Raw genomic sequence first — 123,840 nt, 5'->3', positions numbered from 1 at the left:
ACAGTAAGATACGAGGTTTAAAATTATTAAGAATCACCAAGATTATTCTGAGTGTTTAAAAACCTTTTCGGTTCGTTTGAGTTAGCACACGGTGTGATATCGTGTTATTATAGGCACCTACATAACTATAATGCACAGCAAAATCATAGCGAAATTAGTAAAACTGTTCTAAATGGAACTCATTTTTCTGCAATAGTGTAGTTCACCTGAAGTGTTTTTTTTTTTTATTCATATGGCTTAAAGTTAACCGGCGTTAATGTATATATATTGTTAATTTTTTCATATATTACATGGTATAATAATATTTACCTTGCCTCCTTTTAATACGAGAACAATAATATTATTAAGTCTATTTTAACAAAATAATAATATCCTCTAGGTAACTATGATGTATAGTTAAGGACAGATTGGGGTAAAATATGTATACCTGGTGAATAGTATATGAATTATGATACACTCATGCTCGTTGATACTTATCATTGCTCAACAATCGAGTCAACGACAATGGAAATTATTAAAACATCGAATTATAAATTTGTATCGGTCATTTAACATCATATCAATTATTAAAAGCTCCGAATTTGATTCGAAGGTTTTATAATTTTGTGTAACCACAATTAGTTTGTGACTCGATTAAATTTTTTTTTCATTTTAATTTTACGTTACTATTTTATTTATTAATGTGTAATTGGTTAAGACTTTCACACTATGAATTAAATAGAAAAAAAAAACGAAAAATTCTAGGAATACAAGAAAAAAGACGGTGTACCTATACAAACATAATATTTAGTTATATTTTTCTTTTGGCGAATGGAAACTATACATACCTACAATTCATTTCTGTCGGTTTCTATATACAACAATACACAATATTATATTTTATATCATATTTATTGTATACGCGCGCTATATAATAGATATTATAGTATTCTATAACGTCAAAAATGTACCAAAAAATACACAAACAAAAATGCGATTTCCCATAAACACAGTTTTTTTTTTTAAAACAGATATATGTATTATAATTCTTTTGGACCAATTATATAGATGAAGTACGCAGAGAGAGTGAGATTGTTTAGCACCTCTGCCGCATCTAAACGACATAGTATATTTAGTATACATGTATATTGCAATATATATACAGGATATATAATATTATATATTTAATAGTGTTACACGAAAATCGTCTTAATAGCTTCATAATATGAGTTATGACTACGAAGCAAAAAATACGTCTGGTATGTCAAAATAATTTATTAATAAAATTGATTATTTGTCTGTTTGCACACATTTAGCAAGAATGCAGCTAAAATTAAACTCATTACTGTTTAAGTTTAAGTTTAAGTTATGCTCACAATTAAGTTATATTAAAATGTGTACTAACACGAACAACCAAAAGTAATTCTAAGTATTTCACACATTATATTACTATGTTATGAGAGTTAACTGTAATATTTAAGCTAGCATACCTAAGTCCAAAACATGAGACTACACAGACTCTATTTTTGTGATGGAATATACGGCATTCTGTGTGTGATGCGAAATTAATAACAGGCAGTATTTATAGGGTTTAGGTAGTACTGAAATATCACTCGTGTAATAAAATAATAATTACAAGTTAATTAATATTTATCACGTTATTCAAATTATATATTTTTAAATTAAAAATGTGTTTATATAAAAAGGGCGTAAGCAGCCCATCAAGTGTTCAAGTGCTGTACCTACTATAAAGTTGGTAATAAAGCGTGCGTAATGTGAAAAAAGTAATAGGCCCTTTGAGACTACGTATATTATATACGATTATGCCACATTATCGTCTCTGCCAAACAACAGGGCGTGTTTAATACTGTAAGGTACATATTGTTATAAATATTTATTATAATAGTAAATGTCGTTGCGTGTTTAAAAATGTAACCTACATTTCCAGCAAGTCAGCGGCAACAACAATATAAGCGCGCGTGTATATTTCCCAAAAAATAATAACCGCAGCCGCACAAAAGAACTCACTCATCATGATGGTTGCCGCGCTAGTCACTTGCATGGGTAATCGCGAAAACCCATTATGATTACTCGAAGAGTGGTCGTCCGTTCAAAGCAAAGCACTTATATTTTTAATAAGATTGATTTTGGTTAGGTATATACCCGCGAGACGAATGGATACGACAGTTATTCATAAACGATAAAAACCTACTAAAAATGTCCATAATATAATAAAATAATATCATCGTCCGGCTCGTACCAGCAAGGGATAGTATCAATATTATTTTAATGAATGGACCATCGACCGGAAGTGACGGTTCGATCAGAGTAAACTGTAAAGCACTATTGATGTGCGCCGGCGTGTTTTTATTCCTAGCAAAGGCGCTTATTAAATGACTAAAAAATATGTTTATTACTACGAAAACTACAATGCACTGTATTCTAATGTTTAATTACTCTTGACTTATTACATTGATTTTCCGTATAACAAATGAGGTTCGAACTGAGTGCGTTTAACTCTACGACTGACTGGGCGGCCGTTACCAATAAGGGTGCTCTCTGTGCAACGGCCAGGGTAGGAATTGCTGGATAAGCAGATTCCAGCTAGAACGTCCGTTCCCGTATTAGTCACGTACGCCAGTTTACATATCATATTACTCTAATATAACTATACGTACTATGCTTAAATATAACACTATACAATTTTATTGTTATTATTATGTTTTATTTCGGTTATACTCTTGAAACGGCTAGTTAAGTAATACCAGCTATACCTAGGTACCACGGGTTTTTTTGAAAATGCTAAAAACCTATTGAAAATGTTCATCTATAATGATATTATAATAATATTGACATCCAGCAGCTCGTTGTATCAGTCTTTAAATGTCGATATTAAATCCGTCATCGGCCTTGCTCCATCTCGTGGTATCATCTCGACGAAGAAGAAGACAATAGAAACGATAGGACGGTAAAGCTGTGGACAACGCTCTGAAATAGGAACCACACGACATAGAGTGTCGCTCAAGGATAATAATATGTGGAACGATTTGGTTCGAAACTAATTAACAAGAAAATACCTTACGCCCCGCCACTCTAGATGATAAAATTGAGTCCCTCAAAAACGGTCACATTATGATGTATACAATTTCCTTGAGCTGCAATTTAAAATAAAAAATTAAAAAGTGGGAAACAATTTACAGCCCTCCTGGCGCCGCGCGCCGTTCGACCGAACTAAAGGATGAAAATAATCTTTTCGGCGAACGAAAACCACGATAATGTTTAATGACCACACTCGGTAATTCTCGACTGCCCAACAATATAATATAACATTATATTATATTATATGGTACCATATACCATAAGAATACCATCAACATAGCTGCAGGTGTACCGCGAAGAAAATCGTATTTTTTTTTCGTTTTATTCCTTTAAAAAAATAATACGTCACGACAAACGCACTCGCCCACTCTATGTCAAATTTAAAATGCACATATATATATGTGTTATAATAATATAAGCGTTAAAGTGGTCCGGACACGTCCATCCGTCCATTTGTCATCGTCTTCGTTTCTAATATTTATATAGCTATGTTTGTACACAGAAAGATGCCGCCACCGCCCGCCGCCATCTATCATTATCGTCGTCATCGTTACTACTCTCTCTCTAAAAAAAAGTAAAACATAAAAAAATAAAACGGAGAGGATAATATTATAATAAGTATTATGACAATACACGACTGTTGCCAGGCAGCACGCATCGGCGTTAAGTCCTGCAAGACCGAGGTGGCGAAATTCTATTCTATCCCTACCTATGCGTCGATATACTTCTGCTAGTAATAATATATTATCATTATTATTACTATTATTATTATATTCAAGTTGACACAGTTCTTGGAAAATAAACACGACATTTACGTATGGGACGGGTATAATATTATATTTTATAAACGGTTGTCACACTATGCATACACGAATCGCGCCCTCGGTGTAATCTGCATGCTCTCTTGGCGTGTATCATTATTATTGTTATTGCCATCCATCGTCGTGCAGCGTGGTGTGTCCGAGATATTATGTTATACCTATTTCATATTGTTATTATTTTTCCACGACTCTCAGACTAGGACTGTTTATAAATGTATATTAATATTATATTACATTGTTATACATATTATGGATTTTTCGGTAGAGAAAAAAAAAATGTCCGAACACTGCACTAATTCCCGGTGAAAGGCCAAAGGGGCCAATAAGCGATATGTAGTATACTATTATACGGGACAACAGACAGTTCAAGTATTGGATAGTAAAAGTACCAGTGTTGCACTGAGCGTTTAAGACTTTGGGCTGACCGACAAACGCGCGATGCTATAGCCGCTATACCTAGGTCACTATTATAAATCAATGCTTATCGAATGTTTTAAATGTTGATACAACGGCACTGTTATTAAAAATGTTTGATTTCCTCAGTTTTGATAAATACAACGATTAGGTAATATTGCATCAAAATAATAATGAAAAATAACAAATTAAAGAATGCTAAAAAATATTCTAATAATATCTAACAACTTCTAATTTTAATTTTATCCCCTATCTCCGAATTTTATACAGTTTTCTATTTGATATTTTTAAAACTATACAGTTGAGTCTCGGTAACTCGAAAACATCGATAACTCCTCGAATTCTTTGCTTTCCCCAATTTTCAAGTTATTGAGACTTGACTGTATATTATACCATTGATAATAATATTGTAATAAAAGATTATTTGTCTAATGAAAACTATTTAACAGGCTATGCAGGTAATATAGTTATATGAAATATCGATGTGTAAAAAAAATCCCCTTACAGTGCTTTTATAAAAACCAACGTACCAACGCCAAAGTCAAGAAAAACATAATATTACATTTTGATTTTGCTCTTCTAGAAAGGAGGTTGTAAGAATGTCACTTAGACTAATTCACCTTAAAGAATAGAATACCATAAGCTCTATAATATATTATATGTTAATTTTTTTTATTTCCGAGCGTTGAGGATTATACACTATACAGACTTCCATTATCAAGTCAATTAATATTGCAAAGTTTTAAAAAAAATATTTTATTAACACATTGAATTATAATGATTTTAATTCTACACTGTCCGTTGACAAACCTTATAGCTACAAAATGTCACCCTTATATACCACTATAAAATGAATATGACATTAGAATTATTATAAGTAACAGAGAAACTTATTTTGTATGGACTCAAATACTTGGTAATAATTTATCCCATATAACAAATAAGTGAGGTTTATTCAAAATAAAGATAAGTATACGTAATCGTGAGGGCAGAAAAATTATTTACCGTTTTTTCAAAGGAAAAAATTTAATTGAATATTTTAGAGATAATTAATTTTTGTACATACTTTGGAATGCGTTTTAGGATATCATCATCTTATCACGTATAACATCATAATTATTTATTTATATATTTATGAGAAAAAAACCGATTTTTAGCATTTAATTGCATACCATTTGTGTTTTGACAGATTACTGTAATATCGGTTTGTAAACTAGCTGCATGCCGAAAAATAAGAATAAGTTTCAAGTTATTTTTGTTTGTGACCATCCGAGAGGATAAATATCTACTCGAAGATTCTATGATACTACAGGTTTCGTCGTGACTCATGACACATAAACAATAAACAAGAAAATATAAGAAGAGAGTATGATCTCCGTGAGATTTGAGATAGTTCCTTAAAAACTGACACGAATATTTAAAATACGAAATTCTTTTAGTTTTGCACTGCACATGATCGTTACGGACATTTGTGAGATGCACGTTTATTTGTCAAAAAATTGTTTTTGGTAATTTGACGAATCAAACTTTTTATTCGTCACACATTCTAAGCTTAGGTTCTAAAAAAGAACACCGAATCACACTCCTGTCAGAAATATCATAATAATATGTCAGGCGTTTTGACGTCAATTTATTTGATTTCTTGTAGATATGCAAAAGTTTAAGTAGACCACTCAATTTTTGAGAATAACACTGCAAATTAAAGACTGGAAAGTTCACGCTGACCAACTTTATAAGGTACTACCTACATATACAGCCCATTAGTTAAAATGTCTCAATTTATATTTACAATTATTATACATTACGTTTTATTACATAAGTACAAAAATTAAATTATATTTTATCGATTAAATAGGTTAGTTTACGAAATAATTGAAGTTTCTTGTTTTGATGCTCGTTCGGTATAAGTTTGCGTCGAGAGTTTTGGTCAAGTTGTGAACTATTCACTCTTGTTCGTACAGATGATATTGATATTATATATATGATATTCTGTCAAGAATGTATGACGTTAGTTGTAAGCCACACGCTTATAATAGATGGGATATAGCAAGAGTTGAGCTAAATCTCAATACCTACTCTCGAAAAATAAAAATAAATTGAATTATTGCAAATTGAATGAGTAGCTGAATAGGTTAGGTTATACATTTAAAAAATATTTCCAGCTGATAAGCAAATATTTACAATTTAATAAATATTAATTCAGTATCGAACCTAGAAAATAGAAAACGTTAACATTTTGTTGTAAAGTTTTATTTAATACTAAGGTTATACAATTATTTAGCAATGTAAAAGTACTAATTTATTACTTATTTTGTACGCAATAATAATACTTATTATTAAACGGTACATTATTAGTTAACGATTTCCAGTTTTGATTTACATTATGATAATTAATTTATTGGATGGTGAAAATTTTCTTTTATTGAAGCGGGACTAATTGTATTAGTTTTCTGTACGGTTTCACTACTATGTTTTATTATGATTGTTAGTAAGGTATAATATTGTTTGAAAAGTAAATATTATAATGCCTCAAATCATAATAATTATATTAATAATAATATTATATCATTCAAATAAAACCAAATGCCTAATTGTAAAATAAAGATTATAATCTTGTTAGTGTTGGTAAAATAAGCTGTAAATGCATAACGATATTAGGACTGAACAAATCATTTTGATTCAAACAAGTTTTCAATGACGATGGCAGTTGTTCAACTATCAAAACCATAAAATATCAATGATACACATTCAGTATAGTTTGACTCATTCAGTCTTGTTTGTACTCAGATGCTCGTCAATGAAAACTGAGGATCAAAATAGATGGTAAAAATAATGATGGTTTCGAAGTTGTATAAACATAAGTATTTTATTGTTTTAAACAAAAAGGGTTAAGTTACCTAACTAAAAATACAGTTGGTTTAAACTGAAGTTCAAAACAGAAAATTGAAATTTTAAGCATATTATTATTATAAGCTATCAATAGTTCACATCGATAGATGATAATAATATCTATTTGTGACGTTGATCTCTCTTCTTGTTTTCACAGTGGTCAACAATGTATATTTAAATAAAGAACAAAATATATAAGCTTATAAATTAGTTGGGTATTATTTAATTTATAAATATAATATGATGATTAATAATTGTATAGATAACAATTACAATAAACTATTTTATTATAATTTTAAGATTGACGTGGGACCTACACAAAAGAAATTATCAATATATATTTTTATTATTTTGACATACACACACTAATATTGTTATTGAGTTATTATTATAATTATAATATTTTTTCCCTATATTACACGTCTATATCACGCTCGGTTGAGTACACTCGCAGCAGAGACTATATAATAATATTTTTAATATGCATAATATACTCGCGTGTTATGGTGTAACGATGCAATAACGATAACACCGATTCTGTAAAATGTCGATCGGTGTATATAATAATTTCGTTTGCGGTGACCCATGATCGTCTCGGAGTTCGGTTGAAGTGAACGTGTCGTTTAATTATAGGCAGGTTCTAGCTATAGGAATATAATGCGACCGATGTACACCCATTAAAGTGAATCGCTAAAAATCGATCACGGGGCGTGGAAAACCGCATGGATTGTTAAGCTCTTTGTGTGAACGCTATTTGCGTGTATTCTTTTATGCAGATATTATTATTATAATATATTATACTTTATAATTATATAGCCTACTTTCTAGCGCGGGTCGTCGCATTCAGTAAGTCTTAAAGAGATAATGATAATGAAATATAATAAACTCATGTTATTATTAATATTATTATTATAGTCAACGCGTTTGTGTAGCATGAGCAGCAACTGTGGGAATATCGCACGTACTTACGATAGGTATTATTATACGTTGTACGTCGTACAACTACAACATGTCGTATTATAATAATTTACCGATCCCGCCTATTTCTTGACCAATTCGATAATTCGATACGTCGTTGTACCTATAGGTCGAGATTGTAAACACACGATCGATTTTGGCCGATTCATCTTCGTTGTATACCTAGGCTCATTATTTAGGTATAACGAGTAGTGTAAACCACACGACTACTGGACTACTAGCGTGATGGGAAGTCGCCTCTGGTGGTAACGCATTTTTTCACCACTTGACTAAAAGGTGGGTCAAAATTATTAATATCTCCAATGAGGCCACCACTGTAATCAACTTTTATCGGAATTTAATTAGTACTTCAATTTTTGCAGTGTCAAGAGGTACCTCGAAGTGAAACAATTATGGCGTGATGGCCTTATACGTAGGTCACATCAAAGATCTTAGTGAATACATCTATTAAACTATTCTATTTAATACTGAAAAATTAGACACCATCTCCTTTTATACAACAATAATGTCATAAAATATAAATCTTGGTATTCATAAAAATGTTCTTTGCAATGAAAACATTTTATAAGATGGACAACTAATATGTTTTGAAAATATTTATCTAATGTACAAAACATCAAGTATTGTAAAAAATTAATATTATAAATATGGATACAAAAGTGATAATATATATATATATATCATACATAACTTATTGGGTATCAAATGCAACAATTATTGTTTAAAAAAAATTATAAATATTTCATCAATGTGAGATTAGACAGATGGATCATATAATTCATAATTCCTGATTTTTTACCAAGAATGCATTATTAATTAATTTGATAACACATACATACGAGTATGTGGCCAACAATGACTTTAATTCATACAAAATAATATTATGATAATATAGAATATTCAAGAGTACAAATCTAAATACGAAAATTTCTATAAAATATTTATATTGCTAATTACTATTAATATTTTTTCATGTAAGTATAATAAGAATGGTTGATGAATACATGTTGACTTAAAACAAATGTCATCATATTAAATTATTATTTAATAATAATTATTAAAATATTGTTTTATATAATATCACTATAGGTGTTTTTATTAACTTTGTGTAAGTCAATACTGACAAACCGTAGAACGAAATGAATAGATTTGTATTATAAATAACTTAAGATCCATATAAATGTTATTATGTATAGTACATGTAATAACGTAGGTGTCAAAGTGATAGTTTCAATTTCAAATTTCATATAAGTAATATTTTTTGAATTGCAACAAAATAATAAAATTTATTTAACTCGTTATTTTTGTTCGTTTGAATATCATCTATTATCATAAAAATTAATACTAGTAATAATAATTATTTTCAAATTGTTGTAATTTTGATGAATTTCGTTAAAATGTGAACTTCCAAAGTTAAAAAAAAAAAATAACTATGTCCATATATATTTTAATAGTTATTTTTTTATAGTTATATTACAATCTGAGTAAATATTCATTCAAACTCTTATGGGTTTTAGTATTGAACAAAATCAAACACTTTTTGCTTGAATTAATTGTACAATGAAGTATTTTTCTTGTGTGTCCACCTTCACCTTTTGGAACAGTAGAAAACTATAGATTATCAACTTGAATATCTTTTATGGTATAAAAGTGATTCTTATTGTACGGTACAATTTGTACGTTGAAGATACAAAGTAAAAATGTACATTTCTTCTTTCAATGATTGGGTAAATGAAAATAAAATAAAAATAAAATTACTATGATGCAAATATTATGATATAAATATTAAATATAGCCGCGGGGTCATCAAGCTGAACCTCGATAACACAAAACCTCGATAACTTGCATATTTTTCTTACTCTTTGGAGTTTTTTAAGTTGTAAATTAATAAATAAATAAAGTTGTAATTGTCAATGATTATATCAGTCAAATTTATTTTTATTTTTCTCGAAATTTGAGTTATTGAGACTCAACTGTACATCATAAAAATGTATACTTTGCTTTGTGATGTGCCTTTCCATTTTCGAATTAATGTTTTTTGAAATCCTCGTCCTGTACACTCTAGCTGAATTCGACTCAAGTAACATATTAATTGCTCAAAATAATATTTAAAACATCATACGTGTTTATGAGTAACATGATTGAGCAACATCCGTTCGACAATCATAATATTATCATTATATTCACGGATTTTTTTACGTTTAGTGTGTTTTAGGTCAGGATATAATTGTTTCCACGGGCAGATAATAATATAATAATTATATTAATATCTATTACCTCGTATAATCATTACCACGATAGTAATATTACATCGTTGATGTCTTTTGATTTTTGATTAACAATTATTATTATTGAAAAAAGCGACAACGGTAAAAACGACGACGGTGCGCGTATTATCTTCGCCTAGGTTTCGCCTTAACGCCACCGCCACTGGCTGCAGCTGCAGTCGCACGAGATCTTCACGGGTGTCGTCGTTTAGGAAGGGGAGTCTGCTACAGCTACTATAATAATACTGGAAGGCCCGCTCAGACGGCCGTATAAAACGTCTTGGACTCGTGTTCGTTGTAGTTATACTTCTCTGGTAACGTTCGCGTACGGCATAAACCCTGTGAATTATAAATATTTAATAGCTAATTTGTCATACGCGTCTCTTTTTATTTGTTTCTACCGTTAGCGTCCACGTTGATTATCGCTAAAATAATTTATAACACATAAACCCGTCGTCTTACTTTCGTTGCCGGCACGACGTGCGATATTACTACTATGGTGTCGTGCGCGGTGTCAATGTTGCTGACCGCGGCGGCTTGGTGCGCGTCCGCCAGTGCCCTTGCTGTCCCGGAAACCGCGACCGCGACCGCGACCGTGGTAGCGAATGGTTCGTCGGTGACCGCAGACTGGATCACGGAGCACGCGGCCTCCGATGCAACGAGCTCCACCGAATATCCGCCGACCATAGTGGTGTACAACAGCACCAGTGTCAGTGGCGAAGACGACAGCAGGGACTCGAGGTTCCTAAGCTTTACGATGGGTTCCGACCAGGCGACCGGCACCGCAACCAACTCGCTGTTGCAAGAGAAGCAGGACGACCCGACCACCGACCCGAGTGCCCATTTGGTCGACATATACACCGACTGTCTGATGCAGCTGTCGTTTCCGTGCGTCCAGCGCAAGTTGTTGTTGTTCCTGGACAAGCTCGGCAGGATGAAAGGTGAGCGTTGATGGTCGTAGTAGATAATCGTAATCGTATTTACTCGTCGCGGGTACCTAGTCGGCAGCTCCATGACCGACAGGACACAGGTTCAAACCTGTTCTTTGATTTAGAAACGATCGATTAAAATGTTTCATACCATTCGATAATAATTATTAATATTTTCGTACGCACGCCATCCAATACAGTATCCCGATTATCCTTTGACATCTTATACCTGAAATGCACCTATTGTTACCCATTACGACACGGTACGCACACTTGTAACCTGCAAAAGTACCAAACCCCTCCATAGCTTACAGGTTTCAATCGTCCGATGATCGATCGAATAATAAAAAAAAAATTATAAATATATATATTATATTATATTATATACAATGGTTATATGGCATTATTCTGTGAAAACGGATTTGTGCGAAATCGGTTTCTGGGCGTGTAACGCGCTTTATGCGTTCGAAGCACAAATTATCGGTCCGTGTATTCCGTCCGTGAAATCTACTGAGAAGTTTTTTCCGAGCGCCGCAAATAACATGTGTAACACAAATTATATATATAAACAAAAATAATATAACTGTTATAACGTTGTGCCGTGTCGCAAATAAAATTAAAATTAAAAGACAGAAGACAACAGTTTTTATTCAATTTAAAATATAACCGTCAAACCTAAGTACAAGTGCCTATCTAAGTCGTTAAAATATGTGGTAAATTCGAAAAAAAAACACTCTCATCGCTATAATATTATAATTTATTATGTGCAGTAACATGTCTATAAAAAATGTAAACGATAAACGTTTGACACTAGTTTTATTAAATTATTGCCGTTGGTAATTTAATACGTGACTGCGTTATTTTATTGTGTAGTTACGAAGACTAAAAAAATATTTATTTATATTATACCATCATAATGTTAAAATATATTTAATTAAATTTAATAAACAAAATAATACTGTGATATGATTAAAAAAAAAATAATGATATAACTACTTAAGTAGTTGTACGAGTAGGTACCGTACTACCATGTAGGTATATGGTCACTTAATTTTATTGTATTATATAGATGTGTACATTGAGGTGACATTAAGAAAATTGTAGCCCATTAAACCCATAGTTTATAGTTAGGTAGCAAATTATAAAAATTGACCTTTCGCCATATTTTCCGTATAATTTGGGCAATTTGGTTTCTAGTGTTTCTAAATTAATAAACTATGACGATATATATTGTAATATGCCACCTATACAGTTTGGAAAAACTTTTTTATACATTATTATAATTTATCAACGAATTATAATATCCTATATTTATATAAACATTTCCAGGAACAATTATAATAACAATATAAGTGCTTTAAATATGTCATATAATATTTACAGTATCAAATGCTTACAAATGTTCTTGATATGAGAGATTTTTTAAATATCTCCATGTATGACTGATAGGTATACAAATATACTAGATGGATACATTATTAAATAGTATAAGGTTTATGTATATATATATATATATTTTTTTTTTTTAATATTATCCATGTATTATTATTTATTGATGTATAAATTGCTCCACTTCTGTGCGGATTAAATGTGAATAAAAGAATTATAATTGCAGTTTTTCGTTTTATTTATCTCAATTCTCAGATAGAAGATAATATGTATACAATTACGTGTCCAGTGTTAGAGTTTTGATAATTGTAAGAGTCATCGCATCATCATTTTTACGGGGTTTGGTCACCTTAAGTGATTTCTATGGCCATGTTTGTTTCGATTTGGTATTCTTTGACAAAAAAACAAAAATAAAAATATATGTAGGCATAGGAAAGCCGGAAAAACATTTTAAGTAGCATATAGTTAGGTTATAGTCAGTAGTTGTTAAACTAGCACCAAAATATCCATTCACAAATTTGACAATAGATCTTACTGAAGTGAAACGCTTAATACCAGTGGCCGAAATTTAGGCGTAGAATTAAACAGTTTACTTTCGGATAGATAGGATGAAGATCTTTTTCTGACAACAACTAATAACGACCAAATTCGATTTTTTTTGTTAAAATGGTTAGAAAGTAACAAAGTAATAATATCTATATTTCTTCAATATTTCTTGATAAATGTAAAGTAACTCACACCTAAGGCAAAAAATGAGCAAATATACCAACGACCATTCTACGGATAAGATAGAATCTGCAGGAGAAAAAAAAATTCGATTGAATTGTGTAACAAAACAAATATATAAATTACTCGATAATTTGACACTAATAACTTCAGAGGAATCCATTATTTTAAATAATAAAAATACAATGATCAATTCAATACGCAAACAATTGTTGAGAGAAAGACGTGGTTCCCGTGGAAAATATCAAAATTAAGTTGAAAACCTGGTGAAATCAGCCTGGGTTTTCATTTTCAGTCAGACCGAATGTAAAATATTTAAATACTATTCATATTGTATATACACATAAAAAAATATATCAATCATTTTTATTGCATATATATTATATTTTATATTTTTTATTTGTGATTCGGTATGATTCAATTTTAAATACACACAAACTCGTCACGGTTCCCTACGTTCATTTCACTAACTCAGCCAGGCCGCATGACATGAACGTACTATACTATAATGGCATTATGATCTTTATTGATCGCGATTCCATATTACTCTAGTAGTTTAGAGTGGTCAAAGAACAATGTGCTTTTAAATAATATAGGCATAATAATATTGTCTCTTCAAATATCACATAATAATAATGACACGTCCTTACAATATTCGTTATACTTAATAATACATTATCAAATTTACCACACCGAATAATGAATTTGAGTATAATATTAAGTATTATAATATTATAATAATAATAGTTAGGCTCGTTTTAAACGTACGACGACGTGACGTTCGAATCCCGTCGTACGTGACGTGCCGGATTTGTATTACCCGTCAATCGCCGAATTTCATTTTATTATGAAAAAAATAAACACACGTTTTGCACTGACAATGCGATGATGTTCAAGATAAATAATAATATATTGTATTAAACGTGTGTTGTCCGGCGATGAAGACTGTAGGTATTTGGTCTTATTTTTTAACACTCATATAATCGTTTTTTTTCTTTTAATAATATTTTACGACATTTCTATAATAATAACGATAACATAAGCGTACAATAATATAATAACTCGCTCTCATTACAATATCGTTCTGTATTTACAATCGATGGAGAATAAGCAGCACAATGACGTGTTCTAGTGCGAGGTATACCTACGTATATAATGCACCTATAATGTCCTATTGTGTTCCGTGCCATATTATTTTTCTTATTATTATTTCTGGGCTATGGGGTGATGGAATTTCCACATACTTCTCACCACTGGGAAATGGGAAGAGTGAAAAAAAAACCAATACATCATCGCGTGTATATTACTGCAAAGGAATGAATAACGCAAAGAGTGGGCTGCTGTAGTGTATGATATGTGTTATACTATTGGTGCATATAACTAAACTAAACAAGCCCGAGTTGGATCATAATAGTGAACGATATTTTTATGAAAACGTGTTGAATTGTAAAGTACAAAAAAAGTAGAAATTCGTTGAATGGTATGAAGTACGAGTAGGTCGATATTATTATAATTGATTTATATTTAGGCAAACTGCTAGTGCTTGTGAAGTTTGTACGATCAGAGATTAAATGCGATTAGACCAGCGAAATCGATGGACGCATAAACACTTTTTTTCACTATGGTGTTGTAGGAACAAAATAGGTAGTAATCATCCTTGTCAATTGTTAATAACTGAATTATGATGACCCTTATAACATTGGATCGTTTTGAAATCAAATTATCTAAATGTATCGAGAGAGCAAAAAAAGTGACAAAACCAAATAGAAATTGAAATAGGTTTTTCCATAATTATAATAGTAGGTATACCTATCTAATATAAACGTCAAAATACCGAACCCGTTCGACGCTATTGAAATCGAAAGATTGAGTTTGAATCGGATTTCTTCGAGCATTAAATACAATCGAAAGTACCTATAAATCGGTTAAAAACAAATTTTAAAAACAGACAACTACATTAGTACAAAATACAAAACGTAAAAAAACACTGAACAAACGATTTGGTGTGTTGACAAGACACTTCCACCTTCTATCGGTTATTGATAAAATTATTGACATTACATATTAAATTAATATACTATAAAGACGTTTTAATAACCTAGGTACGTAAACACATTCACAAAGCAACGACTAACTATGATACAATAGCACGTGTCTTGTTTCGAGAACCTATACAATATAATTGATTTTTATTACCACCGACTTATTTATTTTGTTCCGAAATCGCGAATAATACTAAAATACGTACATTCTGCGCTTGATAATTAGACATTATATTGGACCGTCATTTAAAGAGAGGACCCGCAAAAAATGAGATAGGAGAGTTAAAAAAAAAAATATTATTATTGTTTTCGGCTCCGGAAATTAGCAAAATCTGTCGGTATTCCCGTTGAATTAGAAACGCTGGCAAACTGCAGCATGCCTATGTATATATTATATAGTATGCAGCTAGTCGATATTATTGTTATTGTTGTTATTATTATTGTACTGTGAGTATCTGTTGTTTACTTTTGTTTTCACGTTTAATACTATATATTTTAGTTTTCGTTTATTTATCGCAAACTGGTCTATTACAATATAATGGCAATATAAAGTATCCGTCTTTATCATTCGCGACGGTTTCTTCTGCGGCGAGATGCGATTTCAATTGACGCGTAGGCTGCAGGAAAGCAGATTGTCGGGAAAACGCTGTAACCCACATCGGCGAATATATTATAGTATACCTCCGGTGGGTTTAATGTGTGATAATTATAATTATAATAATAATAATTTAAAAATCATATTTTCATATTTATATCGACCAAACGATACTTCTATACGACGACGGTCACTATTATTAGTATATTGTTGTCGTTTCTGTTATTATCATCATTATCATCATCATCATCATCATCACCATCATCATCATCATATACTGTCACCGTTTCGGATTCATCGTATTTAAACACCATTAATGGGTCACACGACGTCGTGAAGACGAACCATTGTGTTCTTCGTCCTATTCATACTGTACACATATTATAAATCCCATTTGCCATGTGTATATAGTTATAGTAAGTACAATAATATTACCATAAAGTGAACGTGCGCAAGCATTCCTGCGTGTGTGTGTGTGTATTAAACCCTTTGTAATTATAATTTTATCAGGTACTTTGCTCCGAAGTTTTCTTTATTTTTCTTTCGAATTTTTTATTACGTTCACTACAAATTCATGCTAGATCTTTGACCAGTCACGATGTCACCACTCCTCCGTTCTAGATCTCTTCTCTGAACCCATACATTATTATAATAACGCATTATTTCTTTTTTTTTCGTGTGGGAACTCTATAAACTCTCTTGAAGTTTTCTCCCTAAACGACTACATCAGTGTGACCATCCACTGTACTGCAACGTCTGTTCAAATTGCGATTCACAATTTTTTGCTCTAGTCGGGATGACAGAGAATAAAATCATACTTACTATATAAGCTCTGTATAGAGAGTAAAAAAAAATAAAAAATAATAATAATGACAAAATTCAGAGACAACAATTTACAGAATAATTTTATTAAACGGCCGTGACAAATCATCAGTCTGGGGCAAGGTTATCATCCATTTGTTTGAAACATTTTTATTTTAACAGGCCACCACCCTCTAGGTCGATTAGTTTTCTCCAACTGAGAGTCTTGAATTGAGATTATCTCAATAACAATACAATGACTGGACAACTGTAGTTGATAATAGCTAGTATTACTATTCGCGGATCGTTTTGACGTTTTAAATCTAGATCAATACTATTAAAAAATTACGACAACCGACTGATTGGTGTCATTGTTGCCATTCACGTGATCGTCTCTAGTAAATTACGACTTTAGGTCATGTATATTAATTTATATTAAAATTAATCACGTACCGATATTACCTGTACTTGCACATCCCTCGTAACGATTCGTAACAAAACATGACATATTTTATTAAAATAATAACATGATACAAAATAACGCTTATATGAAAAATGTTACTTTCCAACTACCTACTCATAAGTCTGTAAATTTAATTCACTGAATTATTACTGTTCGTTTTCTATGACTTTGCAGTGAATAAGTGAATTTCCAGATAATGAAATAATTTCATTGGCGAAACACGCTCTAAAAGTATGGACGAATTCAAAAATCTTATTTTTCCTTTTTCAACAAAATAATATTATGCGTTTTTAGTTAAACGTAAGAGTGTAATACGTATCTATTTCAGTTATCTAACCAATGTATATAGGTTTATTTTGTTGTCTTATACTCACAAATGGTTATATTTTTCCAGGATTTAGCGTTTTGGGTGATCTGTTATCGGTGGTCAGGATCAAGAGGGATATGCGACCACCACTGAACGAGACTGATCTGATGGCCAGACTCAACACCGTCGATGAACAGAGCGCCCTGTCCGCACTCATGGTACACACACTCGACCGTTTCATCGGGTCACACATTCTTCGCGTCACTTTGCCATCCGGAATCACAGCAGCGCTAAAAGGAAGCGCTCGGTCCATCGCCGGAAACACTTTGGATATAAACTTGTCTCGAGCCATCGGAGAAGGTACATTGTGTCTGCCTTCAATGTTATTTTTTTTTATTTTAAGCGCAACCCGTGGCAACATAGGCCATTGGGTGTGGGTAGTATGGTGAGGATTATTTTTGTATATTTTTGTTTGTAGATTCTTGAGCTGGTTAGTTGGTAGGGTTGTAACACGTGTTTGAGTATAAGTGGCAAGGATATGTTGCTAAAAATCTCGGGTGGTCACCCATCCGAAAGCTAGCTACTGCGAAAAGTACGTACGCTTTGAGCGTTTCCGCAGATTGAGCGTACGATCGCGCCTCACAAAGCCACCTCCAATGTTATATATAGGATAAGCCAGTGACTCTTAGGGCCGTTCTTACAATGTCCGGTTAAGTGTCGGTTAAGACTAACCGGTAGAATTCTATCGGTTAACTCATGATAAATTCTTCCGGTTAGTGTTATCAGGCACTAACCGAGCATTGTAAGAATGGCCCTTAATCGGTTAGGTTAGGTTTATCAATTGGATCAAGTGGCAGATTACAGTTTGTCAGTGTGTATTGACAAATACTGTTTATTTATATTGTACGACTTGTACGTGTTGAGGTATAATAAATATATGACTATGTTAAAGCGTTATCACGTGATGATTAAATCCATAGAAAAAAAAACAACTGCATAATACATAATCAAATTACGTCTTGTCTTGGCAAAATGGAAATAGTATATTGATGTTTGGACCAAGTATTAAAAAATTGAAAATTTACAATCACAGCTATTATGTATTTCGCTAACGAATATCATTTGATTTTTAATAGTTAAAAACAATTTAAATTATTATTTTAAAAATTAGGACATAGTTTATCATTTTAATCAATACATAATATAACAAACATTTTTACAAGAAATGATTTGTATTGTTATTTCATTTGAGCGCCATAAATTAATTTATTCGTTCTCACAATAAACAGAGTTGCAACGTCACACTGAATTTCACAACTGTTCTTTTTAGTAATGCGATAAAAATGACATTTCTCACACTTTGGATCTTTATATTTAGCACTTTTACATCCGCAACGGCGATCGTTGTGGACGATGGACAAACTACAAATAACAATAATAACATGATATATTTTATACTAGATGTCGAATTTTCACTTTTAGGCGTCGTCGCTGCGATTGGATTCGGAGTATTAAAGTTATTCGAAAACCTGTAGCGTATGACGACGACGGAAAATTGCTTATATTTTCCATATGGTTTAATTAACGCGTTATTATTAAAGGAAACTCCCCGAAGAAAATGTAAAACGTGTTACGAATCGTTACAAATTATAATACGAACGTTGTATACATTGTAATATATGTATAGTGTATACATTATTATTGTAATGTTTCTAGGCACAAATTATATTTTTTTAAACTCCTATCGTACTTTCAAAAAATAGCTATGTCGCAGTACGTGCCAATAATTATTGGAGTCGAAGTACCTTACGATATTTTTAATGAGAATTTATCATTTCGATAAAACAATTATTTTAATTTCATACTAAATTTGCAATTCGTATAAATATTATTATAAAATTCCATTTCACCGGGAGGTGCCACATGGGAAATAAATAAATGAATATTATAGCTGGTATGTGCGTATGGTGTATAATCGTTACACGCATCACATTACCAGATAACAACAATTAGCAATAATTTATAATTATTCCATACCACCGAATGAACAGTAGAATACGTTAGATCTCTCTCGCTAATTTTTTCGTAACTATTGTAAAAATTATTTAATCTTTTTTTTTGAAATCAGGTCGAGGAAAGAGTAAAAAGTACAAGAAAATGATGCACATGATGATGATGGGATTGATGGGTAAAATGGCTCTCATGGGTCCGCTCATGATGTTGATGATCAAGGTGAAGGCCATAAAAGCGCTGATTTTGAGCAAAATCGCCCTCCTGATGAGCTTGGCGCAGTTGATGAAGGGCAAGAAGAGCGGAGGTGGATCTGGTAAGTACATACACGCGGGTAGTAAAAATGACAATACCGGTGACAAACTTACGTCAAACGACTTAGGCAAAGAAGTGATCATCGTACACGACAGTCATGGGGGAGGTGGTGGTGGTGCTGCGGAATACGGCGCTGGGACTGCGGCAGGATGGGTGTCCGGTCACACAGCAACAGGTTGGTCGACGGGCGGCGGTGCTGATAGCTACTCAGCGGGATCGCACATCGGCGGTGGCGACAACACGTACGCCGGCGGCCAAGACTCCTATTCATCAGGTATGAGAGAAAAATGACGATGACTTGCATTTTACATAGAATCTCCGTAACCACAACGACCGCTAATTGTTATGGTTTACATCGTTTAGATCTAGTTCGAGGTTATACATAGCTAAATAAGACATATATTTCAATATTTTTGTTGATATTTCTCACAACACGAAAATCAGTGATAGTCAATTAAAATTATAACAAATTACATACATATAAAACACCATACATTTACAATTCGATTACAAACAGATGAACCTAGATTAATAGTATCGTATAATATAATAATGAATAATTATATGTTTGTGGAATTCACACAATGTGTGTTGTTAAGGAACCTTTTAAATGTTTTAATGCAATGTTAAAAAAATAAGTGTTCAAAATCTGAATATAATGTTAGTGATAATGGATAAGTCATCAATAAGACATAATTTTATGCGACTTTCGAAAATATTAATTTCAAAAACTTTGAGTTTTGTATTTACGACTTAAAACAGGTATTCAAGGGGCAAGAAAAAAAATTTGATTTTTCGAGGTTTTCAAGTAATTGAGACTCGACTGTATTATTATTGTCTCATGAGTCATGGGACGTCGGATATAAGACCTCAGTTTACAGTTTATGCGTATAGTATAGTACTTTGCTTTGTCATCGCCTACGCGTTGTTACGGGACTGACCACCAATAGGCTGACGTGGCCAATTTTATCAATCATTTCCATCGACAACAGTTTACGATCTATTTTTTTATGATTTTTTTTTTTACCTTTAGGCACTGGAGTGCCCAGTGGCTGGGCGGGCGTCAATGGACACGGTGGCAGCGGCTGGGCGAGAAAGTCTATGGTACACGAACCGCATTGGGTGGCGTACCGTGCTTACATTCCCACGCCGGAAGACGATCATGCCAACGAAAAATGAATCGAAAATCTAGACTAAGACACAACGCCCAATGCATATTATTATTATATTATTGAAGCGCATACGACGTACATCATATTATTATTTTTATATGATTGAGTACATATAATATTATGAAACGCGTTTGCGCAGTAAATACAACATATTATAATTAAGTTTTTTTATTTATTTTTTTATAAAAACGGTCGATTTGTGAGTGTATAATATTATTATATAATAAGATATTGCATAATATATATGCGGTATATACACGATTTGGGTGAAACGGGAGACTCGCCAGTACGTACACCGGTGTCGAAAGTGTACTTACAAATTTGACGACACGTGCAGTTGTATAGTACGTCGACGATTCTATTTTAGAAAATATCCTTTTCGTCGTGCCCATATATTATTATTTTAATTTTATATTATGCATTATTGTGACACGTCGACTATTATTTATATTCTATTTATTTGTAAATAATATGTTTTATCTATGTATTCTCTCAATATTTTTTTATTTATTTAAGTAAACCATATTTATATGTGTAAGTTATTATATCATAATATATAAATTTCGTGAAAATTACAAGCTCAATTTGTATTTGTTTTACATCCGTTCGTTAATTGTGAATAATATTAAATTTTCGTGTAACAAAATTAGCACAATAAGTTATCGTCAACAATTTTATCATAACTTGGCCTTGATAATTATTTTTAAAATAGTAACCAATTAGTACGTCCAGAATTAAAAAGTAACACAAATTATAAAAATGAAATATACATTTTTTTTTCAATTTTCAATCTATAATAAATATAATTTAAATGCAATTTTTAAGTTTTTATTTTTCATTTTTGTATTTTTTAAGATTTTTTAGGGCATTAAAATCCCAACCTTAATAATAATAGGGAGCGCTTGAAAAACTTCACTTGTACCATAATGAAATCGTATTAAAAGAATTAATTTAATTAAATGACACGTTTTTTTACACGCATTCTGATCATCACCATTGTTGATATTCGAGAATAACGGATTTAGCAGTATCGCCAGTAGTTTCGAGCGTGTACTTCACGAAAAAAATTCTATGTTTGTTATATTAGACGGTTAGCATAGGCTATTGTGCATTAGGTCTAAATATTTTTATCTCACATATCTGATAACTGCATCAAAACAGCATAAGTATGGGCCAAATTAGTAATTACTATAATAATGCACAAAGCACTAAAATAATAATAATCTATTATTGATCAATTATGTTACAATATGTCAAATTTGTTGTTATATTAGAATATTAGCTATAAGAATCACTATTTTTAGTACAAATTTATGTCGCGCAACTACAAAGTATTAAAACAATAATACTGTAATAAACATTACAATTGTTTTAGTAATGTTTAATAATTATTTCTCGTTAACTGCGCTTTTTCATTACCGCGATAAAAACAACAATAAGATCGTCGTGGGGTTCCGAAATAGATTTATACATTGTTCGTTATAATAATTTAATCATACAATAACTACCTATTATATATTTTTTAGTTGAGATAGCGAAATAATATCATTTATTAACGTTTTAGATCAAATTAAATATACTCTATAATATAAAATAAGTCATTATGTTAAATAATAACGCTGTTGAAAGTTAATAAAAAGTTATGTCGAATCCGGAGGCATAATCTCAGTGTTTTAAAACAGTCAACTCTTAAATTTTGTCAAGAAAATTAAACAAGATCTCCAATTTTTGTACTTAATTTTATTTAAAATTAAAATTTTTTTTTTACTTGGTATTAAACTTAAAAACTTCCAAAAAGGAATTGAACTATGCTTACATCATTTAAATATTCGTTTACTAATTTATTCTAACCACGAAAGTTAATATATTATATTATAGAGTTCTAAAATTGTATGAAATTTATTTATTTTTTGATATATTAATTCATTTTTATGAAAAATAATTAAATTTAAATATAGAGTTGAAATGTTATTGAAATATTTTTGTACATTCCTAGGTACATTATAAAAATTACATAAAATTCATATAAACATACTAATTACAGAACACATGATTTACTTATACCAATTTCATAATTTCATAATTACTAATTAGGTATAGTTATAAACAGAGTCCCTATATATTGGATTGGCGTGGCGCGTTGGCTGCTACCAATAATTGCGGAATACGACTGGGAATAAGTAACGACCACAGCTACTAGCTCCCGGATGGATAACCACCCGGGTTCATAGTAGTTAAATGCCTTGCCACACATACACGTGTTTGCTACCTATCAAAACAACCTTTTTTTTTTTTTCGTTTTAACCGACGACGCCGCGGTATCTGCTTTCGCATTGCTTCCGCGGCGCCGCCATCGTTTATTGACAGTATCAAATATTAATAAATACGTGGGAGGCAGACGGAACAGCTCCCCGACTTACCTCGTTCAAGCATTTCAAAGTTTGGCTTTAACAATTAAATTTTACATTATCGTAACAACCGTAAAAACAACCTATCGTACCAAAACCTTACCCCTACCACAGTTCGTAACCCCTACAACAGGCCCTACAATGGCCTTAGTCGCCGGGCTTAAGATCAATAAAAATAAAATATACAACCTATAGAGGCTAATTTAATATCATATTTGTATATTAATATAATATTATGAATATAATAATATATAAATATTATATTAGTATTATTATTTATCATTATGATTTATAAACATCAAAGAAAAACATAATCGTGAACCGATAATCACTAATCAGCTATGAAATCAGTGTGACCATCTAGTAATGATTTAATCAAACATATCAAAAAATAAAAAATATATTAAAATATTATATTTTTCAATATTTCATACTCATAAAGTCATAACCCTAATTATATAAAAGTTTGTTTCCTAAAACTAAAGATAAATCCAATACTAATATATCATATTATCTAATCGATTTTTAGATTTGCACTTCTCTCACATTTAAAACAATAAGATTCCTATTAAATTGATTAATTATTTAATTTACCTTAGATAAAATATTTATCAAAAACTATGGTAATGGATATTAAAAATTTTGTTTTCCTGTTAAAACCGGGCGCAGAGGTGACTGTGTGAGCAATTTATACTACTCCTCAGATATTAAAACTTGAAGTCTTGAAACGATAAAATAAAAATGAATTCCTTGTAATAAGTGTAGAAAATACATACAATAAATATAAAAATTAACGTTAACTAATATTATTCATAAGATCAAATATTTTATAAAATGCATCCTATTATATTCGAAGTACAATTAATTAGTAATTTTTGGCAGACCTGCTAAACTGATTTCAATGTAAGTGATCCAACCGCATTCTCCACACTGATCGCCATCGCTAAGGGTATATATTGCTGAATATTTCTATAATTTTTGATGTTTTGAAGTATGAAAGTTGTTTGAATTGTACTTTATTTGACATTTGTTGTGAAACTATTTTCTTTCTGTTATAATATCTACAGTTTGTGTGAATAAATTCAAAGCTATTAATATAAGTTGTTTTGATAAAATTCAGTTGTGTGTATTGACTGTATATTGCATACAATTATATAGTTTTAAAATGGTTACAATAAAATTATTGTTTGAAAAAATATTATGTTGAAAACGAATAGATAATATTTATATTGTTGATAAGTAAAATTGTTTCAAATGTGCATACATAATATTTAAAAAAAAAATAATGCTATTTATAATATTATACATTTAAGTGAGTTAGGTGTTAATTTAGGGTTGTGCTTGTTTTCTTACTATACATTACTTCAAGATTATAATATTATAAATGGCATATATATATATATATACAATTATTATGATATTAAGTATTTTTAAACTTGAAGTAATGGCGATACCGCACAAGTCAACTTAATTATTTTTAGCTTATATTACGATGTACTAGTATGTTTATTTTGTTTTTTACTAAGAATAAAGACGTTAATAGCTGGGCCATTAGCCTATAGTACGTATTATAAAAAGTTAATTATTAAAATTATTATAATATTATGATGTTTATATTTATTTAAAAAAATTAATAATTATTAACGACCATCAGTAAAGTTAATTTTGTTTTAACATAGGTATCTACCAATTTCCAACGGCATATGATATTATAATAACTAATAATAAGTATTCTACTAATAGTATGATAATATAAACACAATATTTTTAAATGAAAACAAAATCTACATTATTTTATATTCCGTATCTCCATTTGATGTGACCGGTTTTCAGTATTGCAGATCGCATGGGGATGCGTAGATGAATCGATTTTTGTCAGACTGTGGCATGTTCTCACTTCTCTCGTGTAGTACTGAAATAATATCTTTTTACAACGGATACCCTTTAAGACGGGAATCTCCTCGAAACAGAAAATATTAACATTCCTGAATAACCTTTGATTCATGTATTTTAATCTCCCTATAAAGGAATTTCTTCTATGACGGAAAAATGAGTCAGTAGCTTGGTACCGAGCGATTCCGTTGTAAAGAGGTTTTATTATATTAATTAAATTTTTTTAAACAAGTAATTAAAATTAACTGTATTACTTTAATAAATACAATGGACAAAATAATTGAATTAATATAATCAATATCATTGAAATAAGTAATTAAATTAATTTAAATAGTATAATTTATAAAAAAGTAATTATACTATAAATATTAGGTACTTTGACATTTTCTATTTTGATCTAAAAAAACTTTTGTTTTAATATAATTAACAACTTAAATTAATAAAATACTACTTATTTTTTTATTTTTTTTTTAATTCCTCAAAGGGGCTATAAATTATAAACCAAAATATGTCAAATTATTAGTAAAAATAGAATGCCTTTCCAATTTCTTAAATTATATTTTATATATCATGTTAATATGATATAAAATTCTCCGGGAACAAATCAATGTAAGTTGCGTGGGTAATGGAAAATAAGTTAATTTGGACATTTTTTATTACCTCGCCATTATGTAAAAAAAATGTACTTATACCGATCTTAAATAATTTATCTGGGGAAAATGAGATATTTTTTTTTGTTTCTTGAAAATAAGTGACTTTGATTATTCTATTTTACCTATGTACTTTCTAAAAAAAAATAAATGTTTGAAAAATATTTTATTTTTATTTTTAATCTAGATTTTAACAATCTGTACATAAAAAAAAGTGCGATAAGCATAAAATAAATGATGTTTTTTAAAATTATATATTTGTATTAAGTGTTGCTTGAGTGTCTTGAAAGGAAGAACCAACCAACGAAGGCACTTCGGCGTGAATTTACAAATTATCTAGGATTTTTTTGATAAATTTTTTTTAAATATTGGGTGTTGGTAATAATTTGATATTTTTTTCTGATTAAGTGATTTTAAATATTATAGTCACTAACCAAAGAACGGATTTGGATGATAATGCCTTTTGATAAAGAATTTAAATCTAAGGTTGTATATTTTTTTACAAAAATCAAACATTTTAATAATATATATTTTGTTTTGTCACTTTAAAAAAAAAAATCAACTATTAAATATAAAGTACTCATATATTGTACTATAATATCAAGTCAGTAAAATAGGTAATAAATCAAGTCAACAGCATAACGTAAGACAATAATATGTAATAATATATTATACTATGGATTGCGCACCAACGTGCACATAAAAATAGGAATAAAACTGTAATGCCTCGTTATGAATTTATGACGAATGGGTTAACGAAAAAAAAAAACAAAAATAAAAATAAAATACAATTGAATTATTTACGTTGATTTTTTTTTATTATTGTTGTTTGTCTTTTTACGATAAATCTGATGAAAAAACCTTATTGTCTAATGGACGTTTTGCAATAAAATACCAAATAACTTCACATATTTTACTTTAGTTCAATACACTGCTGTATATTATTATGTTGATTAGTAAAAAAATACGTCCGAAAGCAGTCACGTAAGAACATAATAATATATCAAACTTTGTCGTTGTCGCCGAACGAACAACACTAACATAACGATATTCTTATTATATCATTATGTAGGTACTATACTTTGGGTTTAACATTTTACGTACATTACCGTTGTGTTGAAAAAGGATGAACACGTGATGTTTAACCCTTTTACCGCCCCTATCTTGGGGTAGTGTGCTTCGATGACGACCGTTTTTTTGAAACAAGACTGGCGCAGAATAATGATATTATTATTACGATTTACGCTATCGTCGTAGTCGCGATCGACTCACTCGCGCATCGCCCCACGCGGCGCACAGCGGCAACACAACGCGGTCAATTCTGTGCTTACTGCACCGCACGACCGAAGACACAATATTATTATATTTTATTGTACGCAACACCTAAACAGTTTTAGTTTTCGTGCTCAATTCGATTTGTAAATTTTATTTTTATTTTCAGATTAATAACATTATTTCAAACGATCCAAGGAGCGATTTTTTATGCTAAACTCAATACTAAAAACTGTTCAATCTTACTTGAGAATTTTTTCACGTTATTAAAATATTTTTATACTTTATCGTCGTCTACGTTAAAATTATGGTAAAAAAAATATAATAATAATCGTATTGTAATATAGTGGTATTTTATTAATTTTACTATTTTTTTTAAAACAATTTTTTTTACATTCAAATATTTTAATTAATATAATTCGTTAAAATATATTTATTCATCGAAGCTAAAGTTATAAAAATTATATTATTAAACTTTTGTAAGCTCACCATAATGTTGAACACAGGGCAAGTCACGCCAGACGTGGACGATTCTAAAAATATCTAAATCTAAGTAGACGTATAATATAACAAATTATAGTAAAATAATAATTAATACTTAATATTATTTTTGTCAATTATTTCTAGTGATGGTTATTATTATTTTTATCATAATATATTAAATATGACGACACGTCATCATAAACTAATTTATGTTTATTAATTTTTATTATTTAAAACGCCGCGATGATACAATCTATAGACTTGCATGGAACATTGGCTGCTAGTTGCTTCACCATTTTGAAGTGAATTCGCAGTAAGAACTCATTAAAGGGAAATTGATTTATCAATCAGCTCGGGTATGTATGGTTTAAAAGACAATTTTAAACTACTGCTGATTTTATGTATACAAAAACGCCGCTGGGTTTTCTGGTAAGTTAAAAGAAATGCATTTATACTTACAAATGGTATATTTATATAATATGTGTAACTCGAAAATTTAAAGGAATATAATATTTTAATCCATCATTAATTAAAGTGTTTTTTTTCGTAGAGATTTTTCGTAAAATTTGGTAGACACGCAACACAAGTACACGCAATATCTGTGTTGAAATTTTTTTTCTAAAATCCAATCATCTTAACATTTATATTGTTGGTAAATAATAAAATCAATATTCGAAGTTTCTATATTATATACACTACTTTTTAATATAATGATTTAAAATACTAAATTAAAAACATTAAATTATATTAAATATCACTTTTTTCTAATATAAAACATAAAAAACGATCAATTCGACAATAATTTAAATTAGCTCACCTTTTGTAAAATGTAATAGTTGTCTATTTTTTTTTTTTTATTGATTTACATACTTATTCTTGATTTCAGGCCATTCTGACAATGGAAACAATCAGATGCGTATAAGAGACCTTTTTACAATTATTCGCAATGAACATTCGTGTGGCTGGTGGGGGTGGCAGCGGCGACGGTTCCGGTTCACCTTCCGATGCCGGATACTCGGCAGCCCTGGTAGATGTTGGCCGGAAAATTTTGGCAATGGATGGTCTGCAGCTACGGCCGATAAGGACCACAGGACCATCGCCGGTCGCGCATAACGGTCGCTACTGGACGCCGGACCGACGTAGGGAAGACGCGGAAACGATCAGGTACATCCGATGTCTGGTGCAGACTTGTGAGACCATCAAGCCGTGGATCGCGAATGATAACCAAAAATCTTCAGGACTTCCGACCCGAACCAAGGTAACGATGGACCAGTTGCCGAGAGTAATGCAAAAGGTAAGCGAACTAGGTGGACACTTTTTGGTAGGTAGGTGTGGGTGATTGATCGATGGAAATTCGTGAGTGCCTTGTGTACGTCATATTGCAATATTTACGAAATGTCACGATCTGCATTACGTCAGACTATGCCGCAGTATTGCGTAGACAATATTAAGGTCAATAAAAATGTAGGTACTCATGTATTCATGAGTTATATTTTGTAATCTAAGACATGTATGTATGTTTTAGAAGTAGAACATATTGTGCTATATTAGAACATATAATAATACGCTCGAGTAAGCGATTTGGATATTATTTATTAGGTATAATATCAAGTTTTCAAACTAGACTAGTTAAATATGCAATTTTCATAAACTACTAACGTCTTCATAAACAAAGTAATAACTTTTAATATATGATGACCATATGAATGTGAAAATAAACTGTAACTAAATAATGTAACTATTCTTATTACTTTTATTGTTCTGGAAAAATATACCTAAATATTTTAAAAATAAAACATAAACATTGAATATGATAATTGGAATTCGAGGGATTAGGAGGTGTATTCAGCATTTCAGGTTTTGATTTTTCACAAATTCCATTTGTGGTCACTGAATCTTATATAAGTGCATAACAAAACCACTATTAAGTAATAAGTATGTTGTATGTGTTTATTGAATTTTGTGGGAGGTAAATTTTTTCATGGCGTATTTCCAAGATCACACAACCATCTGAAAAAAGGAGATTCAGGGAGTTATAAGCACCACAAGATTTTTCATAAGAATTTTGCTGCTGATGATCGTTATCTTTGCAAAGTATCATTTATTCATATTTTTTAATTGTATTTACTTTTATTTGCATTTAACACTGACTCGTTTTTCTTATAAGTTTACAACCTACAATTATTACGTTACTGATTATTTTATTAATATAGACAATTTATTCAAAGTAAATTGATCTATGGTGAGACATTGATAAAACTGCTTGAAAATTTATTCAAAAACCGGAATTTATATGGACCGATAATATTTATTTTGAATATTCTTACACCAGATACAAAATTAATAGCTGCTGGTTTAATGACTCACGAAATAGTTTCTAAAAAGTTTGCCTAAAATCTATAATTTGGTCATGCAATGGTAAAAATAAGAAGCGTTTTTATTTACATTGTTATTGCATGCCGTCCACATAGGCAAATTAAAATGTTTTAATGTCATGTAAAAAGTATGATATATACTGTATAAACATGCGTCACAATTATACAGGGTGATGCATTTTTCATTATCCTTATAATATTATGAGCGTGTTGCAATATTTAATGGAATTGTTAAAATGTATAATAATATTTATGTGTACGTTAAATGTTTGCACATATAATTATTATTTTGTCGTCCACTTCCATATTGTGATCGATTTCTAATGAATGTTCCAAAAATTTTAAGTAGATTATTTTATTAGCCCACGAAATCGTTCAAACAAACAATTTGGGCTTTTATTGTTTTTAATTTTATGTGAGATTCCTTTTTACAAAAAAAAAAAATTTACACAAATTACAAAACATTTAATTAATATATATACAGTATATACACAGTAGTGATAAGATACAAGTTATTTTAATTCGAAGAAAGGAAGGTAGTCTCAATTGACTGGCAGTATTAATCTATAATTTGGTAAATTTGACGCATGATTGGTAGTGCATTTAAAAATGTAATATTAAGCGTTTGGTGGATTGAAAGAAAAGGAACTTTAAAATTAATTAAATTTATTTAGGAGTTGATGAATTTATTGTATAAAATAATATCTAAGACTGGGTATTTAAAATTTTTTGGTTATCATTAAGTCGGTCATTTACACGTGAAAGAAGATTAAGTTGGTTGACGATAGACTACACGTCAGTTTGGTATGGAGTGCGTTTAAAGAAAAACCAACAAATCTCAAGAATTTACGTAAAATTTATTCATAATATCCAATAGAAATGTTGCAATAATTTCTATAGTATTTTATTATACTATATTATCCCAGACATTTCAAGCTGGTTTCAAATTTTGAGCTTGAAATATTGTCGTTGAAAAAACAAAATAATAAAAATGTATAATATACAATATTATTGTATAGAAACACGTAAAAACGACTACGAGACTATCGTTTACTAGAATCGTCGTAAATATAAAATGTGGGTGAATTTTGGTTACGGTTTTATAACACGTTGAGAAATAATAAAAACGCAGTAGCAGTTGTGTGTGTAGGTATGTATGTAGATAACGTCATTAAAAGTGACTTGAAACAAAAAAATACATTGAAACGAAGCGTCGCAAAGTGGTATAAATATTTCGAAATAACTCACGATCGATTCGTCTGTAAAAAATAAAATATAAAAACTATCTTATATAAACAACACACTACCTAATAATAATAACAAGACCCGTTGTGTTAAAAAGTAGTTTTAGATAAGAAAAAACAACAAAAAATTAATACGCCACGACTGCTATGATAATGTTATGGCCCACGCTCGCGAGCTCGTGCAAAACGTCGTGCAGTGAGTCGGGATCGCGTGTACAAACGGAAAGTATAACACGATATTATAATAGGTACTTGTTATATTATGTTTATTGTAAATTTCGTTGTTATGATAGTCGACTTTTTCATTTGCCGTTAAATTAGTGTGAGCAATTCCCAATTCAAGGTCATTCAACTATGCCGAGGTTCTATCTGTTTGTATATAGTATAGCCAGTGTAGGCACCTAAAGCACTTGCTTTTTTTGTTGTTTTTGGGTGGTTAGAGGCTTCCAATTTTGTATAGATTGATTGTCTTATTTGGTGAATAAACGATACAGGGACGGGTGGCAGTGTTGTAATAAGCAGCTCCTAACCGTTCCTGGTTTTTGAACAGGAAAATAAAAAGGTACCTAAAGCATAATATGCACCGTGGATATTGTTCTGTAATTTTATTGCGCATAAATGACATTATGGTCGTTGGTGTACGGCAGGGGTCGGCAACCCGCGGCCCGCATAGCAATTTTATGCGGCCCGTGATAATAATTTATAGTTAAAACATATTATACAACACGTAAATCTTTGCTGATAAAAATTGGCATTTCTCACGAGAAATTAGTTGTACAATTATTGAACAAAAATAGATATTATGTATAGAAACATTGTACAAGTTATTTACGTTTCGTTAAACATCGATAATAATTTATTATACAAAACGAAATACGACTTAGTATTACTGAATCGATTTTCTAGCGTACACTGTACGGTTTAAAATAATTAGTATTAGTTAACAGTCCAATGCACAAACTATACAAATATGTTAAGAGAGAAATGTAGAATTAAAAACTATTGAAATGCATTTTAAATATTTAATCAACTTTAAAAAACAGTGATCACTATCTAATAATGACGAAAGGTCAAGCTTTGAGAATCGAAACTCCAGAATCGTTGGTCTTCTTTCAGAGAAGAGAATAATTTATCTTTATAGATGTCTATCAATGGCCCTACTGGCTTTTGAATTTTAAACTATTGGTAAAAGAGCGGTTTCTAGATCACATATTTTTAGTATAATAATATAATAGGTATTATATTATGCAATAAATATTAGTTGTAAATGGACAATGATCATCACCGGCTGTTAACCTAAACAGTAACTACGAGTCTACGAATACCCACGGTCTTATATACAGTAAATTATAAGACCGTGCGAATACCCAACGAATCAAGTGCTTCCCGATTTTAAATCGACCCTTCTGCACGCTACATGCTTACATTATAATATTATATTGTATTATACTGAGCCAAATGACGATTAGGGTCTTTTGTTTTTGAAATGGCGCGATGGCGTCCTGGCCGTCCAATCGATGGCGAACAACTGGTCGGCATGGCGTGCCGTAAAGTTATCGGCTTGACGTTCGTCCTTATCTGTTTCTCTCTATAATCTCCTTATCTTTAATATTATTATTCAGCTGTTACGGGTTGTTGGCGGGGATGGGGTGAGGGTAGTGGAGCCACAACGTCCGCATATAAATCACTCGCGGTGCAAGGTCCTCGGCGATTAAAACTACCTACACGTGTGCAAATAATACACACACACATATATATATATTATCAGAGTATTATTATCATAGTATAATATTATAATATAATTATTATTATTATTATCGTAATATATTATACACTCTGACCTGAAGGGTGCAGTAGTGTTCATGACCAAAAGCAATCACGGTAAAAAAAAAAACCAGGAGACTTCAGTGTATACCTATAATATAAATAATGTGTAAGATATACCTCCCCGCTAATACATTATCACCATCTACCCTTTGCTTGCTTGTATTTGTATTATTATTCTTATCACCATAAAGCGTATATTATTACCTACGTATCGACTTACATAATATTATACCATTGTAAGGAGATACGCTCAAGGAAATGATAACGAGTACATTACAGTAAAATAATTATTATTTTTGTTTTGCGCAGATACTAGGAAACAAGATTCGGAGCAACAGGGACCATAAGTTCGTCAACTACTGGACGCCCAGCGATTTTGTCAAAAGCTGTTTGTTTTGGCACAACTTCTACAGGCACTTTCATAGGTCGACAGAGTTGGTCTTGAGTCCACACGTGAGTCGTTTGTGTTGGTAGGTCGGTTGAGACGCGTTAACGTACCCATGTCGAAACAAACAAAACACCAAATATAATATCATATTATTATTATCATACGTAATAATTTTGTTTTTGTTAAAATGCTTATATTTAAGTCTTAAATAATATTGTTGATTGTAAATTACAATTAACATTTTTATATAGAGTAGACTAGTAAATATATCTAGTATAGGTATATGTTTCAATTAAATGTTATCAATTTATTAGGTGATTATCAAACAATTAATTTCAATTTTTACAAACAAATATACGAACATGATTTTCTAACTCCGTGAAACTGAAAATATATTGAATGTAATATATATTATTTTTAATTTACCCAACATATAAAATATTTTGCTGTGATGTTAAATCGAAAAAGAATAATAACTTTTTCGTACGATTCAGCCCTGTAGTAATATTATTAAGCATCAAATTCGGTTTTATAATTTAAATTCAGTTGCATCAGAAATTCAATATTTTTCTTGATTGAATTTTATTTCCATTTCATATAGGATACAAGTAGAATATACATGTGTCTGATTATTAATTTTAAATGACAAAAATGTTTATTATTCACGTACAGTGTTATGTAATTATAGAAATTCGTCTCAAAACTAAAATAGTTATTTTTGTGTCGAATTATAATTAAATATATCATAATAATAATGTCAAAATTAACACGCCTTGGAAAATAAAGATCACAAAAAGAAAAGACTATGTCGGTATACACTTTATTAAATTAAAAATAATATTAGTATATTGTTATTCAATCAAAATTTAAATTTAAATGTGATTTATATTGTACCGATCTTTGATTTACAATTGTAGTCGTAGATTTTACAATGAATTATTATTAATTATAAATAATAATTGACTATCATATTATTATAATTATTATTTAAACGTAAGTGAGGCTCAGTCTCGTTTAATGGAATTTGGTTTTACTATAATTTAATTCGCTTAAACGTGGTTTAACTTTACACGCACAAGGGTTTTCAACTAATAGGATACGCCCTGCTGCGGCGAATCGAAAGAAAAAAAGGCGACCGTTACGACCGCTCCAAATCTCGATAAGGAATTTTAGATGTTGTGAAAATTATATATTAATAATACAATAGAAATAATTGCAGACTTCTTGTAGTCAACACCTCTGGGAATCATCAGTACTTAGGAACACTGTGATAATGATAATTGCACGCCTCTTTTGCGATCAAAAACAATATTATATGTATGTTTTTCTTGTGACTCAATAACTATACATAATAATATATTGTATAGACGTCTAGAAATATAGAAGTCCTAAACACAGCGGTAGGTATTTCGGGAGACTTTGATACATATCGATTGATGCATAAAATATGGTTTGTGATTATAACATTATAATTACATTCCTATTCTATACTTAACAGATTTCATAGTAGGTAATTATTATGTTTGGCCGTTTGGGCGTCCACAATATACTTAATATTCATGTTGTAGCAATTTCTATAACAACTACGATTTTTATATTACCTATAGTTATGCGAAGAAGCGCAGAACTGGGCCAATCATTTAGCACACACAGAGACGTTTGCTTATCAGAACAAAATTAATTACGGACAGAATCTGTTCTGCCGGAAACCGACGAACACCGAAATCGAAGGTATGCATTTTTTTGCAACATGATACAATATTCTATAGTTACAATCAATGTGAAAGGTTTTTTTTTTTAACCATGTTTCTTTATAAATTGAAACGCAGGAAAGGACGTAGTCCGTGAATGGTATTCGACTTCGAGAATTTACAAACCGAGAAAGAACCCAAAATTGTACTCGGCCAACATAAATTCAGGTAAATCACCGCCGCTCTTCACTGAGTGGTATACCTATTTTTTTTTTCTAATCGTAAAGTATTAATATAATCAATATTTTAAATGTCAAATACAAATTATCAACACCACGATGTAATATACATAGGTACAGAGAAACCTCTTTAAATACCGAACACTTTCAAACATTAGCTGAAATTTTAACCAACTATATGTCCGTTAGGGGAGATTTCATTGTACGTTGTGTGATAAATTATAATATATCTATAGGTCCTTTCACCCAACTCGTGTGGTCAAACACCAAAGAGTTGGGCGTCGGAAAAGCGTGCAGCCGGTCTGGTCGGATAATCGTAGTGGCCAATTACCTGCCGAAAGGAAACGTCAACGGTCAGTACGCCAATAACGTACATATGAACCAATACTTTTTGCCAGCCAATAAGAAGAAATTAGAATTCATCACAAGACAAGGAGAATAGAGACGCGACACCGACTCCGACAAACTATATATTATAATAATATATATTATGCTCAAATACCATTTAAATGTCACGAAAAAATTATATATTGTATTATTATAAACATCATCGCACTTTGTTCGAATATATTTTAACCACAATGTAATTTTATGGTTTCGTGAGTTTTCGCAGTAAATTATCACCACCTTTTTTTAAATTTTTTAAATTTTTTTTATGACTGACTATTGTTATTGACCTATGACGTAGTTCCAATCAATCGGAGGACCTGACACGGTATTACTTCATAATCGACACAATATATTATAATAATATTATACGACTGATCGATACGTATTGATTATATTACATTACTGTTTATGTTGTATAAACTACATAGGTACCTAGGTAAACGACTGTTGTATTATTATTAAGTCTTAATTATTATTACTGTACCAAATGTGACTATAAATAATTCGTTTTATAAAATCTAATATCTTTTTATGTCAAGCTTCAATCGTATAATATATGTATTATAACAATGACATTTTTTGAAAATTCCGTTTACTAGACGTTAAAAATACGTATCGTTTTTACTAGTTCTGAACTCGGACACCTCCACATTTTGTATCAAATCAACTGTACGTAATGTTCGATTTTATCATATTATGTTGTCGTCTAAATACCAGACCATAATTTGAAACAAAAAGTTTAGATTATCTGTATGTTAAACACACTGCGACCATATTACATTAAATATGTTTAAATTATTATGTAAACAATATACACGGTCATTATGTCTTTACTATTAAAATTATTTAATATGAAATTATTGAAACCGTATTATTAAAATATGTAAATATACTTTTTTCTTTTTTGACAATTGTACGAGCATATACCATCCTGTGTACTAAAAAAATATTTTTAGCCTCATAGCTGTGGCCTAAAATTTCTTAATATTCCATGTAAATATTTAAATAAAGTTTTTATTGTGTATACACTGTTATACGATATAAAAAATAAAAGTTATTATGATTTAAACACGAATAAACAATAAATTGTCTTTGATATTATTCTGTATTATTCGTTTGTATGGAAATAATAGTTCATCAGGTGGGAATTAATAATATTCAATGTTCTGACAAAGGCAATATATATTGTTTTTATAATGGTCATATACACTGAATACTAGTAACTCAACGAGTGATGAAATCTTGTTTTCAGTAATAACTGATATCTTTTTACAATTATTTAAAAAATTATAAAATACATATTAAGGTGCATTATATAGGCAATATAGGTACATTTTAACATGGTATTAGTCTTGGACAATATTTTTTAAATATATATTTCATTATGTTATTTAATTTTATAAACGTCATAAGATCGTCATAACTTAGCTAATGTACTAATGTACTACACTTTTTTTTGTTTTCCTTGATTTATAAATGTTTTATAAAAACTCATAGAGTTTCTAATAAATAATTTGTTATAATATTAGTAGGTAATAGCCAATAGGTACCAAGTAAACATTTCATTGATAGTTGTATTCTATGGTATTCTAGAAGAATTCTGATGGACAGGCTAGTATTAAAATATTATGTCATTACCATAAATTGTAAGATATTATATAATATTTATATGTAGAAAATAATATGTATTCGGTATTTGTTTTAGAAGTTTTTAATTCTATGCTTTCGACAATATGTGTAATAATCCTTGCTAAAAGCTGGCTATCCTAAATTGAAGTTCTGGTTCAAAATTGAAAAACCATAAAATACTCGAAATTTTAACTATATTTTTAGGTAAACGTAGCGGCTATATTTTAAATTTTTGATATTTTTTGAACTACCTACTTTAAGAAAAACCTGCGGAAACGCAAAATTTTATTTTTCAAATGAGAAACCCTTTTTTACGGAACATTATTTATATATCTAAATTCTAATTCTGATTTATTAAAACGTGTATAGTATGGATAATAATCCTAAAAAATGGTTTTATCAAAATATACATCGCAATATCAGATATAGAATTTATTGTAATTGGATGATTTTTACAAATTAACTATTAAAAATGAACATACATGAGTGTGTTAATCATATTTAATTATTTAATTAAATTATATTAACTCTTTAATAATTTTAATAATTTTTATATTATAATATTATAACTCTATTATCTTCTCGTTAAGAATGACATTGTTTTATAAATTACTAAAAAAAAAAAAACAATTTTATTAAAAGCCTTAATTTAATCTAACATTCATACATTATGGATTATTTGTAGAATACGTATTACTGTATATTATTATATATCAAGCTTTCAAACTATTTTCACACATATAATATAATGTTAGGTACGTGGTTATATGTTTATATGTGTGTTCTATTTAATTTTTTTTAGGAAACAGGTAATGATGAACTTAGTTTTCTTAAAATCGAAATTAACCATAGAATCATTTAAACTTGATTATTGGAATAGGTATATGATTTTGTGTTTTTTGTTTTAATATTATTTAAAATGTTTGCTACTTTAATGGTCATTTTTTAAGTAAACATTTGTAATTACCAATAATGTGTCACATATAATATTTTACAGCATAAAATAAATATAAGTTGGTTATTGATCGATGATCGTTAGGAATTAACACGTTTAATATCTTATTGAAGTTATAGATTGCAAAAATCACACCGCAGACTGCAGATGATTCAAGATTTACGATTATCATTCGTAAAAAAACGTTAACAACTAAAAAATTACAATTCGTTTTGTTTTCTTCCCGGCATAGTAAATTGGTACCCATATCGTGTATGATATGTATATAAGCATAAATTACTTACCACAAAAGAGCATAGAATCGTGATTTAATAATTTATAAATAAAAATGGACAAACGGTAAATAAATAATAATAATATAAGTACGTATACAATAATACGAATAAATTAGCGTTGCCATCGATGTTTGTTGGCAATAAAATAATGATAATAATAACAATAAATACACATACGATATTAAACACGAATGAGCTTGGTGGGTGATGGGGGGGGGGGGGTCAGCGGCGATCGATGATGGGTATGTAAATGGGCGTCTTATCGGAAGTATGTATACGGTACACGACGTGGTCGGCATCCTCAGCCGATGACGGAACCGGCACCGGTTGCAACCCCATGACGCCGCTGCCACCACCTGCTCCACTGCCGATGGATCGTCTGTACGTGGGGTTGTTCTGGGAGCCGGCTGAGTGTGTGTCGTCCGCGGTCGAGTGTGAGTGCGAGTACACCGGCTTGGTGACGATCTCGTAAGTGGTGCTCTTGGGCTCAGAGTGACCGCCAGCGCGGAACGACGCTAGTCCGGACAGAAGCAGCGACATGAGCGCCGTCATGAGCGCCTTGCCCGCGAGAACGGCGATCGCCTTCATACCGAGCGCCAGCAGCATGGCACCGGTCACCCATCCGGCCAACAGGATGGACTGCGCGTACTTTTGCTTCTTTCCCCTGCCTGCGAAAAACAGCCGACCGGATAATATTATAAAAATTATCGTTATAGTTGTTTTGTCGTTGTTGTTCTAGGTGGTTCTCTGGTAGGTAAACGTATAACTTTTATATTGAACTTTTTTCATTCACCTATATTATTTATAAAAATATGTATGTACAATATACATATAGGTCACATAAGTATATCAATCGAGTCTTTCGGATAACTACTCGAATCTCCAGGGGAATAAAAATAAACTGCAGGTGATATATACGCGTCTTACGAGTTATAGGTACACCTCTTTTATAAATTATGAACACTTTGAGAGTTTAGATTAATTATCTACTTTAATCTAAACGAAGAACGTTATTTTGAATTTTTTTATCTGATGCAAAATCTCGATTATACATTTTTGATTTGAGGATGAAATAAGGGCAATATCAATATTATAAATACAAAAACAATATGTTATTCACTAAAAAATGGTTTATACTCTTTAAGAATAAAAAAATTAAGATTCGTCCGTTTAAATTAATAAGAAATACCTATTGAGATTCAAATCACGTTTTTTGGAATTTATACGAAAGTAATACTCTTTCAAGAAATTTGTTTCCGAATAATTGGACGACTCGCAAAATATTTTCAATGCAATGCCATTAGAGTATTACAATACCTTTATGATTATGACCTACTGGAAACGATTCGGTCGGTCGACATCCTTTTATTTCGAAAATATTCCTGTTGTACTATTATGAAATTATGAATAACCAATTATTGCAATTAATGAAAAAATGCGCGAATGACTTGCACGTATAAAATATTGTTGATCGATGGAAATCAATTTATTTCAATCGAGAGCTGTTTGTTTAATAGTGGTCGACCCATTCGGATAATAAACGATTCCGTTGCTTATATCTATATAGATTTCGCTAATACGATATTATATTTTGACAGGTTCGAAAAAAACCACAAAACAACGTAATCGCACAAATAAATGCACACAATAGAAACTCTAATATTATCCTTCGGAAAAGCAATCATTTTGATAGAAAATTTATCAAGTCTCCCAACTCATTGCACAAACAGAGTTACGATTTAGTTCAATTATTATTATCCATTTAAGTATCAGCTATGACTATGTCACGCAATATTGTGCTCTTATACGGTTAAAGTGGTTCATAATTCAATCAATCCACAATTAAATTAGTAGTGAATTTTTTACTACATAGTACTAAATACTAATTAGAGGTTAGATTTTTTTATTTGGTTAGAATGCACCTAAAAAATTCCTTCTTTTGGTTTCGTTATATTACATTCTTGATTATTCTCCTAGTTTAAAATTGTTTATGATGATTATGAGCCATGTGATCATATCATCAAAAAAATATTAGTAATATTATCAAACAGTAAATTTGTGTTCGATTTTATTATAAACAAGAAAAATAACTAAATCAATTTTTAGTTTCAACAATAATTTTAAATCAAATATTTATTTTTTCACTTTTTAACTTATTGATTTTTTTTTTTTTGACCTGAAATACCGAAAAATAAATACACAGTTATTATAGTTAACACACAAATTAAATAAAAATATGATAAATAAAAATGCTATGTTTACTATAAATAATATTGGTATATTATAATATAATACAGATTACAATAATCTTATGAATCTTACTTATGACTCATGGAGTGAAATTCAGGTAGACCTTTGATAATGACCAAATCATTTAATAAAATATGTCATGCAATTAGATGATGTCTGTTCATAACAAGGCTTCAGAATCGTAAAACTTCTTATTTTTTATTTTAATAAATTACGAACTTCATTACGAACTGTATTAGTGCAATGGTATTTTAGGTTTAATTAAATTTTTATTATCCATAAGAACATTTACTTAATTGGATAACAAATTATATTAGAAAATTCCAAAAAAATAATGAACCGTAAATGTTGTGTCTTAAAATTGCACACCAGTACACCACCTGCAAGTCATTTTAGAATTTCTGACGCTAGACAGTAACATTTTTTGAAAACGTCTTTGGAAATTTGGAGCAAAAAAGTGAGTAAACAGACGAGGTGATTATTATTTTCACATTATATACCTATAAAATACTACATACCCGATTGAATAGATGCGTCGGCCGCAGCCTCTCCCAACTTCCGGACCGACTGCACTGTCGCATCGTCCAACAGCTTGACGTTGAGTGTAAGCGTGCCGAAGTACCGGCCTAATTTGTCGACGAGTAATCGGTCAAAAGCCTCGGACGAGTCACGGCCTGCGGTCGTTTGCGCTGGTACGTTTCCATTGCCGTCCTCTGCTCGACCGGCCAACTTATGGCTGGACACCGTGACGCCGGATACTAATGAGTAGCTGTCATTGGCCCGCTCCAAACGGTCCACAAGATGAACCAGTGCCAGCTTTGCGCACGTTACGTAGTTCTTGGACACACACCTTTTCCACATGACCTACATTCGTTTATCGTAACGAAAACGCAGTTAACAATATAACAATATAATATAATAATATTAATGTTAAGATGATATAAAAAATAATAATAATAGCTAGACCTGATTTCCATAAATTAAATGTAGATATAATATAAATTATATACATAGAATACAGATAATAAAAATATTGCCAAAGGGGAAAACTACAGCTGTATCAACGACTAAGGTTAGGTTATAATATACGTATATATATATATTTTTTTTTATTGATCTTATGATCTTATATAAAACATCGGCTTCTGTGGCCATTAGTTTACAAATTTACAGTAATTTAAAATTAGTTAACAATTACAATATTATATCTACATTGTGGAATAAATAAGGTTGTATAGCTGAATTTCTTTTATAAACTGTAGGATGTTGGAGATTGATTGGGTATCAGGTCCTAACGCTTCTCCGATTTTTTGAGATATGTCGTATTGTATATATATTTATATGTATCATATTATATTTTAACAGTATACCAAACTATCATTTAAAATTCATTGTTAATTTTAATTTTTTTTTAAATATCAGCTGTTTACACTCGAGTAGTTCTTCAGTGCATTAGTAATTATACTGGAATTAAATAAAATAAGATTATATACATATTAGAATATGTATATTTTACACTAGTGGTTTGTATAATATATTATTTTCCACATGATTGGATTTTAATGTAGTTAAACGCAAAGTCATTGGATCAGTGGCGTCATTTGGGGGGAGGGCAAGGTGGGCATTTGCTCCCCACCCTTGTCATTAGCGGGCTACTATCGGGCCGGTCGACTTGGCCGGCCCGGGCCGGGTATATGGTGCTAGTTTTAATACCATTAACTCATATTTGGTGCAAATAAGACATAAATTGGGGTAAAATTCCCATTAGAATATGTCATCATATAGTAGCTAATAGCATTGAGTATATATTAATTACTCAATGCTAAATACTAATAGGTTATATAGGGTATCCCTCTACATATTATATTTTATATACCTATGTATTAATTAGTCATTGTTATCTTTCGAAAAAAATGTGTTATTTATGCCTAAAGTAACCACAGTTATCACAGATAACTAACTAGTATAAATATAATTGTGTAAGATATAAGAAGACTGTTTGTACTGAGATAAAAATGTAATTGTTAGCGAGTGGTTTTTTTTGTCCTCCCCCCCTTTCAAAACCTGAAATGACGCCACTGCATTGGATATTTGATTGTTTTCATTGATCTCTAAGGATGTTTTTAAGAAGATTATCATCAAGAAAAATCATACACGGTCATCAAAAAAAAAAAATATATTTAAATGCTGTTCTAGTGATAGTAGAAATTTAGGTACATATAAATAAACGATTAAAATTTGAAATATTGTATGTGCGAGTTGACCTATGCTTGTTGAAATTATAAATTGTATGTCTTCAAAAAGTACAATGTAAATTACATACATAATACTTTGCACAATAATGGTCAGCAAGCAAGCATATTTTTTTTTTTTTTTTTTAATTTCAGAATGCAACTAATAGTTCAGCAAAGCACGCATAAAATTATATTTATCTATGTTCCCAAATTCCGCAGGATCCGATGAACGGAAATTTCCAGTCGATGAAAAATGCGATTGATTCGATTTACGGTGTCCCCGTGCACGAACGCAATAATCGCCGTGTGAAAACATCAAATTGTCGATCGTGAAAACTTGTTAACTCGGTACACCAACAATCATTGTTCATTTTTGACGAAATCGAATTTATTGGAAATTCATTGCATAGGACACACACACACACACAAATAACTGCGGTTTCATTTCACCGGTTGGAAAATCAAATGTTCCTTCCGATACGCATTATTATGGGTACGTGACAGGTGACCATAATAATATATTATAATGTTGATCGAACACACACACGCACGATTTTATGGACGACATCAATTTACAGAATCAGTTACTGAATCAGTTTTCACACGTATAAATATAAAATATAAAATAATAATGTGGAAGAATCAGTGTTCCAAATAATTTCCATCACAAACGCATAATAATAATAATATGCAAGTAGATAAATTATAATATTGTTACTACAATATTATATTGTATAGGTATACTTAACCTAATATAGGATAGCTATTCTATCGTTTACGCGTGTGCCCCGAAATGGAAAATTTCGTTCGTTTGTCTATCCGTCCCTGAAGTCGGTTAATTCGACTTTGTTTCTTATTTTTTTCAATAATATGCAAACGAAAAGACGATTATACAGTCATTATGGAGTCGCGCCATCAACGGACCGTGAAAAAACTGTTTGTAGAGATGATACGACGGTAATAAATTGTTTTACAAAAAATTCTTTTAAAACTACACCGCTGTTCGACGAATGCGTACAAGTGGGTCGCGTACTTGTCGAAAAGATAACATATAAATTTGACGTTAATATGCCTATACACTTTTCTATAAATAATTATATTATAAGTGTATACAACGATAATTACGTAAACGAATTTCAGTTTCATATTTTAGTGTGAATTCGGCATCGATGAATTAGGCAACATATTTTTTTTTCGTCGTTGACCACATTGTATCGTTTCGGGAGTCGCAGAGTGAAAGTTTTTCATTTCATCAAAAATCAATTAGGTATCTTAGAATCTTACCTACAGTCGTATATAGGTAAGTATATATATATATATATTATATATATAATATATATGTATATTATTCACTCGGTATTCGGCCAAGAATTAAACAATTAACAATCCAGAAAAACACATATTTTTCGAAAACCACATAATATATTATATATTTATATGTATTGCGGAAACCTACATTTTCTATTACTACGTGCCATCATTGTCATCCGCAAAAAGTAACTGCGACACGTCACATGTATGTTTACATTGGACCAGCAGGACGTCGAGGTCGTACAAGTAAAGTTTTCTTTCACGTCAATACACGAATGGTACTGTTGGGTACCTACCTACACTACAACCGCGTGGCAGTGGTGAATAGCGTCGAAAACAGTATTTGACGGAAACACCTGAAGATGAAGACCGTGATTAATACTCGTATCACGTAGAAACCTTCAACTCGTAGACATGGGTGTCATTGGATTTGATTAGGACGTGATAAACAATAATTACAAGAATAAACCGATTTGACGATATTGAATGAAAAACAGTATTGCCACATGTGCGTTGAAGGGTTTCTCTTTTAAATTTCAAACAAATTTTTTGATATTATGCTCAAATCGGCCGTATGTCGGCCGGAAACACCGGTAGAAGAACGTTCGTAATACGCGGTCACTACAGGAACACCATCACCATACGCAGATGAATCAATAGATTTGATCTCTTGGATGTGAAACAAACTTACAAGAATTTACTCATTTGACAACACCGAATGTGAAACTATGATACTCTACACAACAATAATATGTATTAATGGTTTTCTATTTTTAATTTCAAATGTTTTTTTTTTTTTTGTTTCGTTACGCTCGAAAATCGAAATCACTCGCACAGACATCAACGTTATAATAATATAATGCAATCATACGATTGTCTATGTATATGTATTTATAATTAGGTACAAGATACGTATATATTATTGTTGTTATATTCGTACTCCTGCACATGGAGTGATCGATCTCGACCATAATTATAATCGACACGTGCCTGATTAGATGAAGTGATATGTCGCGTATATATAGATAAGACTTGTATTATTGAATAACGGCCGACAAATCGGATCATTCTATAGTAGCATAATATAAAATGCAGTCTTCACTCTTAGCTGCCATCGGCATTATGGTCACGTATTTTATGACGACTGTGACTATTGTACGCGTGAATGTGTGACTTTCCAACCCAGATTTCGCAAACAAAAATCATTTAAAAACTATAATTTTTAGGTTAAACGATAATACAAAACGCGTAGTCGTTTCTTTGACTGCCCAAATTCGAAACGCGTAGCCACCGGGACATATTATTGTTATTTTTTACAACACGGATATATTATCACAACCCTCTGTGAAAATTGTTGCTGAACTATTGTGTTTTGATTTCTACTATAACAGATATAATAGGTACTGCATATAAATATCGACGATAGCATTTATTATAAGGTACCTGCACCTAAACTATCGATATCAGTAGTTAAATTGTATTATGTTTATTTTTATGTGACGATCATATTGTTACGGTACAAGTTGGGGTTGAATACGTTAAAGATCCAAAAATATCTCCATATTATTTCGTTACTAAAATATTTTACTTGTACCAATAATCTTTAAAAAAACTTTATTAGATTTATAAGTCTACGTACAAAAACACAGAACTAGACAGTAAAATAATTCTATGAATCTTATAGGCTATAACTCACGATCACGTATTTTGTAGTGATACAAGCCTGGATTATGATTGGCTAGGAAACCATACAAAATATAGTATGGTAAAGTATGATAGGAGTTGTGAGCAATGAAGGTTAATGTTCGAATGTTTCAGGTACATAATATTTCTAAATGATTATTGGTTTATCAATATTAAAAAATGCATAATTATTGTGTACCATAATTATTTTGCTGGTCTTGTTAATCTTAGGTTTCCAAAAAAAGGTTTAGAACACCATATATTTCCGGTCCATTCTTTAGTTACAAGTACAATACAGAGTGTCTCAGGAAGATCCAAAAAAAACCTAGTTATATTACTATTTTAGTTTATTGCTCAAAATACATTTTATTTTATAATGATCATCTTAACTCAGTGTCGAATTGTTCAGAGTGCTAGTGTACACTTTTGGTCATACAACTTATTCATAACATTTAAATATTTTAATTAGTTATACAGTAGATAATGCCACCAACATCTTTATAGTAAGTTATTAATATTTTAAGAAAAAATTGTTATTATGATATATATTTTATGAATAAAATTGAGAAAACTAGTAAAATCTCGTTTTGATTCATCACATTCGAGGTATAACAATATATTTTTCTTTTTATTGTAAACTATTTCACTAAATAAATAGACAGTAAATAAACATGAAACAATATAATATGTATATAGTATAGCTTTTAAGTATCTAGGTACTTCAAATAACAATTTATGGTCCCACGGTCTCAATGATTTTTTAGTGTCTTAGGTTATTTGAATATAAATAATCATACATTGGATTCGTGTAAAAAAAAAATGTAAATATAATATCTATGGTAATTCAGTTGACAGTTATATTTAATTAACTATCAAAACATGTATGCGATGAAATATAATTTAATCTCTTTTCTATGGATAAAATGAAATAAAATACACATACTTCAAATGGGTTTCCCACGACGAAGAATCCTAAAATGAGATAAGATGTTATGTCTGAAAACTATAGTGCTAACCTATATGTTAATGATATAATAAATACAATTTCTTTAAAAATATATAGTTATAGTTAGACTAATATGAAGTACCAATTCGTTTTTATACGTCACAAATGCGCAGCTGCTTCATTCGCAAAAACAAAAACTACACATTTCCAGAGGTTTAAATTTTTAAATCTATGTTAACTCGAATACATATATTTATGATTTGAAAACATTAAGTGCATAATGCAAAAAATAAAACAAAAATAAAAATAAAACAATTACGGTAGAAAACAATTCACCAATACAATGCAAATATTTTTATAATATAATACAGTTGTTTATTATTATTGTTATGTCGATTTCATTTTCTCCACTTTCAGTGAGTAAATTGATAATATAATTTTCTCTAGAAAACCAATTTAAAGGCCTACACACATTTAAAGCAAATCAATATCAGCAGGAATAAAAATTAACCTCTTCTTCGGCTGCATGTATATATGCTATTTGAATGGTGTGAATTGTCCGCGCGGAACGGTCATAATGGTTCGTAATGGTTATGTTATTATATTATTGTTGAATTGGACATAAAACATGAGTTATTATTATTATTGTTATTGTCGTTGTTGATTTTTTTTAGAAATTATACTTGTAACATGAAAGTATCGCTTTCGATATGTAAGAAAACGATCAATGATCGTATCCGTATTATTTATATCACGAGAATAATAACGATAAGAAAATATATTTAAATGTAAAATATTATTCATATTATCACATTTATATATGCTTTCTTTAATATTCTAAGTGAGTAAGTGACATCGTATATTTGTACGTTCCTTATGGATTTGCATTGATAAGTGAAAAAAAATCGTATAATGATATAATTGTTTGAAAACATTGTTTAAACTCGGTAAAAAAAAATAAGCACAAGAAATGTTCGGTAAAAAATATTATATATCGTATCAATATGTCATCGATTTTCGATCGCAGTGTTATATATAGGTGCCTATCTACCTGCCTTGTCATCTCAAACACTATAAGTTTATATTTTTGTTTCCTCTTCGACGGAATTCAACTCAAAAGAGGAGTTTAAATTGAACAATACAACTTGCTTGCTAGTGTTCGATGAAATATAAAGTCACAGTAGAAACATCAATTTTAATGACACGAAGACACAAAACAAAAAACATTTATCTGTATATAATAATATTACCTTCGCGAGTATTAAAAACACTGCGTCGGTAGTACATCAATACGACTGTTGTCATTCGATATACTGTCAATAATATGTTTTTCAGGGCACCCCGCGATTATATTATTATTAGAACAACATAACTGAAATACGTTCAGTCACTATCTATATTATTATTTACAATATAATATCTAATATAAGTTTCTTATTTAGCCAACCGTGATGAGGTAATTATTTTCTATATGTTATGTAAAAACTAGAGAAAAAGTTCGACTTGGTTCCACCAACTTTTTTAATTTTATGAGTCGATATAATAATCTTGTTTCGCATTAAACTGAAATCAAATACCGAACACGTGCTGTTTTTTGATAATGCAACGATTTGCTCGGCGTGAATCAAATAATAACAATGTGTATAGGAATTTTTAAACTGCAGCGTTGTTAAAATGATTTAATATTTTCTTTTGATATTTTGCCATAGTTACGCGTGAAAATGCAATTTCAGTCCCATCGTTTTTCTTTTTTACGAACAATATATCTACGAAATCATAAAATCGTTCTGGGCGAAGGTCATACTAATTGGGCTCATCAACTGCGGGTGTAAATATTACAATCGTTATTATTTGAATTCCCGCCGACGTATTATTTTGTGTCGGAAATTTAAAACGAAATTCTAGAATATCCTAAATAAAAATGTTGTCTCAAATCCCTTATCTTTCGAGATACCAGAGATGATGGAATAACTAGCCAACAATTTATAAACATTTAGTGTTTACATCTTACAAAGCTGACCTCTTATTAAATTTAATAATATTTAAAACGTTATTATTTATTATGTTATTTAATACCGTTGATAGTTTGCTTAGGTTTTAGACCTAAAAGACCATGCCATCGCCATTGTCATGTTATATATAGTGCTCGGTAATGGTTTCGCATTGTTAAAACTCTCGCATCATTTTATATAAATCATAATAATATTATGTGTACGTAATTCGATGTTGATATTATAGTATTTTTTCTTCTCTAGTGGCATGTGTCTATACTCAAATAATATAAACGTAATCTGTTTGTAAAAAGTACATAAACGTAGACGTTATATAAAAATATGCAAGAATAACATAAAGTCAATAAACGTAAAAATAAAAATGTAACAAAAATCGCATTAGAATGAAAAATAATGTATTTTTATAACCATCAAAACAATCAAAATAACAACATTTAAAATAATTTTAATCGGACGTAAAATTTAAAATACCCGTGTATAAGTACTATATAATTATTTTCGAGTTTTCACTGTGGGTGACCTATGTACGCAAAGTAAATGAAATTTCGTGGGTGGAGAAATATATATTTGCGCATTCATCGCTTAACATGTTATTATTAGATAGGTGGCCATTACGTAAGGTAATACGGTTATACGTACTTTTTTCAAGCTTTCAGCCGATCCGTTGAAGGGCCTGGAAAACGCGGTGGCAGTCTGGTCGATGGAGTTAATTTCGGCTGCGGAGGACTGATCGGATGCTGCTGTTTCCCGTGATTCTGAAGCATCGACCGGCGGTTGGCCACGAGTTCCGGCCAATGTCAAAAGCGCTAGAGTGGTCATCAGTATAGCGACATCACGGCGGCCGTACATGGCGACGGTTCGAGGTGACGAATATAACGTGAAAATAGTTTTTTATTTAATAAAACGGCTGACGTTGAGTTTTTATAGAACTGTCGATCGTAAAACCGATAAATCGCGTCGCATATGTATAATGTGGACGAGTCGCACGCTGTCGTGGTATACTACGGTCGTGAGCGGAGGGCGGCGGTGGACGATCGAACGCTGTGGCGGTCTCGTGGTTGTGTGATGCACCGGGACGCTGCGAGATCAGTTATAGGCGGACGAACGGAGCCGGAGATTCGGGTCGCGCGGTGGCAGTCCATCCTACCGCATGAAAAACCTCGGTAGGGAAAACGACGTGTGCATACCTCTATATGGATGTACACACCAGCTATAGACACTCGGCATAATATTTTTATAAAAAGGAAAAACTATTTACGATTTAATAATATATTATCCGTGTGGCGATTGGTGAGTATAATATAGTATACGACGTGTATAGTAAGCATCATAATACAGCAAAAGTAACGACAACAACAACAACAACAACAACATCAATGACAAAAATATAACAGCACTATACATATAGGTACGGATAAAACGCGTATTCCTCGACTTGTCACACCATGTAAACAAAGAATTTGGACCAATTACCGACGTGATATTTCCCATAAATGTCTGGTGGATGATAACTGTATAACATGCTCATCGGTTTTAGAAGTTAATTTTATTCCTAAATTTTTCAAAATGTAAGACAATGACTTTTGATAGAACTCGTTCTTCAATAATTTTTTTTTTACTGTCTCAGTGAGTCACCAGTTACACCTGTTATAGGTAATGGCGCCATGGACGTAGGATTTAAATTCAACCATAACCTTAATCCTAGTTCCTATATTAATTATGTTTGTTGTAATGGTTTTAAAACCCCTGGGTTCATAATGATGAGATTTCCCAAGGTGGCAAAGACTTCCGTTCTGAAGTATATGGCAGCAATTTTTTGGTGCACTGGTGTCACCAAAACTCGAGTATGGTGTGATTGTATGGGGTTCTCATATTAAAAGCGACTCTATGCAGCTTTAAAGAGTACATAGAAGATTTTTGAGGTTCACTAGTAATTTGTTGCAGATCCCATGCAAACCACATGATTATTTCCATGTGTCTGGTTTATTCAATTAAATATCATTGGCTGAGCGTAGGTGTTTAGCTGGTATACGTTTAATCAAAAGTCTCTTGATGAAGAGTAATAAATAGTGGATTTTTCTGCCCTTATATCTTTGCATTGTTTTAAAGTTCTTTGGTGAAATTCTAGGACAACAGTTCCCTTCTTAGATTCATATTTTACCACCAGCTATATGAGGAATGAACATATATTAGGCGATTAATGTCTTACACTAACCCTTTCTTATGTATGTTCATGAAATGTAACGAATATGTAGTATATATTGTAATTTATTTGTAAACTATTACTATTAAATATTTTCTTTATTAGTATCTTATAATCTAAAATTACTTTTTAAGGCATTGCCATTTTATTAACAAAAGTTTCACCCGTAAATTTGTTAAATAGTTAAATAAATTCAGGCTAATGACCTCTGCTGTCGAAGCCTTTACTCTTAATTAAAAAAAAAGTTAAATAAATGTTTTGGATAATATTATATCAAAAATATATAAATTTGTTTATAAAGTAGCGATTAAATTTGACAAATTTGACAAATTTCAATTGTCAAATATTATTTAGTTTTTTATAATATTAAAGCATGTATTAGTTGTTCATTTGTAACGGTACAAACCCTTTGCTACAAAAAGTGGCGCACTTTTGTGCTGTTTATTTACCTAAAGATGCGAGGCGGCCGAAGTATAATATAAAAAACGGGCGTTAGAGCACGCACTATCGGCCGTCCGGTTTATAACGGTACAAGAAATAAGCATTCGATAAATCAAGTTACTAGCGTAACAACTCAACCAAAACTATGCTTTCAAAGATTAAAGAACACCGGAAAAGTATATAACAAAGTGTAACGATAGAGTATTATCCAATCACCTAGTATAAAGAAAAAGAAAAAAACCAACAGATACGAGCAACGGGAGACCCGCGGATAGCATATAAACGTGGGCTACTGCCGCAACGAGCGACATCGTCCCGGCTCCCGTAGTAGAAGTTCGATATATACCGGATGGTACTTCACGACCATCATACGGCAATATCAAAACGCTAATACTACCACTGCCAACACTTCCCCGAGTTGCGAAGAACAGTGTACATACTATGGGTTTACTCTTAGTTGGAAACCTACAATGTTGAACGCAACCAACGTCAACCGTTATATCCGCTATTTAAAGTATACATTGAGACGGAATCATTATATGACCGGTTGTCATTCCTTCCCAGGCAAGTGACGTATACAATATCGAACAAGAGATCAGGACAGTGAATCAGCCATCCCACCAAGGATCAGGACAGTGTATTAGCCAACCACCAAGGATAAGGACAGTGAATCAGCCAACCAGCAAGGATCAGGACAGTGAATCAGCCATCCCACCAAGGATCAGGACAGTGAATCAGCCATCTCACCAAGGATCAGGACAGTGAATCAGCCAACCAGCAAGGATCAGGACAGTGTATCAGCCAGCACACCAAGGATAAGGACAGTGAATCAGCCAACCAGCAAGGATCAGGACAGTGAATCAGCCAACCAGCAAGGATCAGGACAGTGTATCAGCCAGCACACCAAGAATCAGGACAGTGTATCAATCAACCCGTCATTGATCGGGAAAGTGAAGCGGACAACTACCCAGCGATCAAGACTGTGAAGAAGGTACCAGCAGCGACCGTGAGTAAAAAAAATACCAAAAGATAGTTCTAAGTCTTCTATATATTTTCAACCCCTAATCATCCATCTGTACAACCCTCACGGGTTGAATGATTTATTGTAAAATAATAATAAAAAGTTAACAAACAACAAGAAAAAAAGAATTGAGTTTTGTTACACATTTAACGATAATTTACAAATAATATTCATATACGTTTTTCTAGATCATTATTGCTGGCTGACTGTAGTTTGACGAATAAAGGTAATTGATAACCAATGATCAGAGTATAAGGGATAACTCAAGTATTTGCGCAGGAATCTATTCAGAAGCTTGTTTCAATAAATTACCCGATTTGGTAAGTACATATTATATAAATATGAACTACTAAGTATTGAAGTGTTATAAATTAAACTAAAACCATGGTCTTATATGTATTGAATGATTATTGTAGTACCTCACACAAATATTATTAATGACGTGGGCAATAATTTCCTAAATATAAATATTGATTATCAACATTAGTTTTATGGCTATGTGATGGTTTATTTACCAAACATAAGATCGACCATATTTTAATTCGACAATAATACATTTATTCAAATTATGAATTTTAGAATTTTAGAATTATTAAATATGTTATTTATTAAGGTATTGGAGTTTTAATTTTTTAATACTTAGATTTTTATATAACTTGTGGAATTTTCAAACAAAAACCACCTTATTTATTGTAAATTACTAAGGAGATCATTTGTTTTGAACAATATTGAATTATAGATATCGTATTCGTACAAAGACGTGTACTTATTAAAAAATTTTTAAAAAACCATATAATAATTAAACAAAATACAAATGCATCAACATAGAATAAAAAGGGGGATTAGCGTGATTAGGAAATCAACATTTTTATGAATGAAATTTGGTTTTGGAATGTATAATATTTATTGGCGTACGTGATATGATGTATAAAAATGGTTCTAAAACGAGCAAGTTTACAACCAGAGGAGAGTTGAAAGATGCATCTCAGGACTACCACGTCATTATTACATATTTTGATCACTATAGGGACTTGTTTTAGAAGTCGCACATACGATTTGCAGATGAATTTTTGACTTCACTGGGGCATATTATAATAAATCATATATGCATTTACAATATCACATATGTACGCTATACGGTTAATAGTTATTTCACCGCCTACGCGTTAGAAAAAGAAAGGAAAAACACAATGTGCCGCGGCGGAAAATCGTATAATGACCGGACTAGACTGCCCCACTATCTCTCGTGTGTTTATTGTTGTCGTAATGTATAGTATAATATAATTATTATATTATTATTATATTCACCTGGCACAAAAAACTAGGTATTGTAATTTACGCGCGCGCGACGTGCGCTGACCATTTTTACACGCTCTGGTCCGAAGCTTATCATCATTCGCACGTACCTAAATAATAATAATATTTTGTACCTACCCGGAGTACGACTATACATAGCTATTTACGGCTATAATGACTGGTACGAGACGTCGCACGACAATGATATCGTCTTGCTTAATTTAATATCACGTCGGTACGTCACTCGTCAGCAGCTACGGAGCTGCGTATTCACGCCACCGTATAACGACTATCGATTTAGTGACATCGGAAAATTTCTACTGAGCGAGGTTGAACTCTTAACCCTCTTCTCGCCATTTACGGCGATAAGAACACAAAGGTCTGTATCAACACTGTCACATGAAAAATGTTAACCCACAGTTGATACAACCCGACACGTCTTACGTTGAGTCGTATTTTTATGAGATGTATAGTACATAGTATCATACCCATAAATAGATTCAATTAGTGACGTATTTGGATATATATATATATTTTCAAGCGAGGAATATTTACGTGAAAAACAATATATTATATTAGATATAAGTACCAACGAAGTAAAATATGTAAACGTCACTTAAAATGTTTGACGATAACTCGAGTAACTTAACGTAACGTTTTTTGTGTCAGATCTCCGGATATGTGGGACATATTACAGATGTACGTGACATGTCAATAATCTCATTTTTTTCGTTATTTTTCAACAGACAAATTTTACTCATCCAAAGCCTTCGCATAGTAGTTCTTTCCAATGTCGAGTTCCGATTTGTTCGAACATACATAAATACCTATAGAACATTATTATATATACTCTGTATTTTCGTTCAACCTAAAACAAACACAAACACGCATCATGTACACCATAAGTCTTTATTATTATGGTCTGAAAGTAATATGTACGATAGAATTAGCGTGTGTAGCGGAAAAACACACTCTTAATTGCAATAATAATAACATATAATAATATAATATTCTTGCTGGTATACACGTATTTACCTATAATTGCTTGGTGTCCAATTTTTCAGCAAAACAGTTAAACTGCCGAACATAAATCACGCGTCAGGTCTGGCAGTTTATTCCAATTATCGTCTATCCTCGAGATCCAAACACGAGTAAAATACGTGTACATGACACGATGCATGCGAGTCATGCTCGAACTAACGATGGTCGCATTTAAAATGCATCGTCGTACAACAAAACGGGATATTCATGTAAGTCATTAGTTAGTATTTTTAATATTATTATGATCGTTATCTTAGCGCCGAATTCAGAACATTTTAATAGTTAGGTTTATATAATAAGGCAGAGTAAAACTATGTAGATCTGATAAATTTAGACACAATTAAATGACCGTTCTGGATAAAGGATGAACAATAAATATCACACTATGTGTTAAGTAGATTCTGTGATTTTTGAGGACTCTTTGGTCAAGAAATCAAACAGCAGTCAAAAATTATGTTCTGTTCGACACAAATATAAAATAACATTATAGTAATACGCATGCATGTTTTGAAATTGCAGTGAATTGTTGTGAAAATAAACAATTATAATGCGCAATAGTTAATTAATATTTGTACAGCGAATTCTCTCTTGATACCTTAAAAGCTTAATCTTAACTATAATTCGTTTTTGTTATTATGTGATTGATAATTATTTAAACAATTATTATTATTGTTTATAATAAAATAGACAAAAACGCTGCACAATAAATATTTAATAAAGTAAGAACAAAAAAATCAAAAATTGAATTCTATTCAAAACATATTTTACGATTGGAAATTCGTTCATATTTTTCATTTTCACTTTTATTGAATATTAATGTATGACGTTTGGTATTTACTGCATATTATTACTTCGTATTTGTAAAGACGGAATGATAATCCCGTGATATCACTTTTTTTCCAATTAGAAAATGTTTCTGTTCGAACGTTTGTTGCTGTTGTTGTTGTTTTTTTTTTTTATGACAATGATCCTAGAAATCTCGTATTATTAACTACTAATTGAGCATATGCAATTTATAAAATCGAATAGTAAAATTTTTTTGTGCACATCGGCATTTTATAGGCATTGTATTTATACATTTATACGCAAAGCTACTATTGTATCGCTTGTCACGTTTCTACAATTATTATTTATTTAAACCGCGTCAAAAAGTATTATACGATTATTAGGATACTAGTAACAGCTAACAAGCTATTAACTATATTATAATCACAAGTCAAATACCTTTAAAGAAAGTATAGCTACCTATAAAGTGATATTTAACGCCCACTTTAAGCACTCATAATTAAATAATGATCATTTGACGCACATAATTTGTTTTTAAATTAGTAAAAATAACTATACTTTAAACTTATGGAATGCTTATCAATTTTATATTGCTATAAACATTTGTTTAGTAAATTTAGTTTTGAAAAAAATCAAAATATAAAATAAATTATATAATTTAAATATTTCCGTCGAAATTTCATGTTTATTTATTTTTTTTATAAAAATATGTTGTATTATCCAAGACCATATTTTAAAACGAGTGATAACTTATTAGTTATGAGACTGTTTTATAAGATTTATCGTAATATTATTATAATAAATTCACGTATTGTAGTTGTAATTATATACATCAAATTAAATTGTTTGTTCTGATGAGGTACACAATTTTTAGTCATAGGACACACAACATTTTCAGCATGTCTACCACTGAAATACTCGTATTATTACTGAAATTGAATACACTCAAAAGTAATTTGGTGCAACTGGCAACTGATAACTGATCACTGCCGGGTAAGATAGTATCTACCCACTCACCCACCAAATCACCCATATTATTAGGTATTGAATTTTATTTTAATTCTTTTCCATTAGCTGCTCAATCAGGGCTGATTGTCTGATTTAATGTTGTAAAACTACGAATCAATAAAATAAAAATTATAATAATGTAGAGGATAACATGGACGACGGTGGACCAATTTGAGTATATTTTGATGGACATTTAAATGAACACGTAGGTACGCAACACACGTGCTGCTAAATCGACAGCAGCTAATAATCGTAATAATAATAATGATAAATAATATATATTATTATATTGTACGATTAAACGTGATGATATTCGACGAGAAATCACTTTGTTTTCTGGACGAAATGCGTGAAATGTGGCAGCTACTGTCGGCCTGCTCGTGTTATTATGATGCATATATAACCTGACTATTATGCGATTCATAATGTTTAATAAAAATATTAATAGTAATAGTTAATCGCAGACATAATAATGAAACAGCGGGAGACGTTTTTATTATTAAAAATCCGCCGCAGAAACAGACGTTACCTGCAAAGCAGAGTCGTGAAAATCCACCGCCGTTGACATCATTATTGTCGGAACGCGTATGAAAATCGGTTATACGATAAATTATAATATAAAAATTACAATAAAATCACAATCGATGCATTGAATATAATAACATGCATGACGATTCACCGAATTATCTCCGATGCGATTTCCGTGACACACACGCGGCAGTCGCATGCTTTTATTTTATTTATGATAAAGTACTCGATATTGCGGTCATTTTTAGGACTTAAATGGGCCACAGATTTCGCTTATTCCCACTACAGTGGTCGTTTGATATTTTTCTGCAGCTTTGCTCAGTCTCATCAGCAAACATAGTTTAGATTAATTCTGGCTTGGCATGGCTTAACACAGTTAGCTTGCCTAATAATATTATCTAGTAGGTAATACATACCAGCATAGACTTATAAAGTTATAAATTAACTTAGTTTATAAGCATACCTTGATAGTAGGTAAGTAGATCTGATCTGCTCTCCAGTGGCGGATTTAAGGGGGGGTGCCCGAAGGTCCTAGCCCCCCCCCCCCCATTGGCATAAGTTAGGTTTTTAGTTTTGTTAGTAAAGTTGTGTGAAACTAGATGGGTGGAATCTCACGAGGCGATTATTCGGTTTTCCGATATGCTTATACCTATTGTACAATTTTTGGAAGACATGACAGTTAATACGGATGAAAATATACTTTCTAAATGTAACGGACTTCTTCATTCAATATTGACTTTTGAATTTATTTTGGCCTTAGAAGTAGCAGTAGAAATATTGTCTTTGACTTTGCCAATATCACGTAAATTACAAGACCCTGGTTTGGATTTGACTAAATGTATTGAAATCATACAGACTGTATTAGATGTTCTTAAAAACAAAAGACAAAATGCAACATTTAGCAACATTTTTAATCGAGCCGTATCAAAAGCCGAAAATTTAAATACTGAAGTTAAAACACCACGAATATGCAAACAACAAATAAATCGATCAAACAACATTACTTCAAGTCCTGAAGAATATTTTAAAATTACGGTATACTTCACAGTTTTGTACAATTTCATAACATCTATTCAATCCATGTTTTTTGACAACCAAAATCCAATATTATTTAAAATCCAACAACTGATACCTTATTATTTACACAATAAATCTGAAGAACATATTATAGAAGGTGCCACTTTTTATGAAGCAGATTTGCCTAGATCCATAGACGAATTAAAAGATAAAAACAATTATTATAATAAATCACTAGGTATTACATTTTTTAAATAAATTATTAATGCATTATTACAATTATTTACTGGTGAAATTGCATTGTGGCAGCTGCATTGGACTCAACAACCAGCAAAAAAGGAAAAAATACATACAGCAATAGACGCATTCAAAGAAACTGAAGATGGGTATTTTCCAAACATTCGTCAACTTTTACTAATTTTAGCAATATTACCAGTAACAACATCGACAAGTGAGAGGTCTTTCTCAATGCTAAGACGCATAAAAACATATTTGAGAACAACAATGGGGGAAAACCGTTTAAACGGGTTAGCTTTGCTTAATATCCATAAACAAATTGATGTAAAACCTGAAGAAGTGTTAGATATGTTTTCAAAATCTAATCCTAGGAAATTACAATTATCTTTATCGTTATAAATATTTACAATATTATTATAATTTAAATATAATCTTCAACAAATAAAAAAAAAATACACATTTAAAATTATTGTCTATTTGTATGTATTTGTTAATTACTGAAAAATTTTAAGATTTGCATTTTGGACTATGGGCCCCCCCAAAATTAAATCCTGGATCCGCCAATGCTGCTCTTTACAAGGCTGGTATCATTGGATTCTACCTCCCTCAACATTTTTTACCTACTTCTGTAGTGGTGAATGTCACCTGTTACACTGGTCCATCAAAATCCTAATTCAATACAAGACGTGTTGAATGTAACACTCGTCATCAATCCGTGTATTATATTTTCTCAGGAAGGACATTAAAATCGATAAGCAATAATAATAATTATAATAATTGCACTCGTAATTTTAGTATTGTAGCGATGATACTAATATTAATAATAAATAATAAAGTATTAATAATACTATTGTAAAGTAAATAGGAATCATTTCCCTGCGCCCATCAATGTGATTGCACCGGATATCCGCTGTGGTATTCTCCACCACCCGAAGACTGCAGTTGTTGCTGTGGGTACGCTGCTGCATAAGGATCGTGGTGCACTTCTGCGGAGTAGGTGTGACCGTGTGTGATCTGTGGTTTAGCAACCACTTCGTAGACGGTACTCGCCTTTTCCCAGGGCTTGTGCCACCCAGTCGTCCAACCCGAGTTCATACATGTCAATATGATAGCTCCAAACGCGAACAGTAGCGCTTTGCTGGCCATCACGACCATAGCCAATGCACCCAGCGACAACAGCGTGCCGCCTGACATAAGAGACGCACCCACAACGTGCTCCGTGAAATCGTCGTTTTTCACTGAAAAATTAAAAGGCAATTTAAAAGCTTAGGCATAAAGATATTAATATTATTATACGTATAATAGACCTATAAAGTTGCATATAATATATAATATCAAATGGATCATGATTGATTGATCAACATACTGACCAAAATATAAGGAACCTAAAGACTTGAAATTGTCATGGCACCTTCGTACTGTCAGTGATGAATTTTAAGATTCGTGATGGCAATCAATTTTTTTTTAAATGATTATTATTAAAATGTTATGATATAACTTTCGGTTTGGACTTTATATTGTAATATTATTGATCGTTTTATAATAATATTGACTATCGATACATATATTTTTTTTATAAAAAATATAATATTTTGACTATTATCTCTGTTACATGTATGTAATAAATTGTATTAAATTAACTTGAAATAGATATAAAATTATTATTATTTTAGTATTTTTTTAATGTTGTTATAGTTATAGTTATAATTTATCTTGAATATTTTAGATCACACCCAGTCATATTATAAATAAAAAAAAAAACATTGTCTGTATAATATGTCATAAATATTCCATTTCACACGAAAACAATTTATAAGAACTGATGGTCTATAAATATTTTATTTATTTCGAATAAGAATAACGCACTTTAAAATAATAAATAACATTACGTAAAATACATTAGTTGTGAATATGTAAAACGTATTTAAGATATTTGAAGAAAGATATAATATAAGAAATATAAAATTATGAACATAGAAATAAATCCATTATTTTTAAATTGTAAAATAAATACCAATATTGAAAAACTAAATACTTAACGTAAAATCTCAAAACAATAACATAAGGTGTCAAAAGGTTTGCCTAATTTTTATAATCTCAGTTTTTCGTTGTAAAAGTAATAAAGTGATTTTAAAGATCTACTCACCAATAAAAATATACGTTCCATAATTTATTTTATGTCTGGAGACAATTTTTTATATTATTTACTCGATATATTGTCAACACGTCATGCCTAATTATTGCTTTAAATCCCAAGCATCATTAGCTAATATATATATATATTTTTTTAACAATCGTCTATGTAGGTATGTGAATTTTTTTACTTTGGGTTATTTAAAATTTTTTAATAAAGGAATTTAAATTAGCAAAATTTAAATATAATTAAATTATCCATATATTGAAATTATTGGTTCAATATTTTCCTCAATTTCTTATAAGTTATAACATTAACTTATACATCACTTAATACAAAAATGAATATCATAAGATTTATTAGGTAATAAATGCTGTACCTATATTAAAAGATAATGCAGAGATGCATAATTTCATAAAATTTAATTCATATGACCGATTGTCGTTGTTGGTCATACCAATAACTGGCGAATGGCGATCATCAATGCGAGATACTTAAAATATTAACCTGTTTTTATTTTTGACTATGCTATCAAACAATACTGCGATATTTTTGATTTGATTTATTTTACATCTGAGAAGATGGTATGCGTTTTTATTGAATCAATTACCAGAATTGTGGTGGTGTTTTTTCTTTCCCAAAGGTTCTGCGTACGGGACACCGTAACGTTGTCCGATTTTCACTATTGCCGGTGTTATTTGAGTGACAGTCGGTACATCTGAATTTTCTGGTAGTGGCATGCCGTCAAATTCTTCTGAAAATCCAAGCGTATATCAATATAATATTTCAATTATACCGATTCCTATATTATAATATTATGTACTAAGTCAATCTTAAACGTAGGATAGACAAATTTTATTTGAAAAGAAAAAACTATGGCTAATGCTAGTTTCACTATAGAGATATTTTCGCAATAATATTAAACTAAATATAAGTAAAACAAATTTAAATAAATTCTATTTAAGTATAATATCAATATAATCGTGTAGAATATATTAGGTACTAAGTACTTAATAATATAAAGACGTAATATTTATATTAGAATTAGTGAAATGTATTATTTTAGTTCATTTATTAATCACTAGAAAGCACTAGAGTAATGTTAAATGTATTTATTTTGGAAGACGTACTCAAATCATAAACAGTCAAATGGAATAGGCAACTTCACTGGCAGGTAAGAACAGTTTATCGCCAACTGTTTTTAAATTCGGAGCAATATGTTCGTTTTGTCGTTCAGAATTAATATTAAATATTATCTGACAAACCTTGTTGACAATCTTAGTGTTTTAGTTCAAATAATATTTGACAAAATCTATTCACCTTATCTTTTTCTTTGCTTAAGTCCGTTTTTCCTAATTCGTAGTTCCCTTTTATCGCTCTACCTTTTCAACAAATTATGGTTTAAATGAAACTCAAATCCATTGTATATAGATAGCCAATACAAATTTTGAGATATCTTTATCCTTTTTTTTAAATATTTACGTACCTACTTTTAAAATGTATAGAATATTTTATGTTCACGCCACTATTTATTACATTTAAATACACTAATTATATAATATATTGGTCAGAGATTGTATTGTGTAATTAATATAATTAGGTAAATAAAAATATAAATAAAATAATATTGGGTATTTTATTACAGTGTCTGTAATAATGTTATAGTTGGTCGCGTAGACACCACATACTCGTAATTTAAGGGGCTTAGAATAGGCAACTTTTTCAAGAATAACTAATATGTTTAATTTTAAATATATTTGTAAAATAAAAATGTTCAGTGTTTTAAAAAAGGTTCCATGTCAGTACCAACAATGGTTATTTTATAATAATGAAATTATAATTCATAAATATGGTTTCACTTTGGACAAATTTATACGAGTAAGAGTATTTGTTTTTTTTTTTATATCGACGCTGAATAATTTTTAATAAACCAATTTAAAGCTAAAATCAAAAAATGAATCATTACAAATAAATAATTTGAATTTCTTTTTAATTATACATTTAAAAAAAGAAAAAACACGACATACGTAATTTTTTTATTTGTGTGAAATTTAAATTTATATAAATAAATAATACACTTATTTTACCGAATTTGGTAACAACTTAAACAAACTATTCTAAATTTTTTCAAGAAATTTTTCAGGTACGAAACCATTTCCATGGATAAATTACGGTTATACACATAATCTCCGATCAATGATTTATGTTAGTTCGATTGGGTGTACTAATTCAATACATAGGTAAATATAACAATTATTATTGATTCATCTGAAACGAAGTTATAATGCTATTATTTATAACGTATGAGTTAAACATAATATTATGATTAGATTTAAACAGTTTAAAAACATTTAACTTCATTTTATGTGTTGTATAACTTTTGAATTAGAATTCATTATTATTTTACAACAATATTAATATAATTTTGATTAACAAATTGAATGAATTAGAAAAAAAATAAATATTTTAATATAACTGAAAAATCTATTTATTTACTAGTATGTACATTATTATGTTCTTAACAATGTTTAAACGACTAAGCAAATTTTTCAAATATTATACCTGTAAATTATTAGCTATATTTTCGTAGTAAATTACAATTATCAGTATATTATAATATACAATTCAATTTCATTATTAATAACATTTTAAATTTTATTACCTTGTCTCATGGTTGTTTCCCATATATTGTCGAATTCAGATTCTTTTTTTCCAGCACTACGGTTTAACGCTGTCAATGGCACCGCAGTAACAAAAGTAGCCAGGCAAATTAATTTTAGAGCCATTATAGTTCAAAAACACATCTCCAACGACTATGATGACGCTTCGACGAGAACTGAACACAATATTTAAATTAAGTCCTTTATTAATAAAACTTACCAAATGCCAAGTCAGCTAGTGTGTGAATTGTTCGTGTCTTATTCGATTTTTTACGTATGTTTTCACGTAAACAATTGAGTGTGTGTTTTTGGAACAATAGGGAGCAACTACTTCGAGTCAAAACAGTCATCTTTAACTATAATATTGTTTTGTTTTTGTAATTTTTTTTCCGTTGTTAGGCACAATGAAGAAATGTTTGGAATCGATTACTTGTATCACACGTTTGTAATGCAAATGAGTACTTTGTGTTTTCTATTTAGTCGCATAGTGTGGGTGTATTATTGTTCTTTAATGACCCATGTGACATGCGTATACACAACAATCATAAAGAATAAAATGTATTTTGAAGCCCTTTTGTAAATATAAATATTTTAGCTGTAAACAGTATCTGAACTATAATATTTATCAGTGAATAATTACAAAACATATTATTACTAATATCTTAAAATTTGACATTAATATCGTTTACGTATTTACTAAATAACTGAATTGTGCAATGAAATACATAATTTATTATGTACATTTATTTAAAGTTTACTATGAAGTTATTTTATCCCTGTGTAAATTTATTATGTAATACTAAGATCCTAAAGTACAGAATATATTAGAAATTAGAAATTTTTTTCTCTTATTGCATCTACAAGATTACCTAAAAATTAAAATGGCTTAAAACATACAAATATATCCAATAATGTCTTTTAGAATTTAAAAAATATATAAAAACTAAAAATATACTAATAAATAAATATATTTTCTAAATAATACGAAATTTTAATTTAACATACTTATAAGGCTATATGTGATTAAATACAAATATTCAATAGTGATAAAATATGATTTCTTTTGATTTTCAGGTGATACGTGTAATCGAGTGATGAAACCGTTGTACCAACAGTGGAAATATTATTGACACATAATATTTATAATTAAAAAGTTGTATCGTCTCGACTTTGTACTTATAGGAATAAATTAATAAGTATAAAATATATGATATAGCGAGTTATTAAATATTAGATAACAATGTAAAGTTAATCAACATGAAATACATTCATGCACAAAAAAACTATATATATCGTCATGGGTTCAAAAAGCATGTCAGTAAACCTTTAATTAAAATAAAAATTGTTTACATTAACTATCTATATTATCATGTTAATAGCAGATCACAATATAGGGAATAAGATTTTTTTGTTCTTCATTTAAGCTTTGTTTGTAGCAATAGGCCAAACACAAAATGACAACAGACTGCAAAAGGAATAATATTTTATCTTCAGAAAATATTTTCAAAAGAATGTATATAACCATATATTATATGACAAATTGATTTTAAATTATAAAACTAATAAAAATTACTAAGTAAGTACCTGTATAGTACAAAAACAAAAAAATTTAATTTACTATTAATTCAATACGTTTTGAAACGTATTTTAAAATGTATATCTGATGACTTATACGAGTTATATAAATACCTTCCTAACCACATAGCTATACAAAATGTCCAAAGGCCTAGAAAATATATACGCTATTCATATATCATAACATTATGATTATATTGTGTTCTTTATTGGGACACAAAAATATCACGGGTAACTTTATATTATATAAATCTATTATATACGCCAATTTTCCGGAGCATCGAATTTACAAGTTTCCGATTTAATTACGATAATTTCATATTATATTTTAACATCATAAGCTTATATACTTATATACTTATCGTATAATATTTTGTATAAAAAGGAAATTATTTTATCCAGATAAAAAATGTTGTACTATAATGCCGGACGGTTGGACGTAGAATATAGAACCATTGGTCCCGTAGCTAGGTGTGTCTGTGCAGCGTGTGTGCATTTTATTTCAGAGTTTATATATATAATACACCTAACACACCTATCATCCACGGTTTATTCACACGCGCGCAAGCGCGTTCAAATAGGAGAGAGAAGAAAGTGCTGCAGGTGCCCGATGGGCGATCGACGATGGAAAGTAGTCTGGAGGCCGCGGATCGATGTTTTTTTAAATTTATTTCGTGTACCTTCATTATAATACCTATATAATAATATCTATGACCGTATAGAGACCGTGCGCTCGCGACTAGTTTCTCATTGTGGGTCAACACAACCTTGGCCGTAACATTCCGACGGACGTTTCCCATCCGTCCATGTGTGTGTATACGCACACGCACACATCAAGGACACGAATTCGGGTCATATACACACACGGATCATTGTAATTATTTCAGATAGGATAGGTTAATATATACATCCTACCTACGCCCGAATTATGAAAAAATAAAAAATAAAAAATATTAAGAAGTTTAGACTTAGCTGACAGCAATCATATAATATTCGATAAAGAACAATATTATTTTATTATTATTATTGTTGGATCGAAAATACAGTAAAATTAATGCTATAAATGAGTAAAATATTTGTTTTATTGTTTTCATAATAATATTATACTGTAAATAAATAATAATATTATTATTATTATCATTATTTTTTTTTTATTATTAAACGAAATATAGGCGACATAGGCCATTGGGTTACATAAATTATTATTATTATTATTATTTATTTGAAAACGTGAGTATTGGCGAATCGTCATATATCTAACGGAGACTTTAATGCTCGTTCCGATGTACCAGATGTTAAAATACTTACTAGTTTTTTATCAGATTTCGCATCTCTGCTATATGAACATTTTAAGCTAAAATAATAAATACCTAGCTTAAAACTAGAATTAAATTATTACATGAAATGTATTAATGAATATTTAAAAACAAAGCCATATTTATTTGTATAAACTATTATTGATGTACAATAGATATGAATAGATAGTATAATATACTATTTTTGTAATAATTAAAAATAATATGTTTTATTAAATTTTAATTTTAATACTAATAAATAAAAACATTACGTTCAAATTTTTAGTCTAAATAAATATGGGTAAATGGGTATATTTTGCATTTAATAATGTAATTATTATACAATACCTACTATGTATAATAATTAGTTTTCATTTCATAAAATATTTCTCTCAATTAATTCAGTGTGATCTATGCTAAAATATCATTGAAGTCAATTTATATATGAATTTTAAATCTATAAAATTGTAAGTTAGTTGATGCCAATGTAGTGCATAATAAAGTCATGTTTTTGCTAGTTTTTAACAGTAATTTTTGAAAAGAAATTTTATTGTAATGATTTATAGTTTTCTCTCTAATGTATAATAATGTTTAATAATAACGAAATATTTTGACGATACCTATACAACCCACTCAGCACATATAAAATTGAACTATAAATTATCTTTATTTAGCTTAAAAAATATAATTTGTAAAGGTTAAGAAACACATTTTTTATGGAATTAGTTTAAGTAAAAAAACTTTTCCATTCCGGTCTTTACATTTTATTCAGAAAAAAAAATTGTTATATCCGCTTAGGCAGTATAAAATTTATATCATAATTAATGATCATAGTAAATTAATAATTATGATTCAACATATTACAAACCAATCTATAAGGTGTATTATTTTGGTAGTTATAATAATATTGTCATACATTATTATGACACACAGTAAAATTTTATTTTTTTGATATTGAGCGAGTGTAAAAAAATAAATATTTTCACGTAAAGTTTTAATTTTTTTCAAAACTTTTTTTCTTAAGTTATAATTCGAGCATTCAATTTATTATTATATGTTGAAATATTTTTGTAGAAAATGTATGAGTACTACAATAGTTAATAGTAATATTTAGTATGGAATGATAACTACTAGCTGTGATGTATGTATAATATAGTGGTGGACCCGGATCTAACGATGTTTCACCATCAAAACCACTTTAAAGAAAGAGAAAGTTTTAACAAATCCTAATAGGAAAAAAAATGAAGTCTGATCATCCGAAAAAAAATGTGAACATCATAGATTTCTTTATACTTTTTAAAATAATAATATCTTATGTTATAATGTCTATGTACCTACTCATGCATACTAATTTATAGGCACTTACTGAACATGAAATCCTAGAAAATAATTATTTTGAATTAGGTTTTTTTTTTTTTAAGTGTATAATTTATTCAAAAAATAAAATGTCTTATTTCGCCAAGTCAAAATAAATAAATTGATTAAAATAATAAATAAAATATTTCATAATTAGTAATTATTTTTATTATATTATGTACTGCCTAATATACATGACGAATTCAACTTCAAAATAAACTTATGTGTCGACGCATTAATTACAGGTTAAAAAGTTAATAATTATTAAAAATATGTGTAAATTATTATTGTATATTAAAAATGTATACATATTAGTATATCGTAATGCCATTAATTTATTTTTAGCATAATCATTTTTGTTTATCATATAAAATAAAAAAATGGTATGGTAATTTACTAATATGTAATTAAATGCCAAAAAGTATGTCCAGATTCAGTGATTTGTCATGAAATATTGTGAAGATAGTCGAAATATTCTTTTAATAATCATTTTGAGTAATTCGCTAACAACTGGTAACAAATAATGTAGAATTTTTATTCATAAAGTTGTAGTATTCATATTAATTCGAAGGAAAATTATTATTATTTGTTCTTGCCAATTTAAATGTGCACGAATAAAAATACTGGAATAACTTTTAATAATATAATAAAATAAAACATTATTGTTGTTTATTGGAACTTAATTTTATCGCCTATGAAAAATATACATGTATATTTTTTTAACAAAGCTCAAAATAATATTGTACCTACTAAATAATAATTATTTATTACAATAAAATATATTTTACAACCTTTGTGATCATGAAATATTTTAAACTATCATATATATATATATATAAACTCGACTGACAGATACCTGCATAAATCGTAGTAATTATAATTATAATTTAATACTTATTATCATAATATTATATTCTTAAAATTTCCTACAGATAATAATTAAAATCAATAATTTATTTTAATAGTATTAGTAGTAGTAATAATAATATAAATATGATGATATCTGGTTTCACATACTGGTATTTCATATTATTCACTAAAAAATAAAAATTATTGTCATCGTATTATTATTTGCTTTATTAGGGAGATTTAATACTGGAGAGAAAGCGGATTAGAGTGGAATGTGCCTGGAGAAATTCTATGTGAAGCTGTTTACGTGTACAGACATCCATCCGACCACATACACAATATTATTAACGGAACTCGATGGTCATATGACCCACATTTATAATTCCCCACGTTGTCAGTAAAAAACAGTCACGTAGTATAAAACCCAAGACCTATACGAGCCTAGTGATCACTTTACCAAGACGCATTGTAGATATTTTCTTGATGATCGATACATTTTTTTTTTACATATTTACCGACTTTTTGAAAATATTTTTAATTTCCCATAACTCCAAAAAACTGATTTACCCTATTAAAATTTGTTTGTAAAACTAATAAAAATATATATTATATGGAATAGCATACAAAGAAATTTTCTCTTGAATTATAATATATTGTTTACATTGTAATAGTAAACTTTATCTATAAGTTTTAAAACAAAAATACTATTTTTCAGAAAAAAAAATTAAATATGTAATATTATTATAGTATAATATTAAAATTAAGTTACACTTCAGCAAACCATCATCAATATATTTTTATATTATGTTAGTATAAATAACAAAATATAAAATTATAATTAACAAATCAATTTCACTGAATTTTACGATAAAATGATAAAAAAATATTTATTAAAATTAATATAATAAATAATTTGTAACTACTTGTGTAAGAATGAAAACCTAAATAGCATCGTCTTGATAATTATAACACATACAATTATTAGTATATATGATGAAAATTATATTATATTGTTAAGTAAATTTATAAATTAATTAAGTGCATGGTTAGGTTACTAAACTACCAAATAAATGTTTAATTAAATATTTATGTACTTTTTAGGTGTTTTTCATTTCAGAATATTTAAAAAATTTTAAAAATATTATCTATAGGTAATTAATTTTGACTGAAAATAAGTTCGTTATAGTAACTTTATATCAATAAGTATATTTAAACATTCTACGCAAAACATATTAATTTAATAAATATCTTTAAATGTAAAATATATTAATAAATTTAAGTATGCAGTTATTGTTATTATTTTTATTTTTATGAGTTAAGTAAGGATTTTATATTATATTCAATATTTATACGTCTTATGTATACTAATAAGGCTATTATATTATATAGTTATGCTATTATTTGCAATACATTGTTATTAAAAATTGTCTTGATTTTCATAATCTTATTTCTAGTAAAAATATTGAATAATATTCATATAGTATGTTAATAATTTAACATTAATAATTTTAAGCATAACTATAAGATTTGAAAATCATTGATATGATCTAATATAATATAACACGATGTGGTTACACATTTTATAAAAAATTAGCTGAAACTTTGGAAGGTAGTTCATTCAATACATGATAATATTATAATGGTTCCCAAATCCCAACAGGCTTTTACAATTTTACATAAAGTGTATGCTTAGATTTTTGAATAATAGACCAGTTGAGGTTTTTTAACTCCATTAATAAAAATATTATAAAAAATAATATTATATGGAAAAAAAATGTTTTCCATTGAAAGAAATCGATCGAAAAATCCATTTATATAAAATGTACAACGAACATCGTTTTTTGAACTATGTATACAATCGTCGAAACTTAAACTACAGATGGATGATATTAGAAAGTAAAAAAAAAAGTAATAATATGTTAATGGTATTAACCAAGAACATAAATTGAAAATGTCAACACCCAAATCGTTGTACCGTTATAAGAAAGTATGTATATGCTGACGGTATAACTTTTAAATGTTCTTTTAAAATAATTAAAGAAAAATTATTTCATTATCTATTATATTTCAAAAAAACTCTTTATACGTCCACTGTTACATTATGATGACATTTTAATCTTAAATACATATTTTTACTGTAAAATATAATATCTACATATAAATAAAAACATCCAAAGCAGTAATGATTTGAAATCATGTAGATGTAATTTATGTGTAATGGTTAATTACTGTTTATACCGTAAAAAATAAATCCCAAATCACTTTAATATGTTAAATTGTGTCTCAGTCTTTTAAGAGGTATAATATTACGTACACTGGTTATGTTTGGCAAATAGAGATTTACATAATTTATGTATTAATGATATAATAACAAAAAAAAAACATATTGTATATATATAATATATATTTGTAAAAGATTTTTTAACAGACTCTAGGTTGATTTTAATATTTAACATAGGTACCAGTGCGATTGTATTCATCAGTATAGTTGTTGTTTTGATTGCTGCTGTTGATGATATTTTATATTATTTTGTTCATTTTACTCCTTGTACCACGTCTACCATTTACACAACGTGCCTCACACACGATCGAGCATATTTTACAACCAGCACGCTATTTGCAAGGCGTTTGTTTTGCTAGAAAGTATGATTTCTGGTCGGGCGAAAAAAAGCAACTCAATATGTGTAGTGTTGTAGTTTGTTTGCCACCGTAGACAGTGGACGGCGATGGGATGAATATCAAAAATTGGCAAATATAATATTAGCGGAATGACGTTAATTGTTAGAATAGTATACTAAATCGAAAAATATTGATTAATTATTTAATTATTAATTATCATTATATTAGTAAATTATAAAATGTACAGATAATATTGTCTTGAAAGTTATCTTATCGTTAAACTATTTAAATTAAAATATCCAATTAAAATTAACCAATACAGATGAAAAAATGCATCGTATTTATATGAATAATTATTATCAATGTTGATGATTAAGCTTGTAAATAATATTTATTTAACTAGTATATTCACCCTATATGCGATACCTATAGGATCATCCAATTTGAACTTTTATATTATGATACATAAAATTCATAAAACATTTACCACTAGTGTGGACAAAGTAATTTATTTAATCATAATTATTATATTTTATCATCATAATACTCACATGAATCAATGTAGTCAAGTAATAAGAATAATTTTCTGGAAGTTTTTATGGTAATATTATTATGATTTATCATATAATGTAATATGGACCCAACTTCCGTGGTTTTTCATATTATGAGTCATAACTTATGAGTTTATATAACCTATGATTAAACAAAGTTAATTAATTAAATACTTCACACGTTCAAATTAATGCTTATATAAACGATTCTATGAAATAAATATTGTCACGTCTTGGCACAGGTTCTAGAATGAATCCATAAAGTTTTGTGTAAGTATAATTGATATTCATGGGATCCAATGGTTTACAAAACGTACAAAGATTTGTCTAAAATAATTATATTGTTTACGAACCTATGCATATAAAACATGCTCCTATATGCTCCTATATGCTAAAGATGTACACTATTATACACTAACATGTCTATTGACTAATCAGTATTATATTATATTGAAATTATTTTCTGTGAGAAATAATTATATTTTTTAACATAAATAAATATAAGATGCCTAAAACACAAGGGGCTAAAATTATATTTTTAAAGTTTTTTAGTTAAATTAATAGGTTTTCCATTTTGTTTTATGGTGATAAAATTTAAATGAATTATTTGTCATGTGCCGCGGTCTGGTTTCATATCCATTCTGGATTAGAAGGAAAGAGATACAATCGCATTTTTTTTTTTTAGTTTGATTATTACGAAGTTCAAATAATGTCACTTGTATAAGTTACCATTATAGTTTATATTGTATTTATGCTACCTATATTATTTTAGTAACTCGTTAAGGATCCAACTCTATCAAAAATGTATGCAACACTACAATATATTTATTTTATGAAATTAGTATTAGCCAAATAATTATATAAAAATTCAATTTAAATTATGAATTTAAATTTACATACCTGTCACAATTATTCGGTCACATTTTTTGTTTATAATGTACTTAATGTAAAAACACACTTACACACCTATATTCACTGTACTATGTAGGTAAGTACATATTTTATGCTCATTGTCCATTGCTCATCATAACTTAACATATACTGCAGTCTTTAACACGCCTTATTAAGTAAAATATATTCTGGCGAACTATTTTGCAGGTGAGGCGTAATTAATGAACTGAATTTTAAAATGATAAGTCATCGTATAATATAAAATTTAACATTCAACGAAATAACTGTTCCAATAAATTCAGTATTTTATTGACTCATACAATAATAGTTATTCTGTGCTTGTGTGTATACATTACATAGGTAATTCAAATGATAGCATACATTTATATAAAGTATAGAAAAAACGATTTATATTAGCTCTGGTCGTATTACACAATTATACGCATCGACATTAAAAACGCCCTGTTGAGTTTTGCATTTTTGTTTTTACAATTATTTGTTATTGTGTGATTATAGTTGTTATATTATGATCAAAATACAAATAAAAAAATGACATGTTCTTATAAACGCTTGACTGAGATCCAGCAATTCTGTCGTAATATGCATGTAACTATTCAATTTCAGTATCAAGAAAATATAATTAAATTACCAAATCTAAATGTACTACATAGTTGTAAATATGGAAATAAGTGTAAATACAATAAATGTGACCTTTTACCTTAAACCAATTACTGAGCAGCTATTACTTTATATTTATTGAGATGTCATAATTCGAAACAATTTATAATAATTTAATAATATAACAGTATGCAAATTCGAAGTTTTTTTAAAATTATCGATTTGCAATGAACAACCATTTAACTTGGTTTAAGTACTTTATGTATAATATATTGTAAAATAGCTGTATTTTAGTTTAAGTATAATATTATCTTTATTACGTACTTGATTTAGGCATACTTCACCGAAAATCAACCATTTTAAAATATACACCCGTTATTCATTAATTGTTATTTTTAGTAGGTAACGTGTATCTAAAATAGTTTATATGAAATAAGATTAACAAAAAGTATAAAACAGAGTGTGTTCAAATCCACTTACTGAACGTAGTAAAGTAATTTTAATATTTAAATTTTTGTGGTATCTCTAGAAAAAAAATATAAATTTTTGTTAAAATTGGTCCATTACATAATAAATAATATATAAGCTATAGGTTAGCTAAAATATACGCATTGCCTTTTATAAATATAAACTTAAATAATATACTGTATAATATAAAATATATAAAGTAAAATGAAAATAAATTACGAATATTTCGTGTACGTAGTGCGTTGAGAAAACTACTACCAGAATAATTATAATTGTATGTGAAGATGTACTTTTTATAACTGATATTTAATTATTTATCTTTAATCATGAATAATTTAAGAAAACAATGTAATACTCCCAAAGTACCATACCTTTCATAAATCATAACCAGTCTTGTAAAGTACTCGAATACAAGTATAAAAATACTTCTTGAAGTATTTTTTGGTATTCTAAATACAATATTTTTTAAGTATTCCGAATACTTTTTAAAAGTATTTTAACATAATATAAATGCTTGTATTCAAATACCACATGGTTCGTTTTATTATTTTTGACAACAATTTGACATTAATGAAAATAATATTGTTTTCGTTGAAATAGTCAGACATGTTATATTTTTTTTCAAATCGTTAAAATCTATGGTAAGTAGTATCATAATATAGGTACGTATACTGATATATAGTATACAATATAAACATGTATGTAATACTGCAGTATACAATTTTAAAAAAAATACTCGTATTTGTATTCAAATACTTAGTGAGTATTCTTAAAATACATTTTTATAATAGTATTTTTTATAAGACTGGTCATAACCTATAATATATTATGGATCAAACATTAAACATTATAATATATTGTGTTACTATAATATTATGCACATACTATTATATAGTAATATTTGTACACTGCGGTCATTTGTGCTATATAGAGTATAGACTTAATAAAAACTTTGCTTTTATAAATTATGAACAATTATATCGAACAAAATTTAAAGTTTACACAATACACGTAATCACCTGTGAGGGGGGGGGGGGGTTACATAAAACCGAGGTAAAGAGCAATATCTACTTCTATAGATACTGAAATTTATCATAACTACTGTATTTATAATCAAATTAATATAACATTATATTTTATTTGTATTGTAACAAAATTATAACCTTACCACTATAGATCTTTTGGCTGGATTAGTGCCTGTCTTTTACTGTTTTATATGTTTCACGTCTTCTCTAGATAATGAATGTGTGACGGGTTACGAAAAAACGACATTAATCGAATTGAACTCGAGACAATTAAATACAATTTATATTATAGTTATCGTGCCCCTCTAGTGAACGACATTTCGTGCACGACATTTTTAAATAAAATTCACGTGTGGCCCATATCGACCCGGACATCAGTGGCGTGAAATCCGCAAATTAATTTCGTTGGCAAGATCACAATAATGTTGGTATAGTGTGGTAGTCTTAAAAAACTTGCAATAAATAAACATATACCACAATATATAGACTGAAGTATTACAATATAATACATACAAGAGGATTCTTTTAACAAACTCACTCATTCTGTCCTATAAAATTGGATTTATTTAAACACTGATTTTTGAAAATCTTAAATGTATACTACCTAAGGACCATAATATTTTCGTAACTATGTTTAAACGCAATATTTATGAGTGTCCTGATAAAACATACTTAATTTTTTATGTGATTAATTGTAGTGTAAATTATCGTCAAGGAGTTGATTTTTTGACGATGCTTATATTTTTAATTTAAAATTTGAACGAGTAGATTTTTAGTTTTTATGAATATTATGTATTTATGTATAATGGATAATAGTCTACGATGCTAAATTTATAGAAGATATTTGGATCATTTACATTTAGTTATGGACAATTATAGCTATTATCATCAATAATTTCTAAAAACGGTTTTGGGATAATATATGCATTAGATTAGATGTTACAAATTAATTTTATTTTTTTTGGTTTACCTTCTACAATAATTAAGGACTTTTATAATAATTCGAAGAAAATTAAGATTAATACAGAAGCTAATCGTTCAAATTTTCAATTAAATGCACCACAGTTATTAAAAAATAAAATAAGAGTTAATTGATTAGCAATATAAAATAAAATAAAAAATAATATAAAAAAAAATAAAAAAATAATATATATATATATATAAATAATATAATAATAAAATAATATAAAATAGTAATTTTATGTTTACAAAATAAGTTTGTATCACTTTAATAAGATACTTCTCAAAAGTATATAATCATAAAAATATTTAAAAATATTCTCTATGTGAACATAAACATTCTGACAATTAAAGTTTAAATAAACGCATTATTAAAATAATAAGGGAAATTGGTACATTATTTAGTGTTTTTACTTTTGATTTTATCAAACGGTGAATATAATTCAGAAATACATAATAGACACACACAAATAAATCGCACATGGTATGTATGTCTCGTCCTGTAGGAAAAAATAAATGAATAATGATCATATAAGTCAATGGCTTATTACCCACAAAACATAATTTTTCGTCATAGTTCATATTTTTCTTTTTATAATTTATTAGTAGAGGGTATCACTGCATATTGTCCAATTGTTTATTTATTTTATACTTTGGTTCAACAGATAGTACACTGTTATACTTATATTTTTGTAGTATTTCGTAGCAGCAGCAGCAACAGTCGTAGTATTATATTATTGTATATTATTATACAGTTTGTAAAGTGTTATCTGTCTGCCTTATATGGTCACAATCGTTAATATCGTTTAAAAGGTTCACGCACAGGATCCAAAAATTGATGTTGTGGTAGTTTTTCAATTGATAAATACACTATAAATATATATATGAATAAAAATGTATATAAACTTTATATATATAAACACTTATGTTTATTTATTGGTATATATATTTTAGAAATCAATCGGTTTGATTCAACAGCCATGTATTATGTAGGTACACAGGATAATAATTATTACCAAACAGTAGCGCTCGCGCGCGTTAGAGGAAACACTGGTGCTGCCCTGGGGCGCTTGTTCACCTCAATTAACCACTAATGTATTTCTTTTTATATTCAAAAGAGTCGCGGTTAAAAGGAAACACACAATAATAATAATAATAATAATAAAAACGAGAGCCAGGACAAAAGTGGCGATGAGCGACAAAGAAATTAGGTTTTTCCAAACAAGGAATATGTAATTTTTCACAAGTCACACTCAGTGGCTTTCTATATAATATATCTATATAGCAAGGTGGTTACCAGTGTTGCACTACCAGCACATAAATATGCGTAAAACATAGTCTCGATGTACGACGAGTGTTTGGGCGTTGAAGTCACCATGTCACTACGATCAAATAAACGGCATTACATTCGATGATCGTTGACGGAAAATCAATCAATCAAAAACAATATATTAAAATAATATGTAGGTACGAATATCATAGTGTTAGTCCGTGTCAGCTTCATTTTATCGATAGATGAATGTGAAACCAAACGATAGCCACAAGTGTTGTAGCGCAGGCGTCCGGCAGCTGGTGGCTCCGAGTTCGAGTATCTACCAATTTCCACCAATTTATTGATATTTAAAGTCATGTTATTCGTTATTGTATTATTCTATGCAATATAATATAGTGACGGCAATGTGTTCACACAAGTGAAAATGAAATTTTCTTTTTTAATTAAATCAATTAAATCATGATAAAATGACAATAGTAATAGAAAATAATATATTATACTATCGTTACGTAATTAATATTTGTACTTTCATGTTACAGCAATACAATATAATCTTTATACTTACATTAATATGCTTTAATATTATATTATATTTTTAGAACCAACAAATATATTAAATTGAAAATAATAATAAGATGTTTAACTATTATAACATTAGGTTATATATAATATACATGAATATTTTTATGGGATCAAGAACCATATTCATATATTATATTTTAATAGTTAATGGAGATCAATATTATAATGTAGTTCATACATTATAAATTATTATCTAACGTTGTGTTAAAGTATAAAAATTAAATATGTTTTAAAATATGGTAAAAAAAAAAAAAAAATAAAACATCAATGTTTTCAGAAATCAGTAGTAGGTACCTATAATATAAACATAAAATATAATTAATTACAAATTCAACTTTGTGCGTATAATTAACGATATTGAATTTTACATGAATATTATCTGTTTTATATCGTTCAAATTATTGCACAGGATATTATGTCGGTTATATACGGAAAAAATAAGTACCTAAATAATACGACTCCGTAACGTACATTTTTTTTTTTTTTTTTGATATTCTAGAAATCTTCTACTTTCTGTACTCGATTACATAAACATATTATTATAATATTATATTAAACCAAAAAAAAAAAAAAATTTTATACGATGCTACAGAAGGAAGGAAAATGTACGTAAGCTTATGAAAACGTGTTAATTATTCTAAGGAAATCGTAATAATATTTTGCCATGTTCCATAGAAAGTGTCTTTAAACACAATATTGTTTAATAATGTTGTTAATACGTATTAAAGGAACATTATCTACCCAGATTTTTTTCAATGTTTGGTAACATTTTAATGATTATTATAAATTTTACAGTGAACCTCTTATTGGTCTATTGTACCGATAGACGTAGTTTATTGAAAACGTTACGCACGATAATACATTTTAAAAATAAATTTAACGGAATTGAATTAGTCGATATATTTTCTTTTATGTATTGATTAGATATATATTATTATGAATTCATGATGCAAGATATGATCAGTTGAACTTTTAAAGAAAATATATGAGTTAATTACGTATACAATTATATCTCCCCAGTAAAATTATTATTTTAGCACTAGTGTATTTTTAGTATAGATATTTAACAACGAAACGGTATTGGAAGTCAATATACAATTGGTCAAATATTATTAGTCATTATAAATGGTTTTTCATTTTATAAATTACGAGAAAGTGAATTTTATGTCTATCAATATTTTTATAATTTATATTTGTTTACTGTCGAAGGTATCATTATCACGTTTATTTTAAACGAATAATTTCTATAGTACCGTTATTCAATACCTATATTATATTAGAATCTATTTTAAAATAGCGATTGTTAATACAAAATTATAGTCATCTACTGAGTAAATTAACAGATTTTTAGGTGAAAACATTTTATGAAATATATACAAGGTAACTATTTGTTGTCTAAACTAGACGTGGTGCAAAGTTATGTCTAAGAAAGAACTTAAGTAATTGAAATGCTTGCACGAAGATGTGATGATTGATGAACGTTACAGGATAGAAGGGTTGTGAAAAACATATAAAAACGAAAAATTTATATCATTATACTATACATCAATAAAACATGATATATATAATATAATTATATCTTAAATAAAATTCAACCATTGGTGGATATATTTTTTTCATTAAGTGTACTCAATTTATTTTTGAATTTCTAAACTTTTTTAAATATGTAATACAGTATTCATAGTTATTATTATGGAATAGGTATGAACTAATCGGACAATTTTTTTTTTACTCATTCTTCTGAATTTCGCGATAGAAACAACGGAAATTTGATGAGTAATATCCCAAAAGTAAATATTGTGCAACCTATTTAACCGTCGCGCGTCGCCACGTTTTTCAACATACTACTAACGAAAGGTTATAACCTACTCATATAATTTATCGAAAATATTATATTTACAAAACAAAAAACCATTCGATTTTCATAATTTTAGCTCGTTCATTATGTACCATTTTAAAACATTTTCAATATACATACATTACGGCATACTTGTAAAAATAAACCAAAAGCATATATTTAATATTATTATTACTATTTAATAACGTTCTATATTATATATTTATTTATATAGCTCAGTTATTGGTCGATTTTACGATCGCACGCTCACATTAACAACATGGTATATTATAATAGAACTTACCATCGTTCAACGCAAACAAGCGATTTAACACATACTAAAATTGCGTAAACTGTTCATCTTGATTGTAAACCATGTTGTGATATAAACATATTATATACCTAAGAACAATACGGTATATCGCTAAACTATTAACTGTTTATTATGCTAATTGTTTGACATGACGTGAGAAAATGCTACAAAGCGCGCGTTACTCTACTTACTTGACATTAAGATATATATGTATTAAGTCAAATTCACAACAGCAACGGATAACGCTAGCAGACTGTAGATACACCTCCTATTTATACCCGAAGCCATAAAAATGATTTCATGACTTCCTATTGAAACGTATAGCAAGTAACACGTTTCTCTTCTATAAGATATTTCTTATATACAAAGTCAATTATCAAAATCAAACAATAAATTCATACCTCGTATGACATACAAAACGTGTGTGCTGCTTTTATATACGACCAACCTGCAACCGCTCACCTCGGTCCATTGTATTTATTATTATATTATACATATATACATATTTTTAGAACAACAAAACAAATATAACCGTAGGTAGGTGTATACATCTGCATACGACGGATAAACAAAGGACTATAAATACACATTTTTGAACTCAGTAATTAATTTTATATATTATTATTATTATAATCGAATGTGTATTTAATATTTACAATGACACATTTTAGTTTAAATTCTGGCATGTAACGTAATTCTATATATTATTATAATAATATTATGTTAATAAATCGATGACTTACTCAAACTTAAAAAAATAATAATTTATAATATAATTTTATATTAACTCTTAGAGTTTACAGGTAATAATCTAATTATTTTTGTGTTTGAAAAAAAATCAGCCACTATGGCTAAACACGAGCCGGTAACTTTTCGTCAGATGCCTTTTTTGTGGTTACAGTATTGGGTATAAGATATAAGTCTTTTTTTCACGAAAACTAAAGACTAATATGGCAAAAAGTTACTCGGCTATCTGTGAGTAACAATAATCTAATACCGAGTGTTGCGAACGTATCCACGTCGTGAGTCTGCATACACGGTGTATGTCGATTCCCGACGATGGACACGTTCGCAAGATAATATTATAATTTATTGTAACATGCAGATGTCACACCATCCGATTTGTATCTAATAACTGATGCGCAAGACTACAAAAAATGTAAAAAAAAAAAAAAATGAAAAGACTATAAATAGTCGTTATAAATAATGTTCATTTGTTCGATACGAGAGAGAGAAAGGGAGAAAAAAATTTAGAGAATGTGATTTGCAGTAAAGTTAAAAGTGCATTTTTATACGGGGTAGTGTTACGCAACGGTCTGGGCGGACGGTTGAATTTGTCCGTTGTACGCCATCTGTTGGGCCTCTTGCATGCTACGTCTGTAGTAACCACCACCGTTGGTGCTAGGGGCGGCAGATGCGGCCCATGGGCTAGCTTGAACATTACCGGCACTCCATGTGTCTGCGATCTTTCCAAAGCCACCGGATGCACCAGCGTACTTCTGGAACGCCATCAGTCCGGCGATGAGCAAAGCCAACTTTCCGAACACCAACGCCTTGAGTGCGAAGAATCCGATGATTCCCAAAAGGATTGGCAATACAGCAACGATTTTGACGGCCAAGAATCCCAAGATTGGCAACATCTTTTTCTTGAGTTTTCCACGGCCTGCGGTGAACACGATAAAGATTAAAACAAAGGAGATTTTAACGCTGCCCTGGCAGCCAAAACAATATCGATCACATTTCACTATTATACTACGACGATAAAATGTAATAATAATACACTAAATTGGTACTTGCCTTCTTCGATAGCTCGGGACAGCTCTTCGGGGTTGGTTTGCGGGAACTTAAGTTGCAGGGTTCTGGACTGGAGGAATCTTATGGCTGAGTTGACTACCATGTCGGTTACCTTTGACGGCTGTTGTTGCAACTGTCCACGGAGCTCGTCCTCGGTGGGCAGAGCGCGCGAATCCCGCTGCGATGACGACCCTTCATCGGTGTTCTTCATTACCGTAAGACCAGGCAACACTTGCACGGAACTGGTAGCTCGGGCTGCTCTCTCCAGAGCAGCTGCTGCTTTGGCGGCAACACAGGCAGCCGTATCCACATCCTTGGCACACTCGTCGGCCATTCTGGCGACCATCGCCCAGTTTCCGTTTCCAGTTGACTCCTTTGGTGCGTCTTCTTGTTGCAGGTAGTTGTTTTCGCCGGACACGACGACAGCGGCATGCAAGCAGAACGGCAACAAGGCCAACACGGCGCAACTCGCGAAACGCATTTTATATAATATTAGTATCGTTAATTACTGCAGCGATATGGAAGATATGAAACGTATAGAAACGACGGCGGCGTCGGTATGCGTTAAAGTATTATTTTGTTCTCAGATTTCGGTGATTTGAATGCGAACGGACGAACTGTCAGTGCGATAATGGGGCGAAATGCGGATGGCCGTCCCTATATATCGCCCCGCAGCTGTTTTCGGCCCGGGTCTGCCCCACCAGACGCTCGAGTTAGAGCGCGCGCGCGCGCGGGAGTGCTAGTCGACCACCACCGCGACGACAACGATATTATAATCATTATCATTATTATTATTATTTTGACGGCGAACGCGTGGAGACGCTGTCGACATGGTAGAGGCAGAGGTGGAGGACCTCGCCCCGGTAGAAAGCGAATACGCGACCGTGGTTCGTATCGTCGTACCCTGCACCTACGTCCGCCCTGGTGGTCGGCTTGCCCCTCTCCCCCTCTCCGCATTATGTTGCTTAGAGAGAAGTAAGATTTTTGGAATTCTTTTTTACTCTGATACATCATAACGTCTTTTTTTTCGAAGTTTCCCGAGGTGAACGACTATGCACACGCGCGGTGACTGCGTTTCGGGAAACGATGTTTTCCCCAATCTCCGGGTCAACTGCAGCAAACTGTCTTGCAGTAAAAACACGTGCTGACAATATTGTGGTGATATAATATTATCCTATTTGGCGACGTTTGTTACGTAAAAAAAAAAAAAAAAAAAAAACGTAATATTAATACCGTGCAATATGATAATAATATAGTTATTCGATAATCCTATGAGACATGAACGCGACAAGAGCTTTGGTCCAAGTTAATTATGATTTTGATTGTTTTTTTTTTTTATTATTATTATTATACGAAGTAATGGATTTAAGGTATGCTCTTTTAACCAAGTGTTTACTTAATAAAAAAAAAAAGGTTAGAAAGTTGATTTAAAATATTTTATTTAATGCGACATAACGAAAATATTTAATGAAGAAAGCCATTATGTACAATGACATTGTAAAATACTATTTTGTTGTTAATATAATTATATTTTTTAAATTTGATTCAGTAAGATTTTTTTTTCAACAGTTGGTGTTAACAATGTATACGATATACGTAACAAAACATTAAATATTATGTAAAATTAAAAAATATTTAAATATGTATAACAACTTTACATTTTATATTGTCTATAATTTAAACAAAATACCTTAGTGAAAGAAAGTACATGCTAAATTTTTAATTTTGAATACTTTTAAGGTAAGTTTAATTTTGTATGATAACTTAAATAAAATGAAAATATCACTATAATTATATCATAAAAAAAATATATGTTCATTTTAAAGAATGTTTACTTATATAAATGTTTATATATTAGATATAATGAATGACACATATTTGGAAATCCAAATCTAATTTTTAAAGTTTTCTTTTTATTTGTTAAGTAAATAAATTTGTCTTTTTCTCGTTTAATTTGGAGACGAGCTTAATAATTATGTATTTTATCTTATTTTTAAAAATAGAACGTATTGTTTCGGGTCTACTTAAATTTAAATACATTTATTTTTATCTTTTTTATATTTATATTTAAATAATTAAGAACTTGGCTTGATTACATTTAAGTACCCCTTAAAGGATGAGCCGAAAATTTGACGGTGTCGTTACACAATTAATGTACAATCAATATGATATACTGTAGTTCTTACACAAATTTATTGAACTTAAAAAACATTTAAACTAAACATACATTCGAAAGCAGTACGAATACAATACCTATAATTGATTATGTATTTATATCAATTGAAAGTCAAATTGGCATATGTCAGGAATATGTGATGGAAATCGACCTCATATAGAATATCGTCTTTGATCTTCTTGGCCTCTAGCCTCTTTACAATTAAATTCATCATCAGCTTATTCATCAATACACGTCTGACGCATTATCTGTCAAGAATTATTAGAATAAACTCAGAGTGTGTCAACATTTATGTGTATACATATATATATATATATATATTGCTTATACAGCCGTCTAAACAAAACAATTACATTATTATAATATATCGAGTAGGGAAAGTCTTCGAGAATTGAATATGTGTGTATAATGTATATACACACATTTATTTATATGGGCTTAGGTATACGATGGTCGGTAAGAAAATGTAAAACGCTTCGTTCAATATCAATGAATCATGACTGGAATCGTGAACAGATTTATATAACACGGTCAGGGGGAATCCGGGCAAGCGATATTACATTGTAATAATACACACACGTGGGCTATAACACGCGTGCGCCGGATCTGAATTTAAAACGACTGACACATTCGTATATACATAGGTACTGATTTGTAGACCATATCGTATCTGGAACGTACATGATTATAAACGATATATTATTTTTATGTATATGTGACGAAAACCCGAGAAATCGTATACATATGCCTAATACATTATAATAAAACGTCCACATGACGTAAAACTTATAGGCGACTATTATAGAAGGTATATTGATCTGTACTCGACGTACTTGTGCATCACGCGACACTATTGTCTCTTAATCGTCGCTATCGTACGACATTTTCGATGGCCGATGAGAATATTAAAATTATTACGTATGAGCTGTACAAAATATAATATAGTAATATCACTAATATCTAGGTATATTCGTATATTACGGATATCCCGCTAGAGAAACTCACACAGGACAAAGAAATTTACACTGGTAATCCTTGAAACGCCACTGTACATTTTTGTCCGGGCTCGGTCAAATCGAGTTTATGCGGGACATAATCAGATACTATCTATAAGAACAATTTTAGTTTTCTTTCTATCACGATTTTTATTTTTTTATTTCTTTTCTTTTCATTTTAAAGATGAATATTTACTCGTATTCTATGATACAAAGGTGTTTCTAGTGTAGGGACATTCTTAGTTATATTTATCTATAGTGATTTGCACTAGGTATGTATATGTTTCCTTGTTACTGTAATAAACTATATTATATCTGTAGGTACATCTATCGTCGTCTATCGTCGTGAGCGGTCGGTGTCAGAAACGCTTATAAAATATAATATTATCAATCAGTCGAGTGACGAGGGGTTCGTATGACATACGATCGATGGGAATATTAAAATTATGATTGCGAATTATAAAATATTTAATTTGACACCAGGAGTTCGGAGCGAAATATTACAGACGACCCGCGAGAGAAAATCGCAAAGGACGATGAAAAGCGCGGGAGTTATCCTTGAAACCACCACCACTGTTTTCTCCTGGCTCGATCGAATCAAGTATTTGGTGGTACGCATCTGTACGCATATGCATCATGAGGCACTATATCGTCGTGTACGACTGGTGGTATCGGCCGCGGTAATAAAATAATATTTATTATAGTAGAGACGATAGTGATGACACGAGTGAAGTGTCGTACGATATTATCGATGGGAATATATTAATATTACTGTGCTATATAAAATACTTGGTAGGTCTAGTTATGTATATATATATAATGGACGTCCTGCGAGAGAAACTCTCGGAGGACGGAGAAAAAAAACGTGAGTGATCCTTGAAACGCCACCGTACAGTTTTCTCCGGGTTCGATCGAGTCCCCCTTAACACGTGTAGGTAACATTATCATCATGAATATATAATATAAGACTCGAACTACACTCGCGGTCATCATCGCGACTGTCCGCCGAGATTACGTGATGTTTACGGACAACCTTGACCTTGTTGCACCTCGGCGGCACGATGCGATGCGATACGACTGCAGTATATGTATATAAGTATACTAGCGCGGGTATAATGTGTTATACGTTATGTTATAATAATAATAATAATAATAATAATAATAACAGTGAGTATAAAAAATAATGACCGGATAATGGGATTCGTGCATTTCTCGACTGCTGCGGCGTCTTAAGATTTTTTTTTTCGAATTTCGTTCCGAGTTTCGAGTTTTTTGACCAGTTTTTTAAATTGTACTACCGGATGCAGTGATGCACGCGGGTATACGGGTAAAATGTTATCCATATCTACAGCGTTATTATTATTATTATTATTAATAATAATAATGTAGGCACACGTGCAGCATTTATTAAGAATTGGATTTAGAGGAGGTGTTACGGTCGTCGTCATCGAACGAAATCTTCGTACACACAATATAATTATAATATTGAAATATAATAATTATTAGAGGTCGGGTCGTTAAATATTTGACTGTCGCTAAATCATAACGTCGTCGAGAAAGAGACAATGGGATTGGTCTTTTACAACGGCATTAACGACGATCGAAATTACCACTTGTCCCACATTCATACGCGTGTGAACATAAATATTATATACATGTATATATGCACGTGATGTATGTCAGGATATTCCAAAGGAGTGTTGTACAGTACACACATATCATATTTTGCACTCAGCTAAATATCACAAATATTTGCCACACGATTCGTATTTCGAATAAATAATATTTGGCTCGTTAGAAATTGGTTTTTCTAAATCAAAAAACATAATAGGTACCTAATATTATTTTATGGTTGCCCGATATTCAATCGTTGAATTCGGTTTATGATATTATTATATTTTATAGGAAGATACTACTTAAAAAGCTTGTTAATGAGAAAACCTAGAAAAATTATTTTAGTTTAATCATATCGTTGTTGTATTCGAATATCTTGTCGCGTAAGTATGAGTTTTATTAAAACATTATTATCGTAGTAAAAAATATAACACTAAACTAATAATAGGTACATTGACTTGTTTGCACAAAATATATTGGGGAAAAAATAGGACACGGATGAATTCAGAACAAAATTCGTGATGTCCTGTACCCACCAACAGATACAAATGTCACTGAACCTATACATTAGCTGCCTGGGTATATTTTTAAATTCATTTTAAATAATTTCTGATTTAAGATCGTACAAATAAAAACGAGATGCACTTATAAATTACGATACGGATGAAGACGGATGATTTATTAAATATACTATAGTCTAGATACAAATAATGTTTTTGGACATTTTATAGAGGTATTTTTTTTTTTTTAAGTAAACAGAATTTAAATAAATTTATAGGAATAGAAGGTGATCAATGATTAGTTTCACACAGTCTGTGGACAATGTGCAGTAAAGATATATTATAAGTAGGATTTGATAATTTTTTTTTTAATTTTAAATTTGAAAACAAAATACATACACATAATTATTGTTTTCTTATTTTTTTCGTGGGGTAAAATGTATGCATCATTATAACTGTCGAAAATATAGTGCTTCAACTATTGATTTAATTTGATAAAATATTATATCATTTCTTCAAAATTTAGATTGAACTGATTAAATTGGTTATAAATGAATACAGTTTTTTTTAAATTTAATATCACCTATATCCTAGCTGTATTTATCTCGTGTTCTTTAATTCGGTGATAATTATCGATGTATATTTTACAGGACAGAGGACAAAAAATTAGTGTGCAATCGGATTGTACGCTTAATCGGAACTGCGATGGTATGCAACAATTAGTATTGCTCACGTACATAATCACGTTTGATGACATCACCATCATTTCATTTTTTATTATAGTATATGATAGAGATAATAAGAAAGTGAGACCTACTTGAGTGTGTAACACCTGAGAACAATATACGGCAGAATAAAAATAGACTGGGTTAGATAATTCAGCGTGAGTCACTACGTAATAGTTAAAAAAATAAGTTAAAAACCATGTATAAAAAGTTAGATTTTTCGCATCTTAAAATATAAAATTCTTCACCCCACTCCACGTCTCCTCAATTAAAGCACCGGTATTTAGGATATATTTACACAGGATATTCTACTTATTGAAATTTCACCGGTATTATTGACTTCTTTGAATATGATGTTTTTGGTGCCAATATTATTATTTACTCAAACAAAAATATAAGAAAGTAGGTACCTATACCGACAGCTGTTGTCTTAAAAATATTAGTTATGTACATAATGTGATACCACGAATATATCCATGTTAATAAGTAATTAAATATTTAATTTTTTTAATAAGTTTATATGCATATTTAACTATTAGTGAAGTTACATGGTTTTTAGTAATAAGATAAACGAGAAAATAGTTTATCATAATATACAGAATGCCCCACGAAGATTTATCCATTGTAATATTTTCCGAAATAATGGATATATCAAAAATTTTTTATTTAATTGTTTCCTAAAAAAATCACACTATAACCATTTTGTAGATTTTATTTTTCTTAAAATATTGACGTTTAAAAATTTGATCAATTTCCTGATTTTTAATTTTTTTTTTTAGTTTCGATAAAAATTGTGAATTATTTAACAATGTAGTGTTATCAAACCTATGAAACGGCGCTCCACGCGCGTGCTCGTACGTCAGCTGAACGATTTCAGTGTGCCTAGCTATAATCATATTTTATTTCCTCAAAACTAGAAAAAATATTAAAATCAAGGAATTAATGAAAATACAATTTTGAAACGTCAATATTTTCAGAAAAATAAATTCTACAAAATGGTTATCTTTAAATAAAATATATTCTTTAAATTTTTTACCAAAACATTAAAATAAATTAAAAATGAAATAATTGTAGTTTTTATCCCTGTGAAGCTAATAACAAAACCAAAATTGTAATATCTCTATTATTTCAGGAGATTCGTAATGGTAAATCCTCACGAAACATGCTAGAGTATAGAATGAATGACCAGAGGTGTTTCCATAGGGCATACTATACAGAGTGATTCTTTTAAGTGGGTACATTAATTATCTCGAAAAGTATTTACTTTTTTCAAAATATTTTTTGACATGGTTTCAAGTTGTTAAAAAACCAACGTTTTTATTAAAAAATTATATTTTTAAATATTTTTTATCCTTATCATTTTTTAAGTTTTTACTTTTTTGAATGACAACATAGAGTTTTAATTTCATATTCCAAAGTAGAATATTTTTCTAAGTATTTTGATTCATAAAAATCAAATTTAGGGCTAGTAGTTTTTGAGTTATAAGTATTTAAAGTTTAGATTGGCAGAGTGGAGTGGTACGGGGATATCCCGCAAAATGTTTGTCTACTACTCCGCTTGGCTAAACTTTAAATACATATAACTCATAAACTACTCGTCCTAAATTCGATTTTTATGAATCAAAATACTTAGAAAAATATTCTGCTTTGGAATATGAAATTGAAACTCTATGTTATCATTCAAAAAAGTAAAAAACTTAAAAAATGATAAGAATAATAAAATTTAAAAATATAACCTAACCTAACCTACACCGTATACTCACAAGATTTTTTCAATATTATGGGTATACTGCGTATGATCTCAATCTTAATCGATGTTATACCATTATTATACAATATTTGTAAAGATTGACGAAATATACGTATTAAAAAGAGGATTTATAAAAGATTTGGTTTAAAATGTACAACTTTTTACCGGCTTTACTCTTATAAGGCTATAAACCATAAGAAAAATATTTTTATTGCTTTAAATTTTTATATTTGATGATATAATATACTCTCAAAAAAATTAATTGGAACACCTCTGCGAATGACGAGATTATACATTATGATAAATTTAAAATAAAAAATTTATTAATCACTTCAAAAAATATATTAGTTCTTTCGACTCTATAGGAATACCTATGCCATGTGTGTATGTTAAGAATTATAAAAAATGTTCATGAGCTGTTGAAACTGTAGTCGAAAATGGGAATAGACAAGCTTCGGTCCTAAGTGGAGGGTAGATTATACTATTCGGGTTGGACAAAACTATACTGCAATATAGTACATTCGTTGAAGAATTTCTATGAAAACGTAATAAAATTGTTTTGACATGTAATTACGTGCCAGTTTTATTTTTTTAACGATAAATCAAAAATTTACATAACGCTTATAGTAGCTGCATGCACCGTTGTACATGCATGTGTCTACCGCATTAATTTCGTATTCATTTTTTGTACACAAATAATTGGTTATTCGCATAATTTATAACAATGGCCTCGCATGTACGCGTATACTCCATAAACGCATTTTTATGGTCGTAGAAAATACCTACAGTACCTATACGGAAGCGACAAATTAAAAAAAAAATGCACCATCGCCGGAGATTTCTTTTGTGTATTTTCTTTCCGTTTAATATTTTGGTCACATTGTAATTTTGTATTATTTATTCACTCATTTATTTATTTTTTTTTTTCATACAAATCATTAGTAAAGGTATATGTGTGTGTTAAAAATCGATTAACTAACGGTCAAGTCAATGGACCGGATGCAATGTCGGTGAAAGTGAGCAGGAAGGATGAATTATACCATTCCATTGAGTATAAAAATATATGTATATTGTGTAATATAACGTACTAAATGATTAAACTAATATTATAGTAATTTAATATTGTAACAAAACGGTCGTAGCGCAACTATACAGCAGCTGTATGTGTAATCGGTAGTCGCATACTGATTTGAGGCGGCAACAGCTATATCAAGTTGGTATAGGATATAGATTTCGACTTAGGATTCCACTATCTATATAATATATTATTACATACACACACCTAATCGAACCGGTTGTCGTTGCGTCACGATAACAATATTACATTATATAGTAAAGTCCTGTTCAGTAAAAACCGTCGACGGGGACTCGACGAGGTGAATCATAATGAATTTCGCTCCATTGATAGTTGTAGAGTGTAATATTATAATATTATTATCATACTATTATCATCATACGACCACCGGCCATTCATAAATGAAAGTTGAACAGTTCCGTATCGGTTCAAATGCACAACTAAATCTCTATTATTCAGTGTCATTAACCGCGCGAGTTGCGTATTACGAATGATGGCCGATGGGTGCCCGAACAAAACAACAGCAACCACATGATAATAAAATAATAAACTATAATAAGTACGCTGCGTCGCTGCACACGTATCATGCTTTTTTTATGTAACACATTATTGTTGTTATATTAGTATCAATAATATTTCTATATTATCCCGAAATACTTCAAAATCATACCAAGGCCATAACAGACATCATCCAATTCATCACAACAGCAAACCTTCAATCCAAAATCTAGAATTAAGTTCTCTCGTGTACGTTTCTTACTGTAAATATTTAATTTAAGCTATTCATATTTTGTAAGCCCAATGGCCTATGCTGCCGAGGGCTCTTTCCTAATAAAAAAAAAAAAAATATTTCTATATTGTCGTCCGAGAGAGGCCATAACAAATTATAATTATCCGCGGCTGCGAGTTGTGACAGTACTAATAGAAAATAATTGATAATCAAATCATTTAAATTGTACAGAAACTACCTATACCGAATATCTGATATTTTTAAATTATTATCTACGATTAACTTTATTAATTTCAGTAGAAAAAAACGTATATTATAGTGATTTAATGTTATCCAAATATTTCTACGGGTATATGAAAAAATACTAAGTAATTATTTTAAAATCAAAGATTAACGCTCGCATGCAAAAATCATTGAATACCTAATGTATAACTGTTTTAAGAACTGTGGTTTCAAACATTTTATCACAAAAGCATTGAATAATAATTGTTGTTGAAAAAAAACAAAATACCAATATATAGCACAATATAGTATAACACTATTATTTGTAAAAAAAAAAAGGATAAACAAATTGAATTACACGGGTTTGTGGATAATATTATAGTAATTTTTGACTTTTGTGTGCATATAATATAGGCGATATTGTTTGGTGAAGAATCTGATATTAATGAACATGATATTTGATGGTATATTATTATTTGTTGGATTGAAGTAGGTAGGTATATAATATAATTTTTATCACTTTATTTTATGTTTGTTTTTTTTTTTACTGTACCGGTACCTATAAATTATAATATAGAACGAGCATTGTGATAAAACGTAGCCATGTCAAAATATTTTGGCACGACATTGAAAGGAAAACCATGTGACAATTTTAATATTGTATATTGACTCCGACGTCATTACAATTTTTAGTTTGATTATTTACTACAAAATCTGGTGAAATGCCATGTGTAGTTTACCTACTGACGTATTGCACGTTACGCCGTCTGACTTTGTACAATATACAATATGTTTACTTCTGTACTATTACTACCTGCATCTCACAGGAGTGGGCATGAAGGGCCTAGTTCAAACTCAAACTGAAAAGGAAAATCATCATACGCTGAAATCACAGCAAACATATCACCACTCGATCAATCTCTGCCAATCATCACCACTTTCCTTAATGAATTAAAATTTATATCGAACATCTATGTTGTTTCCCTAATATCCAAAATCACACTTCTTAAACTTGTAATTGTTTACGTTTTTAAGTATCCACTTTTATCTCAATTGTTCATACCTAAAGTACTCATGTAAGAAATTATTTATAAATATATTACGTTAATCTGATAAAACTATTGTAAACTTCACAATACCTGTAGATATAGATAACATATGGCTGAGATTAATGTCTTATTTTATTTAATAAAACAAAAAACTTTGATTTGTTAAAAATACAAAAACGCATGTAGAATAAATGATAAGAATAAAAAAATAAAAGTAGCTGAATTAGTTCAAACTATACCTTCATAATGGTGCTAGGTAAAAACAGAAATTATTATTACAATCCATAAAGGTATAAATAGATTACTATCTTCTTTTCCAGCTTTTCCAGTCTATGTAGAACTTTCGTTGCCTCAACCACTGAATCACTATTCAGTCTTCTCCCCATGTATCTGTCTTATCTGCCCAAAGAGAATAATGTACCTTAATTAAATAATATCCAGATTGTTAGTTATTACCTACTTAATAATACTTTTTGAAAATAAATTTTTATGGCTTTTTATGTATTATAGTAATTAAACTTAAGTTTTCATGATTTTTTCGCACTTTATGATAATCGCGATGTATTATGTAATATGCATTCAAATTTAAATTTAAAAATTGATTATTTTCATTATTAACAATGGATACATAAAAAAAAAATAACTGAAGTTTATTCATCCAAGTTTGATAAAGCCTGCACTATACTGACATTTCTTTCATTGTTTAACTTAAGTCATATCAGTTTAACTCGTTGAAACACAAAACAGTTTTCTCCTCAGGTACTGTAACATAAATAATTGTAGTTTATGAACCAATGAAAATGATTTAAATAATAAAGGGATTAAAGTAACAACAATGATGAATGGGCCGGAGTGGTTTTGATAACAATAAATAAATTAGGACCACCTGTAGCGGCTATCGTGTAGATAATATACATCCCTATAATACTGTTAATGTGTTACCAGACTACATAATATATTATGGAGATGTAATGTAGTGAAAATAGTAACTGCCCTTGAACTTCTTTTTTTCGATAACTAAAAACCTAGTAACATAATCTTATTACACGATATCGGGTCAAGGACAGATTAATGACAAGTGTTTATGTGTAAGTTTATAAACGCACATGTTCACGCCCCGTGTTCTATAAGTATATAAAATATTATTATAATGTTCGATTCATTTTTTTTTTCTGGAGATAAACGAGTGTGATGGAATTAACAATTAAGCTCTCAACGATTTTCGTGTTTTAACTTATATTTAAAAAAAACGTTGAAGAATTAAATCGATTTTTATGTACATGTTCTTAGGTAGTATGCTTTTTCTTAAATTCGTTAAATAATAATTATTTAAACCGTTATTTTGAAAATACTTATTAAAATTATTTATTTAATCTAATCACATTAGTTACTATTTGGTTCGAAGAGTTTATGTCATAGTAATCGAATAAATAATAATAATATAATATAGCTGTTAATTATTTTTAGTGAAGTGGTTTTAAATTGTTTACTCACCGTGTATATTTAAACAAGCGAAACTTGGTGAGCTTAAACAGCTATTATACAAATAATATGTATAGTATATTTCGGTACTTAACTATATGCATTTTACACGTCCCGACGACGATTTTCTTTCACTCTGCTATTCAATAGCTTCACACCTAGAATTTGTATTAATTAGTCAAATGTAAATACAAATTAAGTGTCAAAGATCAAATTATATTATACCTACTATATTATTTTATCTTTGTGATATCAACTATATTCATCGATCAACATAATATATAATATACAGAATGGCCGCCATCCCCCACTCCGGGGCATGACAGAAACCTACGGGTGCCCCAATAAAAATTCTGCCAAAACTCTCCCACGTGTAACACACCTACCGTTCCATAAATCTACAGTACCAACCACTTCCCAATGGCCTAAGTTGCCGCGGGATAATTCATAAAAAAAAGAATGGTTTTTTTTTTAAGCATTTTCAACTCCATATTTTTTTCCTTTAATAGTACATTTATTTGAAATTTTGATTTTTAAGTATCTTGAAGACTATATTATTTTTATATTTCTGATTTTTTTTTTGTATCACTTGAAAAGTGTCCTGTGACGATACAAACTTCTATTTCTCAAAGGCGATTCCCACCCCCTTTTCATCCCAAATTATTTAGTGGATTATTTATTTGAAAATGTTGATGTACTTAAATCAAAATTCTTATTAGTAATTTCTGAGCTCTTAAAAAATTTTATACTAACGGCAATAGTTCTGAAAAATTATTTAAAAAATATAAACCGAAATATTAGGTGTAGTATTTATTATAATACTTGGATAATTAAAAAAAATTATTTATATTAATAGATCAATGATTTTTACAAAGATATTTAAATTATCTAAATATCATATTATCTTAAACGCTGGTATTGCTTAAATAATTCAATTTTTTTGATTTTCAATATTTTTCTTTGGTTTCAAACTTCAAATTTAAGCTTGTATTTTAATATTTTTAACTATTTCAGAAGGTCACTTAAAAAAAAAAAAAAACTATTACCTAACTAATATACACATATTCATCAATTATCACGTGATCTAAAATGGCTGTTTTTAGAAATTCAAAATTTCAATCGAGCAAAATTGTGATGTTTAACGTAATAGGTATACAGGTATACCTATAGTATATAAGAAAAAATCTACGACTATAATTCGTATGTTAAGATAATTCTGCGTGGATCGTTGAATAAGTAAATATGAATCTCATTTATATAAAGATTTATAATGAACATTATAATATGAGCTACGAACATTGTAGTGGCAAAACAATGAATCATTCTGTGTTAATTTTTGACCGCTGTATGCATTTGTCTTGATTTATGGTTTGTTCTCATTTGTGTTTTGACTGACAACTACTATATGGATGTAAAATTTCGCACTATCATTCGATACATTATAAAGTTCTGTTCGTTACCTTTTGCCAGTTAAATAGCTAATGTATAGTTTCAAAACTAATATACGCGTATAATATAAGAAAGTTTAGGCTATCACTAATGCACTAGGTATAAGACTATGATACAATTTAACATATTATACATTTAGAAGTACCTAAGTGTAACAGGTATAGATGATCGGTAAAATTACTACTTAAGTAAAATTCATGGGAAGCAATAATATCACAAGATGATTCTTCATTGCCAAACGGGTATTATGCAGCCGATTGATCTTCGACGGTATGATAACATTGAGTTGTATCGTTTCATACTTTAGTGCGGTGTGCCGGTGTGAGTCTAACGTGAGGCGTCGAATAAGCAACCACAACTGCCACAAGTCAAATATATAACATTAAAGTCTATTAAGCGAATTTACTTTCAGAAAATTGTCCATAATTTATTTTATTTTAATCTACTAACTAAGCGTTGACGCGGTAACTTTCATTTCTATTCAACTTAATACGTATGTGACTCAAAAGTAAAATAATATGACCGCTTAATGACATCATTTTTATGGTCTAACGTATTGTTAATAGTCTATTAGAGGATGATGATTGTCTGGAGTTCTTGTGAAAAAAAATTATTTGACTATACGAACCGTATGACTTGACATGCTTATCGCTATAAATCACTTTTATTTTCACACATCGCACACCGTCAAAAATTATAGTATTTCAGCCGTTAAATCTCTGGCCATTAGATTTTTAAAACAGTACTCAAAACCATAAACATTTAAATTTCTTCAATGAATAATTAAGTTAATATAGTACATAGATATACGGACCGTTAATGTTGCGGTGTGCACACCTCTCACAATTTCTAACCTAACTTACCTACCCAATGACATTATGTATTAAAAATAAATAAAATTAAAAAATGCGGGTAAGTGGGTATCACTCTTCTGTACATTAGGGGGTGGGGTGGACCTCTGACTAGGGTAGGTTAAATTTGAATGCAATGATAGGTATCATTGTATACGAAAAACGATTCTGTACGGAGATGATTGGTCTGTCTAGGATATATTATATTTAAATATTGTCATATATTTTATTTTGAAACAAATATTTTATTTTTCAATTAAGACGCGTTTTGCATAAGGCATGGTTAATCAATTTTTCCAAAAACATTGCATGTAGTTATCATAATTCATAATACCTTATATTATCATAGATATACATATAAGTACCTGGTTTGAGGATAAATCGTTATCGTTACGCTATTTCGTAAAAATTTAAAATTCAAACGCACTTAAAATTTTTCCTATAATGATGCTTCGAGTTTTTTTCTATAGCTACTTGAAGAAAAACTTATGGAAAACTTAGTGTTGTATTTTTAAACCTTAGTAATAAACAAAAAAAATGTTATGATTTTTCAACTTTAAAATTACTTGCAAATTTTTGCGTTTTTGACAGATTTCGTAAAAATGTAAAGTATAAACGTTTATAAAAAAAAATTGTGACTAAAGATTTTTAATTTTTTTAGCTACAATAAGAACAACTCATAAGGAACCTTGTATTAAATTTTCAAGTTTATTTTGGTCATCTAAATTTTTTTTACCGACACTTCAAAAAAAAATTCTCATAAAAATCAAAAATTTCAGTGGTCTAAAAATAACTCTAACAAATCAAAAATTTTTGAAAATTCAACTATACATAGATAACACTAACCTAAACATTTGGTGAAAATTTTCAAGTATTTACAGTGATTAGTTTTTGAATTACAACCATATAAAAAAATCGATGTGGTCGAAAACTGATTTTGCGTAAAAATTCCAATTTTTCTGTCACTTTTTTTTTTGTTTTTCTTGATTTTTTTGAAAACTGTTGGACATTTTTTACTGTTGTCCTTTAAAATGCACCAATAATATTAACTTTTCCATCGGGAACCACCCCCAAAGTTTGAAATTGAAACATTATTTCGACTAGTTATCCTGACACAGACACACAAAAAAAATAACACACATCATTGTAAAATCTATACATTTATCATTCCGTTCAGAATCTAAAATGTAATGTTAAATAATGACATAAAGAAAAATCCTTTTTTTATAGTGTAGTTTTAAAATTAAACAGCTCTATTTATATTAAACTTCTATTTAATTATTGTTCTATTGAATTATTGGTTTAAATTTATAAGATTAAACAATTGTAATGTGTTGCTGATAAATAATAATATTGAACCAAACAATGACAATATTATAAAATTTGTTTTAATTGAGTGTTAGATTGTATTAATTTATCAAAAACATTTATAACACTTTTGATTATTATATAAATTGAATTGAATTCTGCTTCATATTTCATATTATATTATAAAATGAGTGTTATAAAGGAATATATTATTTTTGTCGACATTTCAATAATTAAAATGTATATATTTTTTTTTTGTTATCATATGAACCGACGTTGTCATTCGTTACACAATGTACTTTTTTAAACATTTAGTTTATAATTTAATTTAAAATGTTTGTTTTTAACTTTAAAAATCTCAACTTGGTTAATATATTTAATAACAAAGAAATTATTATCTTACTGTTAAAATTTTATCTATTTATTGCAATGCCTTAAAACTATTAAAGTAAAAGTATTTTACCCATGTATCATGTATGTATAATCATAATTATTAGATAGTACATAAAGAATTGTCTATAAAACACCTGTTAGTATATCTAAGATAAAACGTCTCACATTGCTGAGAAAGCTGTTGCATTTCGGAAGTACAAGGCGTAAATTTTCATACTCGGATTATAGTAATGTTGCAATTTAATAATATTATGCACAATTGAATGTAAGTTTTTTGTTGCGCGAAATCTTTCGTGATTTACGTTTTATTTCTTTAAATTAATATTAAACCGCAAATTATGTTCCTGGCTACACAATTTTCACAAAATTTTTCCGATTTTTATAAATGCTGAGCAAAATATATTTTTGATTATGAAATATTTGCCCTGAGATTTATTATTTGCGAAGTTGGTTTCTATAATAATGACACTTTCAATTCTGAATGAAATGTCATTAGTTTCGTTGGATTGTCGTTGTCTATGCACTGTCAAAGAATAAAAATAATGAAATAAAATATTATTACGTACTGCTAAAGTACTTATAGTTGCCAATTACACAGAATAATACAAAATTTATTCGTATATAATTATTAAGAAATAAAAAGAACGATAAATATAATATTTGCCTATTTTATTTCATAAAAAAAAATATATCTATATATCTAAATATATATTTTTTTAACTAAACGAAATATACCCTCGGTGACATAGGTCATATATATATATATATATATATTAATAATACCAAAAAATGATACCTAGTGTTATGAAAATTTTAGATTTTATGCGGATAAATAAGAACATAATAATATTATGCATATATTGGTTTTTTTATAATGTGTATTTAAGACTATGTCCTCACTATTTAAATTAGAAAATATTTTTTGTATATAGCAGACAATTAAATAATAGTTGCTACTTTGATGGGTTAAAACTAATAATTCCCAATAGCTTTCAAAAAATCTGTGAAAACATCTTAACGAAATCAAGAGATCCGCCTTATCGTATCCTTCTCCAGATAACACCTCAAGAAAACACGAGACCTCTATAAACCGTCTCAGAATTGGCCACACCCACCTTACACACTCCCACTTAATGAAGAAGGAAGACCCCCCCAGTTTGCACATGTTGCGGAACACTACTTACTGTGAAACACATCTTAACCGAATGCAGAATATACGACAAAGAAAGAAGGCTATATCAAATATCCAACCACCTTGCCGAAGCACTCAACCCGGACCCCAACAATATACACAAGATCATACAATTTCTCAAACAAACGAATCTTATAAACAAACTGTAAATTGTAAATAATACTAATCACTTAACTCCTAATTATTACTACTTTGGCTTGTTTTAAATACTAAATTACTCTGTATATATTTTTAAATATTAATGTAATATGTAAATATACTAATAGATAATGTACTGTTACATCCAATGGCCATAGACGACGCGGATAGTTGTTTATTAAAAAAAAAAATCTGTGAAAACAAAAATCCAATCGAGTAAATTTCTATGAAAAATCCGTTTATAACAAAATTTTACTATTAATTATTGTTGTAATTCAAAAAAAAACATTTCAAAATTTTCAACAAATATTCGCATCATTATTTATAGACGTGAGAAATCATATAAATGTCATAATATTTCGGTTATTTTATTCTATTTATAGAATAATTTAAACTTTTTATTTCGATTAATTTAAGACAAACTATGTATAATTGAATACAAGGTTCCTCATTATTAGTTTTTATTGAAATTAAAAATAGTCAATAAACTTGTTTTTTCTATATGTTTAAGTTAAAATTTTCACAAAATTCATCAATTTCCAAAAAAAAAATTTTAATATTTTGTTTTTTTATGATAGGTACATATAATTTTTAATTTAACACTAACAACAAAAGTTTGTATGACAAAAGATTCATCATACATTTTGTCAGGTACTATAAATTAAAATAAAAGTTATTTGTAAACCATAAAGCATTTTAATTGACGATTTAAGTAACATTACAAAAAAATTTTCAGAACACCTATACTAATATTACTGTTAACCTTTGTTTTTTGGCATTTAATATTTTAAATTATTTTGATCAATTATTAGTATACCAATTATTGATTTCTGAATGATTTAAAATGTAGGTAATACAATGTTCTACACGAATAATTGTTTTGTAACAATTTAAAAAATGTTGAAAATAAAAACATACGTAATATTTTTATACACAAATTAAATTCAGATTTTGATAAAATTAGTAGGTATAGGTATTTTGTAAAATTATGCTTTGTATAATTTTTCCACTGTGCATATTAATCATTATTTAAAAAAATTAACATATTATAATATTTTTTTTGGATAAATTTTAAGCTGTTTCAAATTGTTTTTAATATGAATTAATAACTACAGCTTAGAAATGTTGTAACAATAATAATAGTAATTATTAAATTGTCAATTATATTTTGTGTCTGAAATAAGTCTACTGGTAGTATTACTAATTGAAAAATAAAATAATATCCATAAATAGTCTTATTCAGTTCAATTATAGTCTTTTCCCATCTTTTTTCAATTTGTTTACATCGGTTTATTATCGAATTCAAATTTAACACATCCATTTTTATCACATTTTTTTTTTATCTCATGACCTACACTTTAACGTGGTACACTTTAGTAAGTTCCTATATAGCAGAACTACTTCCCACAAAAACTTTATTTTAGAATGTTATAGTCTCAATCACAACCTGCAGCGCTGCTATATGTGAAAACAATATTATGTATAACATATATTATAAATAGTGGTGTGCATTATATGATTTTCACTGACATATTAAAGAAGAAAAAGATATAGTAAAAGAAAACCAATAATTTTCTATTATAATAATATCGCATATACCAATCAAACATTACACATCGTTTTAACCGCACACGTGACGATATCGGAGTGATCTAATTGACTTGCAAACTTTCACGGGTGTCCAATTCAAAATAAATTTAACCTACTGTTATCGACTTCGCAATGTGATAAATTTAATAATTATACTAGGTATATTTATATTGTAGTACCTCCACTGGGAGGCTTCTACGCTCTGTTATATCTATATTATAGTTTTTTTAATTAATTTTTTTATTTTATTACTATATATTACCTTAGTTGTTCTTATTGTTCTTTTTTGAAACAGATTAAATAAAAATAAATATAATAGTTGTACGTTGTCAAACGATGGCAGCTTGTAAAATGTGTATAGTTAAAGATACCTGCATGCAAGCAATACATCTAACTGTAGCTGAATTGTAAATATTATTTGTTTAATGTACGATGGGCGACGGCATATTCAATATTCAAAAGTATTTCCTATCGTTTACACCAATTAAATCATCGTTAATATATTCAATAAAAGAGTAAAACAGTACACGCTTTTACGTGTGATATAAATATTTTTTAAAAATACACATTTTTGAGTATCAAAAACGTAAATTTACAAATTGATACATAGCTTTGTTTCATTATTAACCCTATCTTATAAAATAGCACATTTTACAAATTTTTTTCTTGATACAGTTTTTTTGTATCGTTTGTTGATTGTGATTTAATTCATTGTAGAAGAGTTAATTTTTAAATGGTGAAGGTTGATTTCAATATAAACACATTTATGTTTAATGTTATGAACATTTGAGTTATCGGGTTATACTGCTCCATTTCTTAGTATTATGGCTGAGTAGATGACTCGGGACGATACAACAATATTCAAGTGCAACGTTATAGTTGTACGATATCGATTCACTATTACCGCGGGTGCAGTTTATCAAATGTTATTATTATTATTATTATTGTACTTTCGCATCGGTCGTCACGGAGGGACGGATACGTTTTTTTTTCTGTCGTCAATAATCCGCCTGCGTGTCTGTCTGTCTCTCTCTCTTCCGTTTTTGTTTGCGGTCGCTGAGACGCGGCAAGCGATTATCGCGGCCCGGCGACAGCAAATACAGAGTGATGATTAGGTGCACTTCGTCGACGGACGAGAACAAAAAAAAAAAAACGGCCGCGGTCGTCGTCACATAAATATGGACGTACCGCACAAATACCGGTCATACGTTAACGTAAAGCCGGACGGACAGTAACGAACAGACAAGCAAACAAACAAACAAACAATCAAACAAATAAACGAACAAACATGTCGTCGTCGTTGTCGCTGATGTCCGCAACGGTCCGGTCTAGGTGTTTGTGCGTCGTTGTCGCGTCGCTGATATTGCTGCAGACAACGTGCTTGCAGGTCGCGGGTGCAGCCGTCGTCAGGTTGGCCGTGGTCAAGGCGGCGTCTCAGTGCTCGACCTCCCCAGACACCGTCGATTGTCTGATGCACGCCGCGGCCGCCGGCGTCGACGCCCTGGCCCGGTCCGCAGATCCCATCGACCTGGTTCCCGGTTGCGTGACGCTTGTCAAAAACGCGGCCGCCGAATCGGACCCGCCGCCACAGCCACAGCCATCGCCATCACCGCCGCCGCCGCAGACGTCCGCTGACATCGACGCCGCTTCAGAACCAGGCGGCGGTGAGTCGGCGCTCGTCGACTCGTTGACGGCGTTCGTAAGGTCCCGTGCAATCAGCGTACGGGCGCCCACCCACCTGTTGGAATCGCTAAAAAGCACTCTCATCGAAGGTAATATCCAAATCGATTAATAGTTTTACAATATTTTTTTTAAGTCACGACTCGTGAGCAATACGGACCGAATTCGAATGCGAAATTCATCATTTTTTCTGAAGTCCCAGCCAATGTTTTTCAATTACAAATTCCGTTTCTTACGTCATCTGATGATTAAAAATGAAACTTTTTTATGAATATCACCATATCAACGTGTATTGCAATATACGTATAGATTTAACTTAATTAGTTGTTAGTACCTAATTCAGTATATTAGCTCAAGACATATTTTTCCGATTATTTGGTTATTGAATGTACTATGTTTATGATTTCGATACTTATCTATGTCGTATTTTTCTGTCTACCGTACGATTAATGGTAATATAGCGTCCGAGACTCAAACCTTGCAGTAACAAAACTAATTGATCAGTTAGTTAGTGTTACATTGTGGAAATCGCGTTTATTTCGTGCATTCCGTATTTTCATTTGCTCATGAATCGTTGAAACAATTTTCGGCAGATATTTTAAAAACATTATTGTGGTTCAGATTAATTTTTTAAGGGTTTTCACAATTTTTATAAAGTTTTTAAGGCATTTAAATCCAAGCTCTAGTCATTAGTTATAATGTTATAATACAGCAAAACGTTTATAACTACTTATGATCTATTTTACCAATGTCTGCAAACTTTCAAATTATTCGAGTATAATAATAATAGGTAGATAATATTACAAAGAATTTTAAATATAATACATCTATTAGATTAAAATTATCTCTTGTATTTTTAGCATTTAACAAATCATAAAACCAAATTACACGTAGAACGCGAGAATCACGGTTTTTGATTGAGTATTTTTGAGTTAGTAAAATATCTAAATTTGGTAATAAATTTGACTTTAATTAGTCATTATAAATTTTTTTTTGTAATGAACGTATATAAACTATACTGAATATACTACTATGAACCACACTAACACCTATAGGAAAAATTGCTCTTGCCATTATATTCGGAAAACATAAGCCACTATGAATGTTCTCACCATTAGAAGTCGTACCTAAATCAACAAGAAACAACAACGATAATAATATTAAGTCAAGTCTCGATAGCTCAAATCGCGAGGGAAATATAAAACACAAATAAATCGAACTGAATACATATTTTCGAGTTACGTATGCATACCTCAAATAGAACTCAATAACAAGTGTTCAAGGTTAAAAAAAAGTATAAAAAAATTCTAGATATTTAGGTTTTCGATTTTTCGATATGCCACGTTGATATTATAGATTCGTCGTGAAATCCTAATAAGTAAAAATGACTAATAAACCGTTTTTTTGTGATAATTTCAGCGCGAGGCAAGAAAGACAAGTACGCGGGACCGTTGCTTATGGGCGCTATGATGGTGGCCGGCACGCTGTTGCCGATCAAGCTGGGCGCGCTGGCCATGATGAGCGGTAAGGCGCTGATGACCAGCATGCTGGCGCTCATGCTGTCCGCCATCCTGGCGCTGAAGAAACTGGCGTCGGGCAGCGGCAGCCACAGCGGTACAACTTACGAAGTGATCAACGTGCCGTCTGCGGGCGGTCACGGCCCACACGGCCGTTCGCTGAGGGCCCACGCCATGGCATACGGCCCTCCACCTCCAGTGGAAACCCCCCCGACGCCCACTCCATCGACCGACGGAGTTAATAATAATTTTTAGAGCCATTATATAAATGTAAATTTTTTCGCACTTATCACGGTATGCCTAACATATTTATTATTTAATGCATTATTTATAATATATTTATTGTTAAATTATGTAAGCGCTAAACAAAATAATTGTACAGTACCTACATCAGATTATTATAATTGCGTTTTTAGAGTTTATTTATTATATTTTTAATTTATTATACGACGACATCGTTATATATTATGTTTAGCTAAATTATAACATTTTTATTATAATTGCGTTTTTAGAGTTTATTTATTATATTTTTAATTTATTATACGATGACATCGTTATATATTATGTTTAGCTAAATTATAACATTTTTATTATAATTGATTTGCAAGAATTTTTTATACGTACCTTAACAAAGAATAGTGTTATAAATTATATGTACATTATTTTTGTTGCAAATCAAATTTAAAAACGCTTGATGTGGTCCGATGTCTACAACACTAAGTTTCGTACGTGCTCTGAGTGTACGCACCGACTGGCATTGATAGCTCCCGGATGGGTGACCACCAGGGAATTTTAGCAGCGAAACCCTTGCCACAAATACAATACACCAACCGTACCCCCTACGAACAGCTAGTGGCTATGATAGTTGTCGGGCTTAGGAAAAATTGAAAAATCACTACCAATTTATATTTATACCTAGGTATATTAGTATCTGCGATGGTTACTACATTTATAAGACACGTATTTCATGGTTATTGACCTTACCAATAACGCACAACTCGTAATAATATGTTTCAGTGACATATAATTTACTACATAATATCAATAATATATATGTTGCCACCCAACCGACTTGTCAAATTATGTGTGAAATATACAATATAAAATAATAAAGTGATAGCAGCCACATATTTTATCGATAAGGAAAAATATAGGTAACACCATAACAATAATATATACACACACGTATATATATATATAATATATGAATATGTGTGACAGCCGGCAGGTGTTCGAGTGTCTCGTAATCATAGTTATCTTTATATTTTTAAGAAGATGTCACTGACCTTTTTATTTTCATTCTTCAATACACAAGTGACGCAGAAAGTTTGCATTCAGCATAACTTGAAAAAAAATTAAAAGTTATTATAGCGATTTATCATAATATTAGAATGAATTATAATAATTCACCTATCGTCTACTTCAAGTCGAGGATATTACAATTCTTACTTGAACATTCGCCACCTTACAATAATTCAACTATTCTCCGATTTAATAATATATCGATAATATATTATTTTTTTTTAAATTAAGTTTATAAATTGACTATTTTGATTATTACGTTTGTCAAGTCATTCTGTTACACTTATATAGTACTTATATGTATACATGGTTTCTAGAATTTTAGTTGTGCTCTGTTTATTAATGTAAAACAAAGTATATTTAATTTTATAAATAACTAAGCCGGGCTTTTATGGGGACAGTGTTTTTTTTTTTGAAAGCCACGGTTACCCCGGATAGGAGTGTTTTTATGTTTAAAATTATTAAATCCAAAAAAGATTATAATATTTCAAATTATAAATATAACGAACGTATTTGTATGTTATAGTAGATGTAAAAATGTATTACAAACAAACGAAGAACTAAAGTGATCGTCATATCAAATACAAGCAAATTTATATTTTTATCGATTTTGATATTATACAATTATGTTGGACATTGATTTTAATCATTGTAATTTTTTTATGTGCATCTATAAAGTAACTATTAAATTTTGTGTACTTGCTCATTGGTAAAAGAAACGTTCATTTCTATAACATAATAACATAGATTTCCTGAGCATATTATAATGACCACAAAAAAAAAAAAAAAAATGAATGAAGTAATGTCGAGATAACCAGCACTAAGGAGTTTTTTAGTTTATTATAATCTGTATATGATTGAGACCAAATTATCACACTTATTGATCAATCATTAAAACAAAATATTCATATTTTTTTTGTCATAATTATTTATAAGGTATTAAACAAAATATACAAATCATAATTCCTAAGATAATCATACAGTTTATATTTGACGTATATACAAAAAAATATTATATAGTACAAGTAAATAATAGATTTCAACGTCAAGATATATTAAAACAATATAGTAATCAATATTAATTGATTATCTTAACAAACATAAAAAAAGAGATTATTGATAATCAAATTTACACATAATATATAATATATTATATCTAAATACGCGTAATATATTACAATATGTGATATAAACATTTATTTTTATGATTATGACTACATTATTTTTAAGCCATAATATGGTTATATTAAAGTTAAATTATGCTATATAAATGTATTAAAATATGCTAATAGTGTATTGATAGGTAACCTTAAAACTAATATTGAATTCATATAATGATATCACAATATAAGATTTTAAATTCATAAAGCGTATCGATATAGTTTCTCGACAGTATTATATTGTATATACTTTGTAGTAAATAATATATGTGATGTGTGTCAAATCAGTCGATTACTTTTCAAATATCTAGAATGTCACGTACGATAATATGTGACCAACTTTTAAACTCATTAGTAGTACTAAAACTTTTATACAAATTTAATATTTTCTTGTTCAAATCTTATATTTATTACACACAATAATAGGTATATAATAATTAATAATTATTTAAACATTTGTTTTTGATTTTTTTTTTACAATCATGCACTGTGCTATTTTATTTAAAAGAATTGTAAAAAATATAAATACATTTTTCATTTCATATTATGAATAAATTAGTTCATAGTTATTTACGTAAAATAAAGCAAAATAATGTAGAGTCAATTATACTCAATTAATACTTATTTTCTCTTCTGGATTCCAGGACAATCCAACATATAAGAATACGAATTCGTTGATCTTGCAGCCAAAACTGCAATCACCTACTCATTATCATTATACACACAGATCATTTCATTAAGTGACATACGAACGCTTATAACAAATAAATGTCAACTTCGGTGGTACCAGAAGTGGACATCTTACTACACAAAATTAAATCGTATTAACTATTAAGGATAATACATTCAATTGGAAATTCCCAATTGGAAATCCATTGAAAATTTGAGGCCATTATAACTAGATTCAAAATTAACCACACTCAAATTTCCAACAGTTTCCTAATGGCCAAGGAAGGACCTATAATGTGTCTATTATGTGGTATTTAAGCCACCATCAGCCACATCTTCACTGAATAACCTTCAAAACAAAATTTAAATAAAATTTAAAAAAAAATACTGATTTCATATTACATTGTTTATTTAATGAAAAGAAATACTTTTACCATCATGTCATCTAGTTTTTATCACAATCGTACAAAATCTATAGTTTTATACTTAAACAATAACATTTTTAAATTAATAACACACTGGTCAATGCTCGGTAAATCTACAGTGAACTGTTTCGTTCGATAAAACGGTTTATTATTATTTGTGTCGATATTGTAAAAAAAACAATGATGAAAAAATTATGAATATAATTACTATTGTGATAGTAGAGTGTTGAGAAGTTTTAAATTCAGAAATATTAAAACCTGTAAAGAATATGGTATTGATACTGCTTCATATATTTCGATTGAAGGACGTCACTAGTGACACTTTGAGCGCATATCCTTTGTCGACCTCGATCGAATAACAAACATATTAGGATTAGACAAAACGATTAGACGTCACATAAGAAAATTTTTTGATAAAAACTCTTGCATTTGATTGTTTTTCAATGAATAAACGTAGATAGGTGCACATAATTTATTCCTAGTTCAAAATATACTCAGATAATTTATTATTGGACTCTCATCCTTTTATTATTAACTTTGCTGCAGTTGTTGCGGTATAATCCAGAGTCATAATAATATGTGTTAATTATTATACAATATAATCCAAAATCTATTAATTTAACTTATTTTCTTTTTATTACTCTTAATAGTATGCATAACGTTAAACTTAAAATCATACACAACCAGAAAGATGCTTGAAGGATTTTCTCCCCTTCTATATCATTGGGATCTCGGTATACCAGTAGTGACCCGGAATACTATTATTATTATTATGTAGACGTCCCTAGATTTTAAGTGAGGTTAGACATCTGCACGTGCGCCGATGCAAGATCAAACCTATCAAATCAGCATATTATAATATAGTATTTTGACGGGAGAAGAACACCTTGTCGGTGACACCCTTTTGGTGACAGTGGGTATTTTAAAATAAAAAATAAATATTTTAGACTTTAATATAGTCGATTCCAAGTGGATATCATAAATAAAAAATGGATAAAATATTATTCGTTTTATTGTACAAATAAATAATATTATACGATTACAAGGTTTCATCGCATATATCGCTACTACTCACTTTAGTAGTTACAATAAATTAATAAGTTTTAGATCAAATTGCACACTGTGTCGATGGACAAAAACGACAACAACAAAAACAACAACAACATTAATGACAATGATGAATACAATTGTTATGTGTTCGCGGATCATCAATAAATTATCAAAAAATATACAACACATCAAAAATGTAATAGCTATCTACTACGGTATAGAAATTTACAATTTACAGTCATCTAGTCGTTTTTCTCCACCGCGGCGATTTTATTGGGCACCATCGGTCCTGCCGACGTGTAATACTCGGTCGGTTGGTCGGGTCCGTTGTCGTGCTGCTGTTGCTGCGATGGCCGTATGCCCTTAAAGTACGCGCCCGGAGGGTTGGACTCGCCCGCGTAGTAGTTGGCCGACGAGCTGTGCATTTTGGCCTCGGTATGACCGTGGTACACGCCCAGTTCCTGATCGAACTGCGCCTCGGTTAAGTGCGCCGGCGGGGCGGAGTACGCCTTGACGTGGCCATGTTCTTGTTTGCCGAACAGCGTCTTCAGTCCGAGCATCCCGGAAATGGTGATGGCCAGCAGGCTGGTCATGATCGCTTTGCCGGCCAACATGAACAGCGCGCCGAACGCCAGCGGCATCAGCGTGCCGGCCATCACGGCCACGCCGGCCGCCAGCATTGGGCCGAGGTTTTTGTTCTTTTTGCCTCTACCTGCAACCCGACAGTGGTTTCGGTAAAAACGTCAAGCCAGATTATTGACAATAATAAAAATATATTATTTATATATTATATTTACAATTATCGTGCGCGTTAAAAGCATATCATTATTATGTTTTTAAATTGTTTAATTTTTTTAAACCTATGTATTTATACAACGTTACAATATACTATACGTTAAAAAAAAATATATGTATACGTTTATTGGTGGTTATAATAAAAACAGTTTATAATTTGTTCTTGTTTATGTAATTTGTAAATATTACATCCTTAGAAATCGATATCCTTAAACTCCTTGTATGCTAATGACGCCGAGGTTTATTTATTTAAATAAAAATTAAATAAATGAATACGAATATGGTTGGACACTGGGCATCAATAGAATGAACATTCTTGGGTAACAAAAAAATAATTACCGACAAAATGTCTTCAATTTAATTTTTTGTTTTTTTTTTTTAATATAGTATTTTTTCCTCGAAACTCCTTATTTGACGGCTACAAATATGAACATTTTTAAACTTAACGTGGATTAACACTATGCACGTTACCATGTACGATTTAACTACCCAAACGTAACAGATTTATTAAATTAGATAATGTATTTAAATAACATTACGTATTGATAAGCGTTGTTAAAATATTATAATTATCATCTCCTACGATCAATATTTGTATTTCAGTGTTAACTAGATCCAGCAAAACAGCAGGAACATGGTTAGTCGTGAAATAGAACATAATATTATGTACAAGCACTCTGGTAGTCTGATATACCACTAGTTTACCTGTAAGCCGATAAATCACCCGTACACGCTACCATACCACCATCAAGAAACTTTCTTTTATAGAATTGAATAGTTAGCCTGAGAACTCGGTTAACTCACCGTTGAGGAACGACGACTTGAGCAGCGACCACGGAGAGGTGACTTCGGCCGGCAGGTCGAACCCGAACGAAAACAGTCCCAATATGTTTTGAATCTGCTCGAGGAGGTATTCCTCGATGCCTTTGGACTGCTGTTGGAGATGACTACCTCCACCGACGGACGAGAGGTCTTCCCTTCGGCTCGCGGCGTACAGCAAGGCGTTTTTGACTATTCCTTTAAATAGACACAAGCCTGGACCGTCGGCGGAAGTGCACTGAAATGCGCCAAACGACCTTTCCGGACCGGAATCGCCATGGCCAGACGAAAATCGCACGACGACAAGGATCCCAATGAAACACCACTTGATGATGGTGGACATGTTGGACGTCCAAGTACGTAAGTCTACTTAATATCTATAATATTTTATTATAAATATATTGTAACGATACGGTCGCTCAAGTCGTCGTTCGCATGAGTCGAAACTCGCACTGATGCGGTCGCAGACGTTTGGTCACCTATATATAACTTCGATCGGGTGCCGTTTCTAATTTTCGATTAGTTTTCGGTTTTCGATTTGCAGTTTCGTTTTTTTTTTGTTTTTTATATATCGTCCGTTTTTTAATTGGCCGATCGATTCGTCGCGCGAGACTAATGAACAGATTCTGACGACGCGGGCTCCGTGCGATGTTATTATATTATTTATAGTAGACTGCCGCAAAATGACATAAATATCTCTCATTTATAGGTGCACGTGGACGTATATTATTGTACTTAATGGTATATGTAGGTACGTCGCGACGGCAATGTAGGTATAATTTTGTAGTCGCACCGCGAGCATACTTTCGATCAGGACCCACATGTCCGGATGTGCGTGACGATTTCCGACCGCAACGTGCAGACGCGCATCGGCCACAGCACCCGCCCTTGACTATGATACTTAATCGGTGGCCAGTTCTGTAGGCACACGACTGGCTACGACAACGCAGTACAGTTTTCGTCTCGACCGTCGACGGGATGACTATCATGAAGTTGAGGAAGTTGGGTTTTGCAATTTTCGTGGCTTTGTCTTTGCAGGCCACCCACATCGGCGCGCAAGAACAACCACGTCCGGCAAACACCGCCCAACCCACCATAACTACCATTAACACCACCGCCGACACCACTAATACCATCGCCAATGGCAGTTACTTTGTCGGCGACGTAACTTCACTGATCCGAGCCAGATCACAGGAGATGACTGTCGGTGGTTTAGATCTTGCGCTGCAAGAGTCGCCAACAGATCTAGCGGAAGGTACGTACTCATATTTTTCGCTTTCAATACAGAGATATAATCTGTTATAATGTTTTTTTAATATTTAAATTTAAGAGCGGGGTAAAAAAAATAATAAGAAGAAAAAGACGAAGAAAAAGAAGAAGCCGAAGAAGAAGAAGAAGAAGAAGAAGCCGATATTTATTGGCTTGAAGGATTTGAAAGGTTTGAAAAATCCTTCTAAGAACATGATGATCGGTGGCAGCATGATGACAGCTTTTGTCTTGATATTTATGTTCATGAACATGATAACTGTGACGCTTGGAAAAGCGTTATTTTTCACGTTCATCGCCAAGTTTTTGATTTCCGTAAATTGGAAATCGTCGGATTCCTCGACAAAGAAAAAATCTTCTCATGATGACATAACTGTTGTAATGACTTAAAAAACTCTTACCACCAAAATCGTTTTTTATTTTTTTAAATAGTAACCGACAATATTAATATAACAAACAAATAAATAAATAATATTATATTCTACAACGGTATATATTGTACATAAATTTATATATATATATTCATTAAAGGTGAATTAATTAAATACATAATACAATGGTTCGTATAACCTATCATTAATATTATACTAAAACTAGAATCTTGAACCATTATGTATATTATTGTTAGTTTTAATCATATTGTTGATTGCCATATTGAATAGGTTCGCTTTGAACTGAATTGTATTGAACTTCATTGATCTAAAAATACAAAATAATTAAAACTCTTGTGTTGAAGTTTAAAATATTTTTAAATTCCTGAGTCCTCACACCAGTCATCTCAGTAGAGCCCAGTATTCATATGTATACGAAATTAAATTAAATATATAGAAAAAATAATAACAAATAATGATAATTGTGGTAAATACATATTAATTGATTTATGGTTTTAGATAATAATTTTATGTAGATACCTTATTTTATTATAATTTAAAATATTTTAAGGTGAACTACTTTAAAATAAACGTTTTTATCTATCTTCAACGATTTTCGGATGTGGTGTCTTACAAATGAGTTAGATACTCAAGAAAATAATAACTACCTAATTGTTTATCGCCAATTATAGAAAAATAGTACATATTTTACTGTTTATTTATTGTGTGTGCTGCAGTTGTTGTTTTGTTTTTGTAAGAATTTATTAAAGATAAATAAGTGTAAAAAATGTTGAAAGTTAAACTGTCGTTTTTTTTTCTATCACATGAGTAGTTACGTGCGTAAAAATATTGTAATTTTTTAGTTGTATTATTGCACTGAAAATGTTTTTTCGGACATTTTCATAAAAAGCTCTTAGTGCATATTTTAAATTCAGTCCCTGATGGTAATTAAATAATTATGTTCTGTTATTCAATATTTAGTTATCGGTGTGAGATAGACGTCTCAGTGAATTTTGGAAAATTCCGAAAATCACGGTCATTTAAATTATAGTAGATGGTGCGAGATATGATAAAATATACATATGCATGTCAGCAATATTTCATCCTGACAATTTTGTACGCCAATATTGCATATGTTATGCTTCATTTCTTTTTGGTTAAAAATTGATCACATGGCTCAAATAAGTATAATATTTGTTCGTTATACAAATGATATAACTCACGGGTTCTCAACCTGGAGGGCGCGCTTGACAAAATTTCAAGGGGGGGGGGGAGGGCGTGAAAATGTTGAAAAAAAAACACGAAAAATGAAAACGTTGCCGTTTTCTACGCTGTGCATTGCCGGTGTGTTGATCACTGCCGGGGTCGATCAATAGATATACACCGAGCGATTATTACGATTTTATAAGATTATATAAATCATATATTTATGCTCTTTAGTATTCTGGCCCGCATTACGATTACACTTAAAAATAAACAGGGCCAACTCTCTCATTAATTGTATATATTTTAATAATAGTTTTTTGTGCAAATAAATTCATTTAGTATTAAAAATACGTCATTGAAGTTGTATTCATATTAATCCAATAATCAACATTAAAGTATGGTTTACGTATAAATATTATGCATACATCAAACTTATAGTAGACAGGGGGGAGGCGTGAACTCATAAAATAGTTTGAAAGGAGGCGTGGACCTCAAAAGGTTGAGATGATATAACTGATAAAAAATATAATTTACTGATAATGAGCAAAACGGCAGCCATTTTATGCATGTCACAAAGTTAGCTACATATCTGCATAATATTTTGCAATGATGCGAGTGATAATAGTTGATAATTATATATACATATTATTTATAAATAATATAATTTATAAAAAACGACTTACGTCCGATACGACCGCCGCACCGTTTTCCAATTTGTAATCGGATGCGTGTTGGTACGCTTTGTGTAGTCCCGGGTTGTTGATTATTTCGTACGTGGTCCTGGCGTGGCCGTGGCCACCCGACTTTTTCGACACGGCCATTGCCGAAAACATCAGCGCAAGTATGCTAGTCAACAGCCCTTTGGCGGCCATCAGCGCCAACGCCCCGAACGCGGTGGACATGAGCGTGGTGATCATCATCATTCCGCCCAACATAAGCACGCCGGCGCCTTTGTCCTTCTTTCGTCCCTCTTCCCTGGTAACAGGCGACGACGTCGTCACGCCGATCAGCCATGCGACGGCGTCCATGGGTACGGACAACCGTAGCGATCGCTTCTCCATGAATTCCGCGATTTTAGAGTACACCGACGTGGACGGCCGCCGCGGCGACGAAGTGCCGTTTTTGTTCACGGCTGCTCGCCCGTCATCGCGAACGTCACCGACGGACCGCGCGTGGCCGTCCGGAACAACGGTCAAGTATTGACCTATCAGCGGTATCTCGCCCGGGTACGCTGCCATAGCGGCCACGGCCTTTGAACCACTCTTGGTGAGGCATGGCCAAAGGTCGACGGACTGCGCGCACTTCTCACCCTCGTCGTGTAGCGCGGCTGCTAGACCGCCGGCGTTGTACCGCGTCGCCGTCGTGGCCAACAGCTGATGTATCTGAAGCGACGCCGACAACAACAACAACGACAATAACGACGATGGCTTGGAGATGGACAGAGACTGATTGAACCAACAAGATGGTGACATCGTGGCGCGGCGGTGGCGACGGTCAACGATTAATGACGATTAAACGATCGGCGGCGAATGGACAATTAATCATTAACGTGAGAGTATTTATACGTTGCGGATAGAGGCCTCAGCTGAATTTCGGATACGATTTCACGTGTCCCGGCGGTTTTCGGCAGATATTTCGGACAATCGTAACGTGTAACGAGATCGACGCGAGACAATGGATCTCGCGGTCGGTACAGATCTCGAAAAATGAATTGCTTGCGCGCTTGACCGGTCAACTGCTTGAAGCGGTCATCGTTACCGCGGTTCTGTGTCATATGTGTGTGTTGGTGAGCGACAGAGAAACGTCATTTCGAGCGCGACAGCTAGCCTGAAGTGATATTTAGGCCAAAATATTCGCTCTTTCAGAATTTTTTCGTAGCTTTAGTTTTAGAGCTCAGTTAAACAGCATTTACATAAGTATTGTAATATTATTGACGGTTGTTGTATTGTTTTAAAATGTACATTACCAGGGCCAGGGTATTGTTTTTTTTTCATTTTTCAATTTCTATACTCATTGATTGTTAATCAATACTAATTACAACAACTTAACTATATATAATAAATGTTTGAAAATTAATTACGTATTTAAAATCTAATACCTACCTAAATATCAACATATAAAAGCTTAAGACAAATTATTATGGTATACATATTAATACAATCAATGGTCCTAATTATGATATAATATTTTTTCATTTTTTTTTTATTTAAGATATTAAGGCTGTTGAAACAACTTGAGGTTATTAGCCTTTTTTTTTGTTTTTTTCTGGCTATATGACAGAAGCGCCAAAGGCACAAAAATGACCTATCATTTGCGCCAAAATGTGTAGGACATAAGCGCCAATATAATATTGTATACCTAACATGTGAAATAGGCGCCTAAGGTGCAAAAATTACAAATAATTTGGGCTGAAATAAAAATTTTATGTAAGTAGATACTGGTCATTTCTCGTAAAAATCTATATTTTTGCTCTTTATATAAAATACACATCACACCTTTATTTGTAATAGTTTTTGTAAAATCCATTTTAACGAATGATGCTTACACGAATGCTTACGAAGTACTTACTAACAATATGTTATAAACTAATAACACAAAACTGCTCATACACTGTCTATGTGACAATCTATTGTAATCAGATATAAAATCTAATTGTCGACATTTGTCGATTAAGATTAAACGTTGGAGTTTTTGAACGATATAATTCTAAATTTAATATCTGTTATTTAACATCTATTAACCGTGGCACACAGGTACCTAGGATTTTGGCGCTTTCGTACGATACGATTTTGGCGCTTTTGTACGATACGACTTTATTTTTTCTTATCTAATTTTGGCGCTTATGTCTTTCACCGTTTTTTCTATGGTATCGAGGACCGGAAAAGAAACTATGTTGTCAATACTTCTCCTCCGGCCCCCATCGTGTATTGAATAAACAATACAAAATCTTATTAGCAGTGGCGGGCCAGTCTCCCACTCACTACTATCACATTATATTTTTATATTTTATTATAAATAGTCTAGGCCCCATCTTCCGCCGTCGCGTCTCTGGCTATAGTAGTCTGCCGGGCTCTTTCCTCCTCTTCTTTAGCGGACAGGATGCCTTCCACCATACCATAGAACAGCCTGAACTGTTCCTCGGCGTTTCTTAGTATCACGAACTTCTCAGTGAGATCCGCCGGGAGTAGCTCAAACTCTGGGCCTCAAATAATCCAAGGAAGATCAGCCACGGTCGGTCGATGACCTAACTGAGCGCTCAGCTGGTCGCGGAATCGGTCCCAGTAGGTGCACTCAAACAGTGTGTGCTCTGCGGTGTCGGACCTGTCCACACATTGGTAGCAGTGTGGGCTGTCGGCCCTCGCCATCCGGTTCAGGTACCATTGAAAGCATCCGTGGCCCGTTAGTGCCTGTGTCATGTGGAACGTCAGAGGCACTAACGGTACAGTTCTGCCTAACCATCTACCTATATCCGGAATGGCGCGACGCGTCCATGCGGCTTTTGAGGTCGCTTCCCACCTTGCCTGCCATAGAGCAATTGTAGTTTTTCGCTACTCGAGTTTGACCGCTAGTTTAGACGGACGCAGTTCTCCTGGCTCAAAAGTGGCGTTAAGCCGAGATCTTATTCTCCCTCTTTCGAGCCCGGTCAGATCTGCCGGCCGCGTGCAAGCCAGAACCAGCGCGGCCTCATCCTAGACGGTTCGGTAGGCCCGTATTGTCCTCAAGGCGGCGGACCTTTGAGGTTATTAGCCTTCAATAGCAACAAATTAAAGCAAGAATGAAATATTTACAAATATTTACAGTTTGTGGTATAAATTAATGTAATGGAAAAAAATTGTAGATTGTTTCAATGTTATCTATGTCTATGCTAATCTTTTTTTTTTGTAGGATATCGTTATATATACGGTTATCTGTATTACTGAATCCCATAAGTAGGTACATGTTTCAAACTACGATTATCACGGTTAACAATATTTTTTTACGGTTTCCGTTACACCTAAAACTTTCATAACTGTTGCATTTATTAAATAAATTCAGACATAATGTTATAATGACACAACTTGAATGTAGCCTATATTAAATACATTAATCGTATTATCTGGAATAACATTTAAAAATATCACTGAAGATTCGATATTTGAAATGTAACGTGTCATAGTTAAATGTAGGACGCTGCAGGTTCGTAATATAATAACTAATAATTTGTGTAAATAGGATAGGTAATTGTATAAAATTTATGAAAACATTTTTTTTTTTTTTAACTCGAATCTCTGCTAGTTTCGAGATATCGCTTTAATTAAATTTATATAAATTTACAAATTTAAGGCACCTACTTTCACTACTTTCCTACCTATATAAACTTTATATGTCGTGTTTTAATTTTATAAAATCGTATGTTAATTTATGTATTATAAACTGTATAAGATTTTAAATATCCATGATTAGTGAATCTTATGAATATCAATGATTTTATACGTAAGTATAAAACCAACATATTACTTTTGTATACGGTATACAGGTCTGAGGCACTACCAAAAAATCGAATATTCAAAAAATACAAGTGTTCCAATCTAAAATCTTCAGACTCATAACCAATAATGCTCCTCCACATATTTCTAATCACACCCTTCTTATTGTCATATTGATCTCCATATTCCTAAAATCACAAAAACATTTATAAACATAAGCGTGTCAAAACATTATCGGCTACCGGCATAATAGTCATACATAACATATCAACACACACACATACGTAAATAATACCTATATTCTTCTTCGCCACTAGGTTGTAAAAATTAATTTTTTTAGTTTATTTCGAACGTATGCCTGCTAAGATATTATGATTATATTATGGAATATTGAGGTATAGCCTTGTGCCTACCTCGACTACTCCGTGCGCACGCTTATGTTTATAAGCTGTTTGTAACATAATTAAAAATAAATTGTAAACGCGATATTCAAAATACACTGTAGTCTTGAATATATTTGCATTGAAGATTTCATTTTTTACACAAAAAAAAAACCCAAATTTGAAAACGTAAATATTATTTGGCTATTAACCCACTAGCCCATAACTAGGCACAACAATGCATTAGTTATTCAAATAGTATGAATGGATATATATTTCTGATGATTAAAAATAATTAGTGAGTGAACTTAAAAATTAAGAATAAATGTTACTTTTAAAAAAGTATTTTACAATTCACATAAAATGAAACAAAATTATAATGCTATAATACTAAATTAAATTATATTTATAATGTATTATTACTTATGAATATCTTAAAATGGTTTACTTTTATCATTTAAGTATATATTACAATACAATACTCGTACTTAATTTAATTTTTATTTTAACAACGTTTATTATAATATGTGACTGAGTGAGAATTAAGAAATTAATATTTTTACTAAGAAATCGTTATTGAGCTCAACAAATTGTATGGGAAGGTAAGGTCCAATACATTTTTCATACATACCTAAATAAATTTATTATTTTACAATCCATTTCGTCTAAATGCGAACACGGAACAGTACGATCAACTTCTTGTGAAAAATCTGAGGATCTGTCAAATCAAATCGTATTTTATGTATTATGTATATATTTTATTTTATTTTATTTTATATTATATTTTATGTAACTTCGTAATCATTTTGGTAATTGTAAAAATTTAATAGTCTTATAACACTTTTAACTAATAACCTTTGATTTTGATGTTTTAAATGATCAATAATAAAAACGAAAATCCTACAAGCCACAAGTGATTATTTTATATTTTAAAACACAAATGATTTAAATTATAATAAATAAAATGAATCAATTAGGTACTTATCATTAGGAAATATTAATATAAAATTATTTTTTATTATATTATAACATAATATAATGGCTTTCTAATGGTATTATAATAGATGATTTTATGTCACAAACAAGCTATGCTAACATGAAAATATTAAGTAATTCAAATATAATATCTAATTGGAAAATGCAAATAGGTACATAATTGATATATCATTTAACTGTTCATAATAAATAAAATTTTATGGTTCGGTAATAATATAGTTAAATACTCCACATGGTTACTCATTGGGTGTATACAATTCTGTGTCCACGCAGAGTTAGTTTCTGATTTTGTTTCTGTTGTTACAAAAATTTAAAATGTTTTATTGTTCCGTCTAAGTTGGGAAATATTGAGTTTATGTTTTGTTTAGTTTTGTTGAACTGAGCATAACCTTCTACTGTACCACTCCTACAAATTGGGACTCAATAAAGGAACCCTCTAATGAATCCTCCCTTATTGTAGTGAGCCAAATGTGATTAAAAACAGTTTCAACTCACCAATGTAGGTACGTAAACAGTTTCAACTCACCAATGTAGGTACGTCTTTATCTATCACACTGTAGAATATATCTAAATCTTTTTTTACTCTTTTGATCTCAACTTTTTCTTTATTATATTTTTCCTCAAATGCTGAAATAACTATACCTATACCTATATTATCATCATGATAAAAACCATTCTTGATTTTATCCTTTATATTGAATTAAAAATAAATAAACTCATTCGAGAACTAGAGACACCGGCTGATCCTTGTCTTCACAACACGTTGTTGACTGAGACTAAATGCCACTCCACACCAGGCCACATATAATATTTTAATGAAAATATCTATTGCATTGTTTTGCATATAATACAAAATTATTCTGAAGTATACCTATCTAACAAAAAACATCCAACATCCTGATGAAAACAATTATTCATTAGATTAATAAAAAGTGCATATCATTCTAGCATAGTTTTTTTTTCTATAACCGCTTGAAAATCAAACAATGTGAACATCGCTAAAATGGTTTAAAACGATTCAAATAATAATGCATACAGTTACTATACATATTTATATTATATGGTTCATAGTAATTAGATATTTAGGAAGGTACATATGTATTTTAGATAAATAGGGTAAATAAGCAAACAATATATTTTGTAATTATAAATCGCTATAAATAGGAACTTCAATATTATGAGATTTAGGTAAATATGTGTGTGTGTGTGTGTGTGTGTGTGTGTGTGTGTGTGTGTTAAATTATTATTTAATATGAATATGCGAGTATAAAAAAAAAAAAAACTTTACAAATAAGTGAATAAGTTAACACACAGTCTTGTGGTATATTTATATTTTTTTGGATATACCTAAGAATGACAAAAATTATTTGTCAGCCAATCAGGCAATTAGGGCTAACACTGTATTGTTTTATTTATGTGGATACTTATATATGGCCGTATATCATTTGCACATCGTCTGTTTATCTGTCCAAAAATATCGTACATCAAATACGCATTGAAATTCTGAACAAAAAAATGGTATTTCATGATGTATAATAGTTAACGTTATATCGATAATGAATATTTTAAGATTTTTAAACTTAAAAATAAAAATAATACTCACATACATTAATCATTTAAAAAAAATTAAACACAACCTTATTATTATTATTATTCTCATATAATTTAGGCATTTATTGTTACTGTTATTAAACTTTTCCTTTATTATTATGTAACGCATTTCAAAAAAAAAAAAAAAAATGTATTTTATCCCAATGGCCAAGTGGCCGAGGGTTATTTCTTTAGTAAAAAAAAAATATGTAAAAAAAATAAACATACATAAATACTGTAAGTTCAAATTTTGACGAAATTCGCCAAAAACTCAAAAATGTAATTCTACAACATTACATTTATACTTGGTATCACTTTATACCTATGCAATATTTGAAAATTTAATATCATGCAGAGATTTTAAGACCAATGTTAGAAAACAATTTGCGCTTTGACTGTACATCATTTTCATTTTTATTGTTAAATAACATTGATGTGCAAATTATGTAGTTCCTTTTAAACGGTAAATGCGCAAACAATGTAGAACCCAAAAATCGAACAATAAGCAATTATTGTCTTACAAAAAAAGGTCAAAATTAACAATAGTGGTGCGCAAACACCAACCGTCGTTATATATCATATTATATAATAATAATTATTATTATATAGTATTATTAAGAATTTATGAACGATATCGTTGATATTGGGTTAGGTCTTGTATATTAACAATGATTAATTTAACTAAATTTCATAATAGTATAGGTAATGAATTAATGGAAATTGAGCCAAATTAATATTGTGAAATACTGAAATGTGTATATTCGTTATTTTAGATTTATACCCATAGGCAAATTCAAAAGTTTTAGTCATAAAAATTTTTCCTTTTACATTTATTATTTGTCTTGCCTGTGTATTTATTATTTCTTTGTTTTATTTACATTTATAATTATTATTATACATTTACCTATACCTAAATCAATAGATTTTTATTTTTGGAATAAAACAATATTATACTTCAATGATCTAAATATTTTTGGGTATTCAAAATACTTTCGCAGATGTAGTATTTATAGATTAGTATATTTCAGAACAAGTTATGGATATTTCTTAAAGGGTAAAATACAATAATAAATAATTTAATGATAATATTATAACATAACATTATGATTGATAAAATTATGACAATGTTCGTATTAATTCACGTCAAATAACGTAGCGGACAGTAAAATCAGATGATACACATGATTGATACAATATTATTATTAACAATATTTAATTACTAAGCATATAAATTATGTTAACTACATCATTATTTACCCAAAATGGGCACAAAATATAATAATTATTAAGATATCATGGCAATTGCATTCAGTCCGCGGTATACCTATTTTGACGTGCGTCAAACCGCGAAGACGAGTTAATTCGAAATATGTCATAATTTTTTCGTTTCACCCAATTCTTATAAAAATAAATAAAAGATAAGTAATTTTAGACAATAATTAAAAAAAAAATAAAATAAAATAAACTTAATAATATTAATGTTCTGATAATAATGTTTTATAGTTTGTACAATATGCTTCGTTACATTTTAAATATTTTATGTAATAATAGCATTATTTCTATATTTACACATTAATGATAGAAATAAATAAATGATTAAATAAAAATGATTACAATAATTTCGCATTAAAATTGATATTCACGTCAATCGACGTGTCGTATGTGTGTAAAATATATATTAAGCTTGATAAATTCGAAATACGAAAAGAACAATTCAATGGAATAAGGGAGGAAAGAAAACGAATTTAAACCCGAATACTGCACAGTAAATACAGGTCATTGGTATAGGTACAATCGGACTTGAGCAATACAAGGATATTAAATAATGTTATAATAATATAGTATGCCAATTGGTTGATAACGACTGTAGGCAAATGCAATGCATATAAGACGAATATATTATTGTAACGTTGACTTATTTTCTTGTCGTTATTTGTCGATTTTTGTTTGTGTTGTCCTTTCTTTTCGTCTTTTCGGTGTCCGCTGACAAGAACTATGAATGTCATCACCCTGTGCCCTGCACGTCTTCCATGTGACGCGTAGTTTTGTACACGGAAAACCTGAAAAAAGATTCATTTGTCAATCATCATTATCATCATCATAGTAGGTACATTACATGATAATATATTAACACTGTTGTTATTGTATTATAACCATAAGAAAAACGTCATAACAATTACGAGACAATACGAGACGCGTGTGTGCGTGTCGTGTTATTTTTTAAAATATTTTATTCCGACGTTTTTCATAAATAAAATAAATTATCGTCACATTTTTCTGCGTTACACTTTTTAACAAGACGACGACTAACGACTGACGACCGTTATCGGTATCAAACACATTACGTATCCGAATCGTCGGAATTGTCGCTGACATGGGAACCCACGTCCGTCCCGTCAACCAGATTCGATATAAGTATATAATATAAATATGAATATGTAAGCAAAAACGACGATGTCTCACATAGTACAAAGCGTGCTATCACTGTAAAATACAGATATCTACTACACTTCCATTATTATTTATTACTCATATTATTATCATTTACCGTATAGTAATGTAAAATTATACACACACACACACACGTGATGAAATACTTAGGCACGTAACGGTTCGTAAACGCGTGTAGGTACCTACGGTGAATTTAAATATAATCTAAATAATCAAAAAAAAATTTAAATAATAATGATGGAAAATCAAACGTGAAATAATTAGCTCGCATTATAGGACGTCATACTGCGATAGTATTATATTATCTACCTATAATACATTGTAGACATTAAATACCTAAGTTTACGGCGTTGGCGGTTGCGGTTATTGTTAGAGTATCTGTATCAGCATAATGATATGTCTGTGCTTAATTTTTTAACACGTCTGCTCTTTGGATGTATACTTCACATTATCATATTATAATCGATTACCGATGCGCACGGCCTGGTGAGTATAGTGAATAATAACGATAAAAATAAGATAATTTAATAGGTACACTCGATGATATTATTATGACTACGAGTCTTCATGTCCGACCCCTTCCACTACCCTATAACATAGCGCTGCGTGGTTATCGCGCGATGTCCGAATCGAATCGTGTCGGACGAATAATATAATACACGTCGATGGTCGGATAGATACCGCGGGGAAGGTATTCGGGCTAGGTAATTAATTTATTCCGTGACAAAT

The 123,840-nt window shown here is 30.2% G+C and overlaps 11 protein-coding genes across 15 annotated transcripts in view; 5 read left to right on the top strand and 6 right to left on the bottom strand.

Annotated features, from left to right (window-relative positions):
• The first annotated feature begins 10,705 nt into the window (after nucleotides 1-10,705).
• On the top strand, nucleotides 10,706-21,774 carry LOC107167462 (uncharacterized). The gene is made up of 5 exons (XM_015516510.2): nucleotides 10,706-11,388; nucleotides 17,787-18,059; nucleotides 19,828-20,025; nucleotides 20,092-20,298; nucleotides 21,058-21,774. The coding sequence occupies exons 1-5, from the start codon at nucleotides 10,944-10,946 to the stop codon at nucleotides 21,201-21,203; spliced, it is 1,269 nt and encodes a 422-aa protein (XP_015371996.1). The 5' UTR covers nucleotides 10,706-10,943; the 3' UTR covers nucleotides 21,204-21,774.
• Nucleotides 21,775-27,191: 5,417 nt separating this feature from the next.
• On the top strand, nucleotides 27,192-37,140 carry LOC107168879 (uncharacterized). 5 transcript variants are annotated; one of them, XM_089228608.1, is made up of 9 exons: nucleotides 27,192-27,519; nucleotides 27,589-27,729; nucleotides 28,162-28,331; nucleotides 28,453-28,554; nucleotides 28,789-29,196; nucleotides 33,658-33,801; nucleotides 35,344-35,467; nucleotides 35,566-35,655; nucleotides 35,903-37,140. In XM_089228608.1, the coding sequence occupies exons 5-9, from the start codon at nucleotides 28,849-28,851 to the stop codon at nucleotides 36,106-36,108; spliced, it is 912 nt and encodes a 303-aa protein (XP_089084734.1). In that variant the 5' UTR covers nucleotides 27,192-27,519; nucleotides 27,589-27,729; nucleotides 28,162-28,331; nucleotides 28,453-28,554; nucleotides 28,789-28,848; the 3' UTR covers nucleotides 36,109-37,140. The 5 variants fall into 5 exon arrangements, with proteins under 5 accessions (XP_089084734.1, XP_089084731.1, XP_089084730.1 ...); XM_089228605.1 differs by lacking the exon at nucleotides 28,453-28,554 and adding an exon at nucleotides 27,926-27,972; XM_089228604.1 differs by lacking the exon at nucleotides 28,453-28,554.
• A 1,791-nt stretch (nucleotides 37,141-38,931) lies between these two features.
• Nucleotides 38,932-50,436, bottom strand: LOC107168878 (uncharacterized). Its single transcript, XM_089228603.1, has 3 exons — nucleotides 49,991-50,436; nucleotides 41,684-42,029; nucleotides 38,932-39,583 (listed from the first exon to the last, which is right to left on the bottom strand). Exons 1-3 carry the CDS (start codon nucleotides 50,198-50,200, stop codon nucleotides 39,138-39,140), a joined length of 1,002 nt encoding a protein of 333 aa, XP_089084729.1. The 5' UTR covers nucleotides 50,201-50,436; the 3' UTR covers nucleotides 38,932-39,137.
• An 8,300-nt stretch (nucleotides 50,437-58,736) lies between these two features.
• Nucleotides 58,737-59,529, top strand: LOC149055246 (52 kDa repressor of the inhibitor of the protein kinase-like). Its single transcript, XM_089228982.1, has 2 exons — nucleotides 58,737-58,899; nucleotides 58,981-59,529. Exons 1-2 carry the CDS (start codon nucleotides 58,756-58,758, stop codon nucleotides 59,326-59,328), a joined length of 492 nt encoding a protein of 163 aa, XP_089085108.1. The 5' UTR covers nucleotides 58,737-58,755; the 3' UTR covers nucleotides 59,329-59,529.
• A 105-nt stretch (nucleotides 59,530-59,634) lies between these two features.
• On the bottom strand, nucleotides 59,635-63,994 carry LOC107168886 (uncharacterized). Its single transcript, XM_015518431.2, has 3 exons — nucleotides 63,726-63,994; nucleotides 61,674-61,817; nucleotides 59,635-60,167 (listed from the first exon to the last, which is right to left on the bottom strand). Exons 1-3 carry the CDS (start codon nucleotides 63,847-63,849, stop codon nucleotides 59,815-59,817), a joined length of 621 nt encoding a protein of 206 aa, XP_015373917.1. The 5' UTR covers nucleotides 63,850-63,994; the 3' UTR covers nucleotides 59,635-59,814.
• Nucleotides 63,995-80,524: 16,530 nt separating this feature from the next.
• Nucleotides 80,525-82,373, bottom strand: LOC107168880 (DUF1676 domain-containing protein Osi14). Its single transcript, XM_015518425.2, has 2 exons — nucleotides 81,733-82,373; nucleotides 80,525-81,598 (listed from the first exon to the last, which is right to left on the bottom strand). Exons 1-2 carry the CDS (start codon nucleotides 82,208-82,210, stop codon nucleotides 81,240-81,242), a joined length of 837 nt encoding a protein of 278 aa, XP_015373911.1. The 5' UTR covers nucleotides 82,211-82,373; the 3' UTR covers nucleotides 80,525-81,239.
• Nucleotides 82,374-102,189: 19,816 nt separating this feature from the next.
• LOC107168883 (uncharacterized) lies at nucleotides 102,190-104,650 on the top strand. The gene is made up of 2 exons (XM_015518428.2): nucleotides 102,190-102,740; nucleotides 104,068-104,650. The coding sequence occupies exons 1-2, from the start codon at nucleotides 102,257-102,259 to the stop codon at nucleotides 104,418-104,420; spliced, it is 837 nt and encodes a 278-aa protein (XP_015373914.1). The 5' UTR covers nucleotides 102,190-102,256; the 3' UTR covers nucleotides 104,421-104,650.
• A 4,065-nt stretch (nucleotides 104,651-108,715) lies between these two features.
• LOC107168885 (uncharacterized) lies at nucleotides 108,716-111,031 on the bottom strand. Its single transcript, XM_015518430.2, has 2 exons — nucleotides 110,371-111,031; nucleotides 108,716-109,483 (listed from the first exon to the last, which is right to left on the bottom strand). Exons 1-2 carry the CDS (start codon nucleotides 110,726-110,728, stop codon nucleotides 109,014-109,016), a joined length of 828 nt encoding a protein of 275 aa, XP_015373916.2. The 5' UTR covers nucleotides 110,729-111,031; the 3' UTR covers nucleotides 108,716-109,013.
• Nucleotides 111,032-111,213: 182 nt separating this feature from the next.
• LOC149055245 (uncharacterized) lies at nucleotides 111,214-112,124 on the top strand. Its single transcript, XM_089229695.1, has 2 exons — nucleotides 111,214-111,640; nucleotides 111,716-112,124. The coding sequence occupies exons 1-2, from the start codon at nucleotides 111,364-111,366 to the stop codon at nucleotides 112,039-112,041; spliced, it is 603 nt and encodes a 200-aa protein (XP_089085821.1). The 5' UTR covers nucleotides 111,214-111,363; the 3' UTR covers nucleotides 112,042-112,124.
• A 24-nt stretch (nucleotides 112,125-112,148) lies between these two features.
• LOC107168884 (uncharacterized) lies at nucleotides 112,149-115,042 on the bottom strand. The gene is made up of 2 exons (XM_015518429.2): nucleotides 113,912-115,042; nucleotides 112,149-112,350 (listed from the first exon to the last, which is right to left on the bottom strand). Exons 1-2 carry the CDS (start codon nucleotides 114,698-114,700, stop codon nucleotides 112,282-112,284), a joined length of 858 nt encoding a protein of 285 aa, XP_015373915.2. The 5' UTR covers nucleotides 114,701-115,042; the 3' UTR covers nucleotides 112,149-112,281.
• Nucleotides 115,043-121,661: 6,619 nt separating this feature from the next.
• The window catches only part of LOC107168881 (uncharacterized), an 11,357-nt gene continuing 9,178 nt past the window's right edge, over nucleotides 121,662-123,840 (bottom strand). Inside the window, exon 3 of the mRNA XM_015518426.2 lies at nucleotides 121,662-122,720. The gene's annotated coding sequence lies outside the window, so the exon portion shown is untranslated. The remainder of the gene's footprint in view (nucleotides 122,721-123,840) is intronic.

Source organism: Diuraphis noxia, unplaced genomic scaffold (genome assembly GCF_037042655.1).
Source record: "Diuraphis noxia isolate RWA-SAM2 unplaced genomic scaffold, SU_Dnox_SAM2 contig0005, whole genome shotgun sequence".
Taxonomy (NCBI): Eukaryota; Metazoa; Arthropoda; class Insecta; order Hemiptera; family Aphididae; genus Diuraphis; species Diuraphis noxia.
Note: the sequence above shows the minus strand (reverse complement) of the source record. Positions and strands in the feature narration are given on the sequence as shown.

What these genes read in the sequence shown, in the direction of transcription:
- LOC107167462 (XM_015516510.2), top strand. Translation starts at nt 10,944, where the DNA reads ATGGTGTCGTGCGCGGTGTCAATGTTGCTGACCGCGGCGGCTTGGTGC. An exon ending in CAAGCTCGGCAGGATGAAAG is followed by an intron (nt 11,389 to 17,786) that starts GTGAGCGTTGAT and finishes ATATTTTTCCAG; the next exon opens with GATTTAGCGTTTTGGGTGAT. An exon ending in GAAGAGCGGAGGTGGATCTG is followed by an intron (nt 20,026 to 20,091) that starts GTAAGTACATAC and finishes CAAACGACTTAG; the next exon opens with GCAAAGAAGTGATCATCGTA.
- LOC107168879 (XM_089228604.1), top strand. Translation starts at nt 28,849, where the DNA reads ATGAACATTCGTGTGGCTGGTGGGGGTGGCAGCGGCGACGGTTCCGGT. An exon ending in AGTTGGTCTTGAGTCCACAC is followed by an intron (nt 33,802 to 35,343) that starts GTGAGTCGTTTG and finishes TATTACCTATAG; the next exon opens with TTATGCGAAGAAGCGCAGAA. An exon ending in GACGAACACCGAAATCGAAG is followed by an intron (nt 35,468 to 35,565) that starts GTATGCATTTTT and finishes ATTGAAACGCAG; the next exon opens with GAAAGGACGTAGTCCGTGAA.
- LOC107168878 (XM_089228603.1), bottom strand. Translation starts at nt 50,200, where the DNA reads ATGTACGGCCGCCGTGATGTCGCTATACTGATGACCACTCTAGCGCTT. An exon ending in CGGCTGAAAGCTTGAAAAAA is followed by an intron (nt 42,030 to 49,990) that starts GTACGTATAACC and finishes AAACGAATGTAG; the next exon opens with GTCATGTGGAAAAGGTGTGT. An exon ending in CGACGCATCTATTCAATCGG is followed by an intron (nt 39,584 to 41,683) that starts GTATGTAGTATT and finishes TGTTTTTCGCAG; the next exon opens with GCAGGGGAAAGAAGCAAAAG.
- LOC149055246 (XM_089228982.1), top strand. Translation starts at nt 58,756, where the DNA reads ATGTTTTTTGACAACCAAAATCCAATATTATTTAAAATCCAACAACTG. An exon ending in GATCCATAGACGAATTAAAA is followed by an intron (nt 58,900 to 58,980) that starts GATAAAAACAAT and finishes CAATTATTTACT; the next exon opens with GGTGAAATTGCATTGTGGCA.
- LOC107168886 (XM_015518431.2), bottom strand. Translation starts at nt 63,849, where the DNA reads ATGGCTCTAAAATTAATTTGCCTGGCTACTTTTGTTACTGCGGTGCCA. An exon ending in GGAAACAACCATGAGACAAG is followed by an intron (nt 61,818 to 63,725) that starts GTAATAAAATTT and finishes TTGGATTTTCAG; the next exon opens with AAGAATTTGACGGCATGCCA. An exon ending in AAAACACCACCACAATTCTG is followed by an intron (nt 60,168 to 61,673) that starts GTAATTGATTCA and finishes TTAATTTTTCAG; the next exon opens with TGAAAAACGACGATTTCACG.
- LOC107168880 (XM_015518425.2), bottom strand. Translation starts at nt 82,210, where the DNA reads ATGCGTTTCGCGAGTTGCGCCGTGTTGGCCTTGTTGCCGTTCTGCTTG. An exon ending in GTCCCGAGCTATCGAAGAAG is followed by an intron (nt 81,599 to 81,732) that starts GCAAGTACCAAT and finishes TGTTCACCGCAG; the next exon opens with GCCGTGGAAAACTCAAGAAA.
- LOC107168883 (XM_015518428.2), top strand. Translation starts at nt 102,257, where the DNA reads ATGTCGTCGTCGTTGTCGCTGATGTCCGCAACGGTCCGGTCTAGGTGT. An exon ending in AAAAAGCACTCTCATCGAAG is followed by an intron (nt 102,741 to 104,067) that starts GTAATATCCAAA and finishes TGATAATTTCAG; the next exon opens with CGCGAGGCAAGAAAGACAAG.
- LOC107168885 (XM_015518430.2), bottom strand. Translation starts at nt 110,728, where the DNA reads ATGTCCACCATCATCAAGTGGTGTTTCATTGGGATCCTTGTCGTCGTG. An exon ending in CAAGTCGTCGTTCCTCAACG is followed by an intron (nt 109,484 to 110,370) that starts GTGAGTTAACCG and finishes GTCGGGTTGCAG; the next exon opens with GTAGAGGCAAAAAGAACAAA.
- LOC149055245 (XM_089229695.1), top strand. Translation starts at nt 111,364, where the DNA reads ATGACTATCATGAAGTTGAGGAAGTTGGGTTTTGCAATTTTCGTGGCT. An exon ending in GCCAACAGATCTAGCGGAAG is followed by an intron (nt 111,641 to 111,715) that starts GTACGTACTCAT and finishes TTTAAATTTAAG; the next exon opens with AGCGGGGTAAAAAAAATAAT.
- LOC107168884 (XM_015518429.2), bottom strand. Translation starts at nt 114,700, where the DNA reads ATGTCACCATCTTGTTGGTTCAATCAGTCTCTGTCCATCTCCAAGCCA. An exon ending in GTGCGGCGGTCGTATCGGAC is followed by an intron (nt 112,351 to 113,911) that starts GTAAGTCGTTTT and finishes TTGTATTTTTAG; the next exon opens with ATCAATGAAGTTCAATACAA.